Raw genomic sequence first — 121,393 nt, forward strand, 5'->3', positions numbered from 1 at the left:
TTTTCTGAAAAATACACTTATAGAAAACTTGCTTTCATAAAACTTTACTTTCTGTTTGGTATACAAATTAATTTTTAAAAATGTAGTTTGCTTTTAAATTATAAAAAAAAATAATATTCATAAAATAATTTAAAATATAATAAATTAAAAAATAAATTAATAAATTTATTACACTTATCTAAATAGATTACTTCCCTTACATAAAAAAAGTAAAGTGTGCTACTATTTAAGAAATTAATTTGATAATGTAAATCAAATAATATTATTTTCTGCACTTACCCCAACCAAACAACATCTAAATCAATTTTATTAATAACTCTTGCTTCCATATTGACAATTAAACCAAATATATATATATATATATATATCGCTTAATTTATTAAATTTTCATTCAATACGCTCCAACCTATGTATGAAGATTTTAAGGGAGTTTTTGTGATGTAAAATTGAACAAGCAAAGTATCCGAGCTTCAGTGAACACGTGTAAGCTGCCTCACCAACAAAACGCAGTAATTAATGCAACTTCAAAATACACCCGCAAACTGCCCACAGCCACTGCTTCTCGTGCCCGGTTAGTGGCTACTGTTAGCTCCAAGTTTTCATATCCATTTTCCACTCATTCTCTCCTTTTAAACCTTACACATCGTCTCTCACAGTCACCTCCAAATTAACTAACAAAAACTCCAACCAAATTGAACCCAGATCCATGATGATTGATATATGGTCCTGGATCTCTGAGCTCCCTGAGTTGGCCGACTGGACCGACTCAGACTCCTCTCACATCATCGAACTCGCCACCTCCAAACCGCCTGGAGATGACTTCACTCGGACTATTCAACTCAAAGCAGAGAGAACTGCTGGGTCCAACTTGGAAGCATTAGTGACCTTCACTATATCCTTACAGGGTTTTCACCCCCACAATGCTCCAAAGACCCTCTGGGTTTCTGATACCTGTCCTCTCAATTCAGAGAAACCCTTCCTTCCCCTATTACTCCAGCTTCTCCAAGAAATCATCACCCGCTCACCCATGGCGCACAATACTACTTGTCCTCGTTCACAGCTACAAAAACTCAAGCCCGAACCGATTTCTTGGATAATGGACTCTCACTCACTGGAATCTTTTTCGAGTTTCTTCAACTTAGTGTTTCTGATGCGCTTGTTTTGGCTGTGCGTGTGTGATGCTCCTAGTGAAGTTGGGTCCTTATACTTTGAATCCCTATTGCGTCCTAACCTTGAAGCCTTCAAATGTGAACAAAACCCTGCTCTGCGAACCTTTCTGATTACTGTGGGAGTGGATGCCGAGCTCTGTTTTATGCGCACCCTTGGGTATATGCTAACAAAATGGCTTATTTTAAGGGAGGTGGGCGTAGGATTGCATGTTTTAGCCCCTATGCTGGATCATCAAGTAAAGTTATCTTATGCAATGGAGGCTCATGGGTTTTGGGTACTCAAGGGCTATGCACCCATTTTGGCTATGGATCTTACTACAAGTTCTAGAAATAACAAATTTCCTGCTATTGAAGCAAGGGATTCAGTGCTAAAGTACGCCTTAGCACACCAACAGTTAGAGGCAATCTTACAGTTGGAATATTCAGTTAGTTTCTCTGAAGGGTGTATTCGGGTTAAGGTACGCGTGGATAACTTGCGGTTCCACGTGGCGAAATTAGGATTTAAGAAAAATGATGATGCAGATTACGCAGACGAGAGGCATTTTGTGTCCAGGGCTCGAGTTTGGGTCGGGCCAGAGGTTGGGGCAACTTATGTTGTTGGAATGAGCTTGGGTAGGTCCACTGATAATGGAGAGAGAGAAGTGGAAATGCAGAGCGTTATGAAGGGGAATTACGAAGATTCAAGAGCTCCTAAGGTGAAAACAAGAGCAAGAATGGCAACAAGGACGAAGATGAAAAATTGGAGGTGGGATCAAGATGCTGAAGGGAATAGTGTTATTTTCGATGCAGTTTTGTATAACAATACTACTGATCATGAAGTTGCTACATCGAAAATGGTTAACAATAATAGCGGTGGAGGAAATAACAATGGTGCTCGAAATAGATACAATGGGCAGACAAGACCATTTACGAAAACAAGAGGGTTGGTTTTTGCAGGAGATGAATATGGGGAGGGAGTAGAGTGGAGATTGAACAAGGAAATGGAAGGCAGTGTTTTGAAGTGGAGAATAGGAGGGCAAGTTTGGGTAAGCTATTGGCCTAATGAAGTGAAGAGTTCATATTTCGAGAGTAGATGTGTTGAATGGTGCAATGAGGTTGATTTGCCTTTAATTACAGGAAAATAAAGCCACTAGGAATAGAAATAGAACTGCTATTTTGTAAATATAAAAAGGCAAATGGAAGAGGTTGGTGTACGTATGTATATGACTGAAATCTGAAATAGAAGTGAGTTTTAAATGTATGCATACTATAGATTTACTGTTATGTATGTTTTTACCTGCAATCATCCCTTGGAACCAATGATGGATGTCCCATTAGTCGACCTGTTTCCAGTTTCTGCAATTTGAAGTATGATTAAACCACATTACATATCAAACATTGAATCAATCCTTGTATCTTACAGTACATTTACATATGTTTAAAGGCACCTCACCATGTTACTTCGATGTTCTAAAAGCTCTGTATATATCGTCTGCAGAAAAAAAAGTAGTTAAAACCATGTAGGTTTGGAGAGGCGAGATGATTCACATTACTAGCCCCAACACCACATCAACAAAATTGAAATACATGCCTAGCCTTCAGAATCAGATACAGGATTTCAAATACTCAACAGAATCCAGTTGTTCATACTTTGTATCCAGATAAAGTAGATTTTCAACAAGCAATGAAAAGACGAATTGCACTAGAGTAAAAAGCGTGTAATGGAACTACAAATCGAAGAATTTTGAGAGGCATTTTTGGATTACTCATCCATCATCATTCATGATACTAACACAACATGTTTTATTTCTATGAAGATTTATCACATAACAAAATCTCCCTGTTCACGAGGAATTCGTAACCGTGGTCGTTAAAATTATAATAATGATATTCGCCTTCACAGAAGAATGTTGAACATGTGCAGCAGTGGAAGTATGCAAAGCAGGTTGCCAGGGGTGACATCAAATGCTCAATTACTTCGGAGTTAGTCTGATTGGACAGACAGAAAATGCAATGCAACGAGCTGCTTTTGCTAGCATAAAACGTTCATTTTCTGTCAACGGCCTCTCAATCACCTTGATAATGTTGGCATCCTAAAATTTGGATCAAATGAATCAGAAAGTCAGAACATAATATCACAAAAACAATTTTTTTGGTCACTGAAGTTCCAGCTGCTCCCTTTGCCCTCCATTTCCCTCCCCCTTCGACATGCTTGAGAAGCATAGTTATTACCAACAAATTTAATTAACAAAGAAAAGGAATTTCTCTAACCAAGTTAGAATTACTTGTCATTTTATGAAAACAAGAATCCTTCAGGATTTCAGAGACAAACTCCAGGATGCCAAAAAAAAGTTGACAGTAGGAAAATTTCAAAGCAGGTAGCCTATTGACAAGTCCCTAATAGAAATTATCTTCTTTGATTGACCAAAGTTTGAACATAAATAGTCATTAAAAGAAGCAGCCTGGACTCTGAAACAGGTTTATGCAATACAGCTTTCCTCCTTTATCTTTTTTCTTTGCCTCCTACTTTGAGTTAATATGCTAGAAGCCAGTAATCAGAAAAATGGTATTAAGACACCTTACATTTCAAGTTCATATAAATAAGAGTCATACACCAACCTTCTTTTGTTGTTGAATAGAAGGCCTCACACTTGCAGTATCACTAACCACAATTACATTGTTGATATTTCCCCTTTCATCCCTTTCTGTTGGTGAAGCTGTTGAATGCCGCCATTGCCCATTAATGATGTACTTATAGTAGTACCTAAAAAAGCAGAGGATGTTATGAAAGCTTAGAAATAACTTCCAAAAACAAATATTTCAAAATATATGTAGTGGCAAGTCACATGATCTTACAAATTAAAAAACTATTGACTACAACAATTATCCTTAGATAATCCTATGGGTTGTGCAAACCAAAGAAGGTTGCGCAAAGTTGTGCTAATGGGACAAAGAAACACAGATAAAATTGAAAATAAAGCAGTCCAAGCTATTATTTCAGATGGATGAGTAGTTTCTTTTATGATTGACATATATCAAAAGCATTATGACTACAAAGTACAAAATGGAGAAGATTTAAAGCCTGTTCCATCTCATAATATTAACATATAGTACACCAAGTAGAACCCAGGCTACCAAAAATAAATACATAGAAAATCCCAAACCAAAACAGCAGCAACACACATCACTTGACAATTTAACTAAAATCAACAAGTAAACAATAATGTCCAAAAAGAGGATTGGAGAAGCCCCACTTATAGTGTGAATAAATTTGGAAGACCAAATTCTTCAACCACAAGTTTTCATTAGAACTAGAGAAGAGTTTGGAGTTTAGACCTAGTTCCAAGTATAAGATTCTTGGTTTCAAACACAGACAGTAAACTAAAGAAATGATGATGCACAATCTTAAACAATTCTTGAATACATATGTGAACAAAGATGCCATGCAGCAACATACATGAAAAGCTTACATATTGGAAGAACCTCTAAAGTTGATCAAGGAACTGTTGCAGGAAGCATAATACTTACTTTCCTTGAGGAAGTCTAACTTCAACTTCGTATCTTGGACCACCCATGTGACTTGCCTTCATTGGTTCTTTCCAACTTCCAGTGAAATCTCCAACCAGGGATACATCTTCTCCCTTTCATGCAGAGGCAGACAAACAAGTTGTTCTATGATCAGTTTGCTTCATTTAGACAATGGAATTGAAGCTTACATACCACATACTTCTTTACAAATTAGTCCAATTCCAGTACCATATAAAGAAAAACAGTGGCATTTCTTTTATTTTGAGTTCTAAGAGTCACCTCTTGACTATTCCACACAAAAGTCACAGCATGTGTTGCTGGTCCGTCATGTCTGCCACCTTCCACCATAGCTACAAGATCCCACGTTGCCCAAGCAATTGCCGGCCTGCCATTAAGAATTGTATATAATATGCTTTGGTTGAATTTAAAATAAAAATAAATAAATAAAACAAAAAGTTTCATAGCAATGAAGAGAGTATTCTTCAATTTCTTTCCACTGTTTAGTCCATTTGCAACAATTCTATATAATTAGGTCTAAATAGGGGTTTAGGATGACATAGAGAGAGAGGGCACTGGTATTCCCAATCCTACCATGGAAATAACTGAGTTTTTAATCCCTCACTCCAGTTAGTGGAGGATTTATTGAGCTAGAAAAAAGAAAAAAAATTGATTCTAGAAGCTAAATAAGGGCATACTATGAGTAATCACAAAAACAGTGTTCTGATATAAAAGTTAAAACGCACGAGGACGGATGTCTGGAGATGTTGCCAACAATCTATCATGCGAAGTTCTAGACTTGAGCAATAGCAGAAATGAAAAATATGGTTGAAATTTATATTTTCAGAACCCAACAAGAGATAAGTAGATCACCATAAATAATCCTCTGTATAGATAATGCTAAGCAGATAATAAAAAGGGTAGGCAAATGAACCTATCAGGTCTGCATGAGTGCAATCCGGTGACAAAGTTATATGCGGCATGAAGGGATGTATCAGTTATCCAGTGAAGGTATGCTATCACACAAGCAGGAGATCGATCAAAGCCAGTTGTACAAGTGACAAAAACTCGATGATTCTTTTTCAATAAGCGCAATAGAAGCCCCACAGAAAATGGTAATTTCTTCCTCAGGTCAAAGGAATCTGTATCTCTGCAACAAAATTTACAGGCAAATTTACCTTCCTGTACATTAAAATATTTTATCTACTCAGCCCATCCATAAAGCATTTCTTTTGAGTCAGTAAATTTCTAATAACACCTTTTTGGTTTAGCAAATTTTGATGTAACAAAACAAATATTGAAATATTGAGTTCATGTGGCATGCCTGCATGCACACTCCTTTAAGCATTGTGTGCATGCATCACCACACGAATGCCTAGCATGGATGAAAGTGAACTGTCCCAAGAGTTGGTATAAGCATCTTTCTTCATCAACAATCATCAACAAATGAATTGTGGCATGAAGCTTTTCACTTACTTTATAGGAAAGTTGATCATTAGAATATTAAATCTTTGGCATGACTCATTGATTGAACCAGAATTTATTCCCCAGTTTTCTGCTTCAATACGACTCTGGAAATTGAGTACAGCAGTGACTCCCTGTTGCAGAAATATTTTAAAGTGTTAAAGAATGAATGTGGAATTGGAAATAATTGGCCCATGCAAAGTAACTCTATGAACCAACAAGCTGTTCATAATTGATTCCTGGCACAAAACCAACTAAACAACTCTCTGTTCACAAGACATATTTAAACAAGCTAAGGAAGGAATGCTATATAGCTATATGAAGGTATTCTGCACAGCAGAACATTATATGCCAGCATTACACATCAATTCCAAAAAAAAAAAAAAAAAAAAAAGGTATATGCAAGCGATGATGGTGCTTGAAACATTAGTTAATCACGCAACCAATGTATTGGTACAACGGAACAAATATTTTATTAGATGAGTGGAAGATTATTGTCAAACTTCAATCAGAAGTTCCTGCAAATTAATAAGTTATTCAATGTCACATTATGATTGGTTGCCAATCTTTCAATTGGGATAAAATTACCAGTTTCTTTAATTAACATATTCCACTTTGCAACAGGAACAGATATGTTGAATAATTGGGCAGAGACCAGGACTATAAAATGTAATAAAGAAGAGGCACTCACCACATTTGACAACTTTTCCACATCAGCTTCAGTTTGTATACAAGATCCAACATATATTTGCTCTGTTATCTGACATGAAGAATAAAATAATAGAGATACGAATGTGAACTGCAGCGTTCAGTGATGAGTACTGAAGCTACATTTGCAAAGAAAAGTTGAAAAACATACCTTACTATAATTGGTACCAAGCCTATGATTGTAGTGCAGCTCGCCTTTAGAACGATGTAGTGCATTGATATACTCATCCAGAGGAAAACTTCCGTAAGCCCATTCTCCATCTTTAGACTCCCCCTCAGGAAAAACACAAACAAATGGGCTCACAGGAGGACGAAGGGTTTTCTCTGCTGGTGATTCCACATATCCATTTTGATCATTCAAAAGCTTCCATCCATGGGGTGCTAAAAACTTGGAGGAAAATGCTACGAAACCAGAATTCTCACTCCCTTCAGAAGAAGTTTTCAAATTAGACGATAGGATAGCTTTGTTCCAAGTAGCAATAGAAACCCGCCCTCTATTGAACATTAAGTCTATATCACTCAAAACTTGTAATTGGTGGATTGGAAAAGGGGAAAAGGGTCGCTCGAGGATCAAGCTAAAAGATCCATTCTTCTCCAACAGCATCTTCCTAAAAGAACAAAGATACTGAAAAAAATGAAAATGAAAAACTAGAGGAACAGAAGAAATTTCGAATTTTGGATGAAATGTAAAGCGTTAGTTGTTTATGGCCGCAAGGTAAATGAATTAAAATGCATATTAGTACAAAACAAGGACAGAGTAAAAGGAAATTCCAAAACTTTATTGAACAGAGGTGTTAAACAGAGCCACGAGCACATTGCTCCCTCCATCAAATGAAACAATTAGAACAACTTTCCAAGCATCACTATAACCATCAAAACGAAGAATTCAAAGGTTCGCTCCCTAACTAAACTAATTATTTAAAAATTCCTGAACCATCATGGAAATCATAACTGTTTAATAATGAAATGCAGACTATTTTCTTACTGCGCATCGCCAAAATCGCTGAACACAAAAATCCTGCCGCTGGACAAATTGGTGGCCTTCTTCAATGTGTCACCCACGATAACTATCCTGGACCTCTCCGCATTGCCCTGCAAATTAAACATATCGCTTATTTTAAGCTCCAAAATGTTAAACAAAAGAAGAAAAAGAGAAATCAAACAAGAATAATAACAAATACCCCTTTCTTAAGAGCGTGAACGAAGATTTTGCCATCGACGGAGAGACCAAACCGGATACCGAAAGGTTTCTCAAGAGTGACCATGTACTCATTGAGATTCATCTTAAAGGAGGAACCGTTGCCATTAGTGGACATTGTATAAACCCTAAGAGTTCCTTTACCAAGGCGAAGAACCTTCCTATTCTCTTTCTTGGAGGTGGAGATGGAGACGCCATTAACGAAGCACAGATCTCTGCCCCAGAAAGAAGAGGAGGAAGCTGCAGAAGGGAGAGAATGCAGAGCTCTGCTGCAACCAGGAAGTTGCAGGGAGGACATTTTGCGAGAAGAAACAGTGTTCTCGATCGAGGAATTTGGGCAATTGAAGCGATTAGTGAATAGTGTTGGTTTACAGAGATTGATGAGGAGAGATTGATGAAGAGAGAGAAGAGAGAAAGAGATTGATGAAGGGAGAAGAGAGAGAGAGAGCACCACATAGTTGAGCTAAGGATCGTCTGGCCCACGTGGCGTTTCGCGGGGCCTGCTTGGACGGGTGTCCTGACATATTTTAAGCCTAGTAAGTGCCACGTGGAAACATCTGAGTGCAATTTGGAAAATATCTCAACTTTATGCAGGAATAGGAAACTGGAAAGTGCTGACTTTTGCGGCTGCTTGCCTTGCCTAGATTCGTAGCCGATGAGTGTGCGTGAGAGAGAGAGAGAGAGAGGGAGAGAGATCAGTCCTAGTTGAGAAAATTATTTTTTTAAATATATTAATTAAAAAATATTAAAATTAATTAAAATTAAATTTAATTAATTTTAATATTAAAATAATAAAATAATTTTTTTAATTATTATTTTTAATAATATTTAAAATAATATTTTTATTTAAAAAATTAATTTTAGTATCTGAAATTAAATATTAAACAGGACTTAGATCTATGCTTTAAAAAAAATTAATTTAATTTTTATTAATTATTTAATTTTTTATTTTTAAAAACATATTATTCAATTCTTTTTTTTAAACATAATATTAAATAATAATAAAATTATTATTTAATCTAAATTAATTTTAAGTCTAATTAATTTTTTTTTAATTTTTGTTTTATCTCAATTTAATATTTTTTAATGAATTCTTTTGTTTTCCATTATTTAGAGTGCATGAAATTTAAAAAAAAAAATTAGGTGAACTTTAGAAAAAAGAAAAAGAAGTAAGAGACCTATTATTTAATTTATATAAGGTTTTTGTTTGTATAAATGAATCTGGGATATGTATCATGAGTTTATGTTTGCAACTCAAGGTATATTTATTTTATAAAAAATATTTTTTTATATATTTTTAAATGATTGAGATATTTAAAAAAAATAATTAACTTAAAAAATTTATATGATGAAAGAAAATTTAAAATATTTTTTTATGAAAAAGTATGTCATTTTATATAATATAACAAATACTATTATACACATTATTTTTTAAGAAATGAATGAAAAAAATTATTAATAATTTTTAAAATTAAAAAATAATAATTAAAATATATAGTAATTTTTCCTTATTGGGATTGGCAGGCGTTGCTAATGGGATCCTCGTCCTCTCGGATCCGGAGAAATCCCGCACGTTGAGCACGTGAGTACCATCGAATTTCGAAGTGTCTCCTGCCGGTATGCATCTACAATATAATACTGGAGAAATTATTTTGTAATCCACACTTTATGGTAAAATTAATAAATAATTTTTATATTAAAAAAACATATTAAGTAATTCATAAATCTTAATTTTATCATACATTTTTATTTTTATCTACTTTTACTGTTAATAATAAATATTTTTTTTTATAAATTTTAATCATTGTAAATGTTTTTATTTTTAAATTTTTATTATTATTAATATTTTCATTCCCGTTGATTACTTAAATATAATTTATTATAAAGTTAATATATAAATTTTACTTTTATTTATTTATAATTAGGTCTTGTTATATATTTATTAGAGCAAAATAATTGGTTTTAATTCTTTTCGTCGCAAAAGGTTATATTGTGAAGGGCCTACAAATTCTTTTTAATCTTCAATCAAAATCAAATTATGAATTGCTCTTCAAGATATGCATATGAGTGCCAATTTTCTTGGGTTCACACTTTCTTGTGGAAAGATTAATAAAGGGATAGACATTAGAATCATCCCTTTTTGCCTTTCCACATTTCTCTAGATGACTACAAATTAAAGTGGGAGAATTTTTTTTTGGGTTGAACTATGATGGATTTGGAAATTTTGTTTGATTTATTCAGGAATTGTATTGATAAATTAATAATAAAAAAATTTTTATTTAAATTCGATTCATCATGAATTTAATGTATAAACATATGGGACTCACATATTTAATAGTTAAATGTTACCGTAAATTCTATAAGAAAAATCCCTTAATAATAAAGGTGAATTTATTTAATAATGATTATATGAACTCAAATCTTATTAATTATAATCCCTTTCGTGATATTAAAAAATATGTCATTTAATTATATTTTAGCTAAAATTATGAATATTAAAATTAAAATTTATGAATTAAATTTTTTTAATTAATTATATATATAAAAGGAATAGAGCGTCCTGTGTCTTTCAGATCTAATATATCTATACAATTATTACTAGACTATGTTTACCGATATATTTATGAATTTAAATTGAATTAATTACAATTTTCCTTGTTTATTATCCAAAAAGAAAAAAAAGTAAAATCATGAACCCATACCTTAATTCAAGCTTAAAATTTAAGCAAACAATTAAATGAAAATGAGAATTCACACAATTAAAAAAATAGTTGAGGTGATTTTTTATTATACAATTCAATTTATGATATTCTTAATATTTCACACAAAATAAAAAACACATAATCAATCATGGTAATATAGCTTAAATTTTAGAAATACTTTTTATTGATTGGAATTATTATCTAAATCGAATATTTTACGAAATTTATGATAACAGCGGAGGGTAAAAGTCAATAGACTCGGATAATATAAATATTATAAATTTTACCAATTTCAATAAATTATGAAAATTTGTGTAAACTCATTGAGAAGTCTTAACTTTTTTTTTAATCATTTTACAGCCAAATTATGTAAAATCTTATGTATTTTTTCTCTATATTGTATTTATATAATTATATATGACTTAAATTCACGTGCCTGACGTACATGTAAAAATAGGGGTACAAAATTGTAAGAATTCCTTCAAAAGTATTCATGTTGGTCCATTGTTCCTTTAATTAGGACTATGTTATCTAAAAGTTTTGAAAATTAAAATTTTATTCATAATTTTATTGTATTTTTACAAAATAAAAACACCATTTATTTACCTATAAATTTTAGTGTATTTTTAAGAAAATTACTATTTACTCCTATAATATTTATATCTTTATGTAAATTTTATTCATATTTTTATATTATTTAATTTTAATCTCTTAATATTTTATATTTTGATTTTGGACCCTACATTTTAAACAAAATTTCATTTAATTTGGTTTTAATATTTATCTTTGACCCTCAAAACTGAATTTCTAATTCCCCCTTGCCTAAACACAATTTGCATGAAACATGAAAGCCTCCTTTCTAGTTTCTATATATATGTATGTAACTTCTCTCCTCATTTTCTAAAGAGGATTAGGTAGTGGTCCATTTTCTTCTCTTATTTGTAGATAGATAGTGATTGCTCAAGTTTTTCTTTTCTTTTCTTTTCTTTTCCTTTCTTTGATTTTTCCATTTAATTGTACAAAATTATGATAAATAACACCAAATTTAATATCCTGCCTGGGTCACCTTCATGTATTTATTTTGAATCACATGCCTATCTAATGAAGTGTAAGTGTCAACTGCAAAATTGGGCCATTTCCTTTGTTCACAAGATCAAAGAGTTGCAAAGTCCTTGCTCACAACAAAACTAGTATGTGATGTCTTAACCTAACATAATTAGAATAATTTTAATTAGAGTGAAAATTTTATCAAAAATTTGAATATAAAAATAATTTCAAGATACTTAGATTAAAAATTATGTTTGGATTATTAATAAATTTGATTAGATTTGAAATATAAATTAAATGGAATATATAAACTAATAATTGTTTAAACGAAGTAAAAAATAAAGAGAGTTGAAATAAGGACCTGTTTTGTAAACAGGAACGCCATAGAAGAAAAAAGTGAGTAAAATTATAAAGAAATTAAAATTCTTGTGAAAATTATTTTCTAAATCTTTTTCACAGAGAATAGAAAGGAAAGCATAGGAATTGATTTACGAATTTTACACGTTTTGATGGAAAGAAAAAATAAAAGGAGAAAATTATTACATCTTTACGTTATGTCCATACTGAATAAATAAAATTATATTATAAATAATTATATTGAATAATATGATATAATTATATAGTTGAATGGTACAATATTATTTATAAAAATATACTATTTGAATAATAATTTATTTTTAAATTAAAATCTACGTTTTTCTATATATATATTTAATAAATATTTAGTTATAAATACTCTTAATTTGAAACTAAAATTAAAAAAAAATAATTTATAAAAATAAATTAAATTAAACATTAATTTATCTAAGTGCATGTGAAAGAAAAAATACATATAAAAAAAAATTTCCACTCTTTTCTATCCGACAGAAAAATAAACTGATTCAAGAATATTATTTGAACATTTTTATATAAATTTTCATAATTTTTTTTAAACATGAGCATTTAATTTTAAAAAAATTTATTTTTCCTTTTCATAAAACAAGAAATTTTTTTTTTTTTTATTCTCTTATCATTTTCCTTTTACTCACCACAAAACAGCCCAAGAGGGTCCATTTCCATGAGCTGCATGAATCGTAAGATTCCCACTGCTCTTCATTGATCTGGCAGCCGAAGAAGAAACAAACTCTCTGCCATTAATTTGGTCTTCTAATTAAAAATTCCAAACCAAGAATATATCTATGAACATAAATATTTACACAACTAATAAATTATAACAAAACCAAAACAAATTTCCTCAAACTCTCCAAATCCTATTAACGGAATTTAATTTTTTTTTTTTTTGAAATATATATATAATTAGAATGGAGGAAAATTCCTGCCCGGTCCGTTCACATTGGCAAAGAAGCCCACCAGTCCTTGCCTGTATGGCAAGTACGATTTTCTCTTATCTCCTTCCTTCAATGCCTTGTTCCTTATATAGAACAATTCATGTGCTGATACTTTCCCTTTGGGCATGCCTGCTTTTGCCGTAACTATTTTGCCTTTTTCAACTTTCTCCTCTTTCTTCCCTGAATTGATGTTGTTGTTATTATCGTGATGATGATTATGATCTGGATTCAAAAATATGAACGATTCCTTTCCGTCGCTGCTGCATCTTCGAAGATGCAACAAATCTAGCAAACGCCACCGTTGCTTCGACGATGATCCGGTGGAATTGCTCTTTTTGCATCTTGACGGCGAACGGTTAGGCGAAGGCGATTGTGACGACTTTTGCGGCGTCCAAACACAATAAGTTTCAGGTAAAATTCCGTCTAATTCGTCCGCATCAGTACCCGAAGACGAGGATGGAGGATCTCGATCTTCAATAAACATATTCTCCAAAGGTAAGCGAACTGTGGATGATTTGTGATCTTGGCTCTGGTCTTTTGACTCATTTTCATACTTCAACAGGAGATCTCGATCGAACAGCGGGAAAATCGGAAAGGCGACCTTATGATCTTCATCGGTTGCTGTACAAAATTCGGGATTTGCGCCGACCAAAACGAACTCGAAATCAACGTCGTCCTCATCGCTGCTACTGCTGCCGCTGCTATGGTTGTCGTTTTGGTTCGTGAAAACAGTAACCATATTGTTCGCTTCCTCTTTCCCGACTTTATCTGCGATATCAGCTAGTTGATCAGAGGAGTAGCTATTGAAACTGGGAGAAAACGACACCGTAGAATCTAGATCTTGCATTCGGAACAGCTCTTGAGTTTCCATATAGGTAGAAAGAAAGACAAAACGATAAAAAAGAGATTGCTCAGTTAGTTAGAGAACCGAAGAAGAAAGGGGATTGTTGAGGCACGACAAAGGTGTGAATGAATATTTATACTCACGGAGAGTTGGGTGGAAAATGAGCTTACGCGTGTGATTATCTAAGAAATATCATTAAAAGGTAAAGGTAAATTAATTAAAAAGGATCGGCAGCTTAGGACTCTTTGCTTTCCTTGCGTAGGTGGTTGCGTAATGGACACGTTGAACAGAGTTAGAATACACGTGTGCGTGGTGCGTAAATTTCGTCGGCCTTGACATCATCAGCAATGAGCCCACCGTAGCGCCAGGCGTCTACTAGCTTCTGGAAATATTAAAAAAAAAATTACAGTTATTTTTAACGTCCATGGGTCACACCGTGTCGTTTTGCCATTTATTGTGGCGGTTAGGGGACTTCCATGTAAATCTAAGCCACGGACCGCTTCGAATTGTGAATTGGACTGAAATCCATTTGAGTTAAATTGAGATCAGATCAAATCAATAATTTCAGTTCGCGAATCAAATTGGAGTGTAGATGATTGGTTTCGTTCCTCTTCCTTCCTTGAACTTACATCGAAACTACCAGATTGAATTAACGATTTTGATAATATTATCAAATTAAAATTAAAATTAAATCATATCATTTCGAATTGAAACTATCAAGAATTGATACTGATATAAATTATGAGATAAATTGAACTAACAATCTTGAATCAAAACCGAACTGAACTTGACCCTTGGCCAATTCTACTTTCCATGTCCGTTGTGTGTGTTTATATGCAAAAATCTCATTGTTCAAAAACTACTTAGTTTCTTGAATCCAAATTCAAGAATTAAGGTTAATTGTTAATTATAGTTTAAATTCTACAATCAAATCATAAAAGACAGATATTTTTCATTTTGTGAATATCTAATTTTAACATAAATGTTAGGCTTGTGATTAAATAATAATTATTTAATAAATTGATAATGATTTATTTAATATGCATCATCATAATTAATGAGTCTTATTAGATACAAATTACCAATGTTAAGGCTTAATTTCATGAAAATTTTTTATCAAAATTCGATTTATATTGTAAATTTAAGATATAAATATATAAAATTTATTAATTTAATAAGTAAATTTTATGATATATTTTATGTCTTATATGTATGAAAAATCGAATATGAAAAGAAAAATCCTTAAAGCGGCAAATATATATGTTCATTACTAGTCTTAGAATATGGAGTCGTGAAGCCTTAGCCCACAGCATTAGATCGAAGCAAGGAAAATGTCAATTGACGGTCAACTTCTTCTTCTAGTAGGTAAAGCCTTCCTAACAATCGGATAAAAGAATAAAAATGTGAAACATACGCAAATGTCACAATCCCATCTGGTCTCGGATTCAATATACAAAGCAGTACTCGTTGAAAATTGAAATATTCGTTCAAAATGTGAAAACAATCTCTCTCTCTCTCTCTCGGAATGGGTTTAAGATTATCCTGTTCCACCTTGTTCCAATTTTTTATCTATCATATAGTTTTATATGGGAAAATCTTAATTATTTAGGAAAAAAAAATTACCATCAACTTTAGATATAATATATACAATAAAATTTATATATAAAATAAGTGAGATTTATATATTTATATTTTTAGTTTATAATAAATAAAATCTATATATATATATATATATATATATATATGATAAATGATTTGAATGATTTTGAATTACAAATCTTTTAATTATAAAAAATAATTTTAAGTTAAATTTAATTATTTTACGAGATGTATTTTTTTTATAAAATAACATTTTTAGAATTAATTTTATATTCATTATTTTTAAATTAAAATTTAAATTAATTCAATCAATAATATGAATCAATTTCCATTCAGATAATAGGGAATTAAGTCAAATTAATGAGTCGAATAAAAATTATCACCTCAAATTTTATAACATACCCTTCTGTCCCATTCTAATAGATGATTTAAAAAAAAAATTATTCCATTTTATTTGTTATTTTATAAAATTAAGAAAATATTAATTATTTTTTTTAACTTTAACCTTATCTATTATTATTTTTAATGTATTCATCTATTTTTAACACCTTTTATATTTCAATTATGCTAAAGGATATTTTAATTAATTATCATTATTTTTATAAAAATATTTTATTTAATTATTTCTTTAATTTTTGTGTAAAACCTTTAAAAATCTATTACAAAGAGTCGGAGCAAAATTTTTCTTTTTATCGTTGAAAATAAAATTAATTAATAGTACAAATAGTGCAATTAATTACATTAAATTATTTTTTGTACAAAAATAGAAATTGCAAAACCCATTAATGTCTCATATGGTACACTCCTTTATAGCTTTTTCTTTTTTCTTTCACGATACATTTTCTTTTTTCAAATTTACTATAAAGTTAATCAGCTTTTTGTTTTTATTTTTTTTATTAAGGAGTTGTAAGTAAATTTTATATATTAAAAATTTTACCCATATGGATAATAAAAAAAAAAATAAAAAAAGTCAAGCTTGAAATTCCAAAGATAGAGCTAACTAATTGCTATACAGGGAATTTTATTTTAGCAAAGGGGGAAAAGTCCAACATCGAAGAAATATTACAGAATCGTTAATGAAGACGAGAGAATTGGAGAATTCTAGAAGTGCCTCTGGTGTGGACTGGACTTTCAAGAGGACAGCAAACAGATCAGTTCATGTTCGGTTCATATCCATCAGCTGCAGCCGTGACGTCGACGCCCATCAATATAATTTTAAAGTATTTAAATTTTAATTTATAATATAAAATTTGTTATTTTTAACTTAAAATTTTATTTATTTCATATAAGATATTTTCATATTTTTTTAATATTTAAATTACTTAGAAAAATTGACGGCCATATGATAAAAGAAAAAAATTAAGTCATCTTTTAGAAAAATAATTTTTTTTATTTTTATTAAAATATAAAAATATTAAATAATAAAAAATATTTTTCATAAAAAATATTAATTATTTTAAACAAATAAAGTCTAAGAACATAAAATATTTTTATGACGTTCGGTGACTAATTTCTAAATTATTTCTACTGATATGTCACTTATAATTCAACTCAACTCAATTAAGCTTTTATCCCAAAAATTTGAGGTCGACTATATAGATTCGTTTTCTCTACTCTGAACGATTTTGCGTTAAATCCTCAGGAATATATAATACTGATACTGATATGGCACTTATCGAATTAAAAAAAATATATATATATTTTTTATTAATTTAATACTTTTTAAAAAAATTTTAATTAATTAAAAATAATATTTTATCATTAATTTCTCTGTCCACAACTCTCTCTTCACTCATAGCCTCAATGATTCAAATTGCATAAATCAACACTTTAATATACCAAAATATATTTACGTGAAGCTATCAATTCATGAAAATATATATATATATATATATATATATATATATATATATATATCTATATATATATATTTATTTAATAAATATCATATTAGTATAAATGATCTAGAAATTAATGTGAAAATTTATGTTATTTAAATTAAAGATTAAGTAGTATTTATATTATAAATTGAAGTTTAACCACACACTTTTAAGTTGACGTATTGTTTGTATGATTTGACCCAACCTTTGTTTTTTTGTGCCTCTTGATTCTTGCTAATAGAGGAAATAATTTCTATTGGACTTGAAAATAATAAATATTTTCAGAAATTGACAATTATATCAAACATTTTAATATTAAATCACTTATCTCAACATTTAAAATTAAAAAAAATAATTATAACTAAATCTTAAAAATAATTTGAAAAAATTTAAATTTTACTAATAAAAAAATAAAAAATAATAATTTATAGTCAATACATTTTATTATAATAACAAAATGAATTTAAATAAAAATTTAACATTTAAAATTTACATTTTACTGCTATAAATTTTAAAATTTAGCTAAAATTACTTTCAATTTTAAAGATTGATCAAATATATGGTTCAAAATTAAAACATTTAGATATAATTACTGATTAAGAGAAAATTTTGATTTTTTTTTCAATTGACCTAAAAATAATTAGTATCAATCAAACATAATATTTAATTACCCTTAAATAAAATTAGTATCAATCAATCATTAAAAAAATTAGAGAAAATAAAAAATTGATATAAAGTTGAAAAATTTTTGAGAAAACAAGATCTTCACAACTAAGCTATATATGTTTAATTAGTTGACATAAAATATAGCATATATAATGGTGTAATTAATGAAGGAAGGAATGGAAGTTAGAGGTGTTTTTCATGTAATGTTGAGTGTTGATGAATAAAAATATTAAATACATGCTGACCTGACTTCTGTTTAATTATAATTAATGCATATATTAATTATAATATTTTGATTAATTGGACCTACCAATAAGAATAATGGCTTAGTTTTAATGTGGTTGGTGTAGAGGGATTTCATTCTATATATGTGCATATACATACATTGTTTTTCCTCAGGGTTTAATTTTCATTCTTGGAGAAGGCATTTATAGTTTAATGGAGAAATTTTAGTGGCATGCATCACATAGGGAAATTATTGTGGTCTATTCAATTTGAATATACCTTCATCTATAAAAATGTGAATAACATTCAGGTACATAAATTTTAATTTATAATATAAAATTTTTAATTTTAATTTAAGTAATATAATTTTTTAAAAACTTTTAGCAATTAGTTTTTATATTATTTATATTAACATGAAATTTATAAAATTAAATAAATTATATTTTCATGAATTGGTAATTTCAACTAAACAAATTTTAGATTACTAAAGTGTTAATTTGTGTAATTTGAATCGTTGAAATTGTGGGTGGAGAGAGAATAAGAAAGAGAAACTAGAGAGAAGTTAAGTGTGAAATTAACAAAGAGAAAATATTCTATAAATGGGTAGTAAAGGTTAAAAGGGGTTTTATATTATGTAATAACCAAATTTTTAAAAAATATAAATTTTATATTTTGATATGATATTTAAATATTATCCTAACATTATTTTGTTATTTTAATAAATAATATAAGATTATTATGAAGTTAGATTTAATCTTTTAGATTATTGAATTTAAATTATAGTTTTATGTTTTGATATTTTTAAATTTGATATAATGACTACTATTATTAGTATTAATGATATTATGTCTAATTAAATTATTAAGTAAAAGTTATTCTAAATATTATTAATAATAGTTAAATATTATTTTAAATTGGGTTTAATAATTTTTTTTTTATAAAATATTATGTATTTTAAAAGTTAAGAATTATATATATATATATATATATATGCAAAGAGGGAGATGAAAAGTAATGAAAGTGACAACTTCCTTATTGGGCAGTGTGTGGGCAGTGAAAAAATAAAAAGTTAAAAAAAAATCCTAAAAGTTGGCAAAAACACTCCCCCCCCCCCCCCGGGCGCCCCTTCTCCCTTCTCTCTTCTCTCTCCCTCACCATCTCTCTCTCTCATCTTCTTTCCTAACCGGCCAGCAGCAGCGCCGACAAGGTTCTCCCCCCCCCCTCCCCAACCAGGTCGGCCCCCAGCCAGCAATGGCACCCAACAGTAAGCAACAGAGAGAGAGAGAGAGAGAGAGAGAGAGAGAGAGAGAAAGAGGAGAGAGAAAGTGATGACAGCGACTTTCCGGCTGTTTTTCCGACGATCCGACATTCGGATCGAAAATCTGAGACCACCGATGGACTCAGGATAGCGAAATCTTTGAGATAGGACCGGTCCCGCTCAAATCAGACATCGTTTAAAAAAGGCAATAATCGGACGGTCTAAATCGCTTGGTGAGATTTTCGAACTTTTTCGATTGCCAAAATTTAAAAATAAATTTATGATAATTATTAACAAAATTTGGATTTAATTTAGGTGCAACCGGATCTAGGATAGCTCACCGGCGTCGGGACCGCATTTTCAACCCGATTTGGCTGCCCGACAGTCTATCTCAGAGCATGGTCGATATTATAGCCAATCCTAGCATTTTCAGATGTTCTGGATGCGTTCCATGTATCAGAATTAGCATAGGTAAACCCAAACTCCAAGTTACTTATTTCTGGCTAATACTGATTTAGAATAAAAAACTCATAAAATATTCGTGGGTAATTGTAAAATTATAATTCTTTTTGCAATAGTCTTATAATCCTATTAAGGACCGCGGAGCAAAATTTTAGAACTTTTAGAGCTTGTTTGAGTGGATTTTTACAAAATGTCAATTATAGGGACTAAAATGTAAATTTTCAAGTTTATGACTATTGTCTGATTTGGAGGGCCCAGGAGGGGCAATATGATGTTGATGAGATGTGATTGTAGAAACTGAGATTTAGAAGTATTATTTGAATCTTTTTGCAGGTTGGGTAGGTCCTAGGTATAGAGGAAATTCTGTCGAATTTTCGGCATAAATTAGGATGTATTTGCCTCTTTAAATTTATTTTTATTGGAATTAGCACTAATAAATTCACAATAAAATTATGTAGGTGATCAGGGTCAACCATCTTCCTTCACCCAACCTCTACAGTAGTATCTGGTGTACTGTGAGTAAAATATTAATTTTAATTATAATTTCGATATTATTATTATATATTCAAGCATGCCTATGCATCACTTATAAGTATGTATCTATGTAGTTAAACATTAGGCACGTTTTATATTACATTCTTAATTGATGAATTGTCATGGATGTTGTTTCTAGTAATTTAGAGCAGTGTGCGTGCGTTGGCGTGCGTGTGGTATGGTATTGGATATGGACAGGATGGGTAGACACTGCTTGAGAGACACTCGCTGGGACTCAGTCCTTTATGGATAAATCGGATAGACATAGCTTGAGAGACACTCGCTGGGACCCCGCATTTGGTTTATTAAGTGAAAGTTCGGCTTGAGAGACACTCGCTGGCAGAGGTTGGATTAAGAGAGCTGTATAAGGGATCAGCTCCCATATATGTACTATTTGAACAGTGTTGGGTGTGTGAGTACTCCAAATTGCCTTTTCACTATTATAATGTGATTTGTATGAAATTTATGATGATGTTGCATTTCATTCCTTAGGATGCATTAGCTTTAGATAGCTATAGAAATTGTGGTTAAAATTGGTATTTTACTCTCTGAGTCGAACGCACACTCCTGTTCACTTTATTTTTTAAGGCTACAGGAGGAGACATTTTTCAGAATAACCTGTTTCTTTTCTCGCAGGTTATCAATAATTACTTAATTGTATTATTATTTTCTAAATTTGTAATTTAGAACTCTGCATGTGTTAGCAGTAGTATAGACCCTGTTTGGAAATTGTGTTAATTTACCTTCTTGAGGTTAATAAATAAATATTTGTATGATACTTAAACAATTTGTAAATGATGTAATTGGGTTGAGCTGGGCACCCCTAATGTGAGTTTTTTATAATTATTGAGTTAAGTTGGCCCGAAATAAAATTATAATAGTTTAATTTAAAATTATTTTATATATATGTTGGGCCTAAATTGTGGGCTTGGTCATGGGTTTGGGAACAGTAAGGCTTACTATAGGCCTTGGAGGTTTTATGTCGGCCCAGGTCCTAGTACCGGTCTGGCCCATAGGTTAGGTCGTGACAAAGTTGGTATCAGAGCTTAGGCTCTAGATTCTTGGGAAGTATATGTCTAAAGCTTTAAGAAGAGTCCAATTAGGAGTTCACATGCGGAATATAGGACTTTGTTTCGTTTTCTTCTGTAAATCCTTGTTTCTAGATTCTGCGTTATACCTCGATTAGTATAAAAGTGCCTCAGTTAATGTCTTGATTTTCATGGAGTACATAGAAATGTGAAATAGAGTTAGCAGACATGTTGAGATCTGCCATGGAAATACGTTCTCCAAGAAACACTATATTTCTATCAGTATGGGTCCAAGTGTTGTGCCTAGCTGGTGCTAGGCATGAGTACAAAAAGGTGAGTTTTGATAGTATAATTGTACTATATAAGGGTGAGGATACCACTGCTGGCAGTCGTCAGTGAATGACCCAGTCAGAGTAAGTTTATGATATTAGTAGATTCAAAAGAGATAAGAGATTGGAAGACTTAGTCTATCAGGATGTATCGTAGTAATTATACAATATTCTCGATGTCTGCTCTGTAAGCTGTAGATTATAGTACCGACATGAGATTATTGTGTTGAGCCACGTGCATCCCCATGGTGCTTCATAATGAGGGTGTTTGCGGATGGCCTCTGTTTTGGTACAGTTATGCCAGAATAGGGTTCTATTACTGCAACAGAGTTTGGAAATCCTAGGTAGAGATTTAAAATCCTAGAGCTAGAATATCGAAGGGTCACAGTTGTAAGGTAGCTAGAGTCAGTGACTCAGTTACCCTAGCATGAGCTACAGTTACATCAAGAACTTGTTGAAATACTAAAGGTTTCAGTATAGTCATAAATTAAAGGTAACACCTATAGGGTGAGGCCATTTGGTCTTTAATATAGGGTCTTAGATAGTTTTGGCATTGCAATGGGCCTTTTGCCTAAAGTTTAATGAAAAACAATATTCTTTATTATGTAGCAGCAGGGCGCAGGGTACAATTTTTCTCCCCTAAAGGAGACAGGATGCTATGGATGATGTTCATAGCCAATGAAACTACGCTTTAAGGGGTTGTAGTATGATAAGAGAGCAGATAGCCTGACATGGTTGTGGTAAGGTGGTAGATGTAGTACCTTTTTTGTTATCAGTTATGATGTAAAGCTTTTAAATTGAATGACAAGTTTGGATACCTAGTATTTCAAGTTTCAGCTAATAAATAGATATAAAAAAATTAGAATTGCTACAGATCCCCTCCCTAAGGTAGTAGGGGGTAGTATGCAGTCCAAAAGGATAAAAATACGGATCATGAAGGAGAAGTATGACTGTTATTCCCTAAGTTCTTCCTTACCTTCTTAATGCTTAAGACAAAAGCATACTCCAAATAAAGTAAAAGAAAAAGGACAAAAGTTAGCATCGATAAATCGTATAATTTATATATATATATATATAGATGGAGTGTGGCTCAAATGCAGTAGGAAAGATAGCCTAAATGCCAGTAGAAGTTTAGTTAGGGTAGTTAGAGGATCAATTCTGAGTAACATTGAGGTATAGATGACATGGTAGGGATAGTGTAAAGATATAAGTTTTTGACATGACAATCAGGTTCAAAAAGAAAATAGAGCTAAAGAATGGAAGAGTGAAAGTTCGGATTTGGGTAAGATAAAAAGAGTTGGCTAAAGAATAAACTGAAAAAAAAAAATAGATTAGGATAAGATTAGGAAGAATAGAGCCAAGATACCGAGGAAGTGAATGTGGTTCTAGGAAGGGTAAACGAGATAAACAAAAAGGTAAGGATAGAGAGCGTAGAAAAGGATGGCATTAGGAAGGACATTGTCAAGTTATGGAACCCAGAAGTATAGGGCTAGAGCAGGTCATAATTGATGTAGTGTTAAGAGCCTGAACCTAGAGCTTAGAGTTACAGGATCTGGATTAGACCTTATCTGTTTTCTACCCCCAAGGTAGGATAATGGGGCAATGACATAAGAATCCTTTTGGTTGTTGATAGTATAATGGATGTAACACCCCGAACCTCCGAGTTATGAATAGTATCATTTTTGGTCCGTGACTAATACTATTCAAAGACACCTTGAGAACCAAAAAAAATAAAATAAAATAAATGGAAAATTAATTGAGATAGACACAATAAAAATTCAAGTGATCCAAAAATATAAGGACTCATCGGGTATATTATAAAAGAGGGATTATGACCTGATAAGGGGCATTTTAGTCAATTCACTTTAAGAGTTGATTTTTGACTAAAATGTTAATTTAATTAAATGAAAATAAAATATTGAATTATGAAGAAATATTGAGGGAAAAATTAGAGTAAAAGTGAAAAGAAAATAAAAGAGGCTCCTTTTGGTAGAATGACCTGGAGAGTTGGAAGAACTCCAGGGTTAAGCGTGCTCACTTGAGAGAAATCCTAGGATGGATGACCTTCTGGAAAGTTCTCAATTCCACCTATGGGATAAAAACGTGAGGCTTATGGCCAAAGCGGACAATTCTTCTAGTGATTGGCACCGATCATTACAATGGAAGTTAGGTGAGGTGTGCAACCAAAGTAGGTAGTAACTGTTGAGCGTGCTGTGATAACTTAAATTATATTGTCAGATAAAGAAGTAAGATTAGTAGGAGTAAGTGGGATAAAAGTCAACATAAGGGATATAAATATGCAAGATGAGGGATAATGTCACAGAGGCTTTATGTTAAATTTTAGAGTGGTGAGACCTAGAGTCTAAAAATTGGAGTTAGACAGATATTTTTAGTGTGATCGATAGGATAATTATGTAAAAAAAAAAGGAGTAATAATAAATAAATAATAGTACGATAATGTGTAGCAGAACTTTAGTAAAGGTCAGAATAGGACAAGATAGGTATAGGTGTAATTATAAGATATTGAGAAGTACATGGATTAGAGGAGTGATTATTGGTAAGATTGGAGTAGATCTGAAAGAATTTGTGAGTGCTTTTATCTTCTAGAATATAACCAAGTATAAGGAGCATTGAACAAATAATTATAAGTATGGAAGATAAATGGAGAGTAAAAAGGAAATAGTAAATTCTAAGATGATATGTCAGGTAGGACAACAGTATAACAAATGGTAAATACAACTGATATCTTGTAATAAAGCACAATAATTATGAAGAAATAATGAAACTAAAAGGGGAGACTAAGGGGTATGAGCTAAATCTTGTTATCAAACAATGGTATACCATAAATGGTGGGAGAACATTTCTCCTTTTCAAATTGACTTGTGTTTTGATTCCAGGAGATTATGTTAAGAAGAGAGGTTGTGTCAAAGTGACCCAATTAATTAGAAATTTGAGGGGCGTTAGCACATATCCAATCTTTTGAGGCTAAAATGACGATAATGGTGTACCTAATGTTATATATGAAAGAATGATAAAAGATGTGACAGGAGTTAAATCGAGCTAGTTACTAGGGCTTACAACCTTTTTGAACTATAAGCTAGAGGAAGTGTTATTTGCTAATGAGTTACAGTGAATGAAATTTTTGCTAATGGGAAAAGTTGAAGCTGAAGTTTGGAAAGCTATGGGTAGTATATGTTATTATATTAAGGAGAATGAACACATGAAGTATCTTGTTTGGAATTAAGTCATGACACATATTTCCCACAGCCGTGTTAGTTCATATGAAACTTATAATTCCTAGGGCTCCTATCCATCCAGGATGAGCAATTTCCTACTAAGGCTGGTAGGGAATTATAATGTTCTGATAGTTAAAGTTGGGAAAGGGGATACAAAAAGAATTTTCTATGGCTAATTCCAAGTGTTACATAATGTGAAGAATGTGCTGGTAGGAGTCAATTGTAAGGTTAGAATTCTCGAAGTAATGGAACTAATAATCAAGATAAGACGAAGAAATTAAAAGAAAGTTAAAGTTGATGATGGGATGGACATCCTTGAAGGAAAAGGTATAAGGGTGAAATAGGACTAAGATTAAGGAATAAGTACAGCAGGTTGAAAAGATATCAACAATAGCAGAAATAGAAAAAGGAAGTGGATAAGATCCAAAGGACAGGAAGAAAGCTCGGTAAAGCTAGTTATAATGATGAGGATAAGAAGGAATAGGTATGCTAGGAACACACTAAGAGATGTTTAAAACAAGTTATTATGAGATGATAAACTAAAGGAGTAGTGGAGCTTCGATCTAAGTGCTAATGTGTCAGAAGTAGGCCACATACTAAGAAGCTTTAGGAAGACGTCTAGATATTTCCATTCCAGAGAAGGAGTGGGAAAAGATAAAGTTGCATTAACTGAGTTGTCAGGGAATACAAATACATTTGGCCTATAAGAGAAAAGACCCAGTTCACTTTCCAATATTGATAAATGGTGTAGGATACATTTGACACTTGGATGGAGCTCTACATAACTAGTTACATAAGATGCACAGAAGTTGATCTGAGGACCTTAGTAATGACAAATGTAAATTGGAAATTCAAGGTATCATGGGAGTGAAAATATGTATAGCTATTAACCATTAAGGTCATAGGACGAGTAAAGATCTCAAACAAAATGTTTAAGTTAGGTGCTACAGGAAAGTTTCTCATAGGATGTTTTAGGATAAGGAACATAAGTCATGTCCTTTGGAAACAGAATTGTTGAAAAAGGAAGAATAAGGACAAAAATCACTAAGAGGCGTGTTAGGATGCAACATAAGAGAGATAACCACCAAGTTGATTGAAGTTATGAGACATCAAGTCAAGAGCAGTGAGGTATAGCCAATACTTGAAATGTCAGAAAAATGGTCAATGAATAGTTACAAGATAAGAGCCCTCTAGAAAGAGATGATGACAAATAGGACACTATAGTAGAATCAGAAAGCAGTAGAATGTCATATATAATATACGAAGAGTTTGAATAATAAAATGTTTCAACCATCTTTGCATAGCTGGAGGAGTAAATGCCCGCATCTATCCCAATATCCTTCTTTTCTTATTCCCTATTTATTCGAAAATTCGAGGATGAATTTTTCTTAAGGGGGGAAGATTGTAATAACCCGAATTTTTAAAAAATATAAATTTTATATTTTTATATGATATTTAAATATTATCCTAACATTATTTTGTTATTTTAATAAATAATATAAGATTATTATGAAGTTAGATTTAATCTTTTGGATTATTGAATTTAAATTATAGTTTTATGTTTTGATATTTTTAAATTTGGTATAATGACTACTATTATTAGTATTAATGATATTATGTTTAATTAAATTATTAAGTAAAAGTTATTCTAAATATTATTAATAATAGTTAAATATTATTTTAAATTGGGGTTTAATAAAGTTTTTTTTATAAAATATTTTGTATTTTAAAAGTTAAGAATTATATATATATATATATATATATATATGTGTGTGTGTGTGTGTGTGTGTGTGTGTGTGTGAAGAGAGAGATGAAAAGTGATGGAAGTGACAACTTCCATCTTGGGCAGTGTGTGGGCAGTGAAAAATAAAATAAAATAAAATAAAACTTAAATCCTAAAAGTTGGCAGAAACACTCCCCCCCCCTTCTCCCTTATCTCTCCCCGTTTCTCTCTCCCTTACCATCTCTCTCTCTCGTCTTCTCTCCTGACCGGCCAGCAGCAGTGCCGAAGAGACTCTAGTGAGGTGCTCCCTCCCTAACCAGGTCGACCCCCAGCCAGCAAGGGCACCCAACAGTAAGCAAGAGAGAGAGAGAGAGAGAGAGAGAGAGGGAGAGAATGAAGAGAGAAAAAGAGGAGAGAGAAAATGATGACAGCCACTTTCCGGCTGTTTTTCCGACGATCCTATCGTCAGATCAAAAATTCGAGACTACCGATGGACTCAGGACGACGAAATCTTTGAGATAGGACCGGTCCAGCTCCGATCGGACATTGTTTATGAAAGGCGATAATCGGACGGTCCAGATCGCTTGGTGAGATTTTCGAACATTTTCGATTCCTAAAATTTAAAAATAAATTTTTGATAATTATTAACAAAATTTGGACTTAATTTAGGTGCAATCGGATCTAGGATAGCTTCACAGCGCCGGGACTGCATTTTCAATCTGATCCCGCTGTCCGACAGTTTGTCTCAGAACATGGTCGATATTATAGTCAATCCTAATATTTTCAGACGTTCTGGATGCGTTCCAGGTGTCAGAATTGGCATAGGTAAATCCAAACTCCAAGTTGCTTATTTTTTGCTAATACCGATTTAGAATAAAAAATTTATAAAATATTCATGGATAATTATAAAATTATAATTCTTTTTGCAATAGCCTTATAACACTATTAAGGACCGCGGAGCAAAATTTTAGAATTTTTAGAGCTTGTTTGAGTGGATTTTTACAAAATGTGAATTATAGGGACTAAAACGTAATTTTTTAAGTTTATGACTATTGTCTGATTTGGAGGGCCCAGGAGGAGTCATATGATGTTGATGAGATGTGATTGTGGAAACTGAGATTTAGAAGTGTTATTTGAATCTTTTTGCATGTTGGGTAGATTCTAGGTATAGAGAAAATCCTGTTGAATTTTCAGCATAAATTATGATGTGTTTGCCTCTTAAAATTTATTTTTATTGGAATTAGTACTAATAAATTCACAATAAAATTATGTAGGTGATCAGGGTCAACCATCTTCCTTCACCCAACCTCTACAGTAGTATCTGGTGTACTGTGAGTAAAATATTAATTTTAATTATAATTTCGATATTATTATTATTATATATTCAAGCATGCCTATGCATCACTTATAAATATATATCTATGTAGTTAAACACTAGGCACATTTTATATTACATTCTTAATTGATGAATTGCCATGGATGTTGTTTGTAGTAATTTGGAACAGTGTGCGTGCGTTGGCGTGCGTGTGATATGGTATTGGATATGGATATGACGGGTAAACACTGCTTGAGAGGCACTCGCTGTGATCCGGTTCTTTATGGATAAGTCGAGGTAGACATGGCTTAAGAGACACTCGTTGGGACCCCGCATTTGGTTTATTAAGTGAAAGTCCGGCTTGAGAGACACTTGTTGACAGAGGTTAGATTAAGAAAGTTGTATAGGGGATCAGCTCCCATATATGTACTGTTTGAATAGTGTTGGGTGTGTGAGTGCTCCGAATTGCCTTTTCACTGTTATGATGTGATTTGTATGAAATTTATGATGATGTTGCATTCCATTCCTTAGAATGCATTAGTTTTAGATAACTATAGAAATTGTGGTTAAAATTGGTATTTTACTCTTTAAGTCGAACGCTCACTCCTGTTCACCTTATTTTTCCAGGTTACAGGAGGAGACATTTTTAAGAATAAGCTACTTCTTTTCTCGCAGGTTATCAATAATTACTTAATTGTATTATTATTCTCTAAATTTATAATTTAGAACTCTGCATGTGTTAGCAGTAGTATAGACCCTGTTTGGAAATTGTGTTAATTTACCTTCTTGAGGTTGATAAATAAATATTTGTATGATACTTAAATAATTTGTAAATGATGTAATTGGCTTGAGCTGGACACCCCTAATATAAGTTTCTGATAATTATTGAGTTAAATTGACCCGAAATAAAATTATAATATTTTAATTTAAAATTATTTTATATACATGTTGGGCCTAAATTGTGGGCTTGGTCATGGGTTTGGAAACAGTAAGGTTTACTACGGGTCTCGAGGGCTTTATGCTGGCCCAGGTCCTAGTGCCGGTCCGGCCCATAGGTTAGGTCATAACATATTACTTAAATTAAATATTATTAATTTTATATTATAAATTAAAGTTTAAGTATATCATTTTGTATAATATATGCAGGTGATCAACCAATTAGATAAAATGATTTGAATGATTTTGAATTACAAGTTTTTTAACTATAAAAAATAATTTTAAGTTAAATTTAGTTATTTTATGAGATTTATTTTTCTATAAAAAATATTTTTTAAATTAATTTTATACTCATTATTTTTAAATTAAAATTTAAATTAATTCATTCAATAGTATGAATCAATTTCCATTCAGATGATGAGGAATTAAATCAAATTAATGAGTCAAATAAAAATCATCACCTCTAATTTTATAACATACCCCCCTCTGTCCCATTCTAATAGATGATTTAAAAAAATTATTTCATTTTATTTGTTATTTTATAAAATTAAGAAAATATTCATTATTTTTTTTCTAACTTTAATCTTATCTATTATTATTTTTAATGTATTCATCTATTAGTTGTAAGTAAATTTTATATATTAAAAAGTTGCCCATACGAATAATAAAAAAATTAAAAAAAAAAAATTCAAGCATGAAATTCCAAAGATAGAGCTAACCAATTGCTATATAGGAAATTTTATTTTAGTGAAGGGTCGAAAGTCCAACATCGAAGAGAGATTACAGAATCGTAATGAAGACGAGAGAATTGGAGAATTCTAGAAGTGCTCCTGGCGTGGACTGGGACTTTCAAGAGGACAGCAAACAGATCAGTTCATGTCAGTTCATATCCATCAGCAGCAGCCATGACGTCGACACCCAACGCCTTGTAATAAGAATCCTTGCACTTGCTTACTTGCCAAGCAAAACTCCCCTTCAAAGCACCGCACGTAAATTACGTATATGATTACCCAACTTAAGGCTATATAATTTTAAAGTTTTTGAATTTTAATTTATAATATAAAATTTTTTATTTTTAATTTAAATTTTTATTTATTTTATAAAAATATTTTCATAATTTTTTAATATTTGAGTTACTTAGAAAAACTTATTCTCTTATGCTCGGAGAAAAAATTAAATTATCTTTTAGAAAAATAATTTTTTTTATTTTTATTAAAATATAAAAATATTTATATATTAAATAATAAAAAATATTTTTTATAAAAATATTTTTTTATATAAATTATTTTAAATGAACGAAATTATTTTTATAAAAAATATTTTTTATACAAATTATTTTAAATGAATGAAGTCTTAGTAACATAAAATATCTCTGGGTGATTAATTTTTAAATAATTTTTATTAATATGGTACTTATTAAATTAAAAAAATTATATTTTTTTATTAATTTAATACTTTTTAAAAAAATTTAATTAATTAAAAATAATATTTTATAATTAATTTTCCTGTCCATGGTTCTCTCTTCGCCTACAGCCTCAATGATTGAATTTTTCTTTTAATTTAATAAATATCATGCTAGAATAAATGATCTGGAAATTAATGTGAAAATTTATATTATTTAAATTAAAAATTAAGTGATATTATAAATTAAAATTCAAATATATACTTTTAAGTTGATGTATTATCTGTATAATTTGACCCACTATTTATTTTTTTGGTGCCTCTTGATTCTCACTAACGGGGAAATGATGTCTATTCGACTTGAAAATAATAAATATTTTCACTTATTAGCAATTATATCAAACATTTTAATATTAAATCACATATCTCAATATTTAAAATTAAAAATAATTATAACTAAATCTAAAATCAATTTGAAAAAATTTAAATTTTGCTAATAAAAAAAATAATAATTTATAGTCAACACATTTTATTATGACAACAAAATGAATTTAAATAACAATTTAACATTTTAAAATTTACATTTATTACTATAGATTTTAAAATTTGGCAAATTTGCTTTCACTTTTAAAGATTGATCAAATATGCTAGTTCAAAATTAAAACGTTTGAATATAGTTATCGATTAACAAAAAATTTTTATTTTTTTTTAATTGACCTAAAAATAATTAGTATCAATCAAACATAATACTTAATAAAATTAGTATCAATCAATCATTAAAAAATTAGAGAAAATAGAAAATTAATATAAAGTTGAAAAATTTTTGAGAAAACAAAATCTTCACAACTAAGCTATATATGTTTAATTAGTTGACATAAAATATAGCATATATAATGGTGTAATTAATGAAGGAAGCAATGGAAGTTAGAGGTGTTTTTCATGTAATGTTGAGTGTTGATGAATAAAAATATTAAATACATGCTTACCTGACTTCTGTTTAATTAGAATTAATGCATGAATTAATTATAATATTTTGATTAATTGGACCTACCAATAAGAATAATGGCTTAGTTTTAATGTGGTTGGTGGAGAGGGATTTCATTCTATATATGTATATATACATACATTGTTTTTTAATTTTCATTCTTGGAGAAGGCATTTATAGTTTAATGGAGAAATTTTAGTGGCATGCATCACACAGGGAAATTATTGTGGTCTATTGAATTTGAATATACCTTCATCTATAAAAATGTGAATAACATTCAGTGCATAAATTTTAATTTATAATATAAAATTTTTAATTTTAATTTAAGTAATTTAAATTTTTTTTTAACTTTTAGCAATTAATTTTTATATTATTCACATTAACATAAAATTTATAAAATTAAATAAATTATATTTTTGTGAATTGATAACTTCAACTAAGTAAGTTATGGATTACTAAAGTATTAATTTATATAATTTGAATCATTGAAATTGTGGACCGAAAGAGAATAGAAGAGAGAAATTAAGTATTAAATTAATAAAGATAAAATAATCCATAATTACTGAAGTGTTAATCTCTATAATTTGAATCATTAAAATTGATGACAGAAAGAGAATAAGAGAGAGAAATTAAATATTAAATTAATAAAGATAAAAAAACCCATAAACAAGTATTAAAGATTAAAAGGAGTTTTATATTATTTAAATTAAAAATTATTAATTTTATATTATAAATTAAAATTTAAATATATTACCATTGTATATCTCTAAATTTAGGTATTGTCTATATAATTTACCTAAAAAATCTTAGATGTATTTTTTAAATTTGTGACATAATTAATTTTTTTTAGTAATCGGTGCATTATTTTTAATGCTTTGAAAATATTATATAATTTATCCATGAGTAATAATTTAATTATTAGAAAATTCGAATCTGAGTCAAGACTTCCTGATCAACCAAAAGAATATCTTTAATCAAGACGGCTTAATTCTTAAATGAATGACAACACGACGTCGCTATACATGAATTGCTTTTTCTCTTTTAAACGGTTGTTACAGTTCAAAATAAATTTATACTTGTATTTGTATAATCTTAAATTTTCAATATTAAAAATAAATAATTGAACTTTAAAAAAAAAATTGAGACTTAAATTTTAGAAAACATATTTCTTTTCAATGAAATTGATTATGGCTCACTGGGTTATCTCATTTAGGACCAATAATCTTTTAACACTTGACAGATATTTAAATTTATGATCTCAATTTTGAAATTAATTATAAGATTAAACGTTTATTATTATACTAAAAATTAAAAATTAATGAGTAAATAATTAATAAGCGAGCTCAATAAACAAAATAAGGTGCAGTTATTATAAATTTATTTTTATATAAAAATGAATTTAATAATATTTAAATTAAATATTTATTATGAAATTCAATGTAAAATTAATATTTTCATTATATGTAAATTTTAATTAATTATTTATAAATTTTATATTAAATATTTAAATTAAAAAAAATATTAAGTTATTCATTAAAACCAACAATTAGTAGTTTTTTTTTTTTTTAACTGTCCAACAATTAGTAGTTGGACCCTAGAGGAATGTTAGGTCACATGCCACCTTATGTTAATATGTTTATTTTTTCAAGCTTATTACATTAACGTTAATAGGATGATTTGGTCCACTTTGACACATAAAAAGGGCAAAAATAATGAAAAAGGCATTGAAAATTCATTCAATTCAAAAGAATTTCCAAGGATATATAGAAACACAAGTTTATGGTCCCACATGCTTAAAATTCCAAATATGAATCCCAATGTATATAAATTAAAAACTAATTTGACTCTACTTATATGAATCTTTTCTCTCTGTTAAGTTTTATAAAATATTAATACAATATAAAATAATAAAATAATATATATATATATATATAAATATTTTTTCATCTTCTCACAATGACAAGTAACTATAGGTAAAATAATCTTTAACAAAATGAAAAATAATGGCGAACGGAGGAGTAAGTAATAAAGTATGATTAATCATATCAAATAATACTAAACATTGAAGCATTAGTAGCCGCCATATGCTCATTGGCTTAGAAAAAGTTGATATTCCTTATGTATACAAAGAAAAAAACATAAAGTATTAATTCCTCTATGAGAGATAGTGGTGGTGGCGTACAAAATTTAGTGGCGGCTGGTGGGGTGTGGGTGAGTAATTAAAACGACGGATGAATATTGGTAGTGAATTGTAATTTTCACATGGATCTCGTGCCCACGTGCGCAGTAGTAGGAATTGGATTTTAACATACCTTTTGGATTAACGAATCAATTTTACTAAAAGCAAACAGCCAGCGAATTTGCTCATGTCATGATAGTTTGATCCATTTTCTATATCCCAAGGCCTAATTTAAGGTGTATTTTGGCCCGATTGGTGTGATTTTCATGTTGCATGATTTTCTTCCCAAACTTAATTGGTTTGTCAATGGTGAAATTATTAGTGAGGGACTATTTTGTAATTTTAATGCCTTTTTGATTTGAAAGAAGTTAGTTTTAAAATTGTAGAAAAGTTTAAAAGTTGGAACCCTTTTTAAGATTGAAAGATTACTTTTTGAAATTTTAATTAAGTTAAATTTGGGTAAACGATATACATAGTAACTCAACGAGTGTATGTAATAGTAATATATTTAAATTTTAATTTATAATATAAAATATTATAATTTTTAATTTAAATAATATAAAATATCTAAATTTTTTATTTAAGTAATATAAAATCCATCTATAATTTTAGTTGATAATTTTTTTTATGTCATTTTTGTTGATGTGATATTTATTATGTTAAAAAATTATATTTTTTCTTTGTTAAGTTAACCGTTATCGGGAAAAAAAATTAATTATTATATTTCTACTCACAGTTCTAATCATCTAAATTACATAGGTTGACACTCAATAATCCAGAACTTATTTATCAAAGTAACTAATTCATGAAAATATAATTTTTTGAATTTGATAAATCACAAGTCAATTCAGCGTTCAATTCTATTCAAATGTTAGGAGCTTTATAACCTAACAACTCTGCCACCTATATAAAGATCATGGTAGACTAGAGCTAAGGAATGTTGTTTTGGTATCCTTGTCATTAATCAGCTAGATCATCTTTTCCTGAAATCTAACTTAAGCATGAAGGAGGTTACACCGATAACCTCGATTTTCATTCCAAATTTCCCCAGTTCTTGCAAGATTGAATGAGAATCAACCTGAAGTTGGTGTAGTTTCTTTAGTGTCGCAATGAGCATGGAAACTCAATTGCTTCCCTTTCCCCATCCAAGATCATGGTCCCTCATTTAATCCTAAGGTCCGAGCTTATCAATAAACATGCCACCACTAATGGGAGATCCACTTCTCTAAACATAAACTTGCCTTCTTTGAGCATAGATCCACCACCTATATATGATCCCACCATTATCCACCAATCTACCTCCTTTATGGTTTAATTAGTCTTTTGGTCTAATTAATTTGTGATTAATAGATTTATTTATATTTTTAATCTTCATTTAACTCTTAACTTTGATTTGTTCATTTTTTTTTAGGGAAAATTACAAAAAAAGAACTATATGATTTTATTCATTTTCAATTCAAGGTTTGTGGTTTATTTTGCGACAAAGTGGTACTTTGAGGTTTTGCACCATTAGTAAAATGTGACTTTCCGCCTCTCTTTCGTCAAATATTGCTAATGTGGATAAAAAAAATGATGTGGATGACGTAGGGACTGACATGGACGACATAGGGGCTAACGTGGATAAAAAAGAATGATGTGGACGACATAGAGGCTGACATGGATGACATAGGAGCTGATGTGGATTAAAATAATAAAATAAACATTTTAAAAAGATTTTAAAATTAAAAATATAAAAAGAAAAAAGGTTAATAAAAATACAATTACATCAAAAAGTATAAAAATATAGTTGCAATGCAGTGCAACACCCATTGACATTGTGTTCATAAATTTAATGGACACATAAATTGGACGCTTGCATTATCTAGCTTGGGTTCTTGAATAAAAATATAACAACGAGTCTACAAAGTGTAAAAATCTCCTTGTAATTGATGATCATTCCATCCCCAATATTAATTACATCCAGTAGACTCCAATTTGATTCTTGGTTGTAACATGCTGGTTCTACAACAATGAGATATGAACCGATTGCTGTTAAATCTTAGTGTTTTTAAACTTCTGCATGGAATGAGGATGGTGGATCCATAATTGATAGTCATATATGTGTGTGTGTATATATATATGTTACCATTTTGATTGTTCAATGTTTATATTTATCAAATATAATTCTAGTCCCCACGCTATTAAGCAAAGCCAAATATAGCACAAATAAAATGTCCAATATATTATGCCATGTTCATATCTTGTACAATACTTGTTAGTGCTATAATTTTACTTTTTTTTCCTGAATTGTTGTTTATATCTAAACTAGAATGCAATATAATTAAAACAAACCAGTAGTACAAACACCCTCCACTTTCATTTTTCCTTGCTATATAAAATCCATTGAAGACGCATATTACAAATGTAGTTTATCATATCATTTGCTAATTTTGATTAGGTAAAGGAGGTTGCCCTCTTCTCATTGTAAAACTTCTGGTTCCATCAAGCATTTTAGGGTTAGGAGGTGGCTTTAAAGGTTCAAGGGTATGGGCTACAGATGTAGCTCCATGACCCATGCCATTAGTGGCACGATATTTGTTCCTCCTCAGTCATCCCCAATTTTGAACTCTCTATCCATTCTATTCCTTAGATAAATGCTCTCCATCCTCTTTATCAAGTGCATAAATGTTGAGGCAGTGGGTGTAGAATAGGCTTTGAGGCGTGATGAATCACTATCTTTAAGGTATTAATTGCCCCCACTAGATTGCTGCAAGGTTATGGCAATATACCTCCAGGATACAACAAAGCCTGAAATCTGCAGACAGCAACTCCTGAAGATTTCCCTTAAGAACTCTTTATATGAACTGAATTTAGAGATTAGAAGAAAAGAAGAAGAAGTAGAAGTAGTATATCTGGATTGAAAAAACTCATCCATATTTATAAAGAATGAAAAGTCATGGCACCTTTACTAGATAGACACATCTGTCTATCTCCAATAGATACAACTATTTGTGTAATAGACATGTCTGTTTATTAAAAGCTACCTATACAAATAGTTGTGACTATTTGTATAGACATATCTGTTTATTAACAGACACCTATACAAATAGTTATGACTTTTGTATAGAATAGACATGTCTGTTTATTAACAGACACCTATGCAAACAGTTGTAACTGTTTGTATAGAATTGACATGTCTGTCTATTAAAAGACACATCTACTTGTTAATAAACACATCTGTTCGTAATTTATTTACGAAAATTACAATATGATAATTATTTTATTTCACACATATACGTGTCAAGTGCCATAATAGAATAACATATATTGAATTATATATATATAATTCTATACGTATTTCACTCTTGTCATTCCATTATATTTAACAATATAGGAATTCTTTCTCTCTATACTGTCTAACATACAAGCTATTTATAACAATCCCCCACTTAGCTTGTATTGTTAGATCCCATTGTTTCATGCATAATGAAAAGTATCTTTCGATTTAAACTTTTCCTTAGTGTAAGTATTTCAAAGTTCTAAAGAAATCATGGTGGCCTTAGCTTAAACCTAGATTCCTATTAAATAGAACCGGAAATACTACACACACGAATCAATTAGTTCGACTTAAAAAGTTCACCAAAATTTTAGCACGAATATGGCCTTGTGCTACCTCCTGTTTTCATGAACATTTACAAAAGTTATTCTCACTTTTGTTGAAGCGGCACCACTTCCTATGTTCATATAGGTGAAGTTTCCTTTGTAATAATTTTAAACTTCATTAAGAATATAAATATTCATCCTCATTCCATTAACTTAGTACATTAAGTACTTTAATTACAACATTTACTAATGACTTGTTATTACCCTTTAAACTTTATTTAGTAATAATACTATAAAGTATGGTTCCCATCATTAGTAAATTTAATGGAATATTCTAAATCTTAATCAGCACATGTACTTATGATCATAACTCTCGAGAGCCCTTTTATTAAAGGATTTGCTAGATTATTATAGGATTTAACATAAACATGGTAATAACACCATTAGAGACTAATTGTCTTACATTTTCATGTCTTAGGCTTATATGTATATACTTTTAATTGTATATTTTACTATAAGCTTTAACCATCGTGATTTGACTATCACAATATAAAGAAATAGATGGCACAGGTTGTGGCCACAACTTAATATTCGGTAATAAGTTTTTTCAGCCATTCTACTTCTTTACCAACATTTTCCAAAGTTATAAATTCGGATTCCACCGTAAAATGAGTTATACAAGTTTGTTTCTTTGATGCCCAAGAAACAGAACCTCCACCTAAAGTGGACACCCAACCAAAGTTGACTTATTATCCTTGGTAATACATATCCAATTGGTATTTATAACACTTTAGGATCTTCAACCATATTTGTTTCACTAGTCAACCATATAATCACATGTTTATAACATGAACTGCATAAATAATTCACAGTCTAGGTTTGTACCTTATTTGTAGAAATAAATTGATCCATAACTTGTTTAAAATGAGAGTATCCAACAATAAAGAACCAAGCTAAACTTGCACACACACACAAATGCATACTCATTTGTTCTTTTTGTCACTTCTTACAAATGACTTGTAAGGCTCTTATATTTACTACTCAAAATGTATCAACCTTTTGGCCAATAAATTCATCTCTTCATACATGTAACTATTAAAAAGAATTGCATCTTTTTATTTAGTTACATCTTTTGGCCAAGAGACAACTTTTTGCATGAATACAACTCTTTATATGGTTTTAATACATTTAGAAATTTATCACAGAATAATCTATAGTTTATAATTCTTTTTTTTTTTTTAATATCCAAACCTTGAAATTTCTTTCCAGTATTTCATACTAATATTACTAGTATAACTTGATAATTTAAATACTGCGAAAGCAATATCAGGTCTAGTGTAATACATAGCATATATTAAGCTATCAATAGCATTAGTATACTCAATTTGAGTAATTATTCTACCAAAATTTCCAGTCAATTTGCAACAAATATCATATGGAGTATTTGCTTCCCTCAATATAATGAAATTGACAAAGAGTAAAACCCCCACTATGTTACCGTTAGGTAGTTTAGACAGATCCCTCAAGGATAATAACCAAAATATAAATCTAGACAGTAATTTTAAAATTCTCCCAAGAATACATTAAAGAATAATAATATTGATTGTAGGTAAAAATGAAGAGAAGAGACAAAAAAAAAAGTTAATAGATTTTTTATTCCAAACTGCTATTTATAAAGCATTTGCATCTCTTCAAACATATACAATAGTTCACTTTGTATCTATTAGAATAATTATATCTGTTCACTTACACCTTTTAGAATAGACACAACAGTTCACTTCGTATCTCTTATAACAATTACATCTATTCTCTTGCACCTTTTACAACAGATACAATCATTCACTTTGTATTTCTTAGAATAATTACATCTGTTCACTTATACCTTTTACAACAGATACAACTGTTTACTTTGTATCTCTTAGTATAATTACATCTGTTCACTTATACCTCTTAGAACATATACAACCGTTCACTTATACCTCTTAGAACAGATACAACCATTCACTTATACCTTTTAGAACAAATACAACCATTCACTTTGTATCTCTTAGAACAATTATATTTGTTTACTTATACCTTTTATAATAGATACAACCGTTCACTTTGTATCTCTTAGAATAATTACATTTGTTCATTTACATCTTTTAAAATAAATATAATTATCGGTAATAAATAGTTCATTTTGATATCTTTTAATGAACAGATATAACTCTTTTGAAATGAGACAAATTTTTCTATCACTAATATTTTAACAATATCCCTACCTAGTTAATGATAGACACAATTATTATGAATTAGGATTTATGCATATAAAAAGTGTTTTTTTGACTTTTGCACATAAATCTTATTATCTTCTTTAACACATTCACCATGAGCTTTAGCATTGTAATATAACCTTATATTTCTTCTAATTATAAGCATGTTATCAACATAAAATAAATTATCACATAAAAAACTTTTAATGTGTATATATTTCTGAATCTATTTAAAAAGTCGTATGTGGCATACAATAATTTTTTCCTATAATCATTCAAACTAGAAGTATGATGTGCTCTTATTCCTCATAATTGCAATGATTTAGGAACTACCAATTTCAAATCTTTAAACTTTGAAACAAAAATATGCAACTCATGGACTTATCCATAACAGGCATATTATTAAGTATTTAGAATTCAAAATATTTCATAATGAGAAATTTATTCGTACCTTTTTTTTTCTGTATTATATTCGAATTCTAACGAATTCCAGATTTCCTTTGGAGATTTGACAGAGGTAAACAAATCTTATAGCATATCTGATGAGTTATTGAGAATATGACCTCTGCATGGCAATTCATCTTCTTTTCCTGATCTGCTTTCACCTTCTCAGTGAACATAATTTGTTCCTTAATATGATCAAGTTTCACGAACCCTTGATTCATCACTAAACCTTAAACTCCATTGTAATTAATACCTTAAAATTGTTGAGGCAGTGGGTGTAGAATAGGCTTTGAGGCGTGATGAATCACTATCTTTAAGGTATTAATTGCCCCCACTAGATTGCTGCAAGGTTATGGCAATATACCTCCAGGATACAACAAAGCCTGAAATCTGCAGACAGCAACTCCTGAAGATTTCCCTTAAGAACTCTTTATATGAACTGAATTTAGAGATTAGAAGAAAAGAAGAAGAAGTAGAAGTAGTATATCTGGATTGAAAAAACTCATCCATATTTATAAAGAATGAAAAGTCATGGCACCTTTACTAGATAGACACATCTGTCTATCTCCAATAGATACAACTATTTGTGTAATAGACATGTCTGTTTATTAAAAGCTACCTATACAAATAGTTGTGACTATTTGTATAGACATATCTGTTTATTAACAGACACCTATACAAATAGTTATGACTTTTGTATAGAATAGACATGTCTGTTTATTAACAGACACCTATGCAAACAGTTGTAACTGTTTGTATAGAATTGACATGTCTGTCTATTAAAAGACACATCTACTTGTTAATAAACACATCTGTTCGTAATTTATTTACGAAAATTACAATATGATAATTATTTTATTTCACACATATACGTGTCAAGTGCCATAATAGAATAACATATATTGAATTATATATATATAATTCTATACGTATTTCACTCTTGTCATTCCATTATATTTAACAATATAGGAATTCTTTCTCTCTATACTGTCTAACATACAAGCTATTTATAACAATAAATGCAAGCAGTGTAGCATATGAGTTTTATGGGTTTTTTAACTTTATTATCGTAGGATAGCAGGAGAGAGAAGGAGGAGAAGAGGGAGAACGGATTTGAGAGTTAAATATTTATTTCTTTATTTTATTTTATTTTTGTTTCAAAAGGGACCCATAATTATAATTAAAAATTATTTTTAACTAATAGTTAATGCCACGTCAGTTAGAATTCACATTGTTAGGGTTAAAAATCTTTATTTGCTAACGGTACGTTACACAAGGTACCACTTTATCACAAAGTTGACCTCAGACCCTGAAGTGAAAAAGGCATAGAACCATATAATATTTTTTTATAATTTCCTTTTTTTTTTTTTAACTAGGGGCAAAATTATTCTTTTATTACTTATGCGTAGGGATGGCAACGGATCAAGTTTTTGCGGGTACTCGATCCGACCGAATCCTAATAGGAAGGGTTTGGGTAGTATATAATCGGGTTTGAGATGCGTTTGGATTTGAAATTTAATACCCCTGACGGATTTGGGTCGAGTTTAAGTTTTGTATATTGAGTATCCGTTACCTAAATCTGTTTATATAAATATTTAATTAAATATAAAATATATGTTTTTTATAATAATCTTTATAAATTTTTTATATTTTATTTCATATAAAATAAAATTGAAATATTTTATGGAATTATTAAATTTTTAAAATATAAATTATTAATAATAATATATTTTTTATATAAATTATTAATAATAATATATTTTTTATATAAATTATTAATGATAATATATAAACTTAAATAGGTCCAGGTATTTACCGGGTAATAATAATCGAGTTTGGGATGGATTTGAGTAATTAAGAATAAATTTTAATCGAGTTTGGATTCGGTGATTTTCGTAGGTACCTTACTCGTTATTCCTACTTATTCAATAAGCCATTTGGTAATGGCATGCCATATAGGTTGAGGCACGCACCCCCAATTTTAATTCAAAATTTACATAAAATTTTCCATATTTTGAAAAATTAGTCTATTTTATCAAAACGGAAACATTTAGATTAAAACGCAAAAAGATGAAAAAGGTTAAATTTGTAATTAGGCCTTTAGTTGAAGGTGTATTCTTTGATCACTTGATTTTATTGTAAAATAAAGTTACTTTATTATAGAAAATAAGATAATTTAACTAAATTTTGTAATTTATTTTTTTTTTAGATTTTTTAAACTGATTCTTTTTTTTAAAAAAATTTTTAATCATGAAAAATTTATTAGTTTAATAAAAAAGCAAAATTCTTCATTAAAAAACACATAATATTTTTCAAAAAATTTAATAGATAAATTATATGTATTTCATTAAAAGATTATAGGAACAGACTTAGAGTTTATTAAACATTATATATTAATTTTTTTAAGAAATATTATATAAGATTTTTATGTGGAAAAACTTATTTTTCATTAAATTTATAAATTTTTTTGTATTTAACAATTTTACGAAAAAAAAAATCAAATGAGATTAGTTATAAATTTATATTAAATCACTTTATTTTTCATAATAAAATAATTTTATTTTATACGTGATCAAATAATATAGAAGTCACTTTAATTAAAAATAATTTGCAGGTTTTTTGTGTACATGTTTGATATTAAGGTGCAATTTTTTAAAATTTTATATTAATTATAAATAAATATATCTCTTTTAGGCTTAGCTCTCATTTTATTACTAAAAATAATATATATCAATTTAAATCTATAAGAGATTCTTAAATTTCAAATAATAATAATAATAATAATAATTTTGGTATTGAATCAGGAATTAGAATTTTATTTCCTCAATTTTGTGGACTCTACTGGAAAGTTCTTCCAAGTTTTGGAAAATGCACTAAAGTGGGAGAAATGAACAAATCTATGAATCTGAAATAATTATCTTTTTTTTTTTTCGGAAGACAAGGGGAGGGAAGCAATCTTAAGAAGCAATCATCCTTGGAGTACACGCGCTAAAAGAGTCACCCTGATGCAAGGGAATCAGACCTAAGGAGGGCAGGGTGAAGGGGTGGCCAAACGAAGAGCAGAGATGATAATTACTCGCAAAAATCATTCTATCAAAATCTCAATCTAATTAATATGAATTCATTTTAAATCTGGTTAAAAATTTTCTTAATTATGTGAATTCATCCCAAATAATTTAATTTTTCATATTTTAATTAATAATGTATATAAAAAATTTTTAATTAATAATTTATATGTTAAAATTTTAATAATTCCACAAAACATTTTAGTTCTATTTATTTAAAAATAAACATAAAAATATTATTATAAAAATAAATTTTATATTTAATTAATTATTTATATAAATAAATTTAATATTGAGTATTCGACATGTAAAATTTAAACCCGCGTTATTATTCTTCAAATGTAAACTCATTATAAACTCGATTATATACTATTTAAACCAATTCTATTAAATTTGGTTGGGTTAGATATCTATGAATGCCATATCCATTATTTTTCCTGGACAAGAGGACCTCTAAAGGTACGAGTGAGATGAATGGGCTAGCTAGTTTATACAAACATTATTAGCTTTTTTATATTTACCCATTAAATATATAAACCTTATATGTTTGTATATTGATTCACTGTGAATCTGAATTTAGGAGTTGGACAACCCAGTCCTTAGCAAGTAAGGAACGGATAGGATTGATGAGGACTATGATGACTAGGGACATCCAAGCAGCCCAAAATAGCTTTGACAGTGGCAAGGCTATCAACTTCGACAATGATGCTCGTCACTTGAAGCTAGCAACCTCCAGGTCACGAAGAACACCCGAAAGCTCAGTGCTCACAGAGGCCCAGATTACAAACAAATCCCAAAACCCATCTTCCATCATTTATGGGCAATTGGATGTAAAGAGAAAGGGAAAGGACCACTCAAATTACAATAGAATCAAACGTGGAGTTATTTGAATAAATTCGCAGGGTAATCTGATTGTTCTTCCTGAAATAAAAAGTCGGCTTTCAATCTTGTATGGGTTTTGATTTTGCAAATATTACAATGGCCCAAGGATGTTGCAGTGTCTTTAGGCAAATGGCTCATGATTGTTTTAATGGACATGAAGAAATTCGTAACGTCATCTCCTGCCACGTGCCTCTGGCTTTGTTTCAATATTGTGAAACTTTATCATTAGTTAATCAGTATTAGTCTTTGCTCATGTTAATTAGTATCAGTTTATATGATGCCAAATGCCTCATTAATAATATGTTATGATTTTAGTTCTAGATTGCTAGCAGTTGTTGGGTGTTTAAGAAGTCCGAATTTTACTATCCACGCTATCCAGTCGAATAAGATTTATTCTTGTTTGCTAAACCACCTTCCCATGCTGAAACAATATTGACATTATCAAATTTACACTGCTAATCTGCCAATGTACAAGAAAATGATCAATAAGCCCTGCACTAACACACCCTAAACTCATATAGGTCAATATACAGGTGCTTTTTATTGGTTCCTCTGCTCTAGTTTTTCCTTGAGTTGATGTATTTTCCTCCAGACAGAAGTTGGCAACTCGCCTGAAATTTCAGTTTCAGCGCCTTCTGATCTGCGGTGGATCTGTATTATGTCGTGGTACATTGGTCGGAATCGAGACTGAAATGCCCTGTAGGAAAAGTATGGTAGCAGGGTGGCAATGACAACAAGAAGAGTGACAAGCCAGTAGAGAGGGCTTGGAGAACAGGCTTCCACAAGAACTCTATGTGCTGTTGTAGATACAATAGGTGAAATGGAACCATATATCACCAAAAATATGTACCAGAAGGCTGTGCTTCCCCAGATGAAGAAGTGCTGGATCCAAGTGAAGTAGTTGATGGACAATGCCATTTGGCAATTTACAGTCCACACTACGCATGTATACATTGTGGCCCCGAGGATCCCGTAGTCAACCACTTGACCATCTCGCCGGAAAGCCTGATTAATCATGGAGTTGGTGGTGAAGAAGAAGATAATTATGGAACTAAGGACTGCATTACACATCCAACCAAGAATACGAGGCCAGCTGAAGAGGATGTTTTGTACTCCCTCTTGATATAATAATGGATACTGTAAAGAGATGACATACAATCAATAATTGGTCGAAAACCCACAGCACAGACACATGCCATTGTTGATTACAAAGCATAACCCTTCTGTTGATTTTACTAATAAGCAACATCGCTGCATTAAACTACATATACAAATTTCCATGTAAGATCTTAGGTGGACGGTGATTGTATACCTTAAGGCAAAGTCTCGCAGAGACATCCTGATCGAAAACACCGAGAGCAATTACAGGAAGTGAAGTGAAGAAGACATTGTAGAATGACATGTACCAATCATTATATGCAGGCTGGCCAGAAAAAGAAGTGTAGGCCTCAAACCAAAATAAAGTAAATCCGAATGTGAGATTCTTGTAGAAGAAGTAGCATATCTACATTCACCAAAGAAATAACAATGCAAGTATTTAGTTCAATTTCATGTTAACCAATAGTTTACCATCATTCCACGTGTAACAGAGAAGAAAATGATCACATTTCCTTTTCTTTTTGCTTTGTTTTTCGAAACGATTATATTCTGTCGAAAAGGAACAGAAAAACCACAGATGATACGCATCATAAAGCACTAATTGCATCATGAAAAGCAGATGTGCAGAGTAAGCAAGAGAGAAAATCGGTGAATCTTCCCTTGCCTTCATTTGCAGTATTATAAAGTCATAAAAAAATTATTTCAAAGATGCTAAATGCCAAAGGTGATTTCCATATTTCCAAACTGTTATCATTCATTTCTAGAGAGATGGGAATAACACAGGAAAACACAGTTTTACCATCATTGATATTCGCCTGTAACACCAGTGGCCATGTACCAGCAACAAACGTTCCAGAAAATAGAATTGAGCTATTGAAAAATCACTTGCCATCACAGCCTGCAGCCAAAGATATTACCATCAGCTAACTTTCAACTGAGACCCATGAGTTGAACGATAATTAAAAATGCTTCAACTGTGACCCATGGTTAAACTATTATAGCAGACCCACTTTCTGCAAAATAATGATATAAGAAAGAGAGAACAGGTATTACAGGCCTATATGGAACTTGGACCTATGTACTCAACAAGAAATATTTGCAACAGCCAATATTTAGTCATTGTAAATTAGAGCTCTGGATCTGAAATGTGATGACAATAAAACAATTAAGCACCTGTATAGTTCCTATCAAAAACATGTACTGACCTGCATTCCTTCAACACCACTAATCCCAACTCCAATATCAGCTTCCTGAAGCATTCCAACATCATTTGCTCCATCACCAATTGCCAGTGTTGTTTTACCTGTTTGTGTTTTCACCAGTCTTGTAACCTGCATATCTCCTATATTTCTATTAGACCGTTTGACATCAGTTACAATAGAAAATGACGACTTCCAGAAAACGGATGAGAATGGGCATATTCTTACAAGGGCTTTATGTTTTGGTGTAGAACGACAGCATATAACAGAAGCACAGCCAAGTGCAAGCTCCAAAAACTTCTTCTCCAGACTCTTGTCCAGCGCGAAAGATAAAGACTTTCCATCAATCACTAAACCAAATGTAAGTGAGCTTTCTTTAGCAGAATTAAGTTGAGATTTTCCGTCTCTTATTTGTTCCGTCACACTTACAAGAGAAGCCTAGAATAATCAAAGATTTCAGAGATTTCACAACATTAAAAAGATATTCAACCACCAGCATTGAAATTAGATACCTTAGAAACGGCATCCTTATCCCCTTGTTTTTCTAAAGCTTCAATTTCTGGGGTGTCAAGAGTGATAATAATCTGCTTCATTTCCTGTCTCAGAAGACTACACGCATACCTGTAGAAATTATGTTAGTTATAATGTGAAACCTTCAGGATAATAATTCGGCCTAATACTTTGTAACATACCCTATATTTATTGCTGTTTCCATCTTGTCGCCAGTTAAGACCCATATTTTAATTCCAGCATGTGCAAGCTTTTCAATGCACTCAGGGACCTAAACATGAGAGAACATATCAATTCTTATAAACAAGCAGAAGTATAAATAGGCAAATTCAACTCCAATATACTGAAATGGGCTGGTTCTGATTTTGATTATCAAGGGGATTAGCATCCAGTTTTATATTGACGAGACATCCCAGAACATATAAAAAGATGACACTAGTGAAAAGATTGTCAAGAGGTTGGTTGGACTACCATGAATCATAAATTTAGAACTACTAAGAGCAAGAGTTCCTCCATTTTCCACCTATGTAATCAGATTTTTTCAAGTTTGATGCCTACCTTCTTCTGCAGTTTGTCCTCAACAGCTGTGGCACCAAGAAGAACCAAATCCTTTTCAATTTTATCAGCAATTTCATCCACCAATACATCTCTGTCAGCTGTTACTGTTGCTTTGGCTTTTGAAAATTCTTTTTCCCAAATCGTGTACTCATCTTCACCAATCTCACGGTATGCAACTACCAAGGTTCGTAAACCTGCCTCTGCATATCTTTTGACATGGTCCTTGGTCTTTGCCTCAAACAATCGCCCACCTTCTGAAAGCCTTTCAAGCATTACACTGTAGATAGGCAGAGAAATGAAAACATGAGTTTTATTGACCAATTTACAACTTCATAAATTATAAAGTTTCTTTGCATCAGGATTCAAACCTGTCTGCACCCTTACAAAGAAGCAACAAGTCATTCTCTTCACTTCTTACAATCACAGACATTCTTTTGCGAGAACTACTGAATTCCAGAACTTGAAGAAGCTCGTATGTTCTAGAATATAGAAAATGAATCACATCAAATGCTTGACTATAATCAATGGAGGAAAAGTTCAGAAATAGAGAATAGTATACATCTATAAGAGGAAGCATCGTGTGAAGTTCTATTTTAAGTTATTTTTATTCTGCTACTAACTAATTGTAGATGATTCAAGTTTGAGGTCCGCAACAGGTATTTTCCCATAGGGCTGAAGGTTTTTCTTTACTTATCTTTCACTTTCCCCCATGCCCAAAGACAGCTACAACCTTCATATGGGGAAATAGGGAGCACTTCTAATAAAATAAGGACCATAGGCACTTCCAATACAGCAATATAAAGACTTCTCCCCACCTTTTTAGTAGTATGAAACTTTCCATCTTGAAAACAATGAAACCTCTAATATATCAACTTTCACTGCACACTATCCTTCAACTGGTAATTTTTCTTCGTTTGGACGTGTTTCATATTTTACTAGGGAAGTTTACAATTTCTCTAGTTTGGCCCTCAACTAGGCTTTGTACGCAAACACTTTGGACCTTGATGCTCATGTTGAAGGCTTCTTACCATAGGATGAATAGAATTTCATAATATAAGGAAATGAAAAGATGGCTCAATGTTATGCATTGTATTTGGAGTTAAGCAGCAGTGATGTTACTCATGCTTACTGGGGAAGAGAGGGGGAAATCAGACGCAACTCAAAAGGATTTACATGTCTTTTTCATATATTGCCAGTAAGGATGGAAAGACAGAAAACATCAATTAGCGGTTTCATATCTCACCTACAAAGTAATTTGCAGTGACAATTGATCTTGAGCAGCACAAAGGGTGCAGCTAAAAAATTTTTTATTGAAAGAAAAAAGCGATATATGCACTAAAAAAATTTTCAAGAAAAAAGGAGAAAGGGGGGGATGTATCCTGAAAACTCACCTATCAAATATTTTAGCAGTCTCAGGGTCTAGCTCATGCAATGAGATTCTTGTTTGTTTCCTTTCAAACAACTCAAAGCCAACCTCCCTTGCAGCTATGACAAAGGCTGCTTCATCTGGTGACTCAGCTTCATAGAAAATTTCACCTGATTCTTTGTCTTTTTCAGGAACTGCAGTATTGCAAAGGGCTAACACTCGAAAGAACTTTTGTATGACATCTGAGTGAGGCTCATTAACCCAATGACCATTCATTATACGTTTATCTCTGAAGTTGAACCCCTTGATTTGCTTTCTTGAGTAAAATGTATCACCATCATCATCTGGTTGATCAGATAAATTACCGTCATTTTCCAGTGGTCCATCACTTCTTCTCCCTGCCAAAGCTCTTTCCACTTCTGTCATACCACGACCATAAGCAATCCCTGCTATTGAACATTTGACAAACTCCATCGAGTTACATGTCAAAGTACCTGTTTTGTCAGATAATATAGTATCAACCTGCCCAAGTTCCTCATTTAAATTAGACGTTCGTGCATGCGATGGCCTGTCAGTTTCCTCATAGTACATTTCTTGATCTTGGTTAATGAAAAGGCACTGTAAGACCTTGACAATTTCAATGGACACATATAAGGATATTGGTATCAAATATCCATACAACATAAGTCCAGTCAGGAAATGGAAAAATGCAGCAAGTGATGCTCTTCGAGAGTCATAAAACACAGTTGTAGCATCTGGTCGAAGATACCACCTTCTATACTTTCCACCACTAATATCTCTTTTAGTTTCAATTCCGAAAAATACAGAACCAATAAATGATATTGAAATCAACATGCTGAAAAGGATATATACTATCTTGTCCATTTTTCTCTCAATCTTACTCCTCTTAGAAGGAGGATCCACAGCATTTTGCATCACTTTTGTGTCATGCCCAGTGAAAATAACTACACCATAGATGTATTCAGTGTTTTTGAGCTTAGAATCTCTCAAAAGAACTTGCTGGGGCAAAAGTGGGTACTGGCTTCCATTATAATGTGGGTACTGGTTTCCATTATAATGCAATGTTCCAACAAAGCTATATAGATTTTCATTTGGGTCCTCACACCTGACCACAGCCACAAAATTTTTGAAGGATTCTTCATCACGCAGAGAGGACGTCACCTCCAAGGCATGCTTCAACTTTAAATTAGTCTCTCCATCAAGATTCATGGTCTCAACATAACAAATTCCATCCTCATAGCTCGAAGAAAGCAGAAGCAGGTCAGCAGGAAAATATTCATCCTTGGACACCTTAACAAGGTCCCCAACTCGGAGATTCTTCCATTTGCTCTCATTAAAAGTATAATTTTTGCCATACACCCTGACCTTTCTATTATTAGCCTCTATATCCTGAAAACATTCATAGTTTCAATTTGTTATCTATGAGTTCAAGGGGAATTTGGTTGAAAGGAATAGACATGCATATTATTAACAAAAGTTGATTGAATGACCTAATGTTGCATCTGAAAACGCAAGAAGCATACAAAGACTATAAGAGAAGCAACATGGAAAAGCCAAGATAGAAAAGTATCCCAAAAAAGGAGAGAGGAAGATGCATATAAAATGGATCACTAGCTGTAAAGGAATATGCTCTTTCTGCAAAGCAGTAAAAATTACTATTTTGGAAATGCCAAAAAAATGCAAAGAAAATCCACATCAACCCTTATATCTCAATTGTGAATTGCACAATTAGGATATGGACATTTAACCTGTTAATTATCTTTCAAGCATACAAAAGAGCATATCAGAAACTTGAGCACAGGAAAACTTCAAAGATTACATAAATAATTACAAAGATAGATCGACCCATTCTCAATTTCAGCCAACAATTATGGGTGGGAAGCAAGTCTTCTAGTAAACTCATTAATATAACAATAAATTATTAGGGGAATTTGTTGTTCAGCAGTCCTCAAATCAATGAGAAGTTTGTTGGTTTATAAAGATATATGTGGTGATTGAATGAACTTATACAATGTTACATAAATTAAATAAGTAGAAATGTACATAGAAGGTATCATAAGCAATTGCCAAGGATCTAATTAGCATCAAGAGCAACCAAGGAGGACATTGCCATGATAAATGCAGTTTCAATATTAGCTCAAATATAGCTCTGTGTTAGAGAAATTCAATAGATTAAAAATTGTTTTGAGTGATCTCTATAACTTCAGTCTGGTAATGCCACGGAAAATAGTTTCCCTTCCTTTATTTCACATCCCCTACCCTTACCTCAAAATGCACTGACCTTCCTTTCCTATAATGTCCCAATACACGCATAAATTTTTAAGAAAAATATATTGTCATCTAACTCTTAAGGAAATATATCATTCAATTGCTACAGAAGAGAGAGAGAACTACTTTGGATATTGGCTAATCCATCCTTGAGAAGGCCCCTATACTTAATCGTCCTACATCTGATATAATTTCAACCAATGTCATAATGTCTCTGAGAAATAAAATGCGAGCAGCTGACTTCAACATTAAAGATTCATATTATACTACAATTTATGAAACAGAACACAAAACATACTAACAACTACAAAGCCCAATAGCTAAAAAGAAATATCACAAGCAGAAGAAAAACAATTATTACCTGTTTTCTCCGCCTCCAATCTTCAACACCTTCTTTAGCCATAGTAGCTCCAATCACTACTATCAAAGGTGCAAGAACGCTGAGTGCTGTATAGGGGGCCAATGGACTAAATGAAACACAAGCTACAACAAGGAAATATATATTTGCAACCCTCCTAAACTGCTCAAACAAAGACTTTGGTATAAAGTTAGCCGCTGTATATTTGGTAGTTGATACATAATTCCCCCTATAATTTAGCTGAATTGCCTCTGTATTATCAGGGTCATTGCAATACACCACCCTAGAGTATCCTTTTTGCCCAATTTGAGCATGGTCTTCTTTAAATGAAGATTTACAACACGAAAACGAATATAACTTGCTAAAATGTAAGCTTCGCCTAGTCATTTTTGGGATTGTATTCAAATGGGTCTCTTCAATTCTCCCAGATAGAAAAACTATGACCAAATCAAGTTCTCCCCTTATGTCCACATTTACATTAGCAATCGCAAAAAAAAACAACCAAACAACTCACAACTACTGACAAAAACAGAACATACTCATTATCCCATATAGCAAACGCCTTAAATCTGAAAAACAAAGATAATCTAAAGGAAAAAGATCAAGCACATAATTGAAATGTTATAACTGAAGTTAAACTAAACCATCAAAAGAACCATAATACTGAAGGCTTTACTAACCACATAAGCCTTAAACACTTGTAACTTTGAGATTAGCAAGAAATAGAACATCAGGGAGAAGAAAAAAAAATAAATTTTAAGCACAAGTGAAAAACATCAAGTATCCATTCAATCCCATCACTGAGGAAATGAAGCTCAATGTAATTACTTGAACAATAATATTTTTGCAATCACAAGAGCTAAAAATGAAGGCTTCCCTTGGAAACTTGAGGACCCTATAGATTGTGTGTTGCTACGAAAATTCCTTACTTTCAATGGAAGGTCCAGAGATCTCTTACTTGCACAGAGAGATAGAGGTTAAAAAAAAAAGTGAGCTTTGTATGAGTGTGTGAAGTAGTTAGCTTTGCCGCTTTAATAAGCAAAGAGAGCTTCAAAACGGTGGCGAAGGAGGTGATTATTGACGGAGAAAGATTTGGCTGCTGTCTTCAGTAAACACGTGGCGGATGACGCTAGGACAGTCATTGAGACATAGTGATGTGTGGGATCCCGAATTGCTCCTCTGCACCCTTCAAGAATGTTACCAGTAAACGACAAGGTCCATATGGTGTTGTTTTCATGAAAATACAAAAGGGCTCGTAAGACCCTACCAGTTAGCTAAGGGACAAGGACTCAACTTCACCTACACATCTTATCATCAAACTTCACAACTAAAATCATAATAATAGGAGAAGTTAAAAGAGTTTAAATATTAATGATTATTTTTTGTAAAATAGATAATAAATATTTTTATTATTTAAAATAATCAAAACATTATTTTCAATATATTAATTTAGAATAATTAAAATCACTTGAAAAGTGTATCCATCATTTACTATTACTCTAAAAAAAATTATTATTCAGTAAATATTAATTTAAACTTTATTCTATTATATTTTTTTATCTACTATTTAATTTTTTTTCCAATTCAAGACTTTGTAGGATTTTAATTAAATTTTAAAACATAAACCCTAATTAATTGAGATTTTTTTAAACCTAATTAATTGAGATTTTTTTTTACTATATTTTACGGCCAAAATTAACCTTTTGTGAGGGTGGAGAGGAGGGGTGGTGGAGAAGTCAACGAAATGGGACGAGCATGGATGGGACCATGAATTTGAAGAGCATATAATTTAGATAGACTGTTACCTCGTGCATTAAGCGACTCCTTTGATGTGATTGTTTCTGGCCCACACTCCCCCCCACGAAATACACACCGCCAACCCACATGATTGATTCATTCTAAAAATTATTATTTTAAAAATTATTATAATAATATAATTTTTAATTTAGTAAAAAAATAATTTAAAAATAAATAAATAAAATTTATAAATAAAATTTATTTATTTATTTTAAGTAAATTTTTTAATTTATAAATTAAATTAAAAATCATATTAAACTGTAAAATCAGAATAATAATTATATATATATATATATATGTAATTAAACTTATGTTTAAATATAATCTATAATAAATCTCTTTAGATCTTATATTATTTCTTATTCCCTTTAAGTTTTTTAATAATCTTAATTATAAATGTATTAAATTAATTAAATTAAAATTATCTTTAAATTATATTTTATTTATAAAAATTCTAATTATTACATCATTATAATACTTAATATGCCCACCCCATAGCTGCCTTTGTCCCATTTTAATGAAACAGAATTTACTCATCCTATTTAATTAGTGAATGTATATGGTCCGTTTAATTTAGACCATTTTTTATTTAGTATAATGAATAATATTTTGTAAATATTATATTAAATTGTATTTATATGATATTATGTATTTTTTAGAATTTAAGGTAAATAATATCAATTTAAAAAAATTAAAAAAATCAAAAATTAAAATATGCTTATATATATATATATATAAAAGGTGGTATCAACCCAATTGGTAATATATATGAGAAATATTTATTTAAATTTAATTGATTATAAATTGATAATATAAATATGTGAGTCTTATTTAAATATATAAGAGATTAATTTAAATATATATATAATTAAATTAATTAAATTAGTGGAGTTAAATATTACATTTTAGATAAATACATAAAATAACACTAATTTATAGCATTTTAATCATAGGGATTCTTAATCCTTCACCGCAGATTTAAATAAGTCACAAAAATGGTTTTAATTTGACAATGAGAACTAATAATTAATCCAAAATATAACATGCTTCTTAGAAATTTCTCCACAGAATGTGACAAAATAAAAAAAATTCTCTTAATTCAACGGTCCCCACATATTACCTATTTCGATAGTGAAAGTTTACAGAATATGTAATTTCTAAAATTTCAATTCAACCGTGGTAATTATTTTTAAATATTCTAATATTATAATTATATTAAATAAATGTAACTAAATCTAAAAATTTGTAGAGGAAAATGGTCATGATCCAAATTGCCAAACCGACACTAGAACTAGGATCAATATAAGGCTCTAAAAACTCGTAGTAAGTCTAACTATTTTCTAGCATAACCTTAAGCCTATTTTCAAGAAATCAATCAGATAGAGTCTAGCTATAAACTGATTTATCCAACGGGGAGTTTTTTAGTTCGCCCTACCTATGATTACAATATATATATATATATATATAGTTCAGCTCACCCTCACAACCCACAATCAATTAGTTTAATCAAATGGGAACTCAACTCCCTCATCCAAAATATATGTCCATCCTATTCAATCATACATACATAATATTAAGTTTACAACCTCAATTAATAATCTTTTACAGCCCCAAATCAATAAAATATTTCTAGTACATGTGAAGTTCTAGAGTTTAAATCAATAACATAACCTAAATATAAAAACAACGATTAGTAGACCTGCGAGGAAGAAAGTAGGTAAGTCACAAAGAAAAGTCCTTCTGTAGCCTGAAAAAAAATGGTTAACAGGAGTGAGCGTTCAACCTATAGATATACAATTTCTATAACTATCTAAGTCTAGTACATCCTTAAGAATGAAATGCAACATCTTCACACAAGTCAAGTCATAATCACACCAAAAGCAATCTGGAGCACTCACACACTCGTGTGTCAAATCCATACTCATACATACATATATATATATATATATATATATATATATATATATATATATGAAAGCTGATCCCTATACAGCTCTCTTAGTTTCAACCTCTACCAGCGAGATCAACTCAAAATCGGACTTTCTCTTAATATCTAAATGCGGGGGCCAGCGAGATCAACTTGAGTTGTGCCTACCCCGACTTATCCATAATAAGGATAGGGTCCCAGCAAGTCAAGCTCCAATTGCATCTACCCGTCCTACCCATATCCATATGCACACCACATGCACACCAACTCACGCACGTGACTCTAGATAGCCATAAAGCAATAAGCACAGCAATGTCATCAAATATAATTGCAATACAAGGCATGCCTAGTCAATAACTATGTACATATATCTATAAGTGATGCATGAACATGCCTTGAATATATAATAATATTGAAATTATAAGTAAAATCAATATCTACTCATGGTACTTCACAAGTCACTGTGGCAGCTGAGCGGAGGAGGAAAGCTAGCTCGACTCACCTAAACAATTACATTACAAACTAATCAATATTTACTTAATACAAAACTTTGAAAGAGTCAAAGACAGCCTAGGTTTTACAGAAAATTTGACAGAGTTTTTTCTGTACCTAGGACCTACCCAACCTGTAAAATGGTTCAAATAATACTTCTAAATTATACACCGCAATCCATATCCCATCAACATCATATGGCTCCTCCTAAGCCCTCCAAAACAGGCAATACTCATAAAGTTAAAAAAAATTATGTTTTAGTCTCTAAAACTAATATTTTATAAAATCATTCAAATGAGCTTTAAATTTTCTAAAATTTTGCCCCACTGTCCTTAACAATATTATAAAGCTAATGCAAAAAGAATTATAATTTTTTAGCTATCCATGAATATTTTATGGATTTTTATTATAAACCTGGCACTAGATAAACGAAGAAACATAAGGTTTAGGTTTACCTACACCAATTCTGATGCTTGGAATGCGTCTGGAGCATTTGCAAATGGTGGGGAGGACTGCAATTTCAATTCGATTCTGAAATGGCTCGGACAACCTGTCTGTCCGACTTAAAATTATAGATCCAGCCGCCAGTCAATTTTCGTGAAACGAAAGTACCTACGTAAAGCCCATATTACCAAGGATTAGAATATAATTTTTTACAAAATAAAATAAGCTCATTTAAAACCCGAAAAAATACTGTGAAGTCCGTGGGACTCGCCGCATTTTCAGTGTCAGAAAATTTTAAAATTTATATTGCCGCGAATCTCTCATCGAGTGGAGCACATCTGTACTCTCGGAATTTTCGTGGGGTTCCCAGTTTATGAGAAATTTAGCCTAAAAATAAAAATTAGCTAAAGTTTTTTAGGTTAAAATTGGACAATTTGCTTAATAAAAATTTATGATTTTGGTGTTTATGGAAAGCTCTCGAGGAGTAGAAGGTGTTTGGGACAAGACTCGGTCCGATTGGTGCCGGATTTGGCCTTGGAATTAAAAAAGTCGTGTGCGCAGAGGGGAGAACTTTGGCTCGATTTTCTAGCCACCAGGGACGTCGGCCGGCAGTGGGCAAGCTGTGGGGGGGGGGGGGTGTCGATGACTGAGAAGGGAGGGGCGGTGGCTGGCTAATGAGGGGAGAAGAGAGGAGAGAGAAAATGAAAGGAGAAGGAGGCTAGTGGGGTGACGCACGACGGAGGAGATAAAGAAGAAAAAGAGGACCAGTTTGATTCGACCAGCTTGATTCGGTCCGATTTGTTGTCGGTTTAATTCAGAATACCAAAAATTAAATTTTTTACTCTACCCTAGGACCCAAAACGAGGTCTAAAAATTCTGAAAAAATTTTAGAAAACTCAAAAGAATTCGTAGAGTCCAAATATATTTTTAAAATTGTCACATAGTCTTTAAATTAATTTCTTAAAATTAATGAAATTTATTATTTTAAGAAAATAAACCTGAATTTTAAATTTTAAAAAATTTTAAATAAATTTTCATAATATTTAATATAATAAAATATTAATATTTACATATAAAATAATTATTTAAAAATTAGGGGTGTTACATTCTTCCCTCTTATAAAAAATTCATCATCAAATTTTACACAAGGCATAATAGAATTACAGGATTACATATTGAACAAGTACGGGTACTTACTGCGCATGTCCCACTCTGACTCCCAAGTACATTCTTTCACTGATTGGCCCCTCCACAAAACCTTAACTATAGGGATCTGCTTTGACCTTAACTGCCTCATCTGATAGTCTACTATAGCTACTGGCTGCTCCTCAAAGGTTAAGTTTTCATTCAATTCCACTGTATTAGGTTGTAGCACATGGAAAGGATCATGAATGTACTTCCTAAACATGGAGATATGGAACACTAGGTGGACATGTGAAAGGCTTGGTGGTAACTCCAGCCAGTAGGCAACTGCTTCCACCCTGTCTGTGATTTCAAAAGGCCTTATATATAGGAGTGTTAGCTTGCCTTTCCTCTCAAATCTCAGAACTCCCTTCATAGGAGAGACCTTCGGAAATACATAGTCACCTACTGTAAACTCTACATCTTTTTGCCTAGGATTTGCGTAGCTCTTCTGCCTGCTGAAGGCTGCTTTTAATCACTCCCTGATCAAAGGCACCATCTTTGAAGTGTACTTCACTAGGTCAACATCATGTACCTTTGCCTCTCTAACTTCTGTCCAACACAGAGGGGACCTACACTTCCTGCTATATAGCATCTCATAAGGTGCCATCCTAATGTTGGAATGGTAGCTGTTATTATAAGGAAACTCCACCAATGATAGATGATCATCCCATTGACCTCCAAAATCTAGGACATACATACGAAGCATATCCTCCGGTGTCTGAATTGTTCTTTCAGACTGCCCATATGTTTGAGGGTGAAAGGTTGTACTAAAGTTTAATTATGTGCTAAGTGCCTCCTGTAGCTTTTTCTAAAACTAATAAGTGAACTGGGGTCCCCTGTCAGATATTATAAAAGTAGGAACTTCATGTAATCTGACTATTTCATGAATATAGAGCCTAGCATATTGGGCAATAGATAGGTGATCCGTATAAGTAAGAAATAAGCTAACTTGTTCAAACAATCCACAATCACCCATATCGAGTCATATCCATACGTGATACGAGGTAACTCAGTCATGAAATTTATAGTAATCATTTCCCACTTTCACTCCGGAATAGGAATATCCTGTAACTTCTTTGATGGCCTCTGATGTTCAAATTTTACCTTTTAACATGTTAAGTACTTGGACACAAAGTCTGTTTTGTCTCTCTTCATGCCATTCAATCAATACTTATCTTTCAAATCATGGTACATCTTGGTGGAGCTTGGATGGATATTGTAAGGTGCATGGTGTGCCTCCTGCATGATCTCATTTCTAAGGTTGTCCACATCTAGCACACATATCCTGAAGCCTTGCATAAGAGCACCATTTACATCAAACCCAAATTCACAATCTTCTCCCTGCTGTACCCTTTCTATAATTCTCATTAATTGTGAGTCCCTATGCTGGGAAACCCTGATCCTGTCCTACAGGTCTAGCCTTACCTTAAAATGTGCCAAGAGTGCACCTGCATCTGCTATATCCAAGACCAATCCTTGATCCATCAATTCATGCAACTCCCAAATCAATGGCCTCCTTTCTTTTGATATATGTGCCAAACTACCTGATGATTTTCTATTTAAAGCATCTGCCATTATATTTGCCTTTCCAAGATGGCATTGAATGGTGCAGTCATAATCCTTTCAGAAGTTCCATCCATCTCCTCTATCTCATATTTAAGTCCCTTTGCTAAAAAATATACTTCAAGCTTTTATGGTCAGTATATATCTCACATACTTCACCATAGAGATAGGGCCTCCAAATCTTTAATACAAACATTACAGCCGCCATCTCTAGATCATGAGTGGGGTAGTTCTACTCGTGCCTCTTTAGCTATCTTGAAGCATAAGCCATTACTTTTTTGTATTGCATTAAAACACACCCCAACCAACTCTAGAAGTATCACAGTACACCGTATATCCTTCTCCACTTATAGGCAACATCAACACAGGGGCTGTAATTAGATATTCCTTAAGCTTCTGGAAGCTTTCCTCACACTCATCTGACCAAAAGAACGAAATATTCTTTTGAGTTAACTTGGTTTGGGGAGCTATTATTCTGGAGAAATTATGCACAAAGCACCTGTAATAACCTGCTAGAAATAGAAAACTCTGCATCTCAGTAACTGTTATGGGCCTAAGGCAGTTAGTCACTACCTCAATTTTCTTGGGATCTACTTGAATAACTTCACTAGAAACCACATGTCCTAAGAATTAGAAGCTTTCCAGCCAAAATTCACATTTTGAAAATTTGGCATACAACTGGTGCTCCCTCAATATTTGCAACACCATCTTCAGATGCCAAAGTGATCTAAGAATGGCCTAAACACCTTGTTCATTAAGTCCATGAAGGCCACTGGTGCATTAGTGAGTTCAAAAGACATCACCAGGAACTCATAATGACCATACCTAGTCCTAAACGCTATCTTTGGCACATCCTCACTTCGAATTCTCAGCTAGTGCTAACTCGACTGCAAGTTTATTTTTGAAAAGTATCTTACTCCTTGTAGCTGGTCAAACAAGACATCAATCCGAGAAAGTGGATTCTTCTTCTTAATTGTCACCTTGTTTAACTGCCTGTAGTCTATGCACAATCTCAAAGATCCATCCTTTTTCCTCACAAACAGAATAGGAGCACTCCAAGGTGAAGTACTTGGCTGCATGAAACCCTTATCTAGAAGCTCTTGCAACTGCTCGTTCAACTCCTTTAACTCTACTGGTGCTATTCTTTAGGGTAACATAGAGATGAGGTTTGTACTCGGCACAAGGTCTATGCAAAACTCTATTTTCCTCTCTAGTGGTAACCCCAGAAGCTTCTTAGGAAATACATTCATGAATTCTTTGACAACAGGAACATCTTCCATATTTATACTTTTAGCAGATGTGTCCCTTACTAGTGCCAAATAACCCTGACATCCATGTTTCAACATCTTTTTGGCGCTAATCATCGATACCAGATTGCATGGAGCCACGCTTCTATCACCATTGAAACTAAACTCTTTAACTCCAAGTTTATGAAAATACACTTTTTGGTTTTTGCAATCTAGGGTGACATAATGAGTTGACAGCCAATCCATTCCCAAGATTACATCAAAGCCCATCACTAGCAAAGGAATCAAATCTACTGGGAGGATCTTTTCATCTACTACTATTGGACTGCCCAAAAAAACCATGTCTATGTCTATATTGTTACTAAAAGGGGTAGCTACAGACAAGGGACACTCTAATACTATAGGATTCCTACCCAACCCTAAGGCAAAAACAGGGGAAACAAATGACTATGTAGCACCCGAATCTATCAGAACACGTGCCTCAAAGGAACAGACTGGGAGAATACCTGCCACAACTGCATTTGAAGCTTGAGCATCTTGGTGAGTCAAAGTGAAAACTCAAGCCTAACCCCTGCCCTGAACTGCAGAATCCTGAAGTTGACTTCTGCCTCCAGATCTACCTCCAAATCCATGTCCTCCCTAACCACGACCCTGTTGGCCACTGTACTAATTGCCCGCTATGCTGGATGTGCCAGGATGCACCTGACGGGGCATATTATTAATAAAACCTTATGACCCCATCAAGTGCTCATTGAACATTGGACATTCCCTAGTAAAGTGGCCTTGTTGGCCTCATCTGAATCATCCACCAGAGCTTATTAAACAAGGCCTCGAGTGTGATATGCCAGATTGTGTGCATGGCACTAAGGAGGACCCTGAACTAGATCTAGAACTACTGTAGCCTAAACTCTAACTACTACTTAAACCATAACCTGGCCTGAATCCTCTGGTCCTATGTTTGTAGCCTGCTTTCTTATTCCCTTTAATCCTTCCGCTGTGGTGACTCTGGCTGCCACCCATGGTGTGCACCTGTGGGAAACTGGATGATCCTTTAGCCCTATTTTTCTTTGCTCTGTTTCCATCATCTCCCATATAGCTAATTTCAATTTTCTTGGCCTTATCCACTACTACATCAAAGGGTTGATTTAACAACATATCCAGGTTTGCATACTTCCTGTCCAGCCCCTTCAGAAGCCTCTTCACTTTCATGCTTTATGTAGCCACTATTATCGCTGCATACCTGCTCAGCTCTAAGAATTCAGAAGCATACTCATCTACAAACCTACCATTTTGTCTTAAGGCCTCAAAGGCCCACTGCTTTTGATCTCTGAAACTCTCTAGTACAAATGTATTGATGAACAACTCAACAAATTGTGTCCACTATAGCCCCTCAATGTGAGAAAGCACATAATCTGACATCCGCTATCTAGGCACTGGCCCCCAATACATGCTACACACATTTTATTAATCTCCTATCAGTTAACTGTAGCTCCATCCCTGCCGGTCTGCAAGAGTCTAGAAACCTGTAGGCATCATCCGTAGTGTCATAAGTACCCGGTACCAATTTCTTGAAATTTACAATCTACTTATACAGTTTCACTCTTTGTACTGTGGGCTGTTGCTGTTGTGGATGGTTGACCATATATTATGCCATAATATCAATGGTCCTCTGTAGACTAGCTAAAGTAGCTGTCATTGGATCCATAAGACCTCAGGCCATGAAAAATAATTCCTGAATTGGTGGCTGCTGCTTTTTTACTTGAGCAGCTCTAGGTCTCTTGCCTTGTCTCCTCAGGGTAGGAGCCTCATCTTGTGCCGATACTTCATTTGGCACTTCCTATTCTAACATTGTGGTAGCTCTTCTACTTCTACGTATTTTCCTAAAATTCAGCAGTATTAGCCCACAAAATCCAAAATAGCATGTTAAGCATCCCTACAAACTCATAATCACACATAGGTATATCAGGCAGAAACTAGATGCAAGGATGATAGTGCAAGGACAAACATGGATCCTATACTCCGCATGTGACCTCCTAATAAGACTCTTCTTAAAGCCTTAGACATGTACTTCCCATGAATCTGGAGCCTAAACTCTGATACCAACTTTGTCACGGCCCAAATTCTAGGCCGAACAGACATTAGAACTTCGGTCAGCATAAGGCCTCCGAAGCCGGTAGTAAGCCTAACTATTCTTTAGTCCAACCTTAAAGCCCATATCCAAGCCCATTTTTAAGAAATCAATCGAACAAAGTTCGACTATAAACTGGACTATCCAATAGGGAGTTTTTTAGCTCGTTGAACCAGTGATCATAATATATATATATGGGGAGCTCAGTTCACCCTTATAACGCACAATCAATTAGTTTAATCAAATGAGAGCTTAACTCCCTTATCCAAAATATATGTCTATCCCATTCAACCATATATGCATAACATTAAGTTTACAACCTCAATTAATAATCTTTTATAGCCCCAAATCAATAAAATATTTCTAGCATATGCGGAGTTCAAGAGTTTAAATCAATAACATAACATAAATATAAATACAGTGACTAGTAGACCTGCGAGGAAGAAAGCAAGTAAGTCATAAAGAAAAGCCCCACTGTAGCCTGAAAAAAATGGTGAACAGGAGTAAGCGTTCGGTTCATAGAGTAAGATATTGATTTTACATATAATTTCTATAACTATCTAAGTTCAGTGCATTCTTAAGAATAAAATCCAACATCTTCACACAATCCAAACAAGTCAAGTCATAATCACACCAAAGACAATCTGCCAGCAAGACTAACTCATAACTAGACTTTCTTTTAATATCCAAATGCGGGAGTTAACGAAATTAACTTGAGCCATGCCTACTCTGACTTACCCATAATAAGCATCGAGTCCCAGTGAGTCAAGCTCCAGCCGCGTCTAACCATTCTATCCATATCCATATACACACCAACTCACACACGCAGCTCCATATCGCCATAAAACAATAACCATAGCAATGTCATCAAATACAAATGCAATACAAGGTATGCCTAGCCAATAACTATGTACATATATCTATAAGTGATGCATGAATATGCCTTGAACACATAATAATATTGAAATTATATGTAAAATCAATATCTACTCACAGTACTTCACAAGTCACTGCGGCGGCTAGGTGGAGGAGGAAGGCTGGCCTGGCTCACCTAAACAATTACATTACAAATTGATCAATATTTACTTAAAATAAAACTTTGAAAGAGTCAAAGACAGTTTTGCCGAAAATTCAGCAGAGTTTTCCCTATACTTAGGATGTACTCAACTTATAAAAGGGCTCAAATAACACTTATAAATCATACACCACAATCCATATCCCATCAACATCATATGGCTCCTCCTAGGCCCTCCAAAATAGGCAATACTCACAAAGTTGAAAAATTACGTTTTAGTCTCTAAAACTAACATTTTATAAAAATCATTCAAACAAGCTCTAAAATTTCTAAAATTTTACTCTGCGGCCCTTAATAATATTATAAAGCTAATGCAAAAGTAATTATAATTTTCTAGCTATCCACAAATATTTTATGGATTTTTATTCTAAACTCGGCACTAGATAAATGAAGAAACATAAGGTTCGTGTTTACCTATAACAATTTTGATGCTTGGAACACATCAGTGGCATCTGCAAAAAGTGGGGAGGACTACAATTCCAATCCGATTCTGAAATGACTCCGGTAGCCTTTCTGTTTGACCCAAAATTATATATTCGAGTGCTGGTTGAATTTCCGCAAAACGAAGGTACCTACGTGAAGCCCATACTGCCAAAGGTTAGAATATAATTTTTTACAAAATTAAATAAGCTCTTTTAAAGCCCAAAAAAAAAACTGCAAAGTCCATGGGACCCATCAAATTTTCGGTGTTGGAAAATTTTAAAATTTTTATTGCCGCGAAGCTCTCGTCGAGCGGAGCACGTTGGTATTCTCGAAATTTTCAGGTTTGGGAGAAATTTAGCCCAAAATTCAAAATGAGCTAAAACTTTTTAGGCTAAAATTAGACGATCCCCTCCATAAAAATGTATGATCTTAGTGTCTATAGAAAGCTCTCGAGGAGTAGAAAGTGTTTGGGATAAGACCGGGTCCGATTGGTGGTCGAATTGGCTGAATTTGGCCTTAAAAGTTGAAAAGTCACCTGCACAAAAGAAATGACTTTGGCGCGATTTTTCAGCCACCTGGGACGTCGGTCGGTGGAAGGAAGGCTTAGGGGTGGGGGGGGGGGGGGGGGGTAACCCCAATGACTGGGGAAGGGAGGGATGGTGGCTGGCTGACGAGGGGAGGATAGAGGAGAGAGAAAATGAGAGGAGAAGGAGGCTGGTCGGGTGACGCATAAGGGTGGAGAGAAAGAAGAAAAAGAGAACCGGTTCGATTTGATCCGTCTGATTTATAATACCAAAAATTAAATCTTTACTCAGAAAATTTCAAAAATGAGGCTCAAAAATTTTGAAAAATTTTCAAAAAACTCAGAAAATTTCATTGAGTCCAAATATATTTGTAAATTTGCCACGTGGTCCTTAAATTAATTTCTAAAAATTAATTAAATATATTATTTTTAAGAAAATCAAACCCGATTTTTAAAATTTAGAAAATTTCAAATAAATTTTCATAATATTTAATATAATAAAATATTAATATTTACATATAAAATAATTATTAAAAAATTAAGAGTGTTACAAAAATATATATTTTAAAGTGTTAAATTGTTATTTACATTTATTTTATTATCTAAAAATATTTATTGACTATAAACGGTTTTTTAATTTCTTTTTGTAAATAAAATATAAATTTTTTTAAATGATTTTAAGATTTGACTACAATTACTCTCAACCTTAAAATTTAGAATATATAATTTAAAATTAAAATATTTAAATGTAATTATCAATTAAAAAATTTTTTGACTTTTTGTTTCTAATAGGCCTTTTGGAAAATAGGATTTTACTTTTATTATTTCAAAGGATTAAAATTATCATTAAATTATATTTTCTTTATCTGAAAATGTAAATTTAAAATAAGGAAAAATTAGTTATTTCTGTCATTCTATTTTCAAAATCAACCTGTATTGGAGATAAAATAAGATATTATCGATTAATATGATATAATAATGCCGAAAATTAAATATTATATAAAAAAGTGCTAACTTAGTAAAAAAAATAGTGAAAGAAAAATGAAAAACTTTGAATAATATAAAGAAAAAATAGATTTAAAAAATATATAATTTTTAAATATTAAAATAAAATTATTTTCAAACAAAGTTAAAGGATGAAAAATAATTTATAAAACTCTAATTAATTTGAAATTAAGGTTTTGTTTATTTTACTAAAAATATTTTCATATAATATATTTTTTACATTTTATAATATTTCAAAAGTCAAAGAAAATGAGTTATAAAAAATATTTTTCTAGTCAAAGAGAAAATTAAGTCAATTTTTATTTTCTAAATTTTGTTAATCATATTAAAATACAGAAATACTTATGCATATATGATATTATCATATACCATTAATTTAACATTGCGACCAAATAATAAAACATATTTTAATAAAATATATTCTTTTAGAAAATATATTTCATATTTAGGCTTCGTTTATTTTGCAGAAAATAATTTATATATAGAAAATATTTTTTTAAAAAACTATTTTTATGGAAAATTTTTTTTGTTGTTTTGTTATAATATTAAATTAATGATATGTATTTATGTCATGTGCATATAAATGCTTATAAATTTTAATAATATTATCAAAATTTAAAAAATAAAAAATAATTTCCTCTTTTGGCATCATTTTTCTGAATGCTTCAAACACTATAAAATAGAAAAAATATATATTTTTTAAAAAATAAATGAAGCCTAAAATATTTTTAATATAAAAATTATTTTTTGCAAAACAAATTAAGTCAAAAGCTTAATTTTTATTGTTGTTGTTATATCAAACCTACGCACTTATAAGTTTGTTCTTATTTATTTATTTTTATTTTCCCAAACTATAAAACAATAACCTCGAAGAAGCTAGTTTCAAATTTAATGGCACAAAGATTAAATTAAGTTGAATAACTACGATAGAGTTTTGAAATTAAGGCTTTGTTTGGTTTACGGAAAATATTTTTTAAAAAATTATTCTTCGTATTTTCTGGTGGTTGGGACACTAAGAAAAATTAGTTAATAAAAAATATTTTTCTAGTCAAAAAAAAAATTAAGTCTTTTTTTAAGAAAAATAATTTCTCTTTTTTAAAAGATGAAATCATTTTTTATTTTCTAAATTTTAATAATCTTATTAAAATGTCAATATTATTATATATACATGAAATAAATATATAATATTAATTTAATATTATAATTAAATAAATAAAAATATTTTAATAAAAATATTTTAATAAAAATATTTTTTATGAAATATATTTTCTATATATAAATTATTTTTTATAAAAAAAATGAAGTGGATAATTGATGGTGAGGTTTGAAGCAACAAGCCAACGAAACTAGTATTTGATGTTTGATGGACGATTAATTGAGGTTTTGCCACCCTCTAACGTACTGTTAAAGGGTTGAAATAATAATTATCATTTGTTAAGAAGTTGTTGAAGCTCTTTTGCTTGCTAAGCAAAACACAAGCTTTGATTAACAAATACCAAATAATGAATGGGATGGGTTTAATTCAAGTGTGTGAAACTTATCCTAAAAATATTTAAGAAAATATATTCATAAAAATATTTTTTATTATTTAATTATAATATTAAATTGATGATATATATTTTTATATCGTATATGTATAAGTATTTTTATATTTTAATAAGATTAATTTTTTTATCAACGTGCATTGCACAATATTATAGTCATTATATAGACTCGTGACTTAATATGCAATCACACCGACAAAAATGGAAAATGCTCCATTATAACCTCAATTAAACTAAACCATACTAAAATTAATCAACATCCATAAGTTGAACAACTCTCAACTATGATTCCATATAACGATTAAATTTCATGTTTTTGCATGTATTACTTACATATTTTTTTTTATATATAGTTTTATTACGGTTTATTATAAATTAATTTTATTTTTTATTTATTAATTTTTTACTTTATTTAATTATTTCTTATAAAAATTTTATCTAATTGAAGTTAAGTATAGATAGGATTAAAAATTTTAAATTTATATGAATTCTATAATTAAAAATTTTAAATTTATACTATATTAATTATAATTATAATTTTAAATTTTAGATAATAAAAATATAATTATAATTAATTTAAAAAATAAAGAGTATTTTTGATAAAGCAAATATTCTTTTTTTTTTCATATTTATATATGGTATAGATATAAAAGTATAAATTATCAAAATTAAGAAAATAATTCATCTTTCTTTTAGAAAGAAAGATGACTTAATTTTTATTTAGTCCGGAAAATATTTTTTACGGACTTATTTTTTGATATACACTAAAAAACATAAAAAAATATTTTTCATATGGAGCCTTAAATATTAAAAAAATAAATAAGATAGGAGTTCACTTGATAAAAATTATGGACTGAAAAATTAAAAGGTTTTAAAAGTTTTGTAAAAATTAAAAAAAAAAAATATTGCTCGATTATTATGATTTTCCTAAATAAAATTTAAAAGTTTCAAATTAATTTAATAGTATTAAAATTATTTTTAGAGTTGTGACTTGTGAATGAGGTAGTATTGATATTTTATCTTTTGTTTGTTGGCTTGTTGGGTTGGATTCTGTACTAACCCAAACATGGCGATGAAGCTCTGAAGTTGGTTTTTGTCATGTCAGCCCATATATGGAACCTATAAGCAATGAAGACCCAACTTTTAGATCTGCAGCCTAATCCAGTGAACATGAAAATATACAATAATAGTACTGTAACTGGCAGTTAGGGGCCAAATTAGAAATTCATTAATATTTAGGGTAAAAATAAATATTAAAAAAATTAAATGAAATTTTGTTAAAAATATGGAAACTAAAATAAAAATAAAAATAAAAAATAATAAGAAATCAAAGTTAAACGATATAAAAAATATGAATAAAATGTTTTTTATGAATAAGATTAATTAGACATAAATCACTACGCTAAAAGGTCAGTAACAAAATTTGAATCTAAAACCTCTCACGCTGAACGACTGTTTCTTACACTATAAAAAGAAAAAAAAAAAAAAGATTAGCAAATTGATTCAATCGGTTGCTAATCTATTAAAATTAATTACCAATTAATTTAGTAACTGATTTAGTCGGTTGCAATGAGTCTAATTGTAAATAGTAATTAATAATAAAATCGACTGCTAAATTAATTAAACTTAAAAAAAAAACTTTTAATAAAAGATTATTAGTTGCTAATAGCAACCGAAATCGATTGCTAACAATAACCGAAACATAATCAGTTGTAAAAAATTTAGTATCTTTAATTTTTTAATTTTATAATTATTTTATAAATCGATTTGCAACTAATTTAGCAATCAACTTTTTTAAAACAAATTATAAAAAAATTAATTTTCCAAATGAGAAATAAAAAAATTCAAATAAATAAATTGTTCAAAAATTACTAAAATAATTAATTATTAATGAAAATTAGTACTAAAAATTAATATAAAAATATTGTAAAAAAATACTAATAATAACTATTATAAAAAATATTAAGAAAAAAATTAAACATAAAAACATATTTATAAGACAAATTACTAACAAAAATTACCATATGTACATTATAACAAAAAATTACTAAAAATTAATGCTACAAATAATTTACTAACAAAAAATATTTATACAAAAAATTTTATTTTATGTCAAAGAAAAATAAATTAAATAAAAAATATGATAAAGAAAAAGAAGATGAATGAGAAAAAAGATGAGAACAAATAATTAAAAAATAAATGAGAGAAAAAAAGATAACGAAAAAAAATAGATAAGAAAGGAAAAAAAATAATGAAAAGAAAAATAAATGAGAAAAAAATGATGAAGAGGAAAATAGATGAAAAAAAAGATGATGAAGAATAAAATATATGAAAAGTAAAAAGATGAAGAAAATATATGAAAAAAAAAATAATAAAGAAAATGAGAGAAAATAGAAAAAATGGAGAAAAAATGAGTAATGGGGAAAGAGAATGAGTAATAGTTTATATAAGCGAATTAGTAACCGATTATTGTTGATTGTTAATTTTTTTGAAAAATTTTGAGGAGAAAATTTTACAACTAATTCACAATTGATTGCAAAATTAGTTATTAATAGTAAATGGTTTCAATTAGTTATAGAAATCGGTTGCTAATAGCAACCGATTTCTATCGATTTTAAAAATCAGTTGCTAATACAAATCGATTGCAAATTAAAAAAAAAAAGAAAATAAAAAATTGGACAAAAATTTTTAGAGGAAAAAAAATCAATTCTATAGGTTACAAAAAATTGTTGCTGTTAATAGTCGATTCGCAAATTGATTGCAAATCGAAAAAAAAAATTATGTAAGAATTTTTGGGAGAAAAAATTGATTGCAAATTGATTGCTGTCAGCAATCGACTAGCAAATTGATTGCAAATTAAAAAAGGAAAAATAAAATTTGGCAGAAATTTTTGAGAAAAAAAATTTAGTAATCGATTTACAATTAATTGTAAAAATCGGTTGTTATTAGCAACCGACAAAGAATAGGTTATAAATAGCGATCGATTGCAAATTGATTGTTAATTTTTGTAATCGATTGCTAACTTTAGAATCAATTAAAATAATTTTTTAATTTAGTAACAGTTCTCTATATCAATTGCTATTAGCTACTAATTTAAAAATCAGTTGCTATTAACAACAAATTTTAGCAATCGATTACTAATTGATTACTAATAACAACCAATTTTAAAAATGGCTACTAATCGTATATTTAAGGTTTTGTTAATATCGATTAGCAACCAATTATAAATCGGTTGCTAAATTTTTTTAAAAATAACTATTTTACGAACAAAAAAAAAATTACAAATCGATTGTAAAATTAATTGCTAATAGCAATTAATTTCAATCAATCATAATAATTAATTACAAAACTGATTTTTTTTCGTAGTGTTATCATCTAAATCAACCTTTTAAGGGTTAACTAATATTAGATTTTAATAGAACAATAGTTGATGTCTTGCATCTAAATTTCTATCATAAATTTTGAAAATTATCAATTAACTCTAAACTTTAAAAGGAGTTGATTTTATACTCTACCGCTTGTTGCATTATTAAATGAGATAATGTCATGTCACGTAGGACACTAGCTTAGCGCCATGTCAACTAGAGATAATTGTCCAAAAAACTTGAATTTTTCAAAATTTTGTAATTCTACCCCAAATTTTAAAAATTACTAATTAAACCCTAAACTTTGAAAGAAGTTACAATTGCACTCTATTGTTTGTTGCATCGTTAAAAGGGGTAACAACATGCTATGTAGGACACTAGCTCAGTTCCATGTTAACCACTACTAATTGATTTCTTAACCCTTAAGTTGTCCATTAAATATCGATGGATATTTGCAGTAACCTCTATAGATTTTTCCATATATGGTTACTATATTAACATCTTGAAATGGCAAAAACTAGCTAAAAAGAACATAGAGAATAACACCACGGGACCAGAGATCTACTTTAGCACCACTGTTTCTCCCATGGAGCGGGTTGAGTGATCATTTATGTGCCTTTCTACCATCGTTTCCACTATGGCGTGGTTGACGTGGCATTAAGTTGACGTCCTACATGGCACTCCTTTACCACTTTAATGATGTAACAAATGGTATGGTGAAATTGTAACTCCTTTCAAAGTTTAGTATTTAATTGGTAATAAAAAATTAGGTAGAATTATAAAAATTTAAAAAGTTTAAGTTTGTTTGCGCAATTATTCCTGACGTGGTATTGAGTTGGCATCCTACGTGGCACATTATTACCTTTTTTTAATGTAGTATGGTACAATTGTAATTCCTTTTAAATTTTAGGATTTAATTGATAATTTTTAAAATTTGGATAGAATTACCAAACATTTAAAAGTTTTGTTTTTTTTAATTATCTCAATTTTAAAATAGATTAATAAATTAATAATAAATGTACTATTTATTTATATTTTAAAATTTTCAATAGATATATGTAAGGTTTGCATATAACTCGTCAAAATTACTAAATAATTAATTAAAATGTAATGACATTAAATAATCATTATTACTATAAATTCATTGAAAAGAATAAATAACTTTATATATAATATATAAATTTTCACATAATATAAAGATAAACATCCTTATTAATAATTTTATAATTTAATCATTATTTTAATCCATAAATTATTAAATGTTTTATAAATAAATAATTATAATAATTAATTATAAAAAATTTATCCTTATATTTTAATGAAACTAATTATTTATCTTTTATTTTGAGAAATACATTAATTAGACTATGTATTTTTTTCACATATTATTTAATTTTTCATTTGGTTTAAATTAAATTTTTATGTTAATAAATATATTTAAAGTAAAAAGAAATTATTTTAATAGTAAAAAAATAGTTAAGATTTAAAAATAGATTAATTATATTTATACTATTCAAATTTTAAGAATTGAATAAGTCAAATTTATTTTTAAAATGATTGAAAAGATTAAAAGATAGTAAAATAAGATGTATAAATTAATTAATATATATTTTAAAATAGATGAATTTGTAGTTGGTATATAAATAGAAAAATTAAATAATAGTTTTTTTAATTTCCTTAGAAAGGAAACGATAAATAGACGATATATCCCCCGAGATATTAACCTACTGAAAACTCAAATCTCTTGGTGGGCCCACTCCGCATTTGCAATGAACAAAGCAATTGCATCACAGCTGCCTAGTGCGGAAGAAATCCAATTCAATTGAATTATTAAAATGAATTAATTAAATTATTATATTTTAAAAATTAAATAAAATAAAAATAAATAAAAAATTAAATTAAATCAAATCAGTTTAATTTAAATTAATTAATTTTTAAATTTTAATAAATTTTTTAATTTTAAATTATTTAATTTAATTTTAACTTTAATTTAAATTTAATAATTATTAATCAATAAAATTAAATAATTTATTTTATAAAATAACATATAATTTATAAATTTTTATAAAAATAATTTATTTTAAAAATTAATAAATAATTTAATTAAATTTAATTTAATACAATTAATTTTTTCTCTTTAAAATTAAATCAAATTAAATAAATTAAAAATTTTAAAATATAAAATCGAATCCAAATAAATTATTTTAAAAATTAAATTAAATTATTAAATTAAAATAATTTACCTTATTTTATTCATTCATATCAAATAATATTCACCTATATAATTACTTTTTTTTTAATTTTTAATTTAACCTTAAAAAATATATTTATATTTATGTTACTTTAATAAATTAAAATTTTTAAAATATAAAATTAAATTAAAATAAATTATTCTAAAAATTAAACTAAAATTTTGAATTAAAACGATTCATTCATCTTTATTTATTCGTTGATAACAAATGGTGCTCACCCTCACAGTTGCCTGTCTCTTATTTTATTTCTTTTTTTTTTTTTTAATGTAATCTTAAAAAATGTATTTATATTTCTGCCGTTCTGCATTTCTTCTCTTCTCTAGGCCCTGAATTTACTGGAGAGTTTCTGGGTACTGATTTCCTACAGAAAAGACAAGCTACATCGTCACGGTGAGTTTTAAGAATTGGAAGAATAGCTGAATCCTACATCGTTTTTCTCTTTTCGTTTTGGTTCTAAAAACTTCGTGCTGTTACTACCTTAAACCCTAGAATCTTTGTTTTCGTGTGGCTTTTTTTGTTCTAGAATTTTCAGTGTTTAATGGTTGCGGTGGTTAAAATTGGCTTAATTTTGATGATCTGAAGCTTATTGGATATATTGACCTGGTTTATTGATTGTGGAATTATGGTAGTGTTTACTATGCTTGAGCAAACGAGGGAATTGGGATCCTGAATTTGGACTTTGAAGTTACCTTCTCGTGTTTTATTTTTTTGGTGGGTTTCTTATTGCTGCTCAAAGAATCAAAATTCAGAGTCAGATTGGATGTGAGGGCTGGTTTTGGTTTCTGTTGGATTAGCTAGCGCTAAAGGAAGCTTCATTTATGTTTGAACTATCTAATATTCTGTATACTCTCGTTGGTATAACTTTCACTGGTTGTCATGAGAAGTGATTATGGTCTTGAGGACTACAGCTGAAATAGATGAAAGTGTTCTTTGTGTGTGTGTGTGTGACTGTTGTGTGTCTAAGCCTTTTTCCTATACCACTTTTAGTTCCCGCACCTCACTAATCAAGACACTCTGCCACCCTTTCAGTGATTGTTTCAAGCGCAAAAGAGTTGCTAAAATATTTTTGCAGACTATCACACTTCTTTACAATGTCCTTACCAATAGCTTCTAAACGTCCTCTTTCTTCATTGTTTTTCTTAAAGAAGGCAATTTTACTAAATCTTAACTAGCAATCCTCCCAGGATAATTTTCTTACTCTGAATAAGTAATCTCTCCTGCAACCCATGTTCCCTGGTACATTCTCATCTTGATTGGAAGCCAAAATACTGCTTCCTACTGAAGCGATGTGAAAGAGTCTCACATTTGTTCCCACTTGCTGGGACCATCTTCCCACACATTATCCAAGACAAGCAGAAATCTTTCCCCCTTAATTAACTTTTGGGCTTGTTGCATTATAGCTTCAAATTCAACAAAAAATGACTACTAGTTACAAAATTAATAGGGTGAAATTAACTTTTGGGCTTGTTGCATTATTACAAAATTAACTATTAGTTAATAGGGTGAAATTTTACAAAATTAACTATTAATAAATCATAATTTTTAATTTTTTAAATTGTATCTAATTTTACAAAATAACTGTTAAATTGTATTTATGTTATGTTCTATATCCTTAAAATGTAAGGATGATTTTGTAATTTACAAAAATATAAGAATCTTAAAGTAATTAATTTATACTTTAATAACGATAACTATTTACAAACTAATCCTTATATTTTTACTAATTACAAAGATATAAGAGTTTATTTGTAATAGTTCTAATATTTAGGTATTATTTTGTAAAATATATGGATATTTTTTAATTAACAAAAAATTTTAAGGACTTTAATGTAATTAATCTATATTTTAATAATTATAATTTAGAGGGACTATTTGTAGGTTTTGCTAAACTTTAAGAATTAAATTGTTTATGATAGAAAATATAATAAATGACATTTGAGTCATTTTTGTTAATATTAACAGTAACTTAACCGTGATTCTAACGGCAAGTTAAGGACTAAATAGATGGGTATTAAAATACATGAATTAATTTGTAAATTTTTTTAAATTTCATGATTAAATTATAATTATTTTAAAAATATATAAGAAAGAAGAAAGAAAAAAGAAAAATTTACGATAAAATACCAAGAAATGCACTTCCCATTTGCAATTAGCAGTTTCTCTCTCCCCCCTCCAATTTTTTACCACGTTATTTTATTTTTCATTTGTATATTCTTTAATCTTTGCTATCTCCAAACCCAAAATAAGAGTCATAATAAAAGAAAAAAAAAAAAAAAGAAGATGAAGAAGAAGAAGAGGTAGATTCGATCTCTTGACCCTCAATTCTCTGCATATTTCTTGGATACAAGGTAGACTTAGCGAGAGATTGAGCCACAAATCTTCGTCATAAAGAGAAGCTTGCATCTTTCTTCTCTTGGTCACAAGTACAAATTACTGATTCCTCTAGTGTCTGCTTAATGAAACGTCTCTCTTCTTGTTTTTCAGTTTAGCTAAGCAGGTCCCATTTCTTTTACTGCTCCTATTTATAATCCAAGCCCTGGAATTCTTCAATTTTTATTACTTATTCTGTGAATCTGTGTTTGCTGGGAATTTGTTATTTCATTGCTTATTATGGTCGAATTTTCATTGCTTTGTTAGCTAATGAGGGAATTGGGCTTGTCAATTGGATTGTAAAGTTGCTTCTTGATTTTCTAAGGATTGAAATTGGGAAAGAGATTGGAAATGAGGGCTGTGCTTTATAAATTGTTATGATTGGTGCTAGGTGCTAGCCTTTGAATTTCCTGTAAGCTTCATTTATAGTTGGAACTTTCTGAAGTTTTGTTTTCCAATTTCGGAATACTTTTTTGCTTGTATGGGTAGTAGCTCTTTTTTTGCTATTCAAGTTGCTTAGGCATTTGTTAGAGACTGCGCCTATTATAGATAAACATGCTTTGTCTTTTATAAAGGGAATTAGGGCCAGAAACGCATGTTGAATGAAGCAGATAATCCAATAGGGAGGTAACTGGTTGTAAATATAAATGTATCTCTAGATTATGAAGGGCTAAGAAAAGGTTCATTTGTTTAAAAAGTGAGTCATGTTTGTGAGAATGCTTTTTCTAGTATTTGGTAACCTGGAAAAAACTTGCGAAGTCAAGCAAAACTATCTTGTTGGAAAAGCTTGATTTATTCATGCTGGTTTCTTATTGCTGCTCAAAGAATCAAAATTCAGAGTCAGATTGGTAGTGGTTTTGGTTTTTGTCGGATTAGCTAGCGCTACGGGAAGCTTCATTTATGTTTGAAACTATCTAAAGTTTTGTCTATTGGAAGTGATTATTGTCTAGAGGGCTAAAGCTGAAATAAATGAAAGTGTTCTTTGTTTATGTGTGTGTCTGAGCCTTTTTCACATGTCCCTTCTAGTTCCCACACCTCACTATTCTAGACACTCTGCCACCCTTTCGGTGATTGTTTCAAGCACAAAAGAGTTGCTAGGTTTTTTGCAAACTTCTTTACAATGTCCCTACCAATAGCTTCTAAACATCCTCTCTCTTCATTGTTTTTCTGAAAGAAGGCATTTTTACTAAATATTAACCAACAATCCTCCCGGGATAATTTTCTTACTTTGAATAAATAACCTCTCCTGCAACCCATGTTCCCTGGTGCATTCTCATCTTTACTGGAAGCCAAAATACTGCTTCCTACTGAGGCAGAAGTGAGAGAGTCTCTTATTTGTTCCCACTTACTGGGACCATCTTCCCACACATTATCCAAGACAAGCAGAAATCTTTTCCCCTTAATTAACTTTTGGGCTTGTTGCATTATAGCTTCAAATTCAACAAAAAATGAAGCAGCATCAGTAAGAATTTCTAGGATTGCTTTGGCCATCTTAATCTCATCAAAGGGCTTCAAGACAGAAACCCATATTCTGTTCTCAAAATTCATACCTTCTCTCTGTTATTGTAGACTAGTTTGTCTAACGTAGTTCTTCCCAATCCCCCAATACCTTCAATAGAAACTACCTGCAGGTTTAATCGATTACTACTCTTACTCATCAACATTTTTTTTCTTACTTGCATTTTGTTCTGGTTTCTACCTTTAACCTCAGCTACATCAATGGTAGAGTTGACTACAAGAGGTTTAACTTGTTCACTGCCCTTAGTTAAATCAAAATTATACTTCTTTCTCTCCTTAGCAATGTCATCTAGCCTTGCATTTAGTTTCTTTATCTCACAAGCAATGTCATAGCAGCTACCAATTTCAGTACAAGCAAAGCAAAGCAAGATAATAATAATAAGAATGCTGAAAATATATTTTAGTTGTTTATCAACTTTATGAGTTCTTCAACTACTGACTGTAGCTGCTAATATGCCTTTTCTCAGCTGAAATGTCATCTGATGGTCCAAACCAAACTGTTGAATAGGATTTTTGCGTAAAATTAACAGAGAGTATGTGCATAGCATTGTTTCTATGGCAAGCTCATCCTCGTTACCCATTCCTCTTGCTACTCAACAGAGATGAGTACCACAGCCGGTAAGCGAGTTATGTGGGCTTGTTCAGCTTTTTGTATCTGTGTTTCATTCATTCATGGGGCAATAAGTTGAGTAATTGTGGGCTTGTTCTTGTTTTTGATCTTTGAAGGCCAACCAAGCCCCTGACTTGGTGGGGAAGTGAAGACCAGATCCTGGGTGGGAGAGATGAGCAGGCAGGTGGGACATGGTTGGCTTGCACTAGAGATGGTAAGATTGCTTTTATCACTAATTTCAGGGAACTTAAATCTACCCCTAGAGCCAATAGCAGAGGAGACCTTCCTGTTCATTTCTTGGAGGTAATTCTTTTTTATTACCTGCTTGTTTTCTTGGAAGTCTATGTCAATGGCTCTATTGGATTTTGTTTTGGATGTTCCAAATGTCCTTTGCTTTTCATAGTCAGTTAGTTGTGGGATCATCTGTGGTTCTAATACTTGTCGATTCCTTTTTTGCATTCACACTTTAATTTGCGAATGGGCATACATTATCAAAAAAATAGTGTGGAGGGATATGATTTAGTTTACACATTTGAGGTTATGAGGAGTTTTATGTTGGAAAAACGATTTTGTTTGGCCAGATTTGTGAAATCAAGAAAAGGAAAAGAAATAAGGTCTGGTTCACTTTTATAATAAATAGTTTTTATCGGATTATACATATTAGGCACTGGAAATGCATGCACATAATTGTAATCATTAACTAGATCTCTTAAGTCACTAAATAATTCTTTAAGCAAAAAGAGTATCATAAGCTTTAATTCCCAGTTATTCTCTTGTATACAAATAGATTTAATTCAAACATAGAAATAGTATACATGGGTTTTCAGCACCCTCTGATTCTGTTTTGATGGCTATTTAGCCCTTTATTTGATGTTAAAATGCGTTTCCTTTACTTTGGTTTGATAAAAATCCTACTCATTTCATCTTTCAATGCCTTTCTCTAGCACCCTCAAAATCTGCATATGAGTTGTGATGATTATAGAATAGAAGTGAATTTATAACACCATCTTCGAATCATGAAATGTGTGCTCTAGGTTTTTCATTTCAGAAAAAGTCCAACAGGTCTAGTAAGACCTATTTCTTTTGATATCCTTCATGGTGACAGAACTCTATGGTTACAGAGCAACAAGAATCCTAAGGAGTTTGCCGAGGATCTTGCAAAAGAGGCAGAAAAGTATAGTGGATTTAACCTAATACTAACTGATATCTGTTCCAAATCCATGGTTTATGTAACCAATAGACCAAAAGCAGAAAACAATTTTATCACAGATGTTGCACCTGGAATGCATGTGTTATCAAATGCAAGCCTAGACTCCCCATGGCCTAAGGTAAGATGGTGCATGATACTAAATACATTTCTGTTAATCTGGCTTCTCAAAATTTTATTTCTTTTCTATCACAGATGTCTTCTATGTCTGTCAATATGATTTTTGGTTAAAAAAATGACAATATTCTCTAATATTTGTATCTTGTCATTTGAGCATCTGAGTTTTTATTAAAATTGGGAAGGTGAATATCGATTGTGAGCAGTGTGCATCTCTTGTTTAAAGTAATGTATATTTTTTTGCAGGCTCAACGATTGGGCCATAATTTTAAAGATTTGTTAGATAAATATGGTGAAAGAGAGCTTCCTGTGAAAGAGATGGTTGAAATACTAATGACAAACACTGTTAAAGACGTTGATGAGAGCATGTTACCGAAAATTTATCCTGCTGAGTTTGAATACCAGTTGAGTTCCATATTTGTTGAGACAGACACTCCATTGGTAAAATCTTTTCTTTGTTGATTTTTTCTTCCCAACCTACACCCACATCCAGCATAGAGGTCTTAAGAATTTCTTGGTTATGTAGGGACACTATGGAACCAGAAGCACTTCCGTGTTGTCCATAAAATCAAGTGGGGAGGTTAACTTCTATGAAAGGTTTCTTGAGAATGAAAAGTGGCAAGAGCACACAGAGAGTTTCCAAATAGAGAAGATAGAGCACATGGAAAAAATTAGCTCTGCTTAATCATCCCTCTGAGTTTTGAGAAAGCAAGTGCCCTGTTCATCTAATCTACGAGTTCAGATGAAAAATATTGCAAGTTGATGTTTTTGCCTTTTTTCTTTTTCCTGAAAATTATGTATATCCAAAATAGACCATGCTCCAAATAAAGGAAATAAGCTTTTGTTTATTCTTTCACTTTCTCTCATTGTTGACAACAACAAAATGGATTGGACCTTTTAGAAAGAAGGGCTTAATCTCAATGTTGAAAATTGGGAAATTAGTGCCTACTTTTGGTTGTCTGGACATTTTGTGAGCAACATGTATATGCATAATTGCATGTTGGTTAAAAGGAAAGAATCGAATTGTCTTTTGGATATGATTCTTGGTTGGAGAATCAGAAGAATCATTTGTTCTAGCTATGCAATTATTCTCTTCTGTTGACTTGTGAACTGTTACTTTCATAAACAATGATGGATGTGGTTTTAGAGCTTGTAAGGGTATGTTTGGTGGGGCAAAATGCAGCTTCTCCTTAAAACTGCATTCCTAAAGGCATTTGGAGCATGACTTTTCCACCAAGAGCCCACATTGTAGTTCTATTTTTTTTTTCTTCTTTTAGGAAAAGTTGGTTCTAATTCTTGCTGTTTTCTTAAACATAACAAATAAAAGTGATATATGCCCTGAATTAGATGAGCATCTTCATTGATTTTTTAACTGCAGGGGTGACTTTCCTTTATGTTTAGAAGTTAACCGATTAACTTTGACTTGTCGGTTGTTTTCAAAACTATAAGAATCTCCTCAATCAAAGTTAATTTTACTAAAAAAAACCTTAAAATTTCTTAAAAAGAGATTTGAATAAAATGACGATGAAACATTCATAGATCCAATTCTAGATTTTCCTTTCAACTTGAGAGGACTAAATAGATGGAAAACGCCAAGTGGCTCTAGATTCAGAAGTTCCTATTATAGCCAAACACAGAGGAAAAGATAATTGATACTAATAATAACAATGTTCCAAGAAAAATATTTGTATAGGTCAAAAAATTTAGATATTCCGAATTATGATACGGATTTCACCTTTATGAATATTAATAAAATAAAATAAAAAGGATTGATTTTTTTTTACTATAAAATATATGAATTGCTTTATAAATTTTCTTAAATTTTGGTGATTAAATTATAATTACCTGGAAAAAAAAGGAAAAATTTACTATATAATACCTAGAAATACACTTTCCATTTGCAATTAGGATTTTCGCTCTCCCCCTCCAATTTTTTACTATTTTATTTTATTTTTCATTTGTATATTCTTTAATCTTTTTTGCTCTCTCCAATCTCAAAATAAGAGTCATAATAAAATAAAAAAACGGAAAAAAGAAGAAGAAGAATAAGAATAAGAAGAGGTAGATTCGATCTCTTGACCCTCAATCCTCTGCAGATTTCTTGGATACAAGGCGGACTTAGTTTGAGATTGAGCCACAAATCTTCGTCACAAACAGAAGCTTGCATCTTTCTTCTCTTAGTCACAGGTACAAATTACTGATTCCTCTAGTATCTGCTGAATGCGACGTCTCTCTTCTTGCTTTTCAGTTTAGCTAAGCAGGTCCCATTTCTCTTTCTGCCCCTATTTATAATCCAAGCCCTAGAATTCTTCAATTTTTATTACTTATTCTATGAATCTGTGCTTGCTGGGAATTTGTTATTTCATTGCTTATTATGGTCGAATTTTCTTTGCTTTGTTAGCTAATGAGGGAATTGGGTTTGTCAATTGGATTGTAAAGTTGCTTCTTGTTTTTCTAAGGATTGAAATTGGGAAAGAGATTGGAAATGAGGGCTGTGCTTACATAAATTGTTATGATTGGTGCTAGTTGCTTGCTTTTGAATTTGCTGTAAGCTTCATTTATAGTTGGAACATTCTGAGGTTTTGTTTTCCAATCTCGGAGTACTTTTTTGCTTGTATGGGTAGTAGCTCTTTTTTTGCTATTCAAGTTGCTTAGGCATTTGTTAGAGACTGCACCTATTATAGATAAACATGCTTTATCTTTTACGAAGGGAGGCAACTGGTTGTAAATATAAATGTATCTCTAGATTATGAAGGGCTAAGAAAAGGTTCATTTGTTTACAAAGAGAGTCATGTTTGTGAGAATGCTTTTTCTAGTATTTGGTAACCTGGAAAAAACTTACGAAGTCAAACAGAAGTATCTTCTTGGAAAAACTTGATTTATTCATGCTGGTTGTTTTAACCACAATGTGGTAGAGTTTTAAAATTATTTCCTGTTTCTGCTTTTCTTTACGATCTCTCTTGAGCTCTGCTATTTTACTTGTTTGTCATACTTTTCATGCTAAAGTGATACTCTAATTTCTTCCCCTCCCAATCCGCCCCCTCCCCCCCCCCCCGCCCCCCCCCCCCCCCCCAAAAAAAAAATGTTATGAGGATTTTATATGTTTACTCAAGAATGCAATTGATTTGTTTTTAACACCCTTTGGTTTTGTACGAGTTCTAGGTAAATTATTGTCCAAGAATAGTTGTTCTTCAACTGTTCATGCACCTGAATCAAAAGAATTTTCTCTGCTTGGCTTTGGGAGCATATTAAAAGTTTGGCATTCTACTAAATTATTGTACATGCTAATACCTTTTATCAGCTTAGTCATTTTCTGATAATCCATAACAGATTCTGATAATTCAGTCTAGGATCATTGACATCAGATACCATTATTTTTTTCATTTTTGGGGATATAATTTTGCAACATGCTGAGGCAGTGTTTTTCTAGTCTACTTTTGGGAGTTGTAAGGATAATTTAAGTTTATTGAGGTTAATGGTTCTACATGCAAGAAATGGTTGGTAATATCATCTTGATGATACCACTAGATTCATACAACATTTCATGCTGAAGAAGGGGGAGATGCTACCAAATTGGAAGAAACCCCACATCAACTTAGTTTTTACCTTCTCTATATACACTTCATTAATGTTTTATGGGACATCTTTGAGTAAAGGGGGATGTTAATGGTGCGCTACAAGACGAAACCATGGAGCACATTTCAGAGAAAAGGTATCCTGTAAGTGCAAAAGATTACAAGTTATGTGAAGAAGTTGGTGAAGGTGGCAGTGCCACTGTTTATAAGGCTCTTTGCATCCCACTTAATGAGACAGTTGCTATTAAGGTTCTTGACCTGGAAAGGTGCAACAATGACCTGGTAAGTGCATTGCATTTTCATTAGAAGCTCCAAATACTCATATTTAGGCTGATTATATACTGGAAGGGTGTCTGTTAGGTTTGCTGCATGGTTAAGATTATTTTGTTATTTAATGCTTCATGTACTTGTTTAACATATAAAGTCACACTATAGTCTCTGATAGTGCACTACTTCTTTTATTGCAACTTCATGAAATCAAATTGCTTATCATTAAACAGTAAAACTAAAAAATAGTTGAATCCATCACAACACTTCATTTTCAGTTCCATTAGTCTATCTATGACAATAAGCATCTAGTTAAAAATCTGTGTTGGTATGTCTTTAACTCAACTCATCTAAGCCTTTGGCTACACTGATTGTTTTTCTCCGTTATACTTAGCTAAGGGTGACATCCATTGAAAGATCTTGTGCTGCCAGATCCATTTTCTTTCTTCACCCCATCCTTGGTCTACCTTCATCTTTATTTTCCCCAACTATGATATGTTGAACTTATTACTGACTTACTGTTGTGCTTGATGACCTATGATGAACGTGTACAAACCATCTCAGTTGGTCTTGTGATTTATCTTCAATTAGTGTTGGTTTCTCCTACTCATAAATGTACTCAGTTTTTATCCACTTCGTGTTTTCCACACATACATTTTAGCATTATCATCTCTCACACACTAATTTTCTGGATGTAATGTTTCCTCCATGCACAATGCTTGTTGCCATTAATAACTGCCAGTAAAAAATGACAGCCTTATGTATATTCTCCTTTTAACTTCACTGAAATTTTACTTTCCATAGGACTTTTGCTGCATTTCTTTGTTCACTTTGTTTTATTTCTATGATTAACATCCACGATCCTTTTTATTATGAAGCCTAAGTATTGGAAATGTCTGCACACTGTCCAAACTAACACCATTTAGCTCCCTTTGCCTTGTATTGCTAAAATTGCGGTAGATCATCATCATCAATCTGTGGTTGGACGCATTGCAAGTGTCATTGGTGCTTGTTAGTGGGCTATGATTTTCCGAGTCTTGTCAAGGATTCATGCAAAGTTTTATTTTGTTGTCATGCATACTAAAAAATTTTTTATACTAGTGCAGGATGACATGCGACGAGAGGAACAGACAATGAGCTTGATCGATCATCCAAATGTATTACAAGCGCATTGTTCTTTCACCACAGGCCACAGCCTTTGGGTTGTGATGCCGTACATGGGTGGGGGATCCTGCCTTCATATAATGAAATCTGCTTATCCAGAGGGTTTTGAAGAGCCTATTATTGCCACACTATTGCATGAGACTCTCAAAGCTCTTGTTTATCTTCATGCTCATGGTCAAATCCATAGAGACGTTAAGGTACCTATTTGGCTTACCTCATCAATTATTCATTGCCTCTTGTGGTCTATTATCACTGCTGGAGCCTATTAGCTATTGACTTCTTATGAAAGATGTCATTGGAAGAAGACATGCTATGAAGAAAATGAAAAATAATCCAAAGTGGCAGGATTTCTTGATGGGATAGTACAATGTGCTTATCATTTAAAGTATGCATGCTTGCTAGATTAGATGTGGAAAAAATTAACTTTTGTTCAAATGAAAATATGGAATTGATGCTGTTCTCCTCTTCTGCGGGTATGGTTGATAGATCTTGAGGCTTGGATTTGCAACATAACAGTAGAGAACACCGGGTGGGCCAGTTGACCACCACTACGATGCTAAAGTCAGTATTGGAACCTAACTGTTAAAGAATAAGAATGTGATTAAGAGATTTGCGTGTGTACCTGATAGCTTTTATATAAGCTTTGATGTAGACTCGTGTTAGGATTAGAGATAATGTTAGAATAGGACTTGGAGTCCCGATTGTTTGGGAGTCCTACGAGTGTTAGGACTGTAATCACGGTGGATATTTCGGGATCCTTATCCTTTTGTGGATGATCTGAGTAACTAGGATCTTGCTGTCCGAGTTTTGTTGCTCAAACAACTAGGGTGAGTGTCTAAGCTATGTATGGTAGCTTGAGCCCTATCCCATATCCTTACCATTAGTCGGTTTTTCGCTCATGAGTACCATTTTGAGGGCTGTAGTATTAGGAATCTTGTCTTTGTATACCATTGTTATAGTTTTAAATAATGGCCATTACACTACGTAACGGCCTTTATTTAAAGTTTTTTAGTCTCCTATTACACTCTTTATTTAAAGGCATAAGAAAAAATGCACTTGTAATGGCCGTAACGGCCTTTACATAACAGTAACAGCCATTGTTTATCATTAAGTAACGGTAACAGTCCCTAATCTCACTTTTTTTTTTTTTGTCCAAATGGGGGTCAGTTGCTCTTCCTCTTGATTTGCTTCTGGTTTGGGGAGTTTTAAGTTGCTATGTCTTACTTTCTCTCTCAACTATCCATCTAAAATTTTCTATCTTTTTACAAATCTTTCACTTCTTTTTACTTGAGCTAAGATCATCAACTAATTTTCTAGTTCTATGCATCCACATCTTGCAAAAGATGAATTGTTTATCCTTTTTGTTTTTGGTTTTTTGCTTATTTGTTGAAAAAAAAAATTACGTTTGATGCTGGGTTTTTTTTATTAAATTTATAACATGAAGCATTAGTTTGCCTGATCTATACGTTATTTTTTATTTTCTAATTTTGAACTATTTTCAAAATTAATTTTAGTTAAATACATAAGTAATTAGAAAATAACATCAAATAAACTTTTAGGCTTCATTAATGTTTGTTAAGTATAATGTTAGTTCTTTACTATCTACATCTAATTTTAGTTTTAAATTGATTAATGCTAATGATGTCTAAGAATGATAGATTTAATGTCTTTATTTGATATATTTATGCTTATTGTTTAGTTGTATATCTTAGTTTTATATTTACATTTTTAAATATCTATTCATTTATGAATTTTGCAAATTTTTTAGAAAAATTTGTGTAGTGATAAGCTGTTGCCGTTGTAGGCCTTGCTTCCATTACCCATGACAGTGACTGCAATTTAAGTTTGTGACCATTGTATTGAGTCATTTTGTTAACATTTCATTGCTTTTATCTCTACATCTAGCAGACTGGGTAGTCGTCTGTTGTTGGGTGACACCGTATTGTTTTCTTATTTTGTGAACACTTTGCCAATCAATGTGGGGAATACTACTGTGCTTTAATTCTTATCTGCTTTTTGAATATCCCATTGCAGGCTGGCAACATCTTAATTGATTCTAATGGTGCAGTTAAGTTAGCAGACTCCAGAGTGTCAGCATGCATGTTTGATACAGGAGATAGGCAGCGTTCCAGAAATACCTTTGTTGGAACTTCATGCTGGTAACTCATTAACCTATTTTCCCTTGCACTTCCTGTTAATGTTCAACTGTGTGAAATCAAATCTCATTGTTGATTATCAGAAACAAGTGGATTTGCATGTGACTGGTATGGAAAAGAGTTAAGCGTAACTCTTTTCTATATTTTGATAGAATGAGGGATTCCAATTTATGTACAACTTCTCCTGAAAACACTCTTACTAAATAGGAATACAAATTCTAACTAAATAGGAACACAAATCCTAATTAAACTACATAACTAATTTGGACTATACAAGATATATACACACATTGGCTTTCTATAACAGAAACATTTTCTGTCTTCCTTTTGTACTTTTCTCTCAGGATGGCTCCAGAAGTTATGCAGCAATTACATGGATATGACTTTAAGTGAGTGAACCTTGGATCTTTTTTATGTATTCTACTTTATCTGCTTCTTGTTCTTGGTTTGTACAATGTTTAGAATAATGTACTGAAGACCCTTTTAACATTTTGTTTCTGTGAACAGAGCAGACATCTGGTCATTTGGAATAACTGCTCTTGAACTTGCTCACGGCCATGCTTCTTTCTCCAATAAATCACCAATGAAAGTAAATTTAATTTCTAATACTTACCATTATATTGGAAGCATTTGAATGGTGCTTATTTTCCTTGTTCATAATTTGATCTTTCCCTTATAATGACTGTAGGTTTTGCTGATGACTTTACAAAGTGCGCCTCCAGGACTTGATTATGAAAGAGACATGAGATTTTCTAAGGTTTATTTCTATTACTGAGCTGGAACATTTTCACTATTATGCTTGTGAAGTTACCTCAAAGTGTTGCGCATTTTCAGTCATTCAAAGAGATGGTGGCTGCTTGCTTAGTGAAGGATCCAAAGAAACGTCCCACCTCAGAAAAGCTTTTGAAACATCATTTCTTTAAACATGCACAGTTAAATGAATATGTTGCTCGTACCATTCTTGATGGACTTGATCCTCTGGAAGAGCGTTTTAGGGTGCTGAAGGTCTCTTGCTCATCTAAAACTACATCTTTTCAGTTTGCAAATTCTACTATTAAATGAGGCATAACTTCTTGATGACCCTCAACCTTCTCTCTTTCATTTTTAAGGCAAAAGAGGCTAATCTTCTTGTTCAGAAAAAGGCTCTGTATGAAGATAAAGAGCAATTATCACAGGTGAAATATGTAGATTTGTTAAATTTTTCTATGTTCCATCATCCTAGTTATTTGGGTTTAGGTCTTTTGCACTTAGGGTTGAAGGGGTTATATGAATTATACAATCAAAATTTCTAATTTTTGCTTCAGTTGTTGACATCCTTAGAATCTCTAGGCTACTCCAGGCAGTTTCAATGCTGATAGAGATGCAGGACAGCCTGTAGGTCTTAGAATTAATGTTGAAATTTGAGATTTTGTGAAGGCTAAAATGAGCAGGATTTAGGTGTAGAATAAGGGTTTGTGAAAGGATGTAATTGAGAAGTGAACTTAAATAAGAAGGGAAGATTTGTGGGCTGTGAACAGTAAAATAAAAGTTCTAGACTTCACACCTAAACTACCTTAGTGATCACATCCAAGGTTCCATAGGCATCACACAACTCAAAGCATAATTGCTAGAATTCATATTGATAAAACAAAACATGGTATTTATAGACTCAAAACGTAACCCTTAACCTTTAAGGATTTGGACTCCCAAAAGTAAACCTTTATCTTCAAGTAATCCTGAAAAGGTAATCCTTAACCAAATAAAGACTCCTATAGAAGTTTAGATCTTTCCATCAAATATGAAATTACAAAAGTATCCTTGTGACTTAAAATAAATGTCCAACAGCTAGTATTTTAAATACACATAAGTAAAAATCTAAAAGAACTAGAATGTACTCTGTAATTTTCTTAATAAACTCTTCAGCAAAACTAAAAGCTTCTTGAGTAATTGTGACACAGTCAAGAAAGATTCAATTTTTCATTGTAAAATTATGAAGTTAAGATTTTCTTGATTGCAGCATTTTCCCCTAGTTGGAGAAAACTCAAACTAGATGAAATGTGTTGTTGGAGGAATTCATATGGTGGTGCTGAATATTATCATTCTAACTTTTTTGTTTTTTTAATAAATATCGAACCATCAAAAAGCTTTTACAAGTTAGGGAGAGAGAACTTGAAGTATGGAAGCAGGAATATCATATTCAACAAGAAGCTAGGAAGATAAAATTTGAAGAATAGAAAATGGAATGTATTTTTTAACTAAAAGCAGAATTGGACACGATATCAAGAGTTCTTGAACATATAATTATGAGGGAAGAATTAAAGATGAAGAACAAGAAAAGCAGCTTGAAGAATTCGAAGCTTTTATTGTTGAACCTTCACATGTTGAAATCCAAGATGTTAAGACTGAGTTGAAAATTTTTGAGTAGCCCTGTTCTTGAGAAAGAAGCTGATGAGCAAGAAAAGCTTGAAAAATCTATCATAGGGAAAGAAGAAATTCAAGTAGTGGAAACGACAGAAAACTGAAGCTTTAGCTAATTCTCTTGTTACCAGTGAATTGAAGAGCCTTTTTCAATTGTTGTAGTGACTGAATTTATATGTTCAGATATTTCCTTGGATGTGAATAAAAGAAATGGAGTTCTTCATTTCAATATTATTGCTACCATCCAAGAAGACAAGGCTGTAGTTCTCCAAATTCAGTTCTTGATTCTTCAACAATAAAAAATTTGAGGTCGAGTTTTCTTCAACCAGGGCAGAAGTCAAGGAAGATTCATTCTAGGAATTATGTTGATTTAATTTTTCATTGGAAAATCAGAAAGTTTAAATTTATATTATTTTGGAACTTTAACTAGTAATAGTATTTCTATTATTTAGAAATTCTAGTATTATTTAGAAAGTAGTATTTTATTTTATTTAGGAAGTTAAGTTGGTTTAGGATTCCTAATTTGAATTTACTTGTATTTTCTTGTTTAGAATTCCAAATCCTAATACTAGTAGGACTAATAATTCTACTTTCAATATCTATGTCCTTTAGGTATTTTGGTGGTTGGTGGACCTTTTCTGTATTTAACTGATTGGAGAACTAATAGAATTGAGAATTTGTTTCTCTTTCCCATTGTTCTATTGTTTCTACATCAATTTGACTATCAGAGAGAGACCACCCATATTTGTATTAGTGTAGGTGAATATTACATAAGTGCCCTTTAACGCACGGCTGATATTTTCATGAGTTTAAAAAATATATCACTGGTAAACTATCCCATCATTATAAATGCTCTCAGAATATAGAGGTCCCAGGTTCTAATCCCTCTGATGTTGTGTTTGTTCATCTTGATGTTGTGTTTGTTAGTTTATTCCCACTTATGTTGGGTTAGTTACTATGGCATGGTCCAATTATAGATATCTTTTTTGGGATGGCTTAGTCCTCCATCATATATACCAACATCATAGTATTTTCATGTTAACGGCCACTGCATTGGGCTGGTAACTTAAGACTTTTGTGGTTTCTGTTAGTGATGAACCGTAAGAAAGCCCTTGGAGTTAAAATTGATCAAAGCTGTGCAAATAAATTTTTTGATTTGGATGAAACTTTTGCGGTTGGAGAGGAATGAAATTCCAATTTAAAAAAAAGTCCATAAATTGGTTGTATTTCGGCTGAAGTTAGTAATTTTGAATCTTGTATCTGGTATTATCCTTTCATTTATTCTTTTAATTTGGAAATTTTGAATCTTGTATCTGCTAAATTCATTTAATCAAATTGAATATATTTGAGTTGGCATGAGTAGATCTATACTTGACTAAAGAACAAGAAAATTGAACTAGCTTAGTTTGAAGTTTTGGTGGTTTGCAACTTCTTGACAATGATAATGCAGTGATATTTCTACAAATGTTATCCTAGTTAATTAATTATGTTCTGGGAAAAAAATTTAGTTATTTGCATGTGTCTCTGTCCATACATAGGTATATTGTACAGAGGTATTTACATAATCAAATTAGCTTACAGTTTCAGATCTTTCTGGCCAAAATTTGATGGAATTTTTAATCTAATTCTGGTCATGTTGCAGCAAGAGTACATAAAAGGAATCAGTGCCTGGAATTTCAACCTTGAGGATTTGAAAAGTCAGGCTGCTCTTGTAAGCAATTTCAGTTTCTGATTTGATGCATATATAGTATTTCATACATACAATTTCATTGGTGGACTAAACTTCACATTATTTTTTTTCTACCTTGGCCCTGGCTCTGTACTACATGCAGATTCAGGATTTTGATGGCATATCAAATGCAGAAGATCCAGATATGGGCATGAAGCAGAGGCACAGGCACAATAATGTTGAGCTTACAGCTGAGAGGCTGTCCCATGAAAGGGCTAACCATTCAACTGCTGCTCCTAGTCATGAGGTATCAATTTCCATGCCAGCATTTTCTTTGTAGTTTTTTCCTCATTGTAAGGTGTTTCCTGGAAACTGAGGACTCCTGGTCATTCTGCCATATGTTGCACATTCATCATCTGTGTCTCAGGATGGGTTCAGTGATCTTCATGATTTGGAGAGTTCACTTCCTTCATTTGCAATTAAACCTCTTCAAGCACTTAAGTAAGAATCTTATCTTTTTCTTATGTCTTCCTTTATCATGGCCTAACATTTCTGGTTCTACTTGCTCTGACCTTCATATACTTAACCGGCTGTAAGAGTAGTGGGTAATTTTTTTACATTAGAAGAGATTGTGAACTGCATTCCATATTAACATGTTGGACCTATAGAATGCATTTATATAATGTTCAATCAGCTGTGCATTTGCTTTTTCTACAATGATTTTGACATGTCAACTTAGCATAAAATATCTATTGTGTTTATGGTTTTAGTTTCTTATTAATTATGCAGCCATGTATTATAATGCAGAGGCTGTTTTGATGTGGGAGATGATGATGTGGATGGAAGTAGTCCAAGTTGGAAAGGTACTGCCCAAACAGATTCTGAACAACAGGTTCTTACAAAGTTGTCGGCAAATGTTGTAAACCAAGACGGTGAAGCAAATGAAGGTGGTAATTCTGGGAGAAGCAGTTCTTTACCACGTAATGTTGTTATGGAGAATAAAAAATGTTTTAGTGGACCATTAATGCCAGATGATAACATTTCTTCTAAAAAGATTGTTGGAGATGAGAACAGGTGAGTTTCATATTCCAACTGAAGTTGATTTTACTTGCTGCTTTCCTTCAAACAGTTACACTCTTGTTCCTAAGAGCCTAAAATCAACCCAAAAAAAAAATTGCATCGAGGATTCAAGACTCGGGCTGCTTTTTGTCAATGTCATTTATCTATGTGAAACCATTTGGTTCTAGTAATTAGTAATAGCTTGTATCTTCAAATATTTTATAGGGATTTTGTACAGCCAAAGCATCAATCAGAGCGAAATTATAGTGGTCCATTGTTATATCGACAGAGAAGAGAAACCAATAACCTTTCTTCTGGTATGTCAGCTGTGGTTCTCATATTCATTTTTCCTCATGCATATCCATTTATCTATTTATATTATAATATATTCAAAAGTACGAATTGGGTAGGGGGACTAGTGAACTAACAAAAATACCCTTAATATTTTATATTATTTATAAATTATTAGAAATTCTAATGCCATATATTACACTTAAAAAAAAAGTCTCTCTACAAATGTAATCTTATTCTAACTTGATAATTAATCCTATTCTAAATAAGTAATACAAATATATCTTGAAAGGATAGCATGGAAATTCTTTTTTTTTCAAAGAATTATAATCCACACTAGAGATCAAACTTAAGGCATCCATGTTTAAATGTTCCATTCAAATTTTTTACTCTGGTTGCATGCATGGATTGTTATTAAAATTCTAATATCACAAATTAAGCTTTAAAAAAAAAAAAAAGTCTCTTTGCAAATGTAAACCTATTCTAGCGTTGTAAGTAATCTTATTTTGAAAGGATAGCATAAAACAGTTTTTTTTTTTTTTTCCCCTTTCAAAAATGGATAATCCCATTACAATTTAAACAATAATTGCTCCTTAAAAAAAGTACACAACTAGTTAATATTTACAAAAATGCACATTATCTTATAATTCTACTTGTCATACAATATTAGTAATTCTATTGTATATATACATATATCCTTGAATTACATGGAATCATGGAAAGTTTAGACCTAAAGTCAATCATATGCATATTTATTAACTTGGTCCTCCTATTGCACTAGAGCTCAAACTTAAGGCATTCATGTTGTTTAAATTATTCTTCCAAATTTTTACTCTATTCATATGCATGGATAGTTAGTATAAGAAGTTTGTTGATCCCTTTTGTTGACATGAAAGAATATGATAACTTAATCAGCAGTACTATCTATATTTGTTTTGTTTACTTGATTACTTTTTTAATTATTAAAAATTCAGCTATGTTGCTTGAGATATGGTACAAATAATTTAATCTAAATATTATTTAATTTGTATAAAATTTTATTTATGAAGACCTGCTCTGAAAAAAAAAAGACTTGTCAATTTTTCTCTACTACCCTTCAAACAATAAATCACGCAAGCAATAAAAAAGGAGTTCAAAAAAATTGAGGCAATAAACCATTATTGGCATAAACCATAAAAAAAAAAAATGGCTGGGGTAAATGATTCAGTGTCTAGTAGTTGAAGGGAAGAAAGTTGATAGCTGAAAATTTCAATTTTCACCATTACAATTATAATTGCTTACTTTGAAAATTTTATCCAAAAGTTATGTTTATGAAACACCCCAAATCAGTGGTTAGAAGCCCAAAAATTGAAAATTGTCTCCAACGAAACGAGCACTTAACACACACACCCACACATTTGACCATAATAGCCAATAATCAATTTAGTTTGAAACTTGAAGTGGGTGCAACTCCAATTTTCTTCTTTGTTTTTTTTTTTTTTTTTTTATGGCTCACAAATTCAAGTTTTCTTCATTTGGTATTTTTCACAATGTATGATAATCTTATACTACAACATATATTAAGTTTATATATTTATAAAAGATATATTATTGAGAAATTATATTTTTATTTTAAACTTTTCACATTCTTATTTGATTTGAAATTATATGCTTGTAATTTTATATTGAAAAAGTCAATTAATATTATCTTAAAATCCTAAATGGGTCCGGTGATAATTGATGTACTATACAACAAAAGGTAGTTTTTATCTTGTCTTATCATAAAGGTGATAAATCTCAAAATGGATATATATATATATATACTTTTTGTGAATATAAATATATTTTTAATAGTAGGGGAAATTACAAAAAAAAAAACTTGTACTTTCAATTTATTTTACAATTATACTCTCAACTCAACTCAACCAATTAAATTTTATGCTTTTCAACCTTTCCTCATTTTATCTTACCGCTGCTAGCTCCGTTAATTACCTAACGGACTTGTTGTGCTAGAAGCCATGTCATGCCAATGAAGTTGGTGACGGTACAATATAATTAGGAAAATTTAAAAAATATAAGGTTTAATTGGTAATTTAATTAGTATAGAGTATAATTGAAAAAAAAATAACTTTTTTTTTGGTAATTTTCGCATTAATTAAACTCACCTAATCTAATTTAATTCAATTGCAACATCTATAATTTTTTCAACTAGATTCGAACTAATTTGTATTTATAAAGACGGTAAATTTTATCCCAATTTCTCAATTTGATTAGAATTTATTGGATTTAAAATTGCTTATAATCCATTTTAATTTATACAAATTTCAAATTACTTTTAAAATTAAGAGTTAATTAACAATTTGATTTGGATTAATCTGATTGACTTGAAAATGCTTTAACAAAAAAATGTGATGAATTTTGTTGAAAGAAATGAGAATGAAAAGGGATAGACCTAAAATGACATGAAAGAAAGTAATATTAAAAGATATTGAATTAGTTTCAAACATAACTGAATGGATATAGCCAACTTTAACTAGTTTGGGAGACTTCATTGTTATTGTTATTGTATGTGCTTTAATTAATTATATATAAATTTTATAGTAATTATTTAAGGAATTTTTTTTAATATTTAGATTATGCTAGGGATTGCAAGTGATAAAATACTTGAGAAAATATCCTATCTGAATCCAATTAGTATTTTAAATGCTCGAACCTGTTCTAAACGCACTTATATTACCTAACTAATAGAAGAACCTTATATTTTAAAATTTAACAATTTTAGGGAAAATTACTTTAAAAAACTTGTACTTTCAATTTTTCTTTGGCAATTGTATTCTATACTAAAATTACCAATTAAATCCTATGCTTTTTAATTTTTCCTAATTATACCCTACCGTCACCAGATCCATTGGCATGACATGGCAGGTTCGTTCTGTTGGCGTGATGTGGCATCTGACGTAGCAAGTCCGTTAGGTAATTAACGGACATGGTGACGGTAGGGTATAAGCCAAAAAAGTTAAGTATAAGGTTTAATTTGTAATTTAATTAGTATATGAAATAATTGCAAAAAAAAAAAAAATGAAACTATAGTTTTTTTAGTAATTTCCCTTTCATAATATGAAAAATTATTTTAATATTAATTTAATTTTTTTTATATTGTAAATTATTTTATTAATTAACAATTCATTGAAAAAAATGATCCATATAAAAATTTAGACTAATTTTAATTTTATTTTATATTTCTTTTTAAATAAGAGATTCATTATTATTTAATAATTAAAATCTTCTAATATCATTATCTACTACATTCATGACTATATTATTCATTAAATTCTACTACAAATTTTTTTTTTTAAATTAAAATTTTAACATCATTTTATTATATTTAACACAACTCTTTGTAAAAATATGACCTAAAGATTTAATGTTTTCGTTAATTAACAATCATTCTTATTTATGGGGTTAACTAATAATGTTAATTAATTTATTTAATTTTTAATATTCATTTCTTTATGTAAATGAGATAATCACAGGTTATCAACATTGTTCATGCTTCAAAGAGTAATGATAAATTATATTACTTGTTTTATTTCATCACAGATATGTTTGTTGAATCTGTTCATGCAGCGGAGGATTTGTCAGAAGGAGCAGTTGTCCAACGTAAAGGACGCTTCAAGGTCACTTCAGCAGATCTCAACCCAAAGGTAATTTGATTCACCTGCTATGATCTCAGGTTAACAAAGCCCAGCCTTTAGTTAGCAAGAATTCGATTTCTATTAGCCTGATATGAAGAAATTTTACAGCTTCTTGTCAAAATTTAGTTTTCAACCATGCCCTTATTATGGCACCCTGTCTATTGATCAATCAACTCGTGAGAATAAGCGAGAATCGATCTTTCTAACAAATTGTGTCTGGAGTTAAAATTTAACACCTGTCATCAGCACAAGTATGAATTCTTACAGCAGTTTATTTGTCTTGGAACTCAAATCTTTATGTATAACCTTTAGTGAATTTTGTTTGTATCAGAGAGGAAGGTCATTTTAGGTTTCTTTTAAGTGGTAACTATTACATATCAGGTAGTGTCATAGTAAAGTAAAATACTTTATGTTCCAGACTTCAGTGCTTCTGCTTTAAATTTATTTGCCTTGTGATTTATTTGTGCTTGGTGCTTTAGGCGGTTTAATCTCTAAATTTTTTTCCCTTTCTTCCAGTGAACTTGGGACTTGATCTTTAAGTCACTGTTTTAGTTTTATGCATTCTGTGATACATCGGCATCAAGCGTGGAACTTAGAAATTTAACTTTTAGGCAATGGCTTTGTAACCATTGCCATTATTTTCCTGATTTCAGGGTCCTACAAACTGTTATTTCAATTCCGTTTGTGGAGGTTCAAGTAGTCCATCAACATCAAGCCTTACAGCCGCCTCAGTTCTCCCATCACTGCAATGCATTTTGCAGCAGAACATCATGCAAAGGGTTTGTTACTTTTATGTATTATATATTCAATGTAAATTAATTGCATTTCAAAACCCATTCTATGTTGTTGACAGGAAGAAATTCTTAAATTGATCAAATATGTAGAACAAAGCTCTGGTAATAGCTCATCTTTTAATCATTTCTAATTATTGGCACTTATTTCTGCATGCACTGATTATTTCACTTGTCATTTTTAATGCAGACAAGCAAATGGAGTCAACTGAAGCAGCCACAAATGACCTTTTGCAGGTAAATGTACCTTTTTTCCTTAGAAAGAACAAAAATTCTTTTTGGTGCAAGAATTTCTTGCGCTTGTTATAGAATTTTAACAAAACATGCCAGATTGCAATATACATATATAAAATCTGCTTTGTTATGAAATTGAGCAATAATAAGATATTATTTCTTTAGAAAAATGCGGTAAGGGGCCCTTTTTTTGTGTTTTTGCTATCGAGCCTTCAAACGTTAGTTATATTTTATTGAACCCAACATTTTTATTTGGTGCTATTTAGTACTAGTTTAACATAGAAAAAAAATTCATAATTTGGCTACATATAAACAAAGATAGCAAGTCCACAGTAGCAGAAATTTTCTCAAGAAAGATTGAGGATCTAATATCATGTAATAAAACCTTCATATGTTGAGTTTACTAACATATGATGTTTAGAATTTGTTGTATTTAACAAAATGTGTTAGTTTTTCCACAAGTAGGTGTTAGGAATGATTATTAAAAGATCAAAAAATTTCTGAAATTTCAATAATTACCCAATATTATGTTTATATCACCAATTCAATTAGTTAAAGATCCAATAGAACACTTCTTTGGTTGGAGATTTCAATAGCAAAGACTCCAAAAGTTCAAGAGCTGTGTAATGGATTTAGCCTATTTCTTTCTTATTCTTCTTCTTCACTATCACAACCATCATTAATGTGTGGACATAATGATTCGTATTTTTATCCCTGTGAGTTATTGTGTGGCCCTGACCATTTTTCACAGTGGATCATATTTGATGAAAAGAATTTACCAATCTGATGTGAAAGACATGTTTTAACCAGCCATCTGTTATAGAATTGGTATCCAATTTTAGGAAAGTTCGCTATTGTGATAAAATGATCTTAATCTTGTGCAACATGCAGATATTACCTGCTTCTGCTAGGGAGAGGGAGCTGCAGGCTCAGTTGATTAATCTACAACAAAGGTATGATATGACGGCCAAAAATTAGTACTGAAATTATGGGTGCTATTTTGAAATACATCTGGAACTTATCTCAAATGTCAGTGCTGGAAACCTCGTTGAGGAATTGCAGAGACAGAAGATGAAAAACACACAGGTGCGCATTTATCTTGGTTTCTCTAAGTTCATATCTTCATCATAACAAAACTATCCTACTTTCATGGAAACTCCTCATCATAGTACTGTTGGCTTAATACAGTGGCCTGTAACATGGCTGATGGATCTCGCTTCTTTTTTTTTTTTTGGTATATCAATATGGTTTGGAGCCTAGCTAACAAGCACATGTCCCTTCCCCTCCAAATAATGATAATAATTAAAAAAAGCCCTCGTCCCTTTCTCTGCATCCTGCCTTCATGAAAAATAAAGTATTAGGTGAATATATTTGCATTTTAGTTTCCTTCACATTTATTATTGATTGTTTTCTGACAATGGTTTTGTTTTCGGGAATTTGAATTTTTTTACACAATTTATTTTCATTTTTCATTGAATACTCATCTAGCCGATCCCAACTAGTTTGAGATTAAGGCTTAGCTGTCATATTATTTAAGAGTGCCTAGCTACCTATCAATAATCAACTTTCCGGTGCTCTGTTTTCAAAATGTGTTGATTTGGCATAAAATGGTGTATCTGATTTTGTACTGGTTCCCCACAAAGAGTCTTCAGCAGTTTATATTTTAGCAAGATATTCAGGATAATTAAACTTGGAACTGCATTGGTAGTGATGAAAGTAGCTGTCATATTCTTTTCTGTTTGCAGTTAGAAAGAAGGCTGAATGCTTTGGTCTATAAGTGAAGAAAATGAGGCTTATGATGATGATGATGTCTTCAGCAGCTTTGATTATTCTTCAGTAGCGCTGATGTCCATATGCCAAGCCCATAGAGGGATTAAGGCATCTTATGATTCGCATTTCTAGCGTATCATGTGTGAACGTTTGTTGAAGGCAGAACTCAAATTTTGAGATGCCATTCGTTGGGTCTCACATCATGTGTGACATGATGTAATTTATGACGCATTGTAATTATAATACAGTTTGGATCTCTCTCTCTCTCTCATGCACACACACATGCGCTTGTGCTCTCTAGCACTATAGCATGGGGTGCCTTCGAGTACCTGTATTCATGTAGCCAAAGCGTGCAAAGAAGGCAAGACCCATTTTTTTTACTTGTGTAATTATGTGATTATATACCATGAAAAAATAAAAAGTAATAGGTGTTATATTTACCAGCTCAATACTCCTAGTGATGCTCAAAATAATAATAAAAATTAGGAAATTTTTTACAATGCGATGGTGACTGCAGCGGCAGTGTATATAGCAGTGGGGCTGTGATAGCTACAAGTGATGGTGGTGATTATCAAAGCGGTGATTCTTGTAGTTGCAATGGGCGAGGGCAAGAATGGACATGCTGTTAACGTTGAGGATGGAAGCATAATTATGTTGGAAGCATGGTTAAAAAATAATAATGCATGTGTTTTTCAGTTGTGAAATATGTACAAATCAACCATTATAAATTCATTTATGATTTACATCCTAAATATTTTGCCTCTGCTATTTCTTAAAAGCAGAGATGCTTATGCATAGGTGTTTCAGTAGGGATAATATTTTCTTAAAAATAAGGAAGCATCTACAAGATTTATGTTTCTGACTCAAAAGAAAGAAATAAAATAGCGAGGAGACGAAAAGGGAATGCTTTGGTCAAGAATGATTTTGTATGATAATTAATAAGCCTCCATAAATGCTCCAAGATTGTATCCATGAAAAATCTCAAAACAAATCGGTAGGTGGAAATGCTGAGGTTGAAATCCAAGGGTAATTTGTTACCACATTCGATTTTCAACTACGGCAGAAACAATTCCTTTAAGTGTCTCCTGCATAACATGATTTATATCAGATAGGCATGTTTCATTGTTTAGAAGAAGTCATCTTTGGACCATACCATGGAATGGTCTTTAAGACCAATAGACAGCACCAATGGCCTGGAGGAACCTGAGCTACTGCCATTACAAACAAGTAAGTGTCAACAGACCATCCAGAACACACATTGCTCCAATCTATCATGCTAAATTCAAAAAAATAAAAAAAAACAAACACACACACACACACCTTATGTGTTCAATCAGTTGTCGAGCACATGCCACTAGCATTCCCTGCACATATTTGTGTTCAACCAAAACCAAACATAAGCTAAGATCAAAATTAACAGGTGGTAGTGCAGACCCAATAGTTTACCTCATCTCGTTTGCCAAATATTACAGATACACTGAAAGTGGGATGAATCGACACCCCTTCCTCCTTCCTGGCAACAGGGGAGCAAAAAGAAATCTTAGAAGCCCCACCCAGATTTACTACTATTTAATAGAATAAAATAAAACCTTCGCAACCCTCCAAGTGTCTGTGATCAATCCCCTTCCCACTCCATTGAACCAAAATAAATATAGTCTTGGACTTGCATTGATTATTTTTCTGCACAAAAATGGACAACCATCTATTATCGTGGTTTATTTTTTGAGCCATCTTTGTTCTTGTACCCTTCGACATAAAAAAAGTTTTGCTTAAGAAAGCCAATTATATTGACCCTAAAATTTCTTGGCATTTCGATTTGGGGAAGAAGCCAACCATTTACCAGAGAGAGAGTTTCTCAAAGATTGTCTTCATGACCATAGGCAGCAAACAATCATATGTATCAAGACACAAGAACAGATATACAATTTTTGTTTTTATAACAAAATAAAGGAATTGAGCAATGCAAGAGCGTCCATTTCTATGCAAATTATGTCAGTGTTGGATAAATCAATTTTTGTTCATTATATATGTAAGATGAATTAATATCTACTTCCCAGCATTATTATCATTAGGGCACAAGGTACAGGGGAGCAACAGCAGATAAATCTATAAACTTGAACAGTCTTTCCTGCAAAGAAATGAGTTTTGAGTAAAGGAATGGATATATGTATCATTATATGAGAACTCACTACACTAAGCACATCAGAAATTCAAGCATGCAAGATGATCGTGTTACCATATGAAAGATTATTGCTACGATAGGCTTATAACACATTATTTTCTGGTTGACAATTTAAAGTTTTAACATTGTAAATTTTGGATACAATGCCAAGACACAGCCACAGTTACAAACAATTTACTAAGTCCTTGTCACAAAGTTGAAAGCAACACCAATATCACATTGGATCAGACATTAAAAACAAGAGAGGTATATATATATCTACTTCAAACAAAAAAACATGCAGACCTGGCATGCAGTATCGTCCCCATTGTTCCTATTTGGGTAGCAATCACCTGACAAGTATTTTAAATGTCAGAAACATCCTTGCAGAAATAAGTAGAGTATATAAATAAATTGGGAAACTCATTCTCACAAAAATATGGTCATCATAACTGCAAATGACTATGTCTGTTTTGTTCCCCTGTCAAGCAGCCAAAACATAAATAAGAATATTTGACAAAGAAACATTTCAAAAGCACAATAAAATGAACGCATTTATTTTTAGTGCAGCAGTGAAATTATGAAAGAAAAAAAAAATTATAACATGCTCACTACCGAGGTTGATTCCAGTAGTTGAAAGATGGTAAAAGAAAATAGTTTAGCATAGGTAAGGGTATATTTATTTTGAATAAGCCATTAGACATCATGCAATTGACCCAGTATGCAATCTGAAACTCTAGTACTAGGACACACCTGCCCATCCACTGTTGACCAACAGATGCTAGACTAACACAGCACAATTTAAGACACTACTACATCAATGAGAAAAAGAAATGTTTGCAATGCTTGGGCCTAGATGTCATCAACTCAATGTGTCCTGTACATGCATGTAAAATCTTCAAAAAATTTACATGCATAGTCTTAATTTACCCTTAAGTTTAATAGTTGGAAACCAAATGGTGAAGGAAACCTTATAAATTTGATTTTCCCCGTCCACTGATAAGAACAAGTATACTGCCAAGAATAGCAGGCAAACCGAAGTAGAAAATGTGCTTATTTGTTATCTTGTCAAGTTAAATATCTGGATAGCTCAAACAAACAGCGAAATTCAGATGCCATGTCATTTTCATAGTAGAATTACTCAATCATAGCACATTAACCTTAACAGTCTCCCTTTATCAATCGCTCAAATCAAGACCCATTTTCGTTTGTGATTGAACTCAATTATCTTATTCAAACTTTACAGTTGCAATATCCCAAATTAATACAACACGCTTGAAGTAAGAAGAATTTAATGAAAATTTTGAAAGATCCAGTAACACACACACAGAGACAAAAAAAGCCATTCCAACTAGAAATCATCACTATATTCTGATACACATGTTTAACCCTTCAATCGATTTCAAACAGAACTCCACCAACGATCTGAAACAATAAGTATGCATTGAATTATGCAAAATTTGGTCAACCCATTAATCGCAAAGTGCCTATAAGCAACTGGTAACAGCAAAAGACAGCTCCTTTGTGACTCCTGGGCATTTAAGCGAGCATGTAATGGGCCAAAACACAAACAACAACACCAACAAGGTTGAACTGGTGCAGGAAAAGAATGAAAAAAACGAAAAAAACTAGGCTAATTATACCTTGATATCTAGCGAAAGGTTCTTGAAGGGTACTGGAAAGCGTTGGACGGAACTTCCCATCACGCTCTTATCGTCTTTAGACTCGAGAGAGTGAGATCTATACCAGCTGAGAGATGCAAATATAGCGACGGCGTTTTTCTTTTGGAAGAAGACATCCTCATTCACCAGCCCCACTTTGAAAGCCCATAACTACAAGCTAAATCCATGCCCACAAAGTTGTGTATTTACTTATTTATATAAAAAAAATCCAAATTTAAAAATTCACCCCTAAATAAAAAATAAATAGGATAATGGCAAAAAAATATATATATCAAATTTTACTTATTTTTATAATTCTATATTTAATTTTTTTTAACAATTATATCTAAATTACTGACAATAATATAATTATACCCTATTGTTATAATCACATTATTAAAAATTAATAGAACTGTGACCTCGCTATCTCAATTATGATACAACGATAACATTTCAGTAAATTTTTAATAAATTAAGGCACAGTTATGATGACAGTTCTATCAATAATTTATAGTGCAATTTAAAAAACTAAGTATAATTATAAAAATTGAAAAGTTTGAAAATTGTTGTCTCCAAAAAATATTGCACCACATTATGCCTATACAAACTTTCATATTTATTGTAAATAATAATAATAATAATAATAATAATAATAATAATAATAATAATAATAATAATAATAATAATAATAATTTAGTTTAGTTTTCTAGCCATTTCAGGCTATCCTTTGGAGTTTTCTTTTTTAAGGATGGCAAAATAAATTAAAATTTTTTTTTATATTATAATTTAAGTTATATAATTTTTTAAAAGCTATTATTTTACTTTAAAACACACAATTTATAAATATAAGCCAATTATATTCAAAATTTTGTATAAATATATATATTATGATAAGATAATATATAAAAATTATATATTTTTAAAATTATTATAAAATTAAAATTAAAAAAAAATGGAGACACTCGCCTTCATCTTGATATTTTTCATTGTATTAGTGTTTGTCTCAATATATTGTGGGGTAGAGCAGTGGCAAAACAACAAAACTAATTTAAAAGGCAAAGATCTTTTATATATATATAATTAATCAGAAAAAATTTAACATGGATACACTAAAATTAAATTCAGCACTTCTTACTGAAATGAAATATTACTATCGAAATGAAATTGTAAATTCAAAATAGTTATAACACCCCCTACCCAGTCAATAATAAGCTGAGTCGGGAATATTACAAATTGTGTGGAATTACACAATATAAATTTAAAATATTTTTAAATTATAATAATAGAACAAACCAATTTAAAATTTTACGGAGGTGACATTATTTTTAAAAGAAAATTTGTTTTCTAAAACATATTTTATACAAAAATACAAGAGGAAAAACCGCAAGAGTCTCCCTTGTTTTTTCTTAATTTTCCTCCTATTAAACATGAAATAAACACTTCCAAATAATTCAACCTTTACCTCTAAACTTCTTCAATATACCAACCAAACTCAAAACACTTCAAAAATTATATTATCAAAACTAAACCATGTCAACATCATTTTAAATCCCTCCATAATAAAAATAAATCATTATAAAGATAAAGTTTTCAATAAACATTATACATTAAACAAAGAGTAAAAAGTTTGATACATAATGATTTACTTAATTATATTAACTAATTCTAATGTACATGTCAACATTTACTACTTTTCCAAGATTTAATGGAAAAGAAAATTTGCAAAATGTCCGATGTGCTCCGAAGCTGATGCAATTACTGTGGTCCCTCTACTGGCGTTTGCTCTCTGCTATCTGCGCGTGGGAAAAATCTAACGTGCTAAGCTTATGTTTAGTAGTGCTACACTCATCTATAAAAGAAAATATGCAAGCATGAAAATAACATGCATTTGAAATAATAATTTTTATAATATTAACAATCATGCATATTCATAAGCAAGATTCAAAAAGACTAAAAATAAAAACTTATCATATGATAAGTATTAATTAAATTATACCATATTAGTTATGTCTCAGCCTCTATAAATTCTTAGCAGAATCGCCTAGCTAGATAAGGAAAAACTATAACAGTAGGGCACGGAGTGCCAAAACAGTAGGGCTCAAAAGCCAATAGCTATAGGGCACCATGTGCCAAAAAGTTCATATCATGTATTCTGTAATTGCAATACTGCTAATACATACGGTATGCCACACCTTGTACTAAACTACGACCCCTACCGAAGTTTACTAAGGCTAAGAATACTTATTACATTCTTTTCCAATTATTATGTTCATATACATATCTCAAGTGCTTATATTTGCCTTACATAGCCAAAATTTCACTTAATTTATTTCAATCAAGGTTTATTTCACAATTTAATGGGAGATACTCAAAAAAACTTAAATGACAAGTGTATAACATAAAAATCATTTTCTGCAAAAAACTGCAGGAATCTGGCTAGGTGAACAGTAAAATTCAAAATTCCACCAAAATTCATAGGGATAGAATTTTAATGCCAAATTTTGCAGCAATCAACTTTCATATACTTATTTTGATTTCCAATTAGAATCAAAAAATCTATTTGACAACTCAAGATATAAGCAAAAATATACAAGCTTCCCAGAATTTTTTCTCAGTGTGATTAGCAACAGAAATATAGGAATTTCAATAGAAAAAAAGCAGAATCTGTTCCTGGTCATAACTACAAAGTTTTAAAGCTCTCTTTAAGCTTTTTAAAGCCGCAAGAATCACCTTATTTTGAGTTTTCTAACTCAAGTTATGAATTTTTAAAATCGGGTCCCCTGTTGCTGGAATCTGCCAGACCAGTTCCAGACGTAAGTAATTAAATATTTTGGCTTCAAACTCTATTCTAGCATCAGAATTAAGGCTAACACTGAACTAAAAAGTTTTAGGGTACTCTTCAAAGTTTCATTTGTCATAAGAATCACATCATTTCGACCTTCCTAGCTCAAGTTATGGATGTTTGATTGTGGCTGTCCAGCAGCCTCACCCAACAGAATTCAAATTTCACATACACACCTCAAACCCTAAATTCATCTTGTTAACAAAAATAAGAAATTCACACATATAAACATGGCAACAAAGATGAGTTTAGATACTAACCTCTAATAAAATCACTTGATTTTTCTTCTCTTCAATTCTTCTACGCAAAACCCTAAAGGAAGATAACAACCTACAACTTTAATAGCTTGCTTTCTTCTTCTTTCCTTAGGCTTGATTAGTGATGATTAAGGTAGGAATTAAACTAGGTTTAACTTCTTGATCTTCTTCTTTTTCAAATTTGAGAGAAATTGGCCATGGAGGAATGAAAGAAAATGAGAAGTGAGGGAGAGAGTAGGGCGGTAGATTGGGTTAAGAAGGAAATGTCTAAATTTCTTTTATCCAATGGTTAAAATAGGTTTTTGTCCAAATGTCCTAATCCTTCTTATACATTCTACCCCAAACTTATCATTTACTTCAATTTAGTCCTTATATCTTTTATTTTGCCTCTCAACTTTTTTTTTTTGTCATCTTTTAGTTCTTTCTTCCTTACTAAACCATGTACATATTACTCTTTATAATTAATTTTCATGTTAAAGACCTAATGCCTACATGATGACTCATGCAATATAAATAGATAAAATTTTTGGGTAGGATTGAAAATGTTACAATAGTTCTAGAAGGACATGATCTCAAGTGGTGGATACTTGACATGTTCTCCCTCTTTCAAATCAATCACAAAGGAAACAAAAATCAAGATTTGCTTTATACGGTATCAAACGAGAGCATTTTTGTTAGTTCATAACCTACACATTTACATAAGAGCAAAAATATTAACTTTCAAATATCATTAATTTACTTATAAGTTTATATTTACACAAACATATAATTATAATAACAAAACACAGTTAGTTAATAAAAAATAATAAAAGATTAAATCAATTTTTTAATCTTTTCATGTTTAATTTCAAAACTCAATAAAATCTTATAAATAAACATCAACTATAGAATAAAATATAGAATCAAAAGGAAAGGATAAAGAATAATAATACAATTATAAAACAAAATAAAAGTAGAAAATGAAAAATCAATAAAAAAAAATCCTCAAATCTTCCATCTATTTGTACTAAATTTCATAGCTCAATAAAACTCTATAGACTATAAATGTAATTAGCAATTATAGAATAAAATAAAAAATAACGAAGAAAGTGAAGAATAATAACTTAGTTGTGAAAGTGTCAGCCATGTGTAGAACTGGAATGGTTATGGTATAGTCCTTTGTACACTAATTTTTTTTTTAAAAGACTTTTCTCAAATTATGGGAAGAGGAAGCTGCTGAATAAGGTTGAAAATGGGTTATAAATAATGGGTTAGCTACTAAATTTTACATATGATAGGTATAAACTATAATAGGCTGAATAAAATAATTAAATTATAAGTACAATGGGTTGATTTTAAGAAAAATATTGGTGAACTGGGCTTGAGGGGTAATATTAGATTAAAAGAAGGAAAATATTTTCAGGTTAGGGGAGCAATGGCCCCTATCTGCCCCCTAATTTCGCCGCTGGGGCAAAGAATGTAATGACAAAACTCAACCCCATTTCACCATGTTGCTATCATTCTTCCCTTTCTCATGGAAGGTAAAGAAAAAGGACTCTATCCATTCATATTAAGTTATCAACTCTTCCCTTTAGTCCTCTATTCCTAAGGCTTCACATACATAATTTATAAATATTACAAACATAGCGATAAGATATCTCAACTTTAATTTATAATAAAAAAAATTCAATATCAATTTAAGTAACACTAAAATTATTTTACCTTTTACAATTGATTTACAAGTTAAAATTTGAAGTGGGTTTTTAACGTAATAGGTTTTAATAATGAGTTCAATTTTCACTTTCATATAAAAATATATTTTTCTATTATAATTTTAAGTTATATAAATTTACAAACTATTATTTTACTCTAAAACACACCTTTAAAATTTAGAGTAATATTTTATTTTATTTGCTCTTTGTCTAAATATATATAGTGGGGAGGAGACACAAATGACAAGACTCTTTTCTAGTTAAGCACTAAAATTGAGACGTTAAACTACCAAGTTAATATTTAGATTAAAATCAAATAAAGTAGGTGATTAAATTCAAAATAGTGGAAATATGAGATTAAGTGTAGATGGTGTTAGCTATGGCGTAAAGAAAATAAGACTCCCAAGTCATGCCCATTGCCTTTAACACCTCATGTTTTGGTAATGCAATTCAATGGGTTGACATGAGGCAAAGGCAATGCAATGGGTTTGGTTTAGTTGTTATAAGCTAATAATGGGACTGGTTTAGTTGTTAGAAGCTAATAATGGGACTGACAAGAGTCTTGAATCTTTTTTCATTTACATATAAAATAGATAAGATTTATATATTTATGTTTTTAAGTTCATGAGAGACTTAAAATGTTTTAATTAACTAATCATGGTAGAATTTACCAATACTCCTTTTATATATATATATATATGACAATGCAACGCTATTAAGCAAAAACTGAGATTCAATTACTCAATGAGAAACGAAAGTAAAAACACTCATAATATTAAGCAAAAACTGATAAAAATTACTCAATGATAACATACTTTTAAAAGATTCAGACTCAGATAGTTTTCTGATCTTAATATTAAGCAGCTTTTTAATTGTAATATCGTCCGGTCACAATAAACAGAGGAGAGCAGATTTCGGTTTAAATTGAAAAATCGAACTGAACCTAGTCAATTCGATTTAATTGATTTAGTTCGATTTATAATTTTTTATAATTTCAGATAATCAGTTCGATTTATAATTTTTCACAAAAAAAAAAATCGAACAGAACGAAAATTATTAATATATATATATCAAGGAAAATTAAAGAAAATCGAACCGAATCCTAAGATTTTTAAGTTTTGATTTCTATTTTTTTTTTATGTTTTGATTATTTAGATTTAATGTTAAAAATATAAAATTTTATAAAATTCAGTTTAATCGATTTAAAACCGAACTGCACTTATATTTATCAGTTTGATTCGGTTCGATTTTCTCTTATTAATCGATTTAATTTAATTTTTAAAATTTTTAATTTTTAATTTTATCGATTCGATTTGATTTAAAATTAAACCGACCATTTGCACACTCTGGACAATGAACGCACGTTTTTCAACTCTTATCAACACAAAAATATTTTAAAATATCTATTCATGCTGACATAAAATTCTACAGTACCGTGATATGAATTAACTAAGTCAATCCAATCATCTCACTCCTCCATGGTGTTGTCCAATTCGTTCAGATATTACATCAAGTGATAGTAATATATTTTAAATTGTTATATATTAATTAGATAATATATAATTATATGACCTTTCAAGATTATTTAAGATTTGTATAAATTAATAAATTAAAAATTAAAAAAATAATATACTTTGCAAAATTTATAAAATTAACAGTGTAATTTAAGTATTATTAACTTCATTAAATAATTCTATATTTATATTTTAAAAAATTATAAATTTTTAAAAATAATTACTGATTAAAAATAATAAAAATTAATGCAAATGCAATACATGCAATGTTAAAAATTAATGTAACTTAATTCATAAATTTAAAATACAAATTATTATTATTTATAACTCAAAGTAAAATTAAATAATTTTATTATAATAAATTAAAGTTATGGAATAAATTTGAATCATATATAAAACTAGTAAGATAGAGAGTAAATTAATTTTTACTATTAATCAATTGCAAAATCCCTAATCAATAATTAGTTATGCCTTTCTATTATCTCCTTCCTTTCTCTTCCTCTTTTTCTTTTTTCTGGAGTTCTTTGGGGTGATTATGAGTGAGTATGTTCATTAGTGATTACACCTCTCCTTCTCATTTTTTGTATTTTTTATATTTATTTTATATTTTTCTCAATAATTTTCATATTTATATACAGATCTATAATAGTTTTCAATTCATCTGAATTTTCTCCTCTTTTAAGAGGATTTATTGTCTCATTTTTGTGATGTTTATTATTTCTCCTTTACGAAAATTTATTGTTTCAACCATTACAAATATCAAATCTCTTTTTTATTTAGATAGGAGTAATGATAGGAAGTACATATTTTTTTTTTCATAAGTATTAAAGTTTAATAATTTTTAAATCGACCTTGTAGAAAGACTATGAATCGAACAATGATAAATTACTATTTAGCGAAGCGTGTTTCCTACTGAATTGCCAATCAAATATACGACTGTCTTTCAAATTAAGATATTTACTATTATATTTTGTATAAATGATTTGTCTTTAATTTTCTTATGCAAAATTTAACGGTATAAATTTTTAAATTTTATGTTTGTATTTTATTTTTATTTAATGAAAGCTCCATATTTTATTTATTTATTTTATTTAAATAGAGTAAATGCATTGTACTATTATTCTTTGCTTCAAAGAGGAGAGTGGATGGAGAGTAAAATGAATTGATTGGGACTTGAACAAAGTTGAGATTTATCCCCTTTGAATTTTGAAACAAACTCAAATGTCCAATAGCTACACTTTCCTCGGGCCTCAATTTCTTCTATTTACACTTTAATAAATAAGTAGACCTAAATTGACTTGGAGGAGAGTAGTATAACATGACCTAGAAGCATTACACATTTCTGAGGATTTAACCCAAAATCGTTTAGAGTGGAGAAAGCGAATGCTGTCACACCTTACCCCTCCGAAAGGCATAACATGATCCCATAGAATACTTAATGAACTACTGAATTTCACCTACCGATAACTCATTAAGTACCCTACAAGGGATTTTAAAACAATTTTCTTACATTTTGGAAGTGGTGAGCATTTTGGTAGGAATTTAAAAACCATTTATTCAAAGTTTAAATACTAGTAAAAATTTTTGTCCATTTAAATTTTGTCGCAAATTTTATAAAAATTTTGACAGAGTTCCATTTGTAATTGGAGAAAACAGTTCTTCAAATACCTGAGAAAAACACTTCCAAAAATTTTTCACAACTCCCGACATCCAATAAATCTCAATCATCTCAATTCAAATCACTTCAAAGTAATTCCACAATACAAATCAAAATTCATCATCTCAAAATATTTAATACTTCATTCACGAGGCATAAAACATGAAATTCACATGTACAAATATTAATTTACAGAAGGAAATCCAAAAATAATATTATTACAATTTATTTATAACTGCTCAACTTACATTAATACATACAATATTTCTATATTTACATCAAAATTATCTATAAGGGTATAAAATAATACCTGTACAAAATGATCGATGTGGTCCACAATTCGATAGCAGCTCACTCTGCTGCTTTCTCCTTGCTCTTATCTGCGACAGCAAAATGAGCTATCGCTGAGTATAAACATAATCAGTGGTGCACAATAAAAATTTAAAATACAATAAATAAATCATTCATTAATGAAACACCATTTAAATAATTCTCAATCATATTTCACAAATATCAAAGCTCATAACAACTCAATTTAGTCAAATAATTCATTAAACACAGTGTTGCCAAAATCATATACACAACTTAAGCCATGACACAAAATTTCCGATCAATGCCGTGTTGTACACCACGACAAAGCAATCTCAACCCCATTAATCGAAATCAATGAGGGAGGTGGCTAGTTAGCTAATGAGTACTCATCCGATCTCAACCTCAACTGGCAAGCCAGATAGGGAGGAAAATAAATGATCTCAACCCCATAAATGGAGGAGGAATAATGTGATACTGTCATGCTAAGTGTGAACATAAAATCAATTCAAAACAATTTATTCAAATAATTTGTGAGAAATCTGATCCATTTCCAAAGTCATATTTGTGATCATAAAATGGCAACACAATACACAATTAATCACAAAAGTCAAATTTTCAAGAATAAAATATTTAAACAAGAATTATTGTGCACAGACCTGACGTGAGTCGCCTTTAGGCCTTGACTCAGTCTCTTCGAGTTTCCAAGTCTTTTTCAGCTGAAACACACAATTTCACAGTGTTTCAGTACCATAACTTAGCATAAATCTAAAAATAAATTTCACTTCATTTTTACCTAGATTTAATGTACTAATTTCGACGTTCTCGAAGTTTTTGTGTTTCGGGTTACTATTCACTACACTATTCAAGTCAAATTGTTGACTTTTTAAGGCTTAATAGGTATGGGAACTCCAACTTCACCCACATACCACATTTTGGTCATTAAATTTGTTGGTTTTGGTCATTTTCTCAAAGCTTAAGTCATTCAAGCAAAATTGTCAAATTTTCAGTTTTGGTCCTTCAAAGTTGACTTGGTCATGCTGCCAGCAGCATGACCATATACCCTCCGAATTTGGCTTCAACTCCAACAATTCAAACACAACTCATTTGGTCACAATTGATCATTTTTCACTTCACAATAGGTCAAACATGCCATTTACTCATTTCTTACATTTTTTGTTCACAAACCCTAAGTCCCAAAACCCTAACTCACTTAATTGTTGCAATTAACTAAATTCAAAGTTATCAACCATAATCAATCAACTAATGGAGGTCCATAAACTCATTTAAATCCATCAAACCATACAAAATCATACTCCCCTTCAACAGGCCGAAATTTCAGTTTGGTCCTTCCCCCATATTTTTATTTCATTTTAAGTTTATTTACAAGCTCTTGATGCCACACTAACACTAATTAAACAAAAAAAAAATTGAAGTTTATAGTACTAACCTTGAGCAGAATTTTCTTCCTCCTTTTCTTCAAATTTTTCTTCTTTCTTTTCCTTAAATCCTCTTTCCTAGTTGCCCAAACAAATTCTAGTTATGGTAGGAAAATTTTCTATGGTTGGATTTTAGGTTCTTCAAGCTCAAAAATGAGCTTTCATGGTGGTTTGTGAGAGAGCTTGGGAGAGGGAAGGGAGGCGGTAAAAGGGAAGAAGAAGAAGAGGTTTTTATTTTTTTTTTCTTTTCTTTTCTTTATTTATTTTAGGTTATGGAAGACCACAAAATCTAAATTAATAATTAAATTAATTAATTTATTTATGGCATCATGCATGAGGTCATGCATGATGTCATCACCTTTTTACTTTTTCATTTTTCTCTTTTTTTTTTCTATTTTTCTATTAGTTCTTTAATTTAATTTTCGATTCCAAAATTTTCTTTTCTCCGATTTTATTTGACAATTAGGTCAGGAGTCAGCTCTCGGGGTCAATTGACCAAATTACCCCTCGCCGATTCATCCCGGTTTGCAAATAATTCCATATTTCTTCCGGCTCCCTGACCTAATTATTTGACTGGCTTAACAGTTTTTTTTCGTGATTTTCTCTTTTCCACTGTGTTCATAAGGGTCCTAAGGACCGCAGCGTCACATTTTACGGTTCGAAATTTGAGTTTAAAATGACTTCGCAGTCGTTCCCGAAGAGGTCACCCATCGCTGTGACTCTCGGCTCGTTTAACTTCTTATGTTCTGTTTTTCTTATTTATACTTAACTAATTGAACATTACCAATTATTTGTGTTTATGGTTTCTCTAGTTGTCTTAAGTGTGGTTCTAATCTCCTTAATTGTCCGGACCGACACCAGTTACCGGAACAGTGAAATATAACAGGCTATACAAATAGGGGTGTTACAATTCTCCCCCCCTTAAAATAAATTTCGTCTCGAAATTTTACTTGGTATCAATCTCTGAACAGCTGTGGGTGTTGTCTCCTCATGTCCTCCTCTCATTCCCAAGTAACCTCCTGGCCCGAATGATGGTTCCACAACACTGTTACCAATGGTATCTGCTTGTTCCGTAGCTGCTTCACCTCATAAGCCAGAATTTTTATGGGTTCTTCTTCATATGTGAGGTCTGGATTTACTTCAATTTCTTCTACTGATAGTACATGAGATGGGTCTGATCGATACCTCCTCAACATAGACACATGAAAGACGTTATGTATCTTCTCTAACTCTAAAGGTAGTGCCAAACGATAAGCCAAAGGACCCACTCTTTCCAATACCTCATATGGTCCGATAAAATGAGGACTTAGTTTCCCCTTCCTGCCGAATCTCATAATCTTCTTCCAAGGAGAAACCTTGAGGAAAACTTTCTCACCCACTGCATACTCAATATCCCTTCTTTTTAAATCAATATAGGACTTCTGACGGTCTGATGCAGCTTTAAGTCGATCTCTGATCACCCTGATTTTCTCTTCAGTCTGTTGAACAATTTCGGGTCCAATCATTTTTCTTTCACCCACGTCATCCCAACACAACGGGGTTCTACATTTCCTGCCATACAAAGCTTCATATGGAGGCATCCCAATGCTTGATTGGTAGCTGTTGTTGTAAGCAAACTCAATCAAAGGCAAGTGTGTATCCCAACTACCCTCAAACTCAATCACACAAGCCCGTAGCATGCCCTCCAAGATATGAATTACCCTCTCAGACTGGCCATCTATCTGAGGAAGGAATGCAGTACTGAAGTTCAATCTAGTTCCTAGGGCTCTCTGAAGACTACCCCAGAATCTAGAAGTGAACCTAGGATCTTTGTCTGATACAATGGATACTGGCACTTCATGAAGTCTCACAATCTCGTCGATGTACAACCTGGCCAATCTGTCTAAACTGTAGTCCATTCGGACCGACAGAAAATGAGCAGACTTAGTCAGTCTGTCAACAATGACCCATACTGCATCATGACTCTTCTGTGTCCTCGGAAGTCCCATTACAAAATCCATAGTTATTCTCTCCCATTTCCATTCTGGCACTAACAGTGGATGTAACAACCCAGTTGGTACTTGATGCTCTGCCTTTACTTGCTGACAAGTTAGGCATTTGGATACAAACTCTGCCACATCTCTCTTCATACCCATCCACCAGTAATGCTCCTTTAGTCCTCTATACATTTTTGTACCACCAGGGTGCATGGCAAAAGGAGACTCGTGTGCTTCCTTCAAAATGATCTACCTCAAATCAACATCATTAGGAACACATATTCTACCCTGGTGTAGCAATAGACCATCATCTCTGATTGAGAACTCTGGTTTCTTGCCCTGCCGAACTTCTTCCAACAGCTTCTGATACTTTTCATCATTCTGAGCAGCCATTCTGATCTGATCAATTAACACTGGCTGTACATGCCATGCAACTGTTGTCTGCCCATCATCATTAATCTCTAAGCTGGCATGCAATGACCTTAACTCATGCAACAAAGACAAAGGAGTAACCCGTAGACTTGCCATAGTCTTGCGGCTTAGGGCGTCAGCTACAACATTAGCTTTCCCTGGCTGATAGTCTATTAGGCAATCATAGTCTTTTATCAACTCTAACCATCTCCTCTGTCTCAAATTCAACTCTTTCTGGGTGCCCAAATACTTCAAACTCTTATGATCTGTGTAGATGTAACACTTCTCCCCATACAAATAATGCCTCCAGATCTTAAGAGCAAACACAATGGCTGCAAGCTCCAAGTCATGTGTCGGATAATTCCTCTCATGCGGTTTCAGCTGGCGTGATGCATAGGCAATGACATTTCGATCTTGCATCAATACACAACCTAACCCATTGTGAGAAGCATCGCTGTAAACTGTATATTCTTTACCCGGTGTAGGTAAAGTCAGGACTGGAGCCTCAATCAAACATCTTTTTAATTCATCAAAACTTTGCTGGCATTTGTCCGTCCACTGAAATTTCACATCCTTTCTAAGCAGCTTGGTCAATGGAGATGCCAACATGGAGAATCCCTTCACAAATCGACGGAAGTATCCAGCTAACCCCTAAAATCGCGAATCTCGTGACATTTCAAGCGGCTAACCGAGGACAGCTTCAATCTTGCTAGGATCTACCTTAATACCCTCTGCTGATACTATGTGCCCCAAAAAGGATATCTCCTTCAGCCAAAATTCACATTTCGACAATTTGGCATATAGTTGTTTCTCCCTCAAAGTCTGCAGTACAATCCGTAGATGTCTATCATGCTCTTCTGGATTCCTCGAATAGACCAATATATCATCGATAAATACCACAACAAACTGGTCGAGGTATGATCTGAAGATAGTGTTCATCAAATCCATAAAAGCAGCCGGAGCATTAGTTAACTCGAATGGCATGACAAAGAACTCATAATGGCCATAACGGGTTCTGAAAGCAGTTTTAGAAATACTCTGCTCTTGTACTTTCAGCTGATAATAACCTGATCTTAGGTCAATTTTGGAGAACACAGCTGCACCCCTCAACTGATCAAACAAATCATCAATACGGGGCAATGGGTATCTGTTCTTTATTGTCACCTTATTCAACTGCCGATAGTCAATGCATAACCAGAGAGTGCCATCCTTCTTCTTAACAAACAATACTGGCGCTCCCCAAGGTGACACACTAGGGCGGATGAAGCCCTTATCAAGCAACTCTTGCAATTGTACTTTCAATTCTTTTAGTTCTGCAGGTGCCATTCTGTATGGTGTTATGGAGAATGGGTCCACACCAGGCATAACATCAATTTCAAACTGCACCTCTCTTTCTGGAGTTAATCCTGGCAATTCATTAGGAAACACATCCGGAAAGTCACATACAGTAGGAATGTCCCTCAGTGCTGGACTCCCCACTTGGGTGTCTATCACATGTGCCAAGTATGCCTCACACCCTTTTCTAATTATTTTTCTGGCCAGTGCAGCTGAAATGATGTTTGAAGATAATAACTGCCTCTCCCCATGTATTACTACATCACCATACTTAGGGAGACCAAAAGTGACTGTCTTCAGTCTACAGTCAATCATGGCGTGATGTCTGGCTAACCAATCCATGCCCAAGATAATGTCATAATCTCTAAAGGGCATTTCAATTAAATTAGACAGAAAAGTGTGTCCTAGGATCACCAAAGGACAGTCCCTATATAGCCTATTTACCCTGACCTTCTGGCCTAATGGACTAGTTACTAGCACATCATAATCCATTGATACACACTGAATAGCAGTAGAACACATCACACTAGCACTAACATACGAATGTGTGGAGCCAGGATCAAATAATACATACACATCTTGGTCAAGGATGGAGAAAATACCAGCTACTACATCTGATGTTTCAGTTTCCTCCCTCTGACGCATGGTATACACTCGACCGTGCGCCATCGATACCGGGCCGTTAATGCTGCTTTGACTTCCAGGAGTGCTACCAGGACCCCTACCTCTGCCTCTACCTCTAGCAACTGACGGTGACCCTCTAGGTGCAGAGACTTGGGTTGATCCTTCAGATGTGGCAAAAGATCCAGACCGGCGCGGACTAGTGCAATCCTTTGCGAAATGTCCGCTCCCTCCATAGTTAAAACATGTGCCAGTAGCTTTGAAACAAACCTCGCCATGAGTTTTTCCACAAGTTTCACACTGTCGTACTGATAGAGATCCTCGAGAAGCTTGTTGGCCTACCGACTGCACGGGTGGTCTTTGGCCAGAAAATCTGCCTCTGCCAGATTTACGGGAGCTAGATCCCCCAAACTGTTTCCTCTTCCCAGAACCACTTTCAGATGCTTGCCCCGTAGTCTTTTTAGTTTTCTCTTGTGTACCCTTCTTCACTGCCCCTTCTGATTCTATCCTTTCCAATTCCAGGGCTTGTGAGATCAATTCAGCAAAATTCTGATGTCTGAAACCCACTACTTGCATTCTCAGACTTGGCCTTAATCCGGACTCAAACCTCTTGCATCTATCTCTGGGGGTGGAGATTAAGCTTCCAGCATAGTGGCTTAGCCTTGAGAAGTCTCTCTCATACTCTGCTATGGTTCGGTCCCCTTGCTTCAAACTCAGGAATTCTTGCAATTTCTTATCTACATATGCATCAGGAACCCATTTCTGCCTGAATTCCTCGTGAAGTTCGCCCATGTCAAGACAAAGCGCTCAACTAGTGGGGGATGGTCTTCCACCATCCATATGCATCCCCTTGGAGAAGAGATACTGAATACTCGAACTTTATCTCTTCCGTACACTGCAGTTTTCTGTAAACCCGTTCCATTCTTTCCAACCACTGTTCTGCCTCCAGTGGATCCACAGTGCCTTTAAACTCGATGGCCCCAAATTTCATCAGTTTTTCATATTGCCGAGTTGAAGGCTGTGGTTGTGCTGCAGGTACTGGTATTTGAGCTTGGGGTGGCACATTACCCACCATTTGCTGAAGGAACGCAGCCATCTGCTATACAAATTGAGCAGGAAACTATGGTACTAGAGCAGGAGCTGGAGTGGCTGATCCACTCACGTTCTGGAGTGCTGGGGTTTCCTCTTGAACCTCAGCCTCAACAGATTGTTCTTCGGAATGATCTCCTCCTTTCATTCAGTTTTCCCAAATTTTCTACTTCCTGAGATCAAACACAAGGAGGTTGACCTCCGTTAGTACATATTCATGATGTAAATATGTCATATGTATCAATTAAAGACACTTGAGCAGTTGTACTTATCAAAGAAATATTCACATGCATAGTCAAAATTTATTGCAAAACCATGCTCTGATACCACTAAAACATGTCACACCTTACCCCTCCGAAAGGCATAACATGATCCCGTAGAATACTTAATGAATTACCGAACTTCACTTACCGATAACTCATTAAATACCCTACAAGGGATTTTAAAACAATTTTCTTACATTTGGGAAGTGGTGAGCATTTTGGTAGGAATTTAAAAACCATTTATTCAAAGTTTAAATACTAGTAAAAATTTTTGTTCATTTAAATTTTACCGTAAATTTTATAAAAATTTTGACAGAGTTTCATTTGTAATTGGGGAAAACAGTTCTTCAAATACCTGAGAAAAACACTTCCAAAAATTTTTCACAACTCCCGACATCCAATAAATCTCAATCATCTCAATTCAAATCACTTCAAAGTAATTCCACGATACAAATCAAAATTCATCATCTCAAAATATTTAATACTTCATTCACGAGGCATAAAACATGAAATTCACATGTACAAATATTAATTTACAGAAGGAAATCCAAAAATAATATTATTACAATTTATTTACAACTGCTTAACTTACATTGATACATACAACATTTCTATATTTACATCAAAATTATCTACAAGGGTATAAAATAATACCCGTACAAAATGATCGATGTGGTCTACAATTCGATAGCAACTCACTCTGCTGCTTTCTCCTTGCTCTTATCTGCGACAGCAAAATGAGCTATCGCTGAGTATAAACATACTCAGTAGTGCACAATAAAAATTTAAAATACAATAAATAAATCATTTATTAATGAAACACCATTTAAATAATTCTCAATCATATTTCACAAATATCAAAGCTCATAACAACTCCATTTAGTCAAATAATTCATTAAACACAGTGTTGCCAAAATCATATACACAACTTAAGCCATGACACAAAATTTCCGATTAATGCCGTGTTGTACACCACGACAAAGCAATCTCAACCCCATTAATCGAAATCAATGAGGGAGGTGGCTAGCTAGCTAATGAGTACTCATCCGATCTCAACCTCAACTGGCAAGCCAGATAGGGAGGAAAATAAACGATCTCAACCCCATAAATGGAGGAGGAATAATGTGATACTGTCATGCTAAGTGTGAACATAAAATCAATTCAAAACAATTTATTCAAATAATTTGTGAGAAATCTGATCCATTTTCAAAGTCATATTTGTGATCATAAAATGGCAACATAATACACAATTAATCATGTAACACCGCGAAATTTTAATTTTTATGAGCATTTTGGTATTTTAATTTTATTTAAATTTTAGGAATTTTTTTGAGATTTTTTTTCGGATTTTAAAAATCGGGTTCGATTTTCCGAAAATATAAACTTTAATGATTTTTAAAAATTAATTTAAAGACCACGTGGCAAAACTAAAAATATATTTAGAGTCTACGTATTTTTCTGAGTTTTCTGGAATTTTTTCGGAATTTTTGGACCTCGTTTTCGGTCCCGAGGCAGAGTAAAAATTCAAAATTTTATATTCTGAATCGAACCAGCCGAATCGAACCGGACCGGATCGGACCGGTCGAATCGGACCGGCCCTCTTCTCCTTTCCTTTTTCTTTCCCCGCGCGCGTCGTCCCTCTCCTTTCTCTCTCTCGTTTCTCCTCCTCGCCACCACGCCACCCACCGCCAAATTTCCCAAGAATGGCCGCCACTCACCCAGTGCAATGGCAAGAACCGCTCGAACGGCCGGAAAACGCTGAACGCCACGCGTCGCGCGCGCTGACTTCCACGGCCAACCGCCGATCCGCCACCGCTTGACCGGGTCTTGTGTCCAAAATCATCTAATCGGAGAGAGCTTTCCATACTCACCAATAAATCCGAAATCCATCGAGCGGATTGTCCGAATTTTGCTCTGGAAGATTTTAGCCCATTTCGACTTTTGGGCTAGATTTCTCGAAACCGTGAATCCAGAAAACCGAGGCCACCAAAGACGCTCCATTCGCCGAGAGCTTCGCAACGACATAAATTTCGAATTTTTCCGACACCGCTTTTTCGGTGGGTCCCACTAACTTCGCAGCGTGTATTTTCGAGCATTAAATGAGCTTAGAAAATTCTGAAAATTTATGTACTAACCCCGTGTTATGGGCTTCGTGTAGGTATCCTCGATTCGCGGAATTCGACGATTGACCGGTTTGCAAATTTTGGGCCGATGCACTGCTACACGAAAAGTCTCCGAATTGGACCGAGGTTTTGGCTAGCCCCCATTGTCGACGTCCCGAGCGTTCGAAGTCGGAATCGCAAAGGTAAACCCAACCTTGTTTTTACGTAATTTTCTAGTGCTTAAATAGGATTAAAAATCCATAAAATATTCATGGTAGCTTAGAAAATTACGATTCTTTTTGCAATAGCTTAGTAATATTTCTAAGGACATGGGCAAAGTTTTATAATTTTTAGAGCTTGTTTGGGCGCTTTTGCAAAAATGATCAATAATAAGGACTAAATTAAAATTTTGCGTATTGTGATGGATGATCGATTTGATGGGCCCAGAGGGGTGTGTGATATGATTGAACTGTTGATATATGGATTGTGAGTATAGAAGTGTGTTTTGAACCCTTTTGCAGTTGGGTAGGTCCTAGGTATAGGGAGACTCACTGGATTTTCTGCACGACTTAGGACGTAATTGGTCTTTTTCTTTGTTTGTATTGAGTCGATTGTATTAAATAAATGTAATATGATTGTCAGTGAGCGATGACCTTCTTCCTCCGCCCACCGCCACAATAATTTGTCGTCGATTTGTGAGTAAAATATTAATTTTAATTGTAATTTCGATATTATTATATGTTCACCATGACCATGCATCACTTATATGCATAAATTTATTTAGTTAAACACTAGGAACGAATTATGTTGCATTCATAATCATTAATATGCCATGGATGTTGTTGTGGTAATTTGGAGCAGCGTGCGTTGGCGTGCGTGTGATGTGGTGTGGACTATGGATAGGACGGGTAGTCACGGCTGAGTAATTCATTGGGACCCGTTCCTTCGAGGGGTAGTCACGGCTTGAGTAATTCACTGGGACCTCGATTTGGTTATTAAGTGGAAGTCCGAGCTTGAGTAATTACCGGCACCAAAGTTGGATTTAAGAGAGTCAGATAGGGATCACCCCATATGTTATGATTGATACTACAGGTGTGTGAGTGCTCCAAATTACCTTTTTGATGCTATGATGTGAATATGATGTTGATGTTGCATTTCACTCTACAGGTTGCATTAGTTCAGATAGTTATAGAGATTATAGTTAAGATTGATATTTTACTCTCTGAGTCGAACGCTCACTCCTGTTCAATATTTTTTTCAGGCTACAGGAGGATTTTATTTCTGCTTAACTCGCTTTTCTCCTCGCAGTCAATTATTACCGCTTGTATAAACTTGTTAAATCTTAGAATTTCCGCATGTGTTAGAAATGTTATTTGATTTGGGTCTAAACTAAATTATTATTTTGGGACTCAGAAACTTAATATGCTATGCATGTTTGATGGATTGGATGAGGGAGCTGAGCTCCCATTTATTATTATGTTGATGAGTATGTGGAGGGTGAGCTGAGCTCCCCAATTGACTATATATTGTGTTTACAGGTCGGGTGAGTCGAAAACTCCCCGTTGGTAAGTCCATTTTATGGCCGGACTCTGTCCGTTTGTTTTCTTGATATTGGGCCCAAATGGGCCTCAGAGTTGGGTTAATGAACAGTTAGGCTTACTACGGGCTTCGGGGGCTTTAGGCTGGCCTGTGTCCTAGTGCTTGGTCCGCCCATAGGTTGGGTCGTGACAAATGTGGTATCAGAGCTTAGGCTCCAGATTCTTAGGGAATGTTGTCTAAAGTGTTGGGAAGAGTCTACTAGGGTCACATGCGGAAAAATAGGGTCCATATTCGTCTTGCATTGTCGTCTTTGCTTCTAGTTTCTGCTTCACATATTGTGTGTAAATATGAGTCTATAGAGCTGTGCAATGAGCAGTTTTGAATTTTGTGGGCTAATGCTGCTGAATTTCAGGAAAATGCGTAGAAGCAGGAGAGCTGCCACTGCACCAGAGCCAGATGTGCCTGACGAGGTGTCAGCACAGGATGAGGCGCCTGCCCCGAGGAGGCGGGGTAGGAGGCCTAGAGCTGCTCAAGTAGAGGAGCAGCCAACCCCAGTACAGGAACAGTCCTTTATGGCACAGGGTCCCATGGACCCCATGGCAGCTACTCTAGCTGGTCTGCAGAGAACCATCGACATGATGGCGCAGTATATGGACCCTCCACAGCAGCAGCAGTCCACCGCACCAAGAGGGGAACCTTACAAACAGATCATAAATTTTAAGAAGTTGGTGCCTGGTACTTACGATGTGTCAGACGATGCATATCGGTTTCTGGATTCCTGCATGTGCAGAAATGTAATTACGCTGATCGATAGAAGATTGATAGAGTGTATGCAGCATGTCATGGGGCCCATGCCTAGACAATGGATGAATGACTACGTGTTACCCCGGATGGAGGGTTTGACATGGGCTCAGTTTGTGGAACTTTTTATCAACCGGTTTGTGCCAGAAAGTTTCAGAGATCAGAAGCAGTGGGCCTTTGAGGCCTTAAGACAGAATGGCAGGTCTGTAGATGAATATGCTACAGAATTTCTGGAATTGAGCAGATATGCCCCTACAGCAGTATCTACAGAGACTATGAAGGTGAAAAGATTCCTAAAGGGGCTTGACAGGAGATATGCGAACCTGGCCATGATGTCGGATCAGTCTTTTGATGTAGTGGTTGATCGAGCTAGACAGATTGAGATCAGTTATGCTGTAGATGACAGCGGAAGAGCAAAGAAAAACAGAGCAGAGGGTCCCTCAGGTGTCCCTTCCATGGGTACTCCGGACAGTGGTGGCCAGGGTAATTACAGAGGAAAGGGTAGGAGCAAGAGAAGTGGTTTTGCATACGCACCACGAGGATCTGCACTGTGGTACGGA

At 31.8% G+C, this 121,393-nt stretch overlaps 7 protein-coding genes across 17 annotated transcripts; 3 read left to right on the forward strand and 4 right to left on the reverse strand.

Annotated features, from left to right (window-relative positions):
* The first annotated feature begins 495 nt into the window (after nucleotides 1-495).
* Nucleotides 496-2,413, forward strand: LOC110643384 (uncharacterized). The gene has a single exon (XM_021795737.2). The coding sequence runs from the start codon at nucleotides 707-709 to the stop codon at nucleotides 2,291-2,293; it is 1,587 nt and encodes a 528-aa protein (XP_021651429.2). The 5' UTR covers nucleotides 496-706; the 3' UTR covers nucleotides 2,294-2,413.
* A 406-nt stretch (nucleotides 2,414-2,819) lies between these two features.
* Nucleotides 2,820-12,888, reverse strand: LOC110643383 (phosphoglucan phosphatase LSF1, chloroplastic). The gene is made up of 11 exons (XM_058140538.1): nucleotides 12,829-12,888; nucleotides 8,027-8,506; nucleotides 7,831-7,937; nucleotides 6,997-7,453; nucleotides 6,829-6,897; nucleotides 6,150-6,271; nucleotides 5,608-5,823; nucleotides 4,956-5,061; nucleotides 4,677-4,789; nucleotides 3,768-3,912; nucleotides 2,820-3,241 (listed from the first exon to the last, which is right to left on the reverse strand). Exons 1-11 carry the CDS (start codon nucleotides 12,886-12,888, stop codon nucleotides 3,122-3,124), a joined length of 1,995 nt encoding a protein of 664 aa, XP_057996521.1. The 3' UTR covers nucleotides 2,820-3,121.
* A 32-nt stretch (nucleotides 12,889-12,920) lies between these two features.
* LOC110643396 (uncharacterized) lies at nucleotides 12,921-14,095 on the reverse strand. The gene has a single exon (XM_021795755.2). It carries the CDS (start codon nucleotides 13,989-13,991, stop codon nucleotides 13,089-13,091), a length of 903 nt encoding a protein of 300 aa, XP_021651447.2. The 5' UTR covers nucleotides 13,992-14,095; the 3' UTR covers nucleotides 12,921-13,088.
* Nucleotides 14,096-44,367: 30,272 nt separating this feature from the next.
* On the reverse strand, nucleotides 44,368-52,346 carry LOC110641908 (probable phospholipid-transporting ATPase 8). 2 transcript variants are annotated; one of them, XM_021793797.2, is made up of 11 exons: nucleotides 51,330-52,346; nucleotides 48,705-50,089; nucleotides 47,682-47,792; nucleotides 47,314-47,590; nucleotides 46,938-47,026; nucleotides 46,758-46,866; nucleotides 46,474-46,683; nucleotides 46,252-46,377; nucleotides 45,846-45,944; nucleotides 45,261-45,395; nucleotides 44,368-45,085 (listed from the first exon to the last, which is right to left on the reverse strand). In XM_021793797.2, exons 1-11 carry the CDS (start codon nucleotides 51,711-51,713, stop codon nucleotides 44,489-44,491), a joined length of 3,522 nt encoding a protein of 1,173 aa, XP_021649489.2. In that variant the 5' UTR covers nucleotides 51,714-52,346; the 3' UTR covers nucleotides 44,368-44,488. The 2 variants fall into 2 exon arrangements, with proteins under 2 accessions (XP_021649489.2, XP_021649488.2); XM_021793796.2 differs by having other exon boundaries at nucleotides 45,261-45,452.
* A 20,172-nt stretch (nucleotides 52,347-72,518) lies between these two features.
* Nucleotides 72,519-78,966, forward strand: LOC110641912 (uncharacterized). 3 transcript variants are annotated; one of them, XM_021793811.2, is made up of 6 exons: nucleotides 72,519-72,686; nucleotides 76,652-76,802; nucleotides 76,911-77,097; nucleotides 77,916-78,122; nucleotides 78,365-78,559; nucleotides 78,645-78,966. In XM_021793811.2, exons 2-6 carry the CDS (start codon nucleotides 76,720-76,722, stop codon nucleotides 78,801-78,803), a joined length of 831 nt encoding a protein of 276 aa, XP_021649503.2. In that variant the 5' UTR covers nucleotides 72,519-72,686; nucleotides 76,652-76,719; the 3' UTR covers nucleotides 78,804-78,966. The 3 variants fall into 3 exon arrangements, with proteins under 3 accessions (XP_021649503.2, XP_021649504.2, XP_021649505.2); XM_021793812.2 differs by lacking the exon at nucleotides 72,519-72,686 and adding an exon at nucleotides 74,774-74,793; XM_021793813.2 differs by lacking the exon at nucleotides 72,519-72,686 and having other exon boundaries at nucleotides 76,655-76,802; nucleotides 77,900-78,122.
* Nucleotides 78,967-80,001: 1,035 nt separating this feature from the next.
* On the forward strand, nucleotides 80,002-97,614 carry LOC110641892 (serine/threonine-protein kinase BLUS1). 7 transcript variants are annotated; one of them, XM_021793760.2, is made up of 22 exons: nucleotides 80,003-80,305; nucleotides 81,611-81,975; nucleotides 83,067-83,321; nucleotides 85,159-85,283; nucleotides 85,625-85,669; nucleotides 85,788-85,869; nucleotides 85,969-86,037; nucleotides 86,115-86,285; nucleotides 86,390-86,455; nucleotides 89,320-89,388; nucleotides 89,510-89,653; nucleotides 89,774-89,847; nucleotides 90,154-90,420; nucleotides 90,631-90,722; nucleotides 93,601-93,648; nucleotides 94,276-94,379; nucleotides 95,024-95,149; nucleotides 95,224-95,266; nucleotides 95,352-95,398; nucleotides 96,287-96,348; nucleotides 96,430-96,481; nucleotides 97,141-97,614. In XM_021793760.2, exons 2-22 carry the CDS (start codon nucleotides 81,808-81,810, stop codon nucleotides 97,174-97,176), a joined length of 2,145 nt encoding a protein of 714 aa, XP_021649452.2. In that variant the 5' UTR covers nucleotides 80,003-80,305; nucleotides 81,611-81,807; the 3' UTR covers nucleotides 97,177-97,614. The 7 variants fall into 7 exon arrangements, with proteins under 7 accessions (XP_021649456.2, XP_021649452.2, XP_021649450.2 ...); XM_021793758.2 differs by having other exon boundaries at nucleotides 81,647-81,975; XM_021793761.2 differs by having other exon boundaries at nucleotides 81,647-81,975; nucleotides 94,303-94,379.
* A 239-nt stretch (nucleotides 97,615-97,853) lies between these two features.
* LOC110641894 (uncharacterized) lies at nucleotides 97,854-101,169 on the reverse strand. Of its 2 annotated transcripts, none has more exons than XM_021793767.2 (7): nucleotides 100,970-101,164; nucleotides 99,760-99,807; nucleotides 99,633-99,679; nucleotides 98,612-98,678; nucleotides 98,486-98,529; nucleotides 98,319-98,376; nucleotides 97,854-98,250 (listed from the first exon to the last, which is right to left on the reverse strand). In XM_021793767.2, the coding sequence occupies exons 1-7, from the start codon at nucleotides 101,027-101,029 to the stop codon at nucleotides 98,200-98,202; spliced, it is 375 nt and encodes a 124-aa protein (XP_021649459.2). In that variant the 5' UTR covers nucleotides 101,030-101,164; the 3' UTR covers nucleotides 97,854-98,199. The 2 variants fall into 2 exon arrangements, with proteins under 2 accessions (XP_021649459.2, XP_057997102.1); XM_058141119.1 differs by lacking the exon at nucleotides 97,854-98,250 and adding an exon at nucleotides 98,755-98,845 and having other exon boundaries at nucleotides 98,358-98,376; nucleotides 100,970-101,169.
* Between the last annotated feature and the right edge of the window lie 20,224 nt (nucleotides 101,170-121,393).

The sequence above is a fragment of the Hevea brasiliensis genome, chromosome 18 (assembly GCF_030052815.1).
Source record: "Hevea brasiliensis isolate MT/VB/25A 57/8 chromosome 18, ASM3005281v1, whole genome shotgun sequence".
Lineage (NCBI taxonomy): Eukaryota > Viridiplantae > Streptophyta > Magnoliopsida > Malpighiales > Euphorbiaceae > Hevea > Hevea brasiliensis.

Excerpts from the sequence above, each read along its gene's own strand:
- LOC110641894 (XM_021793767.2), bottom strand. The coding sequence starts at position 101,029 with ATGGGAAGTTCCGTCCAACGCTTTCCAGTACCCTTCAAGAACCTTTCG. Across the intron at positions 99,808-100,969 it reads ACCTTTCGCTAGATATCAAG|GGGAACAAAACAGACATAGT; the intron begins GTATAATTAGCC and ends GCTGCTTGACAG. Across the intron at positions 98,679-99,632 it reads GGGACGATACTGCATGCCAG|GAAGGAGGAAGGGGTGTCGA; the intron begins GTCTGCATGTTT and ends CCCTGTTGCCAG.
- LOC110643383 (XM_058140538.1), bottom strand. The coding sequence starts at position 12,888 with ATGAAGAGCAGTGGGAATCTTACGATTCATGCAGCTCATGGAAATGGA. Across the intron at positions 7,454-7,830 it reads AGCGATTTTGGCGATGCGCA|GAAGATGCTGTTGGAGAAGA; the intron begins GTAAGAAAATAG and ends TTGTTCTTTTAG. Across the intron at positions 5,062-5,607 it reads CACTCATGCAGACCTGATAG|GCCGGCAATTGCTTGGGCAA; the intron begins GTTCATTTGCCT and ends TCTTAATGGCAG.
- LOC110643384 (XM_021795737.2), top strand. The coding sequence starts at position 707 with ATGATGATTGATATATGGTCCTGGATCTCTGAGCTCCCTGAGTTGGCC.
- LOC110641892 (XM_021793760.2), top strand. The coding sequence starts at position 81,808 with ATGGAGCACATTTCAGAGAAAAGGTATCCTGTAAGTGCAAAAGATTAC. Across the intron at positions 81,976-83,066 it reads AAAGGTGCAACAATGACCTG|GATGACATGCGACGAGAGGA; the intron begins GTAAGTGCATTG and ends ATACTAGTGCAG. Across the intron at positions 89,654-89,773 it reads CTGCTGCTCCTAGTCATGAG|GATGGGTTCAGTGATCTTCA; the intron begins GTATCAATTTCC and ends TCTGTGTCTCAG.
- LOC110643396 (XM_021795755.2), bottom strand. The coding sequence starts at position 13,991 with ATGGAAACTCAAGAGCTGTTCCGAATGCAAGATCTAGATTCTACGGTG.
- LOC110641912 (XM_021793811.2), top strand. The coding sequence starts at position 76,720 with ATGTGCATAGCATTGTTTCTATGGCAAGCTCATCCTCGTTACCCATTC. Across the intron at positions 76,803-76,910 it reads AGAGATGAGTACCACAGCCG|GCCAACCAAGCCCCTGACTT; the intron begins GTAAGCGAGTTA and ends TGATCTTTGAAG. Across the intron at positions 77,098-77,915 it reads TTCCTGTTCATTTCTTGGAG|AGCAACAAGAATCCTAAGGA; the intron begins GTAATTCTTTTT and ends CTATGGTTACAG.
- LOC110641908 (XM_021793796.2), bottom strand. The coding sequence starts at position 51,713 with ATGACTAGGCGAAGCTTACATTTTAGCAAGTTATATTCGTTTTCGTGT. Across the intron at positions 47,027-47,313 it reads AGGACAAACTGCAGAAGAAG|GTCCCTGAGTGCATTGAAAA; the intron begins GTAGGCATCAAA and ends TCTCATGTTTAG. Across the intron at positions 46,867-46,937 it reads GAAACAGCAATAAATATAGG|GTATGCGTGTAGTCTTCTGA; the intron begins GTATGTTACAAA and ends TAATTTCTACAG.